A 144,179-nucleotide genomic window follows, 5' to 3' on the forward strand; every position below is an offset into this window, starting at 1 on the left:
GGCTGAAAGCATTGCTCATAGTATTTTCTTTATTTTTATTTTATAGCACTGTTAATCACCAGAGGGGATATTCCTTCCCGAATGGCCCATTGGCAGCAGCCACACAGCGCAGCATCTATCTCTCTATCTATCTATCTATCTATCTATCTATCTATCTATCTATCTATCCATCCATCCATCCATCCATCCATCCATCCATCCATCCATCCATCCATCCATCCATCCATCCATCCATCCACCCACCCAGAAAGGCCCCGGGCATATTTGAACCCATGCTGTGGGTTCAAATATCTAAACCCGCTGTGAGGCGAAAGTGCTAATGAATGGATGGATGGATGGATGGATGGATGGATGCTTGGATGGATGGAGTCTGGTGCATGTTTCAGATTTCCAGGTTAGTTTCAGGTGTGACATCATATTTGTGAAGACAACCCATCAGTGTCGCTTCCTGTTCCCATTAGGAAGACAGTCACATTGCAGTTCTGGGATTTAATCTTCCCAGCAGGAATAGTAACAAGGTCATATCACCAGACAGTGAAAACAACCGTGAGGGTGCAAAGAAAAACAGTTGGAGGTCCTTTCGTGAATTAAGATGAAACTGAATAACTTGCTATTGATGACTATGGTGCATTTGAGTTTTCAGTAATAGCACTGAGTCTTCTGCAGCTGCTATTCAAATCCTGAATCCTATTTTCCTCTGACATCTTATACTAGCCCCAAGACAGCAAGAAGGAGCTTCACAAGTATTAACTCTGACTTCAATGTTTCTGAGTAAACTGATCGAAGCTGCACCAACTAACAGTATGAGTAACAAATTACCTAAACTGAAATTCAATTTTATTTTATTTCAACAGCTCCAAATACAACAGGTACTTTCCAGAAGTAATTTCCAAGTACTTTTACAGAGAAAAATCAACAATTCCACATGAGCAAGTAGAGGAGATGGAGGAAAGAAATACTCCCTTTTAACTTACAGACCCAGATGAGGAGGAGGAGGAGACTTTCTGCTGTTTCAGTTCAATAGGGGATAGAAGGTGACCAAAGGAGAGGAGAGAGAGAGAGAGAGAGAGAGAGAGAGAGAGAGAGAGAGAGAGAGAGAGAGAGAGAGAGAGAGAGAGAGAGAGAGAGAGAGAGAGAGAGAGAGAGAGAGAGACAGACAGACAGACAGACAGACAGACAGACAGACAGACAGACAGACAGACAGACAGACAGACAGACAGACAGACAGAGAGTGAGAGCAACAAGCAAACAGCCATTTTGTAATTCATATAAATGTGACCTGGTGATATTAAAGCACAAGACCCAGAATAACCCGGAACCAGAGACTGCTGTAAAGAAATAATACATTTATTAAAAAAACTGAATATACCGCTTGCCTCTTATTCAAGCCGACTGCAACAAAGAGTTAACATGTCAGATAAAACAGGTATCTGGCAAGGAGTGCAATTAATCAGTTAACTGAAACATGAAAGAAAAATTACAGGGCTGAAGTAAGCTCAGACTGCTCTATCAGGGAGTACGGAGTGTACAGTTAAAGGTAAATTCCTCACAAAATATATAAGCCAGGGGTACTCAACTCTGGGTCCAAGAGTTGAGTACCTGCAGTCCTGTAAGTCTCTCGCAGTTGCAACAGACTTGAATGCACTAAGGGGCTTGTTATTGGAATTTTTTTAAAAGGTTGATGATGACATCATCATTAGACTGAGGTGTGCTGAAGCTGGGAGCTAAAAGGCCACATTTACATTTGAAATGGATGTTTCCCCTTCTACGTTTACAGAAGAATCTTCATTGACACAGATGTGCAGATACACCTGGTTCAGAGCTACTACCCTTCTTTTAGATGCAAGTGGAGACAGTTTTTGCGGAATCTCCACGTTTATGTGTAAATGCAAGGCCCAAACGCAGAGAAATATCGCAGCTTTTTTAAAACCCAGGTACGTGTAAATGTGGCCTCAGTGCAGGAAGAAAGGGTCAGGTGAGCTTCCCATCCATTTTCATAGACGCTGCCCGTTTTCCTGCAGACTTCCTGTTTACCACCTTTTCACATTAAATTGCACATGACCGACTAGAGAAGCACTTTTTTAAAGGACGAGTATGAGTGCTAACCTTCAGCTACTGATACCGATATGAGTAGTTATTAAATGCCATGAAGTCTAATTAATACTCAAACGATATGAGAAGGCTGTGAACCACCTGCACACAGTTTCTGTGTCGATCCACTGAGCAGTTAAACGACTGAGCGACGTTTTTCTAACTCTGCTGGTCCAAATGTCTCTGGTGAGGAAGTTGCTGGTGATGAAGTTGCACCTACTGTCTTTCTCCTCCTCTTGATATTTTGTCACAATGTTGTTCACAGTCTGTCTCGCTATTTTTACTTTCATTGACATTAAAGAATCTCCAAACGGCGGACAATGCGCCTCCTCTCTATTCTACCTGCTGCTGATGTTGCTGAGGGATGATGTCACGTAACGCTTACCTCTTTGTTTTGGGTGATTTCAAAAGTGCGGGCGGCTCCTGCAGGATCAGGCCTGACACCCTATACTGGTATCTGTATCAATGCATCCCTATAACCAACATAAGATGCCTACACTTACTCAAACATTAAAAATCTTTTGAAGTATCACGATGATGAGTTGAAACGTGCAGTTTGCTTGTACCTGTTGGAGTTTATTGTTTTCTGATCAACAAAAGAGAGATTCAGTAGAAGTGTACAGTTTTCAGAAGAAGGTTGTACTAACACACCCACTCCAAATAATCAAAACATTTATAAACATCAACGCTTTCCACAAGTACAACTGCCTATTTAAATCAGAAATCATCAAGTAGAGATTCAGACAGTTTACTTTGTAAGATGAACTTCAAGGTAACCAGAACCGGCAAAGCAGGGAAGATTCAAAAGTTCACAGATGAGCAGTCAGTCAAAAGGAAGCAGGCAAACTGGGAAAAACAAAGGTGAAGGATGCAAGCCAAAGCCAAAATATATCACTAAAATGAACGGAGGACGGCAGCAATCACACAAAAGAAAATCCAAAGACAGTTTGGATGAGGCTTTGAGGAAAACAGGCTCTATTCTACCAGGACCTAATTAGTAAATGTCAGACAGAACGAAGAAGAAACATTTCATTGAATTAATCAGAATGTTGTCGCATCTGATGTGTTGTGATTTAATTACCATTAGAAGTGGTTTGGCAGAAGACGAGGACAGGGAGCTCCCCCACTGAGTGCATTCCTTTTGGATTTAAACTAACCAACTTTTATCACTCCCCTATATTTCTCCACCTTTACGTTTCCTACTGCTGGGATGCATGTGAGCAGCCACATTCAGGCGCTCCGGTGAGCTGACGGGGTTCAACCGGCTCCAGGTCTCAAGTCCACTTCTCTAACTGCCACCCCTGCCCCGGCCGCCACATGTAAGACACTATCCCTCCATTGAGTGCACTTTGAGGTGCAGTGTCTTGCTCAAAGGACGATTTGACATGTGGACAGGGGGAGATGGGGAATGGAACCTGAAACCTGATTGAAAGATGACCGCTCCACCAGCTGAGCCACAGCCGCCCCAACATGGCCCAAAATGAATATTCTGTGATGGGTGTTTTGTTTTGTGGCCAGTTTTAGAAGAGACGAAAGAGAAGATTCTCACACTGGATGTGAGAAGCAACAGACCGGTCTGGGATGAAACCACTCAGACAGAAGGTAAGGAGGACCAGAAGAGGGAGGTGCTTCAGCAGTGGAGCAGAGTCTGGATATGGAGTGACGGCCTTGGTTCTTGTATATAAAGAGGTTGGAGAGAGGAACAAGACTGTGTGTGAATAAGGGGGTTTAATACAAGCTGCACCACTTCTAATGGTGATGAGAGCGCATCAGCCTTCATTTCAGCACAATGAGGAGAGTTCCAGGACCGTGACAGGTAGCAGCGAGGCTGGAGAGGCGAGTTACCCTCCAGGATAAAGGAGGCTCCGAAGAGGAAGTGGGGCAGTTTACACGACAATGGTGCTTGGAGCCACTGCAAACACAACTTTTTGAAAATGGCCCCAAAGGCGGAAGCTCTCTAGAAAACCCACACTCTGTCTCCATGGAAACAAGGAAAAACTAAACTTCTCTTTAGTGCTCCCAGTCCCAGTCTCCGTAATAACAATCCAACTTGGCCGTCTGTCAACTAGAATGTCTCTGTTCTCCCATTGTCCATGTTTAGAGCAGATTGCTCTCTGCTGCATGTGTGTGACAGCGCCAACTCGTGGCCTGGCATGCTAACTACAGTGTTTTCAGCATTTCTGCCATCTCCATGCATCTTATGAGTCATTTTAATAATGTTGTCATGTAAGCGCTAAACTTTTCTGAAACAAAAATAAGGCATTTTCTGTGGACAAAGGTTGTTGTGTAAACACAGCCTGAGATACAGTACAACTCTCCTTTTGTAGTTATTTAGTGGAAAGGTCACTGAGCTGTTATGAGTCCCATCACCCTCACCACCTGCTGCAGGTCATTACTGCAGCAGTAGTCAAAAGTCACATTATCCAATATAAAATCATGTTCATGAAAAACAAACAAGAGGAAATACCATTAAAGAGGTGTAATATTTAACTGCTTTAAGAGTCAACATAAACAATCCAAGAGCCTATTGGCGTCAGATTTCCCCTGAATAGTAACCTGTCAGGATAGAACTTGGTACAAAAAACACAATCGGCAGCATGTGTCTCCACCTGTGATGAGCAGCGGCGCTCGCAGTCCCAGCAGCTGTTGTAATTCACGTTCTTCCTGTCGATCACTCAACTGTGATGGTGAGGAGGATTCACACATGCATGAGAGACAGTCACACTGTCACTTTACATTTATACCCACCGCACACAGTTTTCCCATCTCATGCCAATATCTGTTGTGCTGAAAGTTCACAAGGTCGATAAATACGATTTTTTTTAATCTGGTGATCTGGCTACAGGTCCTCCCTTCTTCACTCCGAATGCTGCTGCTTCCTCCTTCGGCCTCATTTCAACACGTCCATACATTTCCTCTTTCCTCCTCCTTCCTCCGAAGTGACAACACTGTTTATTTCTCATTCCAACATTGATGCCACCACAAATCTAAGCGCGGGGAGCTTGTGGAGCTTCTCATCTGATTTATGAAACCTTTATGAAACCTAACTGTTGATATAAAATGCAGACTCCGGTGTGAAGGCAGCTGAGTGAGTTTTGCAGTGTGAATGTGCTTCACCAGCCGTCTCTGCTGTTTGTGAGCCTCGTCTTTGAAATAATTCTGCTTAATTTACCAAACGCTCCTCTCCCTCAGAGCGACTGTGTGCTGTGGCAGGAGCGTTCTCTCTGAATACAAATCTGTGAAGCTTTCTGGGCTTAAAGAGGCACAACTGCAGCTCTTCAGCTGGTATCTTGCTTGATGTTGACCATTCACACTCGGTCTGAGGTGGATGCAAACAGAAAGTATTTTTTTTACTGACGCCTCCCCCTCGCACTGCCTTTAAAGAGATGAAATGTAAAAATAACATAAGGAGATGCGTACCCACTTCCTTGCTGAGTGTTCAGCTATCACGACTAATTCCAGAGTATTTCAGCCACTTCAGCCCGCCGCTGCTCCCAAACTACAAGTGGCTCTTCTGGGGCTTTTTCATGGAGATTCAAGGAGGGTTTCTGGGTTTTCAGTGTCACACAGGTGCAGAGACAAAGAGCAATTATTTCAACTTTTTGGCGAAAAAAAACAAAACAAAAAAACAGTCTTGAATGGTGGGTTGTGGACATTTTCTGCCATCAAACATAAAGAATACATATGAAAGTGTCTTATTTCCAGATAAAATGCGCTTGACTGTTCATTTGTGGCAGTATATTTAAAGGCTCGTGTCCTTTTTTTTTTCTTCTTTAGATTCTTCAGAACATTCCAGGGTGAAAAATAAACAAAAGGTCCCACAGAAACATCGCCATCAAGAACATATTGCCTTTCATTGCAAAGCAGTGATGCTTCATTGGTGAGTTTACGACCCAAAGGTCAGGCGCAGACCACTTTTCAGTTGGTTGCAGGCCTTTAATGTCAAATGTTAGGATACAAATCAATGTAGCGTCGCCTGGTCACACTGCCACTTACTATCCAGCACAGGAGCTGGATACTAAGTGGAGTGAGAAAGTTTGATCACGTATTCTAAATAGGGACCATTTACAAAACAATATGTCAGGATGAAAACACAGTTTTTTGCCTTTTTGTTTCATAAAACACGGTTGCGTTTAGACAGTAAAGTTTTGAAAACATTGTCTGTGTACATGGAAATGGCAGAAACACTGACAATTATGTAGTTTTCATGCCGGGCCACTAGTTGGTGCTGTTGTTTGATTTTTAATGAAATCACACTCACATGCAGCAGAGAACAATCTGCTCTAAACATAAACAACGGGAGGACTTGGACATTCTAGTGGACAGACAACCAAGTTGGATTGTTATTACAGTGACTGCCAAAATAAAACTACCAAGTCTCAGGAGAATCTGGACTGGGAGTCATGACACTCTGGAGGAAACATTGTTCTGATTGTCTCTACTGAGCATGTGCAGAACTACTAGTTACTAGAGACATGGTGACCAGGACCAGGAGCAGAGTGTCCTTCATCTAATAGGAGACAGAGCCCAAGTGTTTTCAAAAAGTTGCATTTTCTCCATTTCTATAGAGACTGAGCTGGAACGTTTTTGAAAAGTTGCATTTTCAGTGGCTCCAACCACAGTTGTGTAAACGTACCCTCAAATTGCAACAAGAGTTTTCAGTTTTTTCTTGAAAACGTGTCGACGGGGCCTTGGTCAGGTGTCTCATTCCACGTCTCCGTAAAGAGTTTACCCCCCCCCCCCCCAAGCCCAGAAAGTGTTCTGCCTGCCTGTTCCTCAATGAAGTCTGTGAACTTGAATATCAAATGTGGTTTTTGGTTTTTGGTTCACTCTAACTGGTGACAGTCAGGTATGACACTGTACGTGTTTTGTGCAGTGAGGTGTTTGCAGGTGAAAGGGTAAAATAAAAACTGCAGTTGTGTCTGAAAACACAGATGAACCTGTTAAATAAGGATGTTTATTTCTCTTTCTTTGACCCCATTAGCTGGTGCGACTTTTACACTTATCAAGATTCAGTTTGATGGTAACCGGTTCGCATTTCACCCCATTTCAAACTGAAGAATTTGAAAAGGTGAATATTTTTCTTGAGTTCCGTCAGAGCATGTCGTTTGTGTCTGAAAACAAGACTGTTCAAGAAACATTGACTCAATGTGACTAATTAAGATTTTTATTTAGATTGTGGGAAGAAAATGGGAAAACCCAGGCAGGCACAGGAAGAACATGCAAATGCTACAGGTAATGAATTAGACTATTAGTGATTACAACAACACCACCATGATAAAAGGGAAGTCAAATATTCATTAATTAACCATCATAAATGTATGGTATCAAACAGTGAAAACAGTGTGGACTCCAGCTGAAGATAATCAAACTTAAAGATGGAAAAGTCACCCAACTTTGCTCAAGTTTTATAAAAACAGGAAAAAAAATAAATAAAAAATTATAAAATAAGGAAAAACAATCCTCAAAACAAAAACTTTCCATTCACAGCTGCGTCGTTACAATAAAGAGAGATTCTTCTCTCCCTGGACTTGTTTCAGGCAGCAGGATAACGGAGTGAGAGAAATGACAATGACGCTCACAGCCCTGCACCATTGTATCAGCTGAATAACTAATCTGCATCTGCCTGCTGATTTCTACAGAGCTGCATTTCATATTTCATACACCCCCGAATGGAGCTGGAGCCGGAGCGGGCTGTGGGGGGGCGGGGGTCTCGCTTTGCAATCAGTCCCCAGCAGCATGCGGAGAGCTGCTGTAATTAAGGAGCGGCGTCCCCCATGAATCCGGCTCGTGAAGCAGGACTTTAATTCCCTGCTAATTGAGGCCAACGTGGGGAAGCCGGGGTGGGGGGGTGGTGGTGGTGGGGGGGGTCCAGGCCTCCAGCCGGACCGACCAACCACTGAGAGAGATGATTAGCCGAGGTGTAGCGAAGGTAACGAGGAAATCGAACCTTGCCGGCACAGCCAGACACACTGGCCCACCTCCACCCACCTCCCCCGCTCCGCCCAGGAAACCCCACACCCGGGACTCAAACTAACTTTTTAACAGAGCAGTTTCCTCTGCGGGTGGGGGAACAGGAGCGGGCTGATTTGCTTCATTTGAGTTTGATTCTATTGCTGATAAGATTGCAGCCGACTGAGTTTCAGAGGAAACACAGAAAAGGTGGAGGGAGACGTTCAGCGCTACATCCCATAAAGAGAATCATTTGTAAAATCTGAGTTATCTATTGTGGACGTTTGTTTGAGAGCTTTCCACTACTTTACAGCTGTCATATTCTCAGCATTTACGTTGACTGTAAACAAAGTACTGAGGGCAAGCGGAGGTAAACCGTCAGACGCGGCTTCAGGTGACAGTTGTTTTGTATCTGTAATGGCGCCGTTCGTCGTTTCGGCTGCATGCGACGCCTCCCTGCCTTTCATGTGTGTACTTCACCAGAGGCGCTGGGTAAAAAAGCACTGAGGAAGTGGCTGTGAGGCACATTGTCACAGGAATCTGTCAGACTCCTCGCTCTCACTCCATCTCTGTCTGTCTGGGTTTGTATAAAAATCTTCCCATTTCGCAGCGGCTGGTGACAGCCGCCGCCGCCGCCACCACCGCCGCTTCAGCTGAGATCTGTTCGCTATTGTCACTATTGTCTCAGAGAAAGTTAGGATTTATTCCTCTGCAACTTTCCAGTGTGCACACTTGAAATCACACATGCCCGCACAACCTCGTGCACTCACGCACGCACGCACGCACACACACACACACACACACACACACACACACACACACACACACAGTGTTAACGATGCATTGAAAATGTCCACAAACAGCCCAATCAGGTCTGTTCTTCCTGATTTAGGCCACTTCCACACGAGACAAAACAATCTTTTTTCTCCCCGGAGTTCTCAAACTATGAACACTGCTCAACACGAGGCTTCAGGGCATGTAATACATATACTGTGACCCACCAAACACACCAAAAACACAGAAGAAGACACGAAGCACATAAAAATTTTGAAGTAGACTCCTGCTTATAAACTAATATAACTCTGAGTTCTATAGGTCTATGGCCCTGTTCCTCCTGCTGCTAGCGTCAGTATCCCACTGCAGCTCGACTGGAGCTTGTAGTCTGTGATTGTTGTGGTTATTTGATGACCTTGCGGACCGCAGTGGGGGGGAGAGGGGGGCGATTACATCATCTTTTTTCTGCGGATGACGTCTTGGGGTTTTATAATTTCCCCACTCTGGAACCTGTGTTCAAAAAACCCCCCTAAAACACCTACTGTGGATGATAGGCCAAAAACAGCTTGTTTACATGAACCAGCGTCCTCGTGTGGACGTTCCCCTTGAAATCGAAGCCTGGACTGTCCACAACACCACTCACTCTCTTCTCTTTGTAACATCTTTATAGGAAAGACGAGGGAGAACCCACAGAAGCCGCTGCCGAGTGTTTACTGTTCTTTTTGTCCCGCTACTGAGCATGTTCAGAACTACTAGTTATTGTGGCAGTGGTGACCGGGACCAGGAGCAGCGTCCCGAAAAGTTGTTGGTTTTCACCCGTTTCCATGTAAACTGGAAAAGGAAGATTTTCAAAAAGTTGTGTTTTGAGTGGCTCTGAGCAATGTTACAGCAGTGGCGGGCCGTGCATTTCAGACTGAGGCCTTCACTTGTGCTGGTCTGAGTCAATCCACCCCTCAATAACTTTTTTATGGCTACACAAACCATGTTATCAGGCAGAAATGCAGTATGAAGAGCCATTGAATCACAGATAGATACTAGCGTAGCCAGAATAAACCCCTTTACTGATGAAAAAACAAATCGAGAGTTCACAACTCTCCTTCTGCTGCAGCTGCATAAAACAGCAGCTGCTATTACTGAAGCTTCTGGGGGTCGAGGAGGGAGACGAACGTCAGCTTTTCGTGGTCATGAAAATAATGTAATGGTAAGTAACATAATCATGAATCCTGCCAAGGAAGTTGTAGTGAGCGCAAGTAAATTGAACCAGACCTCCGTGCATTTGGAGTGCTGCGGTGCGTTCAAAGACCTCTTGGAAAAGTCCCTCTTGAAAATGGTTATGACAATAAATCTGTAACTAAATCTCTTTATCTTCTCCTTTAGCCATTGTAGGTTGACAAAACCACTAAGAAAGGAGGCACACATCAGGGACAACATCTCACATTGGGTGTGGCAGAGGATTCAATATATTGCAAATTACAGAAGTAATTCACTAACGATGTCAGGTTCCCTTCTATGCCTGTTTCCCTTCCTGTTTTATTTTGGTACTCACCTGTCTCATTTCCATCATTGTACACTTGTCCTTCATGTCTGCACGTCTGGTTATTTTAAAACATCTCACCGGTGTCCGTCCCCTTCCCTGTGTATTTAAATATTCAACCCTATTCCCTCATGTGTCTGTGCCAGCTCATCATTGTACCTTTGTGTCTTGACATCCTGCGTTTCTCCTAGTTTCCTGTGTGCTTCTCAGAGTCCCTTGAGTTTATAGACTTTGCTTGTGTATGGATGTTTTCTTTAAGATTGTCCCTGTAGACACCTCAGCTTTCGGTCTTCTGAATGAAATCTGGAAACTGACTTCTGGTGTTGAGTCTGCTTTTGGGTTCAGCTTCTGTATTGCAACAAACAGCATCTGACACCGATGCTTCGCTCGAACAACAATAAGCCACCTATTCACCGGTAGACGTACCAGGAGAGAAACCTGGTGAAAGCAGTAAACCCTGGGAAGGCAGCAGGATGAGATGGGTCCCAGGTAAGGTCCCGATCCACTATCAGGAGTCTGAACTGGGATCTACAACCGGTCGTTGACTCTTTGATTCACACCAGTTTGTCTACAGGTTGAACCGATCAACAGAGCAGGAACCAGGAACCTGTGGAACCCCCCCCCCTTGTGGCCCGGCATACTATCTACATCGTTGTCATTGTGACCGCTGCTGCAGTGTAAATGCAACACTTTTTTTTTAAACAGATTAGGCGCTGTTGTGTAAATGAGGCCTTAGTCACTGCTGTGTGTGTTTGAGTGTGTTAGTGCCACAGCTCATCACAATGTGTGTGTGTGATGTGTTGATCAGTGATACCGGCTGTTTGCAACCCTCATACACACCATCCATCCGTCTTCTTCACGGTTCACTTGAGGTTTTCGTGGACACAAGGAGAGAAAAGAGATCCAGTTATCGCTGTCCCCTGAGCCGTTCCCATGGCAACCGACAGATATAATCTCTGGAGCCGGCCAGTGTCCGACCCCGGGCCGAACCAGGGGCGATCCGCTTGGCCTCAAGTGGCATGCTGTCAGTCGAATCACATGTCTGAGCACCGACCTGCAATAGAATATGAGTTGTAAAGAAATAAATCTATTGTTAAGACAGATTTAGAGTTTGATGAAGCATTCGTTAATGTTTTTAATCTTTTGCTTTAATGAGTTTTATCTTTTAGGATGATGTGTTTTAACATTGCTACAGAGTGGCAATAAATTACAAATCTATTCTATTCTATTCTATTCTATTCTATTCTATTCTATTCTATTCTATTCTATTCTATTCTATTCTATTCTATATGTATAGAGTGGTTTAATGTTTTCCATTAAGAGGCAGAGTGGCACTCATTAGGAAATTGCCAAACCTTGAAAAAAAGCTTCTCGCTGTTGTTTTTATACGACTTTGCTGTAGATTCATCGATCTAAGCTGATCTTAAACACACAGAAAAGTTCCACCTTGGGAGCCGGTTTTGTTGTCGTGTAAACAGGGTTTTAGACCGATGAATCTACAGCACACAACCTGGTTTAAAACATGTTTTTCAGATGTAAATCACCTCAGCCGTTAGCCAGCTCTGTGCAGGTCGCAGTGGATCAGGTCCACGAGCTGAAGTTTTTTTGTTATGGGACACGACTTCCACAACAATGCTGTGTTCTCTGTTTTGACCCAAATTATTTTTACCAGCTAAGAACTCACCGACAGCTTCTAAAATATATAGATAATATATAAAGAAGTGAAAAGAAATCTGTGTGTTCAACACACTTATTATGACAAACTGCCAGGAGACATTCAGTGTTTGTTCTACTTACGACTCGTTGGTTCACACATTTACACTGCCATCAGGCGTTCATCAACGTACATTCGCAAGAGTACCGAGATGCTCTTTTCTCTGTCCACGTGGGTTTTTTGGGATTAAATGGAGTACCAACAAAGTAAACCCACCAGGATTCATGTAACTAGACCAGCATGATTCTATGTGCTGCATTTATCTGATATGCATTTGTGTATGCACCGCACAGACCAGCTGAGTCGGTGAAGCATGTTCACATCAAGGAAAACCTCCGACCACAGCTCAATTTAAAATGTTAGTAACCTGAAGAAAGAGTCTCTTCTCTCCACTAAACACAATAGAAATCTGATTCTATGTCTGGTTTGTACAGTATGTGTAAATATGAAAAGTTGATGTTTCTACCTACAGTCTGGAAACATGCATCTTAAAAGTTGCTGATTATCCCGTCTGAAAATTGTCTTTTTTTTTTTTTTCAACACTCGGATCCGGCACTTAATGTGAAAAGATGTGTTTGTGATGTAAATATTACAAACTACATGACAGCATGACCAGCACGGTTTTGATCTACACTGACTACTGAAACTACCTGACACTGACTGCGGTAGCAGAAATCATTAGACCGAATTTACACAATTGTTTCTACTGAAAACGAATCGTTTGTGCTTTTTCGTTTCAGAAAAGTTCATTTATGCAGCAGCATTTTGAAAATGATGTCTGTTTACACAGAAATAGATAAAAACCTAAAAATGATGTTTTCATCTTGGATCACTAGTAGAAACTTTGTTCTTACTGTCCCTACTGAGCATGTGCAGAACTACTAGTTACTACGGCCGTGGTGACCAGGACCAGGAGCAGAATTTCAGAAAAGCTGCATTTTCCCAGAGCGTTTTGAAAAATTTGCATTTTTCCCGATTGCATGGAGGAGTTAAACATTATCATAAACTTCCACTTTGGGAGCTGTTTTCAAAAAGTTGCATTTTCGGTGTCTCCAATCACAGCTATCGTGGAGACAGACACCGAAAACTTTATGAAAACTTGAAAACGTTGTCATGTTGACCGGGGCCCTATTGAAGTAATTTAACCGGGATTGTTTCAGCAGACAAGACGATGAATAAAAGAGAAGTCAAATCAGATATTGCATATTTTCAGCTGAAGGTACATAAAAGACAAGAGACATATGGGGTGAGGTGTTCACTGATTTCACTTTTCACTGACGTTCTATGGACTGAAGAAGGAAGATTATGTGTGAAAATGTAAACCCATGTGAAGGTTTCAGCTCTTATGCAGCAGAGAAAGATGACTCTTCCTCTGAATGAGACGTTTTGTACAGCGAGAAAATGACCTGCTGTCGACGAGATGAAAGTCTCTCCCCTTCATCTGCCATGTCAGCCACTCAACACGAAGAGAGGTCAAGTCATGACGGCGGTGCGGCGTGCCGTCATTATGTATGACAATGTCAAAAACTAAAATGAATCTAATGTATCGGCTGTGGAACGACCACCGCTGTGTCCTTGTTTGAAGCACTCGCTCGCCGTTGATTTATTGAGGTTTGTAACCTTGGCCAATTACCTACAAACACACTCCCAAGCTATTTTTCCACTATGAAGGAGAATGCCCCCTCCCACCCTCCCCCCACCCCCCACCCCCCACCCTTCTTTTACACTTTTTGTTGCTTGGTTTGCACAAAACAAGTAATGGTTAATTGCTTATAATTCTGACCTTGTTTCCGTTTTTTCCGTGTGATGACGTTTTCCCCCTGATTATTTGTAATTCAGCTTTGCCCTCGCCCTGCCGGAGAAGTACTTCTTTTACTTTGGGAAATCACCGGTGGTCTAAAAAATCAAGCCTGGCTTGTTTTCGCCTATTCATCTTTTTATCGGCAAGGGGCCGAAATGAAGGATGGCCTCAGAGATTCTGCTGGCAGACCGGACCAAAAGGGCTGAAAAATTGATAGGTTTGGAATTTACATATCGGTGGTGCAATTGTGTTCCCATCGGCCCAGCTGGAGCACACACACCTCATCAATAAAATATCACTGTCTGAGCAACAAATGTTGGAAATGACGCCTGTCCAAACCAAGCTGGAGGATGAGCGTGGAGCAGAGGTGTGTTTCTACTTGGCGACGGAGGTCGGAGGAGTCGACGCTTCCCTTTAGGGAATCAAAGAGACGTCAGTGTGCACAGATCCAACATTTAGCTGTGAGAGAGTGTGATTAATTCTGCTGTTGGTCTTCTTTGTTTACATTGTTGTGTGCGATTTGCATTTGAAACATGTAGGTAGAGGAGGACAAAGTAAAAGTAGGTAGTATTATTGAGCAGGCACTGCCCTCCGGTGGCCGGAGGATGAACTGAGCGATGTTAAGACTCAGCAGCTGCTTTGAAACGCAGCAGAACAACGATTCAATGGCAGCTTGAGCTCATAATGTGTTTCTACTGGAGAGTCTGTGCATCTGTGTGTGTAATCTGATGACATGAAAAGCAATGCACCTCCAGGTAGGAGGAGGAGGAGGAGGAGGAAGAGCACAATGAGGAGGAAGTGGAGGAGGAAGAGGAAGAGGAGGGAGAAGAAGAGGAAGAGCAGGAGGAGGGAGAGGAGGAAGAGGAGGAGGTGGAAGAGAGAGGGCAGGAGGAGGAGGAGGGAGAAGAGGAAGAAGAGCAAGAGGAGGAGGTGGAAGGGGGAGAGGGAGAGGAGGAGGAGGAAGGAAATGAGGAGGAAGAGGAGGAGGAAGGGGAGGAGGAGGAGGAGGAGGAGGAGAGAGAGGAGGAGGAGGGAGAAGAGGAGGAAGAGCAGGAGGTGGGGGAAAATGAGGAGTTAGAGGAGGAGGAAGAGGAAGGAGAGGAGGAAGAGGAAGAGGAGAGAGAGGAGGAGGAGGTGGAGGGAAACAAGGGGGAAGAGGAGGAGGAGAATAAGGAGGAGCAGGAGGCAGAAGAGGATTAGGAGGAGGGCGATGAGGCTGAAGAGGAGGAGGTGGAGGGAAAGGAGGAGAAAGGGCGGGAGGAAGAGGAGGAGGAAGGAGAAGAGGAGGACGAGGTGGAGGGAAATGAGGAGGAAGAGGAGGAGGAAGAAGAAGGGGACAAGGGACAAGTGTCACCTCCTCGGAGCTGAGAGAAGAATGGTTGAGCTCCATGTTGATTAATGTAAATGCAGAGACTAAGACAGGAAGTCGGTCTGCGGCGGCTCGGCGACGTTTCCTCAAGGTCGGCGGGTCAACAGGCATCTGGGCGCCGCTGCAGCTGGTGCTACGGGCCTCGGAGGACTCTAATCAATTCTTACATTTCAGGGGAAAATGATGAGAAACCGGGCGCTCAAAGGAAGATAGATGAGAGAGAGTTGCGGCAAACACACGGATCAATAATATTCATAGCTTCAAGGAGAAAATACGTTAAGTAAAAGCTTTTTACTGAATGGATCTGAGCGGGGATGTTGAGAAAAGCACCTCTCTGCTCCACAGGGAGAACCACAGAAGGAACGAGCTCGGATTGGCAAAGAAAAAAGAAAAACATTCAGTCTCAAGGTTCTTTCGACTGACAGAGGACGAGACACACCAACTAATTCTCTTTACTGCTTCATACATTCAGATAGACAAGAAGAAAAAAAACAGCGCTCTGCACCAATCAGCTGCTGGACGTCTACAACGACACCTGACCTGGAGTCAGAAATCAACCCAGTCAGATGCATCATTTCCATTTCAGAAAATATTCACATTTACATAATGTTCAAAAAATTATAATCCATTTACATGGAAACACTGAAAAATATGTAGTGACCATGTTGAGCCACTAGTGGGTGCTGCTGTCTGTTTTTGTAATGAAACCACACAAACATGCAGCAGCTATAAAAGCTCTAAACATGAACACAGACATTCCAGTAGACAGACGACCAAGTTGAACTGTTGTTCAACCCCAGAAAGCCGCTTCATGTTTCAACAGAGAGGATATGAGCACATGAGTCTTTGTTCTTTGGGAACAAAAAGATCAGGAAAAAAAAAAATCCCCAACTTGACATGACCGATGAAAGGCTGCGTCCCTCATGTGACCAATCCAAACATTTCCTACCTGGATGTAAAAACCCACGTCAGACACATGCTTGTGCCACCCAGTGGTCGAAGACCGACCGCACCTCCCAGCGACACGACAAATCTGTGACGTCACAGAAAAACGTAAAAACCCTGGTGCACGGGATGTCGTCTCTGGTCTCTGATGTGATGCCGACCTGCACGGATCTCCACTCCAAAAGTGCAAAAATCACAACAAGGAGAAGCAAAACAAGACGCTTTAAAAAGGCTAGGTCGCAGTTTGAAGCGTGCTGGACGAGTGAAAAACTGTTCACAAGTTTCTTGTGGAAAACTCTTTGGAATCCGCCGAGGAAGCAGGGAAGCCGGGAACGGTGAACTGGACTCTTCACGGGGCGCCAGGCATCTGGATCTAGGAAGTGAACCGTCGCCACGGCAGCAGACGCCACCCTCCACGCCATCGACAGTAAGAGACCTATTCTGGGCAGAGAAGGTAGTTAGCTGAAAACTGAAAGGATGTGCTGGCTCGGGAAATAAGAATCTATGAATCCATATATTTTGTTGATAAACAACTGTTAGCAAAATTTAACGATTCCTGGTGATTATTGTGTATTTATTGAGACATCTGCTGGGCTGTAATAGTCTGCACTCGAATTTCACACCTTTTTTATTTAGCTTTTCTTATATTTTGTAAAGAAATATTAACTAACTTAAGTAAATCCTTTCAACTGAGCCTGACAGTTTTAATTAGTATAATTCGGAATTCTTGGTGGTGCCCCGCAATTATTATTTTAATTAGTAATTCCAATTAATACATGTGTTAACTTCAGGTAATTAATCAATCACTTCCAGTAATCATTAATGAATAAATTATTTTCCAAATGATGAGCCCAGCTCTTCATAAGTCACTTCCAATACAGTCATTTACTGCCAATAAACAAACATAAATCCAAAAACTGTCAATAAAACTACCAGGTTCCAGGACATAAAACTAGTTGAAGTGTGTAGACGTCGTCAAAGCAGAGACGGACGAGCGAGTTGAGTCTATTAACACACATGCAGACTGACAGCTGTCATCTCAAACATTTCACCCGATGGGCTCCCACTTCCCTCTATTTCACCCCCTATGTCAGTGCACACACTCCCCCTACGTCACAAAGCCCCGCCCCCTTACAATGTGAGACCGACAATGTGAGATAGTGCACCACAAGTCACTGTATTAAGAACAAAATTGTAAAGCAGACACCCAATGCAAAGAATAATTTCATTATTTAATATATTATTTAAAATTATATTTGTAAATAATACAATATTGTGTATAAGGATTTATGATTAATTTATGGGAAATCTTATCTGGCATTTTATCAAGTAGGAAGTTATGAAATAGGTGTAATTTCATCCAGTTTGAAATATTCAACTGGTTTTGTAATATTTAAGAGCGTTCTCATGGAACACATTAAAGAATCTGCGAGCTGTGTCGGGACAACATTGCAGTATGAGCGCGGTTGCCAGATCTGACTGAAAATTTCCAGCTTGAACACTTTGACTTTTCTTTACATATTTGGGGGTTTAAGACGTTTCAAGTGAAAACATATTGTTGTTTTTTTGTTTGTTGTTACAGAAACTTTTGTTTGCATGAAAACAAAATCAATTTAGACGGCAACAACGTTTTTTCGCTCTACGCGCTCGCTAAAGATCTATAATCATATGTGCTGAACACTACATACGTGCCACAAAACCAGCCAATCACAGACTTGCACTGGCTCGCTCTGATTGGCCTATTCTATCCAATCAGGTTATTTCGGCTGTTGAGAGCGATACCGAATTCACCAGGAGTTTTTGTGGTTTATGCTGGATTATGACATATTTGTTGAGCATTTTTATTGTTGAATTGTATCAAATAAAGTATTATTTTGTTTAGTGCATCAAACTGTTTTGGCAGAAAGTCAGTCCTGCTTCCACAAGAAGAAAGCAAAGGATTTTTGATTTACCAGATGAACAACATGATAGATCCAAATAATGACAACCCAAATACTGTCTTCAGATTATTTTGGGTTCAATGTTTTCACTCCCTCTGCTATTAAGCTCCTGAACAGACCACACCCATTTTAAATGACTTCTGAAGTGACTTCGAAATGAATTTAGTTAGATGACATGTTTTATATATTGTCCTTTTTTTAATTACTGTTCCTTTACTGTTTTTATACTGCCTTGTTTTGTTCTGTTTAGTTTTTTTTTTATCTCATGTGCTTTATCTTTCATCATATCAGGTTTTCTCTTGCTGTTCTGACATCTCCCAATGCGAAATTATTTTCTTTACAGATTTATGATTCAATTATTGACTATTCAATTATTGACTATTCATTTATTGCGTGCATGAATATCAATGTGCATTGGAAGCTACAGATGTAAAGCCCCTGGTGGAACAAATGAAGTTGAATTGAACTGAACTGATTTTTATTTTCTGCACACTAAACAAAATAGTCCTTTATTTCATGAAATTCAATAATAGAAAATATTGAGAGATTTTGACAGATTTTGAGTGCAGGACCCATTTCTGCTGTCTGAATAAGTTTTTCTTCTGTACTCAAACTTTCACACAGAAATTGGGGATTGTGACACAGGATTGTGGCACAAATATGATTCTATATGATTCTTCATCAAGCAAAGTCAAACCTGCTGTTGACGCCAGGAAACTCACAGCAGCAGCTTTACGCGGTGACTTCAGTGTATCCAAATCCAAACACAAGTTTTCGGAGTTTACAAAAGAAGTAAAGTGAAGGTAATGAGATGAAAGGAGATGGAGGAGGTGCGTGAGAGTGATCTACCAAGAGAGTGTCGAGATGTAAGAGGAGAAGATGAGACAGAGTGTAGCAGGTTAATGAGGGCCGTGGACGGAGACGAGGGGTGGAGGGGCTTTAGTTTGACGCCAGTGAAACACCCCGGCGTCTTTATCCAAACCTTGAATCATCCCGGCGTGACACAGACACAAAGGCTCGGCTTTTGACGCAGAGCTGCCGATCGTCTTCTGAGCTCTTGATCAGGGAGCAGCGAGGCGCTGACTTATCATCGCTGGAGGAGACGCCTGGCAGCGAGAACGCCGAGCCCACACCGACACTCCCACGCCGGCGACGCCTTGAAACCCCGCCAGAGCCCACATCCACCTGCTAGCGCCCCGCGGCTAATACCAGGCGCACATACTGCTCTATGTGCGTGCGTGCGTGCGTGTGTGTGTGTGGGCGGGGTGAGGCACAGGGCTGAGTGTGTGTCTGCTGTCTCTTTGTGTGTGTGGCCGCGCTCGGTGAACTCCGAGGTGCTGATGGGAGAGGTGGCGTTGAAATATGACACAGCTCTCACTTGTTGGGAAGCTGCCCTCGGAGTAAGCCCTGAAAGAAATAGAGAGATCACTCTCACTTTACACACACACACGCACACGCACGCACACGCACACACACACACACACACACACACACACACACACACACACACACACACACACACACACACACACACACACACACACACACACACACACACACACACACACACACACACACACACACACACACACACACGGAGATGGAGCTCTGTTAAGATGTGATTAGGCTGACTGTCGGTTGCGAGGGTCCTATCAAGGTTCGCTGCACGCCGGCAGCACACAAACGAGCGTCTGAGCCTGACAGTGGAGGAATGTGGAAGCTGGAAATAACAGCCGGCCCTGACTTACTGCCACATCCAGACAAAAAACCAAAACCCTGGACCTGAGGTGCGTGTTGAAAAGAGGAAAGAAATACCTGCATCGATCAGCCCGGGCAGGGGGGGCATTAGGAGAGACAGGCCTATTTTGGAGTTGACAGACCAGGGCATCAGTGTGCTCATTGTGTACCAGCTCTCCACAGAGGGTGAAATGGTGCCGTTACTTTGCTTTACACAAGCTTTCTCAGCTTGTTTCAGCAGGCATGAGAACAGATGTGAGTTTTAAACGAGGCTGCAGCCGTGCAGCTCTGAGCAGACCCGCTAAGGACCTGCAGTCGTCTCCGATACCTGGAGGGAAGTGGACGATTACCACACCACATCCTCAAAATGAACAGAGTCATGCATCACAGTTGAGCTAACCCTGAGAAAAATAAATGCATTTTGGAAGATGACTGCTTATAATCATGTGGCTCAGTTGAGTGGTCGTCTTTCAATCAGAAGGTTGCAGCTTCGATTCCCCATCTCCCCCAGCCTCACGTGTCCCTGAGCAAGACACTGGGCTCTGCTCCTAGTGGATGAATTGAGCACCTTGCATGTTAACTATGTCATCCATTGGTTGAACAAATTTCTTTCTGGGATTTATAAAGTGTATTTATTCTATTCTAAAGTCAAAGCTTTTTAAAAAAAAAAAAAAGGAGAAACAGGAGATCAAGACTCCATTTACATGACAAGCAAAAGTTTTTGCTTCAGACAGGTTTTGCCTTTACATGGCAACATTTTGAAAACAATGTAGTTTTCATGTTGGGGCACTAGTTGGTGCTGTAGTTTAGTTTTGTAATGAAACCACATACACATGCAGCAGAGAACAATCAGCTCAAAACATCTACAATAGGAGAACACGCACATTCTAGTGTACAGACGATCAAGTTGGATCATTATGATCCAAAATAAAACTACCAAGTCCCAGGAGAATATGTGGGATATGGAGATGGAGCCTAAAAATTTTCAAAAAGTATTTTGGAATAATTTGGAAAAAGCATTTCCCAAAAGTCCCACCATGGAAGCTGTTTTTAAAAGTTGTGTTTTCAGTGGCTCTGAGCACTATGGTTGTGTAAACCGAGACACAAAACACAACAACAGTTTTGCATTTTCACTTGGAAACATTATCATGTAAACGAGGCCCGAGAAAAGACTTCAGAATAATAAAGTCCTTGGGAGCTGAGAAAACGTCTCTCAGCACAACAACAGCAGGCTGAGCGGATTCACTCACTCAATCACAAAAATCAGAAATTGAGTTTGACAAGTTACATTGTGGTGGACGGCAACACAGTGTTTTTATCTCGTCTATAAAACTACCATTAAACATGACAAACAACGTTGCTACCAGGATATTAAAGTGGAAAGATGAAAACTGAGCTGGGATGATCGGACGAGGCATGTTGCCTCATCGTTCCTCCATTTTGACCTGAGAGGACAACATGAGAAAGTGGACTCTGGTAACTTCCGATGACAGTTTTGTCTTGACATTAGTGGCTCAAGGAGTAAGTGAGGTGTACCTGTATCTACAAAGAGGAACTTTAAGAGTACTGAGGTGTACCAGTATCTACATAGTAGAAAGGTGGGCAAATTCACCCTTTGAAGGCGGATGCCAGTCCCAGCCGGTCAGCTAGCGCTAGCCACCATGCTAACCACTCGGAGTGGGTGAAGCAGAGCAACCAGCTGCAGCTTCAATATTGTGGAAGGTTCAAATCTCATTATAGGAAATAAACCAAGATGTAATCATTTCAAACGTGTTATTCTTTATTACAACTATGAGCTTTACACAGTGAGACATGTGGACAGATCTGCAACACACCTTAGTAACAACTCTGCACGGACTCATCTTCTACATCAGAGATTATGTTGCTTTAAAAGTTACACACTGCTGCACAAATCCTCAGGTTGTATGCTGCTCCACAACATCCTGCTGCCCCACGACAGTCCTGTCTCTCCTCATGTTTAGAACGTTGTTGTTTCACCTGCCTTTACCTCATAATCCAGTTGTTACGACAGCTCCGCACAGAGCAACTCATGCTACACACAGCTAGCCGTGGCCAGCCGTGGAGCACCGGAGCAGCGACACACAACTAGCGGCGGTTAGCCACAGAACACAGACAGACAAAGTTAGCCACGGCTAGCGGTTAGACACGGTGCATCGATCCACCTGAGCGATGTTTAAAGCTCTTAATGCAGAGGTCGATTGTCAACCCCGTTCACCGTACAGAGCGAGCCGCTACAACGAGCAACGACACAACAACCGGACGTTGTCAGACAAAATGATGCAATATGGCGGCGCCCTAGTTTTGGTGCCAAATAAGGTCAATAGTGACCTGAAGCTGGAGAGTTACTACAGTGAAGGATTTTGAAGTTCTTAGTCCGATCTCTTTCAATCGCTTTTTTTTTTTTGCAGACAAAAAGTTGTGCACACCAAGGCAGTTTTTAAAACTTTTCCATTGAGCCATCTCTGATTGGACAGTTTTTATTTTTTAATCTACTTTTGACATAGTAATTAAGAGTAAAAAGAAAGAAAAAAAAAAAAGACTTGTAGTGCTCAGAGACCAACCATGGTATTGACATTTCCTTATAGAGCTGTGAGGATTATGAAGATTTTGGTAAAAGTTGCTTTTCTCTAGTCTCCTATTCAGGTGAACCTCAATGAATAAGAAAATCATTGACAGGTTGTATTTCAATGATTCATATCAACAAGATAACGTCATACATAAACTAGCTTCATTCCTGACAGTTCTGTACATTCAGCATGTTTTCCATTCTAAACTCAGGACACACTTTCTAAAGTCTTCAAATGGTCTCAGTCATGGAGAAGACTGGCAGCTGATGGAAAGTTGATTGAAATGAAACAGTGCGGTCAGAGAAAAGTGCTTTCAAAAATTTAGGAGAATCATGAGGACTGGACTACAGAGTCAGCATCAGAAATCTGTTACCTGGTCTCAGGAGAGAAAGGACTGGAACGGGAGTCACTGCTGCAGGAGCCAGCACACTGACAGATCCAGGACATGGATCCAGGACCAGAGTCCACCTGGGCTGGTGCTCAGTGCTCCAAAGTCTTCTTCTTACATGAGAGTAGATTGATCATTGCATTTGTAAATCCGGGTCCCAGAGTGAAGAGACCCAAAATCCAAGCTGCTGCTTTTTTATCTGCTGAGTCCAAAGTCATTGCAACCATCTACCAGAACATCTTAGTCCTTCATGCTTCCCTCTGCTGATGAGCTTCATGAAGAGCCTCATTTCAGTTTCCAGCAGCTGCCCACAATGCTAAAACCACCAGGAGCTGCTTCAGTGACCATGGTACCAGCAGCAAGGTCACCTGAAGCCCACAGAGGACCTTTGATTGCAGAGAAGAAGGAGATGAGAGACACCAGAGGAAGTACCCAAGAACCCAACAGGCTGGTTCCCCCAACAGGCTGGTTCCCCCGACAGAAAGCAGCATCAATCCCACCTCAGGACCACAGACAAGATCTCTCCACTCGGCTTCAGTAACTCCTCAGCAGGTCCTCAGCAGGGCCACAGGCTGGACCGCCATGCATCGAGTGTATACTGTGTACTGTACATGGGCATAGCGCTCGAGAAAAAAATACCTGAAATACATCACCCTGTGTGGAATTCAGCTGTATGAAATATAAGTTTACCTTTCTGAAATAAATCACTGATATCCATTGAGTGGGACCTTTCCATGTGTGATCCTGCTCATTTTATTGAACATTGCTTTATCCATAGGTCACAAGAAACTTGACTCCCTGAAGTTTCTTTGGACTCACTGTATGAGTAATGAGTAAGATTTGAAGTTACCAGTTCTCAGGCGATAACAAAGAAAAACAAAGTTGTGTTTCACTGCACATTCAGATCCAGCTGAGGAGACCAAATAAAGATGGCATTCTGCTGGTGTGTCTTTATTCATCTCCTGGTGTTTTATTTCTCAGCTGCAGTAATACTGAGGCTTGATGTGTCCCCCTGTGCTCGGATAATGAAAATATGTTATTATGAAGCGGTGTGGACGAGGGAAATCCGGTCTCATCTGGAACTGAGAGCAGGACAGTGAGAGAAACTCTCACATCGGCTCAGCAGTAAAACAGCAGCCCACTGTGAGGAAGACATCACAAGCTGAGTCGTAGAGACTCATATATGTTTCGTACAAACAATCCTGTGAAAATACTGGCACACATTTGGAAATGCATGAATTCAAGCAGCCGGTAAAAGCCTCTGAAATGTGCATGCTCTCCTAAATTGCTCTCCCCCACACACCCTGACGGTTAGCGCGATGCTCACTGAACACGCTATGTTTGTGTACGTTCGCTGTCATGTTTGCGAGCACGCGCCCGGGTCGCAGCTTGTGGTGTCTGGCTCTCAGCACGGCAGTAAACAGCGTGCAGCCGAGACGATTGGAGGACTCCAGGCTCCGTGATTCATGCAGACGGTTTGATTAAAGAGCAATCGCAGCCCCCGCAGTGTGAGAAAGGGTGGCATAATCACCGCAAGAAAATACACATAAATCTCAGCAAGCTTCTTCTTATGAAAGTTTCGAGGGGCAAAAAGTTATCAGATGTCTGAAGTTGCGGAGGGGCCAGTGATAGAGCAGGCAGGTTCCCACAGAGCGGCCAGACGAGTCACGTACACGGAGCGTCTAATTGGAGACGATAATCAGCGGCCTCACGGCGAGGGCCGAACAGTTTAACATCCAAGAAAACAGCAGAGAACCAGAGAGGCTACTACCAAACTACAAACGTCAATTGAATTAACATATTTAGTGGGAAACGCCCCGGTTTGTGATAACGCCACAGATTTATCAGCAAACTTTGAGCAGAATCTTAACATCTTAACACTCTTTTTGTTTCTACAGCCTGAAGCTGCCGTTTGTTCTCGATATCAGTAGCGTTTCTAAATGTGTATTACCCCTCAATATTGGACTGCGTAAGTACAGGGCAGTGTGTAGTGTACACAGTCCCTTCACCAGGGAAGGTGTGAGGCGTTCACCGTGGTTGGAAACACATGAAACTTGTTGGTTATATTTGTTTCCTGGCCATAATGAACCGTTTGGCTAAATGATTAACGGCGACGCTGTGAATTTTTAGCTTCAGTGAAAGTTAGCAGAGTGTCGCGGCGCGCTACAAGTTAGCTTCCTGCACGGTGTCGTCAGAATCTCAGAGGTTCAGTGATGTGGACGGAACCAAAACCAGAATTGTTCTGCATTTCCTCTGGGCTGTGTGAAGTTTTGAACTACAATTTTTTTGAGTAACTATTAACACAAATTCAACAAATCACTGTGATTCTAATGCAGCCCGCAACTTTAACCAATCCCCACAACTTTCATCATCACGAGACTGTGACCATGACGCGGGAAAAGTTTTTCTATTTCCATATCTACATTGGCAAGTCGTCACATTTACCAACCAAGATTACAGCTAAATACAGACAAAATCAGCTTTTAAATGTTTTGCGCAAGAGTGGGAGAAACTGTATAAATTGATAATTTTCCAAAACAATATCGAATTATTGTTAAAAAGAGAGGGAACTCGCAACTATTGATCAAAACGTTCACTTGTTCTCACAATTTCACCCCAACAAACACCTAAAAAACACTGCAACTTAAATTGCAGTTTTTCTGGAAAAGCTCCAGGAAATCTAGGAATTTGGCCCAAAACAGACCCTTTTGCCCCTCCCCTGGGCGGTGTGAAGTTTTTGCTTAGCCCCTGGCAGTGTGCGCTGTTCACTTTTGAATTTGACAGCAGTCGTGTTGTGTGGTTACGTATAGCACTAGCAGCTCAGCATTTAGCTTTAGTGGTGTGTAGCAGTGACATGCTGTGAGCACCAGGGTAGGCAGTGCGGTGCAGAGAATTCACAAACTGGAAACAGCCTTTCCCTTGATTCCAACTACAATCAGCAGAAGATTTTACTTTTACACATCACACAAGAAGACCATGGCAGGATAAGATGACACACAAAACCCTCTTCACTCCTGGTCGCCACCAATATTAAACTAAACTAAACTGGATCAGCTACCTAACTACACGAACTAAGCAACAAAAACACAACACAACACAATCATTACCAACACTCAAGGGCGTAGGAATGAGTTTAACATTGGGGGGGGGGGCACACATTGGAAACCTGACAGATCCGTAAATAGTTTAGAGCTTCCTCAGTCTCTCCACCTGCTTCACTGCTCTGAGTTCTATCATTCTCCTGATGAGACATTTTACACATAATATCCAATATAAAGTCATACATGTTGATAAATGTTGGAGTGATTAAGTGTTCTCCTTGTGTAGTGTAACTTCATTCACAATATTGCTCTTAAAAAAGAAACAAGACTAGCTGCAGTTTCAGTCTTTTCTTCAGTGACATTCTGCTAAAATAAGATGACAAACTATTTAGTCCAGTGTTGATGATACTCAGGAACACTGACAAAATTACTAGTTAAATAAAGGACCAATGACCTTTCCAGGATTAGGACAACTTCATTCAACAGATTTTGTTCCTAAATATGAATGTAAAATGAAGAACATGATGTCATAAATGAGCCATATTGGTGGCAGCGTTCCCTACAGACTATTTTACTTCGTTCAAAAGAAATCCTGCAATTGAAAAACCCCGCTGTCCACTGCCGCTGTCTCCCCCGAAACACTCGTCCACCTGTCAGCTCAGCTCGTACATCCACGCGACCCATCCGCCCCAAACCTTCACAATAAAGCAGGCAGGCATGACACGGTGCAGCAGTGGTCAGTGCTCGCTCCTCACAGTCAGCCTCCATGGCATAGACATGTAGAAACTCTAGACCACATGCGGCTGTTTGAAGCGGTCAATGAGCTCTGACTTCTGGTAGTGGCAAAACCACATTAGGCCCTGCGGACCATGACAAGAGAGTGAGGTTGGCTGAACACGTCTCTTTTCAAAGGTTCGTCCGTCACATTTCCTGTGTGAGTGCATGAAAAATAATCAGCAAAACTTTCCTGTATGTACCCATTATAACATTTGTTTATTTTAGGGTTTTATATTGAAGCACATTGAAGCTATTTTCATATCGTTGGCAATATAAATAAACAGGCTTTTCCATAAATTCTTTATTTCAGTTTTCTTTATGTGTTTCTTTATATAAAGCGTCTTTGAGTGCCCAAAAAAGCACAACACTAGTTTGATCAGTGTTGCCACAGTTACCTTGAAAAGGTAATACGGGTACTGATTACTATTAGTTACTACTAGTCACTCCTGAAAAAGTAACTTAAGCCGTGTTTCCACCGCACAAAAAGTGCAGGAATGGAACGGTATGGTTCGGTACGGTTTGGGTATCCACCGCAAGAATTGCAGATTTTACGGAAATCACTCTAAAGGTGTACGCTTTTTCTGCCACCCTTCCATTGGGGTACTCAGGACAACTGAACGGGTCTGATTTTGAGGAGCCGTTTGCTGATTGGTCAGTGTTTTACTACACGCCCTCAATATTTTATTATGTCGGCTGTATGAATTCCTCTGTTGTTAACATATTCAGCTTTGCACTGGTTGTTTTTTTTAGTTGTTGCTTCTTTTTCTTTGCTGCGCAACTTTCATGTTGGTCCCGAAAGAGCAGACGTGAGGCAGGGACGGAGACCGGGACAGAGACCGGGACTCCGGAGCAGATGCTACGGCCATAACCGATGCACTACCGAGTCCGCTCGTTGCGTCATGCAACGTGACGATCGGACTCGGACCGCGTCCACACACGATGCGCCGGGACACCGGAGCTGCTCCGAGCCCCGAGCCCCAGTGTCTGTACTCACATCATATCTGCGATCTCTGCCCCAATGCCAACATCTGCAGAGCTCACAAACCCCACCTACATTTTAACCTACTCACTGTGGAGGAAACGCGCACTCGATTTGGCTCTGGTTACGCTTTGCCATACCGTTCCATACCGCTCCGTTCCATCCCTGCACTTTTTGTGCAGTAGAAACGGGGCTTGAGTTACTTTACTGATTACTTGTACTTAAATGTAACTAAGTTAGATTACAAGCTACGTTTTAGTTACTTTCAGCAGCTGCCCCCATGGTCTCAACATAAAAATGACAACGAGTTTTACCGAAAAACTCTGCTAATCACTCTCTGGCCTCCTGCGCCCTGTTGATACATATTTTAATCTTTGAACTACAATCGTTGTTGTATTTATATCTGACTCACCGTTTTATTATCACATGGTATTCATTTACCAGGTGATGTAGTTGTAGTCTGTTGTTGCACTATTTATCTATTCATTTATTTGCACTACCTACTCTATAAAACCTTTGAATTGCTCCCCGAGGACAAATAAAGCATTTGGTAGACAGATAGATAGATAGATAGATAGATAGATAGATAGATAGATAGATAGATAGATAGATAGATAGATAGATAGATAGATAGATAGATAGATAGATAGATAGATAGATAGATAGATAGATAGATAGATAGATAGATAGATAGATAGATAGATAGATAGATAGATAGATTTCACGCATTACCAGCATCACTGAGTTTGATGTATTATTATTAAAATGAATACTAATTACTGATAATAATTATCTACTTTGATGAGCATGCACATGTTTTGTAATTAGACCCGGGTGGGATATGCAGAGGGCAGAGGTGACAGGAAGAAGGATAAACAAGTGGTGGGGGAGCACACTGTGAGTTCTCACCAGACCAGGAACAGACTGACCAGCAAACAAACCAACAAACCAGGACAAGAGGGACTGGAAATTCAGTTTTTGGGTCTGTGTCGGTTTACTCCACTTCCACCTGTGTAGCAATGGTAATACTATTTAGATTTAATTCTTTTTAAGCAGTACAGCACAAAAAATATGTATATTTTAGTCATATATTCTCACAGCATCTTTTTGGTGATATTTATGGATAATTTATTTGTACATTTATGTGCAGTATAGAGTTCTTACATTTCATTAATAGAGGTTGATGCTTCATATCTGTCCTGGATTAGTGTGTTTGCTGTACTGTTTTGTCATGTTGATAAAAATTAAAAGAGAAAAATAATGCAAATATTTATATAGCTGGGGGCGGAATTATCGCTACCTACAAGGCAGAAGAGATGCTGAACGGACTTTCTGAAATCTACAGATTTGCGGCTGCGTTGTGCTCTGCTAAGCCCCATTATTATCTTCTACCCACAAAGCTTCCTAATGATGAAGCCAAACTTGGTTCATCAGCAACTACAAAACAAACTACATACTACTGCAAATGAAAGCTTGGATTTATTTTTCATAAAATGGGCCTTTAAATAGCGCTTCATGTGAAAGAGAACTTTAATCAGCGTGTATTGAACAGTAACTCCACATCTCCGCCCTGGTGGACAACAAACAAAACATTTTTCAGTGCAATCTTTAGGCTTTTTTGACATGCGATGTGAATGTGGACTGAACAGTATTGGGTTGATGAAAGGACATGTGAGCATCTTGCCTTCACTAATATACCGTACTAATATGTTTGTTCCGATGCAATAGAAGATCCCTGATATCCACATACCTTGCGCCGTATAAGTCAACATGACATGTTCGCCCGCACTCACCAGTTTAGTCTAATTCATGTTCATAGTGATGTGAAATGTGAAACTTAAATGCTGAAAACTTAGAATAAACTCAAGTGCATGCAGGAAAACAACACTTGAATGATGCATTAGACAAACTATGAGTTTGCGTGTTCTTGGATCATGCAAACGCATTCTTCCATGTTTTTGCACATACTGAATGTTGCAAATTACCATTTCTACACTTTGATTTACCTGCATTTACAAGAAATGATTTCAGTTGTTCAACAACGCTCTCTCACAGGATACTGAAATTATTCAACAAAATAAAGGCAAACACTAAAGGCAACTTAACTGCACATTTAAATCAACTTATTCCAGCAACTTGCTCAGACAGCCATTTTCTTTCTTCCCAAAGTGGAGAGGAAAGCCACATGACACCCTCAAACCTTTTTTAAACTTCAGACAGCCCCAATACAAATGGTCACATGCACCCAAGTATAATCTAAGGGAGGTTTGGTAACGATGAAGCCTCATGTCTTAGATTAGTATTTGACTCAATCGAAAAAGAGAGCTAACTGCATCTTGTTGGATTGGGTTGCTTAGAAATGTATTTCCCTGGCTATGAGAACTAAATAAAGTGCCTCAGTGCTTGTATCATTGTTTCTAAGAAAAAATAACCAAAGTTGTGTTTATTCTGCAGCCATAGCAGACGATGCTACGAGCTAACATTAGCATTCGGTCTCCAGTCTCAACTCACGGCGAACACAAAAAACTGTAACTTAAAAAAAATTGGTTGGGTGAACCACCTGAGCAGGATGGATGAAGGTGAGCGGTGTGTGTAGTCAATGTGCTGCTCTTCATTGCTGGCAGGTCAGAGCTGGGCAGAAAATCTTCATCCTCTCTTCTTCCTCTTCTTCTAGTTCATCTATCAATGATGAATAAAACTGCATAATATTTTACACCTATTTCTTTGTTGCTTTGTTTTGATTCTGTGCTAAACCAGGTGACGTGTCGGGATTTTGCCCAGACCAGTGACGGTCAGACTGTCAGCTGAAACCAGAGAAATACTGTAATCTACTGTAAGATAGTACAGTAGCTTGCTGTAATTATTTTTTCTTGAAAACCATACAAATTTACAGCATAAAACTATTTACATAGAAAGGTAATTTACTGTACACGAAATGACGTATTTTTACAGCAATTTGTTAGAGTGTGCTCAGGTAAGAATCAGATATTTGATGTGGTGATTCCCGACACTCACAAAAAACCGTTCAGATGTTTGCCTATCACCTTTAAACTAGTCGCCAGACAGCAATGCCCCAATCTCAACCTGGTTGAAATGACGTCATCTCTCCGCACCAACGTACTCCTCCACTTCTTACGTTTCACTGAAGGTTGCACAGAATAAGAATGACGACCTTTCTGCTCCTGGTCCCACTCCTGTTGCCACATTGTCTAGAGATTATCTTTGCAGATGCTAATCCATTCCCCTTTACCCATTTGTACATTTAGTTCAATTGTTTCTTTAGTCAGGGATTCTTTAGCTAATCTATCAGCTGTTTCATTTCCCTCAATTCCCAAGTGACCTGGCACCCACATAAAACAAACATGACAACCGGACCTTTCAGTTCTTGCAGGATGTCCATTATTAGATCAGGTCGAGCTCTAGAAGCTCCTTCAGGTAATGCCACCACAGCAGCAGCAGAATCCCAGCATATGACGCTGTTCTTTGGTTTATTATGCTCCACCCAGTCTAAAGCTATTTGAACTGCCAAAAGTTCAGCAGAAAAAATTTATATATTATCTGATGTGCATATGCTGGTTAGCAGATTGTCCTCATCAACAAAAAATCCAATCCCTGTTTTCCCCGAAGCTGAATCCTTTGAACCCATGAAACTGATTCAGGAGCATCTTCACATTCGTGCTGAGGCTATTTCTCCCATCTTCAAGGAGAGACGGCTGAACAACAGGTTAAGGAAGAAACCAAGGTGGAACCGACGACCAACCAGACACTTCTCCACACTCCAACCCAAAATCCTCCGCCAACTGCTTTATTTGGTGTAAAAAATTGGACTTCTTTCTGTTACCAGAAAATTCCCAGGAAGCATCTAAAAGGCACTTTGAAACCAAACTGGTCCTTGCGCCACATAGCTGGGCCCAATAATGAAGCCCCAATTCTTTCCTCCTGATTTTTAGTGGCATTTCCCCCATTTCAAAGAGTAAGGCAGGGATAGGAGTTGTTTTAAAGGAGCCACTACAAATTCTCAAGGCCTTAGCCTGCACCCGGTCTAGTTTACTGAGAACAGATCAGGAAGCTGAACCAAAAATCACACAACCATAATCTAAGATGGAGCTAATCATTGCACGATAAATCATAGCCAGAGTGTCTCTTTCAGCACCCCAGTCGCTTCCAGCCAAACTACAGAGAATATTTATGACTTTCTCACACTTTCCAACAACTCTTATTATATGCCCTTTCCATGTGAGTCTTTCATCCATCCAAAGGCCAAGAAAACTCAATGTTTTCACTCTTTAAACTGAGCAACCATACAAGGAAATATCTACTGCAGGAATCGTCCTCGTATACCCAAAGATCATGTACTTGCTTTTGGAAGATGAAATTCTAAATCCTTAGTCGTGTGCCCACTGAACTACCTGATCCAGAGCTTTTTGCATCGGACAGAAAAGCACAGGCATATTTCTAGCCCTCTTCCAGATCTCTCCATCATCTGCAAACAGAGACTTCCCAAAGAAATTAGGTACGTTCAAAAATATATCATCAATCATAATGTTAAAGAGGACTGCCCCTTGAGGAGTTCCCTTAATGATGTCAGCAGTTTCTGAGAGCTCACCCCCAACTTGAATGGATCTATTATTAAGGAAATCCTTAATCCAGTAGAACATCCTACCCTTAACACCTGCATCATGAAGTTTGATGAATAATCCCTCCTTCCACATTGAATCGTCTGCCTTTTCAATATGCAAAAACACTGCAATCACGCCTTCTTCATTAATGATAGCTTTTTTGACATCTTGATCAAGTACTGCAATGGAGTCCCAAGTACTCCTACCAACTCTGAACCCATTCATTGCAGCGATCAGCTCCGCGACGTCACAATATATTTCAGCTGGCAAGTGTTACTCTAACAAAGTCAAGGTGGTAAAACACCATTGAAGAAACGTAAACAATGATTCAATAGCAGTCTCCAGACTCTCCCAACAAGCTGTATCTCATGACATGGCAGCGCATCCATTGTTTATGTTGGAAACACAGAAACATGGAGAAAATGAAAACAGCTTTGACGGCAGAGCGTCTGCGGTGCTGAAACCACTTTTGTGGCGCAAATTGACCAACAATTTTCTGACCTTTTCTTTGCTGAAGGTCTGTAGCTCAGGTGTTGGTATCAGGTATCAGGTATCAGGTATCCCCCATCTTTTAATAGCTGCTGTTTTTCCTCCAAAGAAAGTTGTGAAAACGTCTTTATCGTCTCCAGCACTATCATCCTGCCTGTTAACCCGCCAACTAGCTAGAGAGCGTAGCAGCGCTGCATCAATTCACAAATGCTCTGTGAACGTACGTATAGCTTTTAGCATAGCATGGTTACGTCCAAAGGCAGCGTAGCAATCTGCCTTTTTACGTAAATGTTTTTCACATTCATATACACTGACTGGCAAAGACAGAGCAGCAGTGGACCTTCAGGAGGGGGTGTGACCTCCAGCAGAGGGTGTGACCTTCAGGAGAGGGTGTGGCTTCCAGCAGAGGGTGTTGGCCTTCAGGAGGGGGTGTGACCTCCAGCAGAGGGTGTGACCTCCAGGAGAGGGTGTGGCTTCCAGCAGAGGGTGTTGGTCTTCAGGAGGGGGTGTGACCTCCAGGGGAGGGTGTGGCCTTCAGGAGAGGGTGTGACCTCCAGGAGAGGGTGTGGCCTTTAAGAGAGGGCGTGACCTCCAGCAGAGGGTGTGGCCTTCACAATAAGACAGTGCAGGAGTGTTGGGGTCAGCGTGTGATCAGAATATGCAAATTACCCTAGTGGTAGGCTACCGGAAGGTTCTACCCTGTCAGAGGTAATTTACATATAAACGAATCGCCAAACAGAAGTAAATTGTTATTTACGGGTTGACAATTACTGATCACTAGCGGTAGGCCACCAAAGTAATGGATTACTGGAGTAATAGATTACTAAGGTAATGTACCAAGTGTAAGTTATGCAAAGCTATAAAGGTTGATTGGAGTAAATAGTCAGTTATCGGCCAACAGCTTTGAGCTAAAAAGGGTCGCCTGACGGGAGGAACCTCCACGGGGTCCAATCGCGAAGGCGGTCCACCAGTGGCACGACCGGTCAACAGGCGTGACGGGTCACTCCTTTGTTGACAACTGCGGGTCAGTGGCGTGACCTACCGAAGCGCCTGTGGACCCACAGGAGGCGACTCGCTGGAGTAACCGGGGAAAAGCTCAAGCTGCGAAGGCGTCACAAATGGCTATTGACCTATCAATGAACAACGGTACTTGATTACGAGTGATGATTAAATTACGGAGAGCAACCTATGATTCAAGTTATCAATGAAACAAACCTGCGATTTGTAAGTCAATAACTGAGGGGAGGCTGAATTACTTCGGTGGAGTGGACCACCGAAGGTGATCTGCAAGTAATTTAGAATGGATTGTTAATCAAACAAGTTTGGTTATTTATCTAATAACAATCGGGAGTAATCAAGGAGGAGTTGGAATTAATTAAGTAAAGTCGGGGTTTACTAATTAAATACAATGAGTTATTTGAATGAGCTAAACCATTGAAATTGAATTAAATGCAGTTAGGATTATTAATTGGATAAACTTGCGCTTTATGAATTAATAATACTGGATAATTGGATGCTGAGATGCACGAAAACCACTTAAAAATGATTAAAAGCACTCTTGAGTATTAATTGAATAAATTGACTAATTTATTAATTAATAAAGCATACAAATTATCTATCTGCAACAAAAATAAATGAACAATAGCTTAGAGACAATTCAAGTTGTGATTAGGTTAACTGGGTAACAGATCAATCAATAATAGTGCGGGTAATTAACCACAGAAAATGCGATGAAACACTTAAAATTATTTAAAAGCAATGCGGGTTATTCCCGTGGAAAACCTGCATTCATTCGCCAACGCCTCCTAGGTGTGTTAAATTACCCAAAGCGTTAAAATCATTGAAATTGATTTAAACCATTCAAACTATTAATCAATTGAATATTACCGTTACTTAATCAAAGTCGGGGCACCAGCTGAAGTTAGGGTCTTAAACGAAACATCAGTCTTAAAAAAGAAAGTTCAATTAAAATGTTTAAATTATTATTTCTGATTGAAATGATAATCGCAATTTAACTGAAGCAGGAAAGGAAGGCTGTAAATCCGAGCACTGACTGTTACAACCAGCAGTTGTCGCTGAAAAGCACACAAAAACCACCAAGAATCGTTCAATTCAACTATTAAGTGTTTATTAACAAACGTCTATTCCTAAATCATCAATCTATGAATCACATCTAATCAATAAACATCAAGCAAGATCTCATAAAACAACACAATACAAAACAAAGCCAGCTAATAAAGTGTGTGTGTGTGTGTGTGAGTGTGTGTGTGTGTGTGTGTGTGTGTTCGAGTGTGGGGGAGCGATGTGTGTGAGTGGGTGTGTGTGTGTTCGAGTGTGGGGAGCGATGTGTGTGTGTGTGTGTGCGGGTTTGTGGAGCGAAAGGGGCGTGACTTGGTGAGAGGGTAATGACCACGAACGTCCACCAGAGGGAGGTAGACGTCGGCGGTCCGGTGTAATCACCCGATCTGGCCACTAGGTGCGCGTCGGCGCGCGGGGCAGTTGTGATGACTTAATGCAACCACCAGATGGCGGTACGAGCGGTTGCAATTACCCACGCGACTACCAGAGGGCGCCAAACGGCTCGGCGACCCGGCGAGGAAATCGATGTGATTACCCACCCGGTCACCAGAGGCGCTCGGCGTGCTCTGCCTGGGATAGCGTGACGTCACTGAGCTCCGCACGGGCCGTAGCCGTCGGGAGCGCGCCGGATTCCTTGTGGCCGAGAAATCCGAGCCGCAGTGAACTACACACGGTCCCAGGGACGCACTGAAAGGAGGCGCTTGGAGGCAGCGGCGGCCGTACCGTGCGCTGGTTAGTGAACAGGGAAACAGAGGAGAAGAGGAGAGAGAGAGAGGAGAGAGGAGGGGGTGTCTGACTGTGTACACTGACGCGACCGCCTCAGCTTACACGTACAGAGTCCAAAAACGGCTGTTCAGGCAGATATGGACTCTGGGAGCAGAAGCGTGAGCTGAGGATGAGGAGGCTCGCGCGTGCGTGCGATGATTCGCGTGGATGGCCGTCCACGCGTAGACACAAAAGTACTCAGAAACAGGGATCGGCGTCCCAAAGTTACAAGTACCAACAATAAACACACAGCAATAATAATATCACGTTATTCTAATTCCTGCCCAGACTCTAAGCCTTACTTGGTTGGACGAGGGGGAAACGTGCTTCCGTGGCCAGGTGAAATCCGTCGATTTGTGGCCGCGGGCGGTTCTCTGGCGTCCCAGAAAATAGAGACCTGACGTGGACTACGGAGGGGAAACCCGTAGTGTGATCCGAGGGGCGATCAGCAGCTTCTTGCGATGAGGGGGGGAGTGAAGAAGCGATGCTCAGGTCGGTCTGCAGACGAGCGTGCGGTTGCAGCGCGCGCTCGGGGTCCGGATGATGCAAACAAAAAAGGAAGAAAAAAAAGAAGGGGAAACCAAAAATAAAGGGAATTCCCGCTTTTCTTGAGCTCGTCCAGCGAGGTGAAGAAAATTCAGGCCCGGTCCAGGTGCGTTAACACGAGGCGCTTTGTCTCCTTACGAAAAGGTGCGTCTGGGTTGACGCGATTTCGTTTTGGAAGAGGCTGGATCTCTTCCCGGGCCTGAATTTATACCGTTATGATGTCTTCCGGGCTCCCCGCGGCGTTGGCCGTGGTTCAGCCAATCCACGCGGGGTTGGCTTGCGCGTCACCGGGCCGGTGACCCGGTGATGACGGGATTTTGGGTCCCCCTGCCGTCGAGCTGCAGTGCCGCAGCTAGAGGAGGGGGGACCCGGGGGCCCCCCAGGGGGGGGTCATGTGATCAATGGCGAATTTTCCAGGGTTGAGCACATGGTTTCTTTGTTCTCAAAGAAACGTGGCTCACCCCCCTCCTCGCCCCCCCCCCCTTCCTCATGAGGGTGAGTGAACAAAGGATTTTGGCTCCAACAGGAGTGAGTGACTTGTGCAGCCTCTCTGCCATACCAGGGAATGGCGGTGTCGAGTCATTTGGGCTATGAAAAGCACAAAATGCTGACACTTCCAAACGTATAGGTACTGTAAGCTACCAGAGATCTTATAATTATATTATAATTAAATCATATAATCAAAATGAATCTTTCATTCATTTCAATCAGCCTTTTGTAGGCACTGCCTACTCTGCCTCCCCTGACTGCACATCACTGGTTAGTAGCGCTAGTAGCACAGCATTTAGCGTTAGTAGTAGTTGATCTGGTTAAACATATAAATACATAGTAAAGCTGGCAGCTGGCTGGCGGCTGGCTTGCAGTTAGCAGTAGTAACAAACAGATTGATGATTGATGACTTGGAGCTACCTAGCAGTCTATAACTCATCACCGTGGCTGTTGGTTGAATGTTGACGCTGATAGCCAGCTAGTAAAGCTAGAAACCAGTTTTTGCATTGAGTTTAGGGGCAACAACTAACTAGGTCATACTCAGGGTCTTTTTCTGCAAATAATGAAATATGTAGTAATGCAGTGGTAATAAAGAGAATAAAGCTAATAACTTGCTGGAATTCAGCAAAATCATTTAAATTATTTTTACGCAGAAATATGTGATTTTTTTTTGTCACTTTTTGATTTTAACACATATTATCATGTTTATACATGTTGGTAGAGCAGGTCATCTGGTCGCCCCACCATTGGAAGGGAGAAGGTTCGATTCCCATCTGTTCACAAGTGTCCTTGTGCAAGACACTGAACCCTGGCAAAAGCAAGAAAAGGCTGCATCGAAGCCTTGAAAGTTTTTCTTTTCTGGTCTTGAGATTAATCTCAACTACTAAACTAGCTCTGTCTGCAGCCTGCGCAAACTGCTCACAATGAATGGACTGAGCACCTTGCATGGCAGCCGCCTCCGTTGGTGTGTGAATGTGAGTGTGAATGGGTAAATGTGATTAACAGTGTGAAGTCATTTCAGACGGCCGATGCAGTGGAAATTATGTAAGTGAAATCCATATGTTTATTTAAATTACAAAATGAACATAAACCAATTTAAACCTCCTCACCTCTCCCTCCTCGCCCTCCTCCTACCTGCAGACAGCAGGCTTCATTATTCCCGACACTGTGGCTGTAATGGATAGTGAGAATGTGTCGAGGAATCTACTAGAACCACACAGGAGAGACAAGAACAAGAACTCACAACGCCGCTGAATGAAACGTCTTTACATACACAGAGTGACAAGTTTCCATGGTGTTGACAGTCATGACAGTGACTGAGCAGAAATAAACAGGACGAGCGGATAACGGGAAGGAGCAGAGCAGAGAAGTCACGTACGCCTCACACTAACACCTCTCGATGAAACTGGAACAAAGGGGTGGAACATCCAAACACACACACAACATGTCACAGATCCACTGTACACCTGAACACATGTAAAGTCATACATCACCTCTCATAATAACTTAAATAAAGACGTGCAGAACAAGACGCCTTTAAATATACAACATGCCAGCTAGAAACACTACAGTCCTGTGCTGTTCTCCTGATGGCTTCCAAAGGAAAATACTCACACAACAACGACATATACATTATATATTTATATATTTATGTTACAGTAAGGAGTCTTTCCAGTTCCAACGTGATGAGGGACAACACTTTGGCAGAAGAGCACCAGCAGCCAGAGAGTCTGTTTCTCCTCTTGTTTTCTTCTGTACAGATAGTTTGAGTCAAGTACGTCCAGGAAGAGAACGCTTCCTGCACCGCGCCGCTCTACGGCCTCTTGCTGGAGCACGACCGGCAGCACTGCTCTCCGTAGAACTTGTGGTTGCAGACGCCGTGTTGAGGAACCAGGTGACACCAGCTGAAGTGATCCACACAGAGGACACCTGCAGAGGAACCAGGAGGGACGGATCAGAACACCTGCCTCCCATCAGGACCTTCCCAGAGGACCAGGGTCATACTGCCCCCCCACCCCCACCCCACGGTCTAAGGATGTTACCTTTGAGGGTGGGGGCAGCGGCTGGCATCCGGCTGCTGGGCCGCTGTGGGGGGGCCAGGGGGGCGGCGGGGCAGAAGTGTGTGTTGCAGGCTCTGGAAGTGACGGGCCTCTGGTGGGGCAGGCAGCCGGCGGCGGGCCGACCGTGCCGGAGACACTGGATGGTTCGAGTCTGGACCCCCCCGCCACAGGACACGGTGCACTGAGGACAAATGGAAGAACAGAGATGTAAACAGCTGAAAGTTTAAAGATTGGAGTGGGAGCAGTCTTCATAAAGGAAGCCGGGGAGGGAAGGGGAAGGATGGAGGAAGAATCTGTGCAGAGACAAAGAACAGATGAAGAAAACAAACATCCCAACCAGCGTGTACTCGCCCTGCAGCGAGCTGTCAGGAGAGATCCTCTCTGGTGGATACATGCAGCGATCACAAGCTCCACATCAAGCAGAATAAGACACGGTGCCCTCAGAGGTTGCCCTTAGGACCTTTTGCATAATAGATGATGTAACACGTAGCCTACACAGCCTTCCCCCGATAGGCTCTCAGAGTGGAGCTTTCACATTTCATCTGAGGCCCATTGCACACATTGCAGAGCCGCTGCTGCACTGCCGGATGAGAACTGAGCTGCATCTGTGGGCTCACACCACCTACACTCTGCAGGCTGAGACAGAGACGATGGAACAGCGAGCAGCTCACAGGCTCATGTCTCGTACTGATCAGATGCAACGCTGCCACAGCCCGGTAAGCTGGAATCAATGCAGTGAGAGACGGAGAGGTTAAAAATAAGCTACAGTTCCTCTACTTCTTCTTCATACTGCTTTCACACAGCAGGGGAACACGATGCGAGGCGTGTTGGTTGTAACAGGAAGGAGTTTCAAAAGGAGATGTGGGAATGTTGCTGCTCTGGGTAGACAAGCTTCTCTAGATCCTTTATGTCTCATTGGAGATGTTCCTACCTCCCTGATACAATGTGAAGAAGTTGTACAATCACTTTTAATGTTGGTAAGAAAGGCCGTCAGGGCGCGGTGGGTTGGAGATGACCCCCCCCCCCCCCCCCCCCCTCACCTTGACTTGATATGTCTTCTATGCACCGAGAGACTGTTTTGATTTGTTTGATTCAGTTGTTGTGCACCAGGGTTCGGGTCAACCGACCAACAATGTCACCCCCAACCGAAACCAGGGTTTGAATCCCTCCCAATTAAAATGTCTCTCTTCTCCTTTTCTCTCCCTCTATCGCCCAACCTTGACTGGAACAGTGCAAAGTCTCCTCCTCTGAGTCCTGCAGGTTTCTTCCTGTTAAAGGGGAGTTTCTCTTTCCACTGTCTTCTATACATGCTCATTCCAAATTGGTTTTTTTCTCTGTAAAGGTGTCTTGATATAACTGGGTTGTATCTGGAGCGAAAGAAATAAAATTGACAACTCATGATAAGGTTAAATCCCTCTGACGGTTACAATCATAGATGTCACATCATATCACCTAAATGCATTTTGCTCCCTGTGGTTTTTCTACCAGCATATCAAGAGGAAAAGCTGTGAACTCCGCCGTTCTAGCTTGGTTTGGCGTTAACCCATCATCTCCATGTCTAACCCTCACAGGTGGAACTCTCATGTAGCCCTTCCTACACTTCCTCACAGGATTTAGGATGTCAGACGGCTTCACCAGGAGATAATGACGCCTCGGAAGTGTCTGTCCAATCACATCACAGCAGTGTGGACTCAGCTTGACAGCCAATCAGACGGCTGAATAGAAACCTGCACCAAGGAGCATGGCCAGAAGAGAATTGACCCTGATACCAGTTTAAACCCTTTTAATTGTGAGTTTGTCCACAGACTCTTAGTGGGACCACTTTCTTTTTTTTTACGTCTGACTCCCTGGCCCGGCTTCAAACACAGTGTCAGAAATGCCTCTTCTGGCAGAGTGGATGCTTCACTTTTGTAATCGCGGGTTTTCACATGTGGGGGAGAAGTTCCAAACTGGAGGGGAGTCAACTGGAACGCTGACGCGGCGCTAACAGCCCATCACACTGACAGCTCTGGATGAAAGCGGCGCCGCGTACCTGCTGCCAGGGCGAGGAGTACCAGCCCAACACCACGGCGCTGGACGTGGCCCTGCCAGGGACCGCCCGGGGGGGCTCCGGACACGCGCCGCGGTTACACCCCTGCTGAAGATCCACCAGAGGTTTGGCCATATTCCTGCACCTGCGGAGCGGGAACTCCACGTACCTGCGGGAGAGGCCAGAGTGACTTCCTGGTTCGAAAACAGTGACGACGCAGTGAGCAGATCCATCACAGGACCAGGGTGTGTGTGTGTGTGTGTGTGTGTGCAGGCTCCTACCCTCCCTGGGAGTCTCTCTCCCCACAGTGCAGCTCTCTCTTCTGGAAGCCGGAGCCGCAGGAGCGCGAGCACTGAAACAGAGAGCAGCAGGAGGAACAATTTCACAAAATGAAGGCAGCGAGTGTCGCCGGTGTGGAGCAGCAAACAGCCCAGCTCTCTGATAGCTGCAGTAACAGAGAGGTGTGGAGCAGCAAACAGCCCAGCTCTCTGATAGCTGCAGTAACAGAGCCAAAACACCACGTCATCCACAGAGTCTTTCTCGCGTCACACCTCTTCTGCGCCATACATTCACTAACCTCCATCATGTAGCTCTATTAAACTGCTGGAATAAAGGAAACCACTTCTTTATTTGTTATGATACACTCTTAAAATAATCTTTTTTTTATATACATTCATGAAACATTTAGGATTACTTTCCATGTTCTAACATGCATGAGCTAAATCTCTACACCAAATTTCACATATCTGGGGGAGTGTACCTAGAGGTATTTTGCAGGGGGATGGATGGACAAAGCTGTCGAGTTTACTTATCCCTCCATCTGTTGTCAAACTGTTTTTTTGGAATAAAGTTTATCTTCACTTCACCATTAAAACAAAATGAATAATAAAAATGTAATAATGAGCATTAAACCGCATTTCCTGATGGGTGACAGTGAGGGTGTTTATCCAACCTGCAGCTGCTGCAGCAGAAACACTTATCAAGCTTTTCAACTTCATTACAGTTCAATTAAACCTTTTTGTAATATTTAGTAATATTTTCATTTCAATCACATAAAAGCATAAAGACTGCAGTGGCACCGTGAAGACAACATATGTAAAGTATCATTTTGTTGAAAGTAGATTTTCTGAAGCAATGATGTGAAAATCGCTGAAAAATCCAAACAAGCAAATCAAAGTCAGGTTGAAGCGTTTCCACACTTTGTGAACTATAAAAAGATTTCTACATATACAGAAGTGCTGTGCATTGACAGCTGCTGAGAGACTGTAGTGAGCAATTAATTCTATTTCTGGGTTTGTTTTTGCTAATTAATCAATAAAAAAGGGCTGATTATTATGGCGGCATAAAGCTGAAAGATAATGACACTTAATTGGCAGCTAATTATTGAGACTGAAAAGAGGGAAAGAAAAGAGTTTTAGTTTCAATCAGGGATTGTTTCAGCACTTTTTTTCATGTGACACCACACACACGCACACACACACACACACACACACACACACACACACACACACACACACACACACACACACACACACACACACACCTCTCCCCAGGGCGTGGCGATCCACTGCAGCCTGTCGTTGCGGGGGCAGCGCCGCAGCACGCAGGCCTCCTGGGCTTTGGGTCGGTGATGCTGCCTGCACATGCTGTCCGGTACCACCACGGCTCTGGCTCCCGGGTCGGTGCTGCGGCAGAACACGCTGCGCTTCCTCATCCCGCGGCCGCACGTCTTGGAGCACTGGGAGCCGGAGAGGTCACAGCGGAGCAAGAGTCAGAGATTAGGATGATTAGTGGCTCAGTTAGCGGGGCTTTAATGAGCGTTTGCAGATTAAATCACAACGTCCACTAATGCAGGCTGTAACTTATAGCCTCCTGTGATTGTTTTAACCTTCAGCTTTCATCACGGTCCAGCATTAGGCCAAATTAAGAGAGGTGCAATCTTTGGCACGAGCTGTGGAAATGCATTTGTGATTCACCACATGGTGGACAAGCAAACAGAAGGTCGGCGCTCTGATGGCAGCACATTACGGCCTATCATTAAACACTCTAATCCAATATCTCTGAGATCAATGTGACCCCCAACCTATCAAAGAGTCCACCAACAGCACGCCAGGCCAATATAAACTCCCAGTGAACTGCAGAGATGGAGAGCGGCCGTCAGGACAGTTTATCCCACAGCCTCCATTCATCTCACACACACACACACACACACACACACACACACACACACACACACACACACACACACACACACACACACACACACATCCTGTCACTGATGGACCCTGTCAGGACGAGGACGCCTCGTCTGCGGCTGACCGACGTCTGAACCCGGCCCGCCGCTGGAGGAGCGTGACTGAGAGCGAGAGCCCGCCGACTCCCGTAACTCGACCGCAGCCGATCAGTGACGCGACTCACTGCTGGAGCTGACTGGGGCCACCTTTACAACATTTCAAGTGAAAACACATTGTTTTTGTGTTTTCGATTCAGAACACTTTCACACAGTGACAATCTGAAAACAATGTTCATTTCCCCGGGAACAGCAGGAACACTGAAACATATATCGTTAGCTGTTGTCTGTATTTGTAATAAACCACACACACACATGCAGCAGAGAACAATCGGCTCTAAACATTAACAACGGGAGAACACGGACAAGCTGGATTGTTATTACAGTGACTGTCAAAATAAAACTACCAAGTCTCAGGAGAATCTGGACTGGGAGTCATGACATGATGGAGGAAACTGATTGTTCTGATTGTCTCTACTGAGCATGTGCAAAACTACTAGTTACTACAGCCGTGGTGACCAGGACCAGGAGCAGTGTTTCCAGAAGGTGTTTTTTTGGCCCATTTACACAATGACAGTCAGAGCAATTTCAAAAAGTTCCACCTTGAGCCACTGTGTAAACAGATTCCCAAAACACAAAAAAAGTTCCCCGTTTTCACTGTAAACGTGCTGTAATATTCATGAATTAGAAAATCAATTAAATCAATTAAAATTTGAATCAATCATCAATTTAAAAAATCAATCAAGAAACCTTAATGTCATTTAATGAAAAAAAACCCCAGAGCAAATCCTTCAACTGTTGAATATTTCCATTGAGATATTCAGTAAAATTAATTAGTTCATCTTGCCAACCAAACTGCACTGAAATGCAGGTAGAGATAAAATCCTTGGTTTATTTCAATGACCTGCAGTTCAACATGCAGATTTAAATATTAGATACAAATACCAGGAAGTTAAAGAAACAATTAATAATCCTTTCAGTCAGTCAAATAATTTGTTTGGTCAAATAAAATAAAGGTTAAAATACCTCAGGACATACTAACACTTTTAATGCACTTTGATAGAAAAAAAAAACACCTGTTTTTGTAAAACATGAGCACCATGTGAGTCGGATGAGACGTCAGTATTGTAAAAGATTCTTGAAGATTTCAAGAGAGAAATTTCCTGACATTTTTATTTTTGAAGACGTTAATCAGGGTGTCATTTTGGTCAGTGTGGCACTTTGAACAGATTTTAATTACATTTGAATGGCCTTTACATTTTTCAAGACTATATAAACTAATTTAAGCTTTATAGAATATACAGTGGAAGAAACAAAATGACTTGATTACAATTTGTCAGTTAATTTATGTTAATATCCTTATCCCCTATATACACACACACACACACACACACACACACACATATATATATATATATATTTTGTACAATACAAAATAAATACTAAAGCTGAATAATTGAAACAACTTTTTTAAAAACTTTTGTTTCCACAAAAAGGCCAACAGAGGGCAGTAGAGCATCACTTTTACACGTAGTGGCCCTGTGTGTGTGTGTGTGTGTGTGTGTGTGTGTGTGTGTGTGTGTGTGTGTGTGTGTGTGTGTGTGTGTGTGTGTGTGTGTGTGTGTGTGTGTGTGTGTGTGTGTGTGTGTGTGTGTGTGTGTGTGTGTGTGTGTGTGTGAAGGGAGAGTTAGTGGTAGTTCGTAGATAAACTGCAGGAGATGAATGAAAGTCATCTAAAACAGGTCAGTGTTGATCACAGTCGAACTTCTGATCCAACAAGGAGCTGAAACAACATGAGTCGGATGTTAATGATGTCACTGAAGCTGGTTTTGCTTGTAAAATGTCTTTTGGTCACATGGAAACCAACAAAAAATACAATGACATTAATAATTGCTTTAATAATTGTTTCAGGAGCCTGGTTAAAAAACCCGTCAGAATGAAGCGTTTTCATTGAAATGTCGCGTCAGCAGTGCCTCATACGTGGAGCCTGATTAATGGTCCAGATTCCTCACGGATCCATTTAGTAGTTAAAATGTTTGACTTGAACCCACAGATGTCAGCCTCATTGAGTCATAAAAATAAAGTCACAGGGTCACGAGAGTCATTCAGCCTTCACCTCCAGGGATCATAAAACAAATGTCATGGTGATCCACCTCAGCCTGGAGCCGTGAAGCCCCCCCCCCCCCCCCCCCCCCGCCTCAGACTCACCTGAGACCAGGAGCCGGTGCTCCACTCGGGCGGGCAGGCCTGGGTGTGGCAGGGCTGGATCTGAGCCGGGGAGATGACGGGGCACAGCGAGTGAGCCACCACCTCCTCCCTCTGGTAGGTCACCTTCCTCAGGCAGCGCAGGCTCCGGGTCTGCTGGCCTCCTCCACACGAGCGGCTGCACGGACCCCAGTCTCCCGTCGCCCAGCTGAGCACCACACAGGAACAAAACATTAGTGTGAGAGGAGGGAAGTCCACTCAGGACGATCAGGATCAGGGCACAAGCCGGACGGGCTTTTCTCAGACATAAACACACAACTGAGCTCAAGAAATGGGAGTTTTGGTGGCCAACAAGGTCACATGCAGCCCAAACTGGTCTCCAGAGGAAAGCCGAAATAAGTCCATTACTTTCCAAAGAGCACGTGAAATAAACCCCCAAAAAACCATTTGATTCAAAAAGCTTTGAACAAAACTCAAACGTACAATCTTTTAACTAAAAGAAATGCAATTTTAAAATATTGCTGCTATTAAAGATCTCAGGTTGTCACTCTGATATAACTTTCAAAAGGTCGTAACCTTGAAATGTGTGGGCTGGGGTCTCAAGGGACATTATACGTCCACTTCATGGGCTAAAACAATGAAAGTATATAAATCATGCTGTGGCCTGGAGAGGGTTCTCCAGCAGTCTGCTGGTGGCCCCGGCCCACATGTTTCACACCCTCAATGGCCACTTGTTAGAAAACACTGCATTCAAGACATCCATCCATCCATCCATCCATCCATCCATCCATCCATCCATCCATCCATCCATCCATCCATACATTTATTATTTACTTGTGACAAGGGGTGAGAGTAAATAAGTTTTTACTTCTTCTCACTCCTTTTTGAATACTCATCTGACGATGTTTTCCTTGATTTATTTTATATTATTATTACTGTTATTCATTTATTTATTTATTTGAGAGGAAAACTTGTTGTTAATTTTCTTTTCTTTTTTTCTTATTTGTTTTCGTACCTTATTCGAAATAAACACTTCAATCAATCAATCAATCAATACATATATACATACATACATACATACATACATACATACATACATACATACATACATACATACATACATACATACATCTTCTATGCCACTGTTCAGGGTCGACAGACACTGGAGTGAATCCCGGCTGACTGGCTGAGGACTGCTACACCTGGACAGGTCTCGGTCCATCACAGGACAAACACACAGAAACAACCACGCTGTTTTAAGGTCACCAATTAACCTCACATGCAAGCGTGCATCCACCAACCAAATATTCCACAACTGCTTCTGTGGATGCTTTTTTTTTTATTTTTTATTTTTTAAAGTTGTATTAAAACTCCAAACACCCTAACGTGTGTCTTTAGTGTGGTCCTCGTCCATTGCCGAGTGAAATGTGAAAAATGTGTCGAAACGGTCATTCGAAAAAACATCAACTTTGGTAAGAATAAAGCCGTTTTTGGAATCAGTCCAGTGACATTGAGGAAATCACAAAGAACCCTGACCACTGGAGGATGAACGGATCCTGACCACTGGACAAACCAGCTCTCCAGAGGAGAACCAGAAAAGCCTGGACACATGTTCATATGCCTCCTTTGTTCCATGATTCTCTATCGGCACTGCTCGGAAACATCAAAACTCTATATACGACTTCCATTACAGCGTTTCTAATTCCCCGTAGCCAACTACAATATACAGCAGAGCTAAAGACAGATCTACCCTCCTCTTCCTCACGTTGACGATCTGCTCCCACATGCTGACTATTTTTACTCCTCGTCTCACCTCCACTCGTTTCAATTATAATCTATTTGGTTTTGGAGGTTGTTGTTTTTTTTTTCTACATTATCTTTAAATTCTGGGTTTACCGCTGATGAAAAGCCAACTGCTGCTTCTAAAATAGCTTCTGTCTGAGATTTCCGAAAATGAGTGGTCTGACAACCACAGGCTCAGAGGAGGGAGATGGAGAGATGGGCAGATGACTCGGTCCGGTTCTGAGACCAAACGCCACCACAGAGACCGCCGACCTGCTTCAGGGGAAGGAAAATGCTTTCATTCCCTTTCTGATACCACAGGAGGACTGAGCTGCAATTTGAAAGCAGAGAGATGTGAGCCATCGCTTTGAGATGTTTTGGTCTGGGGACTGTTTTTCCTGGCTTATAAATAACAATATATCATTGGGTAGAAGTGGCTGAAGTGCCAATCTGCTCCGCTGCAAACCGCCACTGCCCCGACTGTAATTTGTATCTCCAGCAGGTTTCAATACGTATTCTGAGGAGGGACGGGGGCCGGCAGCAGGGAGGTTCTGAGGGGCTCGGCAGGCGACGGCTGCACTCCAGTGGCCACCAGTCAACATTTATCCTGACTATAATATCATGGCCAGCGGTCTGCTGAAGCCCGTTTGCATTAATACACATGTTGAGGATCATCTGTGCAGGACAGGTTGCTCTAATACAACCAACTGCAAACTATTACTTTTAACTGTTTTCCTTTGAGGAAACTATACTTTCACATTTCAAATGTTCTGGTGCTAATTATTTTGCATTCAGTGTGTGTGTGTGTGTGTGTGTGTGTGTGTGTGTGTGTGTGTGTGTGTGTGTGTGTGTGTGTGTGTGTGTGTGTGCGTGTGTGTGTGTGTGTGTGTGTGTTCTCTGACCAATCCACCTCTTGTGCCCCGCCTCCACCAGCATCACATGATGACACACCAGGCTCTGACAGTCAATCCACCATGGACTCTGATCACATCATCATTTCATGGGTTTTTCAAAGTAAAAATGGCATACTGTCGAAAAAAACATTTTCAGATTTGTTGAAAATGCACAAAATAAAGAAGACCACGCTACATTTCCAATCTTTCAGCGCTGTTCTGTACTACTTTAGTCATGAGCAGGGCTCAATGGTCTGTCTCAGTGCTGTAGGTTAATGTTTGTTTCAGGCCCTGGACAGTTTCATATAACCACATCGTCTTTGCCCGATCATTCACACCACGCGGCGTTTTAGGAGCCTGAAAATTTTGTTTTGAAAACAGCTTCCATGGTGGGGAAATTCGGAAACACCGCCTCAACTTCGACACGTGGATGTGATGAGCTGAAAAGGATGATGTCATCGCGCCACCTCTCGACACGATGACCCCGCGACCCTCTCCACAAAAAACAATGGCGGACTACCTGCTCCAGGTCGAGCTGGAGATGCTGCTAATGCTATTTGAGTTCCAGCGCCCCCTGTTGGCCTGGCATATTCTTATATCCATCTGTCCACATGTCGAAGTTTCCCTGAGCAGGATATTGAACCCCAAACTGCTGCTTGGGGATGAACAGCGCCTCGCATGGCAACAGCCTCCATTGGTGTGTGAATGTGAATGGGTGAATGTGACTAAGCACATTGGGTCTGCACTTGAAAAGCTCTATATAAGTGAAATACAGTTTCTCATCTGGCACATGTACAACATCGTTTTGAGTCATTTTTATGGTGAAAAATAAAAGAACGACATGGAGCAAAAAGATGGTTTTGGCCGGTGTGAAACTTGATGTTCAGAGTCTGTTCAGGAAGACAACCCATCCCATGAAGACCCATCCTATTAATACCTGTCCCATGATGTCCTGTCCCATGATGTCCCGTCCCATGATGTCCCATCCTATTAAGACCCGTCCCATGATGTCCCGTCCTATTAAGACCTGTCCCATGATGTCCCGTCCTATTAATATTAAGACCCGTCCCATAATGTCCCGTCCTATTAAGACCCGTCCCATGATGTCCCGTCCTATTAAGACCTGTCCCATAATGTCCCATCCTATTAAGACCCATCCCATAATGTCCCGTCCTATTAAGACCTGTCCCATGATGTCCTGCCCGATGATGTCCCATCCCATAATGTCCCGTTCTATTAAGACCTGTCCCATGATGTCCTGCCCGATGATGTCCCATCCCATAATGTCCCGTTCTATTAAGACCTGTCCCATGATTGATGAGTTCAGGGGTCTTTCAGAGTGTTTTCGCTGTTGATGGACATTAAACACAGCTTGTTCTGGCTCTTATCTCACAATGGAAGGATTTAAGGATCTCAGCTCATTTAAAAATATTACATTTTGTTTGAAAGAATGTGGACATAAAGTTCAAAACCTTGTTCTTGAACAGCCTTGTGAGACGGGTTTTCTGACATGATCGACTGGACGCTTGATGTTATTCACCCTGAAAATTTGTATTTTTTTCATTTGCAACCTTTTCTGCAGCAATTTCTACAATGATATACCCTTTATAGCAGGGGTGTCAAACATAAGGTCCATGGGCCGAAAGTGTTCCACAAGAGTCTCCAAGCCACCAAGCAAATTGTAAACATTTCAAAGAAAACACCCAGAATGCAACAGCTAGAGAAGTTTTCTGGACATTTCTCTGTATTTTTGCACCAGAAGGTTTCATTAAAATTGGCTTTATGTTGAGATTGGAGTCATTTTCTGAAGTAATTGTTTGATTTTGTGAAAATATGGACACGTTCATCACGTATACTCTGCGCCACACCAAAGTAAAACTTCAAAGTTTGAATTAAAGGTTATTAAGGCACAATATTTCACAGCCCTCTCAAGATGAAGTTGAGCTGTACGTGGCCTCTGAACTACAAGGAGTTTGACGCCGTGGCTTTATCAGTAAATAGATCAACAAGTTCACCAGCATCACAAAGCAAGAGATTCAACATTTTGTATTTATGTCTCCGACTTCACTAAACTTCCTCATGATTCATCACATGATAATGACACGTTCTTAAAATGTTCTCTTTCATTTTCCTTGTAAGCAGGAGGAAGTCTGTTGATAAATGTGTCTAATCCTCTACTCTTCAGATTAATGCTGACTTACATCAGCCTTCAGAGATGTATAATTCTTACGAAAACGAAGGCTGGATAAAGGCGCAGGTCAGTATCTTTGTCTTGCTGAGTGTTATTCTCTGGCACAGATACAACATGGCTGGCTTTGATTTGTCTACTTATGCTGCTACATCTTCTTAATATGAGATAAATGACTCTCCAGATGCTCTGTGCCAAGAGAAAGAGCAACATCACTTTAAGCAGCGAAGAGGAGGTGGGATGAGGACTGGACCGGAGCCCACTTTTAAGAAAATATCAGTCTGCTAAATGTGAACTGAGCCAGATGATTGAAGTGACTCCTTTAAATTCTCGGAGCGTTCCTGCTTCATGTACGAAAGAACACAAACACGCCTTCAGCAGAGGGTTTAAAGCAGATCTAAAAGCAAACGGGGGGGGGGGGGTTTAAATGGGCGAGAGTGTGTGTGTGTGTGTGTGTGGTGGAGGAGGGTGGTGGAGGGGCTCTGTATGGCGAGATTGGCCGGGCCTCGTGGGAATCTCAAGGTTTCTGCACAATAAAGCATGATCGGCCTGTCAGCACCCGAGATACACACGGCAAGATAAACAGCCACTTTCTGTCAGGTCCACACACACACACACGCACGCACACACACACACACACACACACACACACACACACACACACACACACACACACACACACACACACACACACACACACACACACACACACACACACACACACACACACACACACACACACACAGACATGCTCCCCACCTCATTGTCATCTCTTCTCTCCTGTGCTGTTGAATGCGTGGCCATACATCCTGCAGGTCTTAATGCAGTCATTAGAGCTTTCATGCTGCTCGCTCAGCTCCGCTCCGCTCAGCGCCGCTCGCCGTGCAGCGCCCGTAAATCTGCCTGAGACGTGCTTGTCAGCTACTGTATACAAGTAGATCCACGCCTGTCAAAGTGCTTTTATTTCCCAGGGTGGAAAACAACACTTGATATTATTTACCCAGCATATAACCGCCGAGGGTCGGGAGAACGCACGACCAGGCTGCTTAATACCTCTGACTGCGATAAGACAAATGGTATTCTGACATTAGGGCAGGGAACGTCCTCTCGGACGGTGGGAAACTTAGCGAGAAACAGAGGCCGTATGTTGGAGGAGTAACCGATAGGTGTCTGGCTCATCGGGCCCCGGACGGAGGAGAAAGTTCATATGGGAGACGTGTTGCAGCGTGGCTCATGGTAAACTGAACGATTATTAATGTCACAAACAGCTTCGATTCCCATTTTTTACCTCAGTGCTCACACACAAATGCTTTGTGCATAAGGAAACGCTTGTGTGTGTGTGCGTGTGTGTGTGCGCGCACTCTCTCTGAACCCGAGCCTGGGTTCTCTGTAAACCAAGCCTAGCTGCAGCCCCGCCAGCCGAGGGGCTGAACGCAGCCGGGGAGAAGCTGCTTCATCTTGTTACTCCATGACACTTTGGCCTGGTTTCCTCCTCTGCTGCGCTGCTCCCTCAATGCGCCCTCTCCTTTAACAAATGCATGCCATTGAGCACAGCGTCTAGACGACAAGAGATAAAACATGGGGCACGACGTGGCTGCAGAGAAACTCAGGAAGCTTTTGGGTGGAGGATATACGAGAGCGGCGATGCTCTGGGCTGCTTTTCATGTCTTCTTCCTGCTGTTCAGCCTCGTCCTTCTTTGTTTCTCTCTCTTTTCTCTTATTCTCAAGTGTTCACTAAAGTACATGATCCATTCCAGACTTGGATATGTCATTCGTCATCCACGTTATGGGTGAGCCACCATGTGTCTGAAGATGCAGGCGATAACTGTTGTCTAAGGCCACGTTTAAACAACATGTTTAAGTGAAAATGCAAAAGTTTTGTTGTGTTTTGGGCTCCCGGGGTGGAACTGCTCTAAAACGTTCTGACTCCATCTCTGTGGAAACTGGGGAAAATGCTACTTTTCCCGTTGTTAATGTCTGTAGTGTTTTGTTCTCTTCAGGCAGGCGTGTGGGGTTTCATTCCAAAAACAGTCATCAGCGTCAACTAGTGGCCCTAAAGGAAAACGATACTGTTCCAGCGTTTCTGCCGTTTCTGTGGAAACAGACGTGGTTTTCCTGACAGTGCTGTGCGATCACGAAACACTTTCGGAAAAGAAACTATGTGTTTTCACTTAAATCGTCGTGTAAAAGGGGCCCAATACACAAATAAGATTACAGTAAGTCCTGATCTCCAAAACTGAAGAGAACAAAAGATGGAATCTTTAGTCTCCAGCTGTTTGGTAAGAAAAGACTGAATTTTTGTTTAATGGCAAAAACCAATATTTTGTTTCATCACTGAGACTGCTTTCAATAAATTTCAACTATGAGACGTCTTTGAGTAACCTTTCAGCATCTCAAAACGGCCAAGTGTGTCCCTTAATGAAAATTACACGTTACACGTAATTACAGAACAAATGCTCCACTTTGGTTTATTTATTCAGCCACGTGTCCGAAATACGACTGAGGACATGAACTCCGTTACCTCGACAGCAGCTACACACTTGTTTTTCTGACCGCAGCTCAAACCAACATGAAGTGTGGCTAAAAGAAGACATTTTTTGAAACGAGCGAGATTTAAAAATAATGGAGTGCATATTCTGAATAGTTTGGGCTTGGTTGGTTGAGACTGAGCAGGCCACCAAAACTCACCACTTGACACTGAGCTGCAGTAAACACTTCAGTCTGGAAACACTGATTCAAAAAGCTTTCAAAAGAAGCAGAGAGGAGGAGAGGTCTGAGGAGGCCACATATCACACACACACACACACACACACACACACACACACACACACACACACACACACACACACACACACACACACACACACACACACACACACACACACACACACACACACACACACATACACACACACACTCAACACGGACTCACTAGGCGGGGCAGGGCTGCGTGTTGCACAGATGGGAGCCCAGCGTGGGTTTGGTTTGTGGGTTGCACATGCTGGAGTTGACCTGAGTCTTCTGCTCCTGCAGGCAGATGGCCTTCGTCGAGATGCGGCCTGAGGAAAGAGACAGCCAATCACTGAGGATCTTAAAATCCTGCAACATATCCTTGAAATCTCTGAGATTTAAAAGCACAGCATGAGATGAACGTGCATCATGCGATGATGTTCAGTACTGAGTTGAGTACGGAGGCACCGATACCGATAGCAGTATCAGGAACTGGATCAGTAGTGCGCAGTAATGAAGAGCCCAGTGTTTATAGATTTCACTATATAACTTCTCCTAAAACATCTCCACTCTTCATCAATACCTATTCAGGGTAAGCATGTCAAGAAGACAGCTTGAAATCGCTCTGAGATTTGAGTTAGCTCTTGGTGGCTACCATTTCCCATAGACTTTAATTCATCATGCTAAGCTAACGGGTAAGAAGTATCTTAGCTAGCCGGAAAAAGTCATTAACCCTTTAAATTACACATATCTGTGTAAGCTTCTGTTGGTGTGGTGAGATTACTGCCATAGGTTATAATATCAGATGATGTGACTGAGGAAATGTATTCAAGTAGTGTAGAAACAACTGAAACTGAGTAGTTAGAGTAGTTCCTCTTTAACAAAAGAAATAGCAAAGAATAATCGAGAACAAAGTTGATTCGGTTTTAATGGAAAAACAAGAGATATTTCAACACCACAATGTCAGTGACTGTGGCGAGTCACTCTCTGTACCCAGAGGCTGAGTGGAGGCAGATCTCACCTCCAGCGCAGGGAGCAGAGCAGTCGGAGCGCACCACGCCCCAGCTGTAGTCCGGTTTCCTCTCGCTGCGAGGAAGAGTGTACTCCCACACCACGCCCGGGTTCTTCCCCTGCAGCAGGATCTGTCCGGCAGAACGCAAACACTCAGTCAGAAACATGGTGGCTCATCTTCTGACCTTCATTCATCCAGAGAGAACACGCTGAGGTTCCCATCAGGTTGCCATGTTTTACCTTCCTGCTCCGACACACAAGCTCAACCGAGAAAACGTCTTCACTGTGAGAGCTGAGGATCAGCACAGTTGTTGACATTATTGACGTTTTAACTTATTTTTATTTCATTAACTGAATTAATCTCCCATGGGGGAATTGGTTTCTTCGTTCTTAAGATCTGGCCAGAAGATCATCATTACATTCAGGTTTGTTGAAGCAGGAGGGCATCTGAGGCCTGTTTACACCACAACCTTTTCAAGTGAAAACAGAAAACTTTTGAAATAACAGCACATACTTGTGGCCCAAAAGGAAAATTCAATCGTTTTCAGGGTTTCTGCCAATTCCCTGTGAAAAGACATCCCTTTCAAAATGATGCTTTGCAAACTCCAAACTTTTCTGAATACCAATGAGGGAAAGGCTTAAAGTAAAGTTGATGTTTTCCGAATCTCTTTAACTCACCTTTGGAAAAGTGACTGAGTTGAAAATTGCTCCTTGAAATTAATAGCAGATCAATTTTTAGAGTGATGCAGTGATATGCTTCTTCCGCTCATGTAGAAATTCATTATTTCGCGTAAGAGCGAGTCCGTTGTTTGCAAAGATAACCGAAACAGCGTGGCGTGTCTGGTTCTCTGATGAGGGGAGGGAATATTTCAAGGTGATTTAAGACGCCAAATACCAAAAGGACAAAAAGGTCAACCCAATGGAAAGAAAGAGTGTGTGTGAGAGAGGTTTTCCAGTAATTCATTCTCCTAATCACTTGAGATTACAATTCATAATTTCTTGTTTTAATATGTTCTTTTTATTTCTTTGTAAACCACTCTGAATGGCCCTGTATCTGGATGGCGCTCTAAGTAAATTTGCCTTGAAACTAAAATGCAAAAAAGATGCGTTTGCAGTTGAAACGTTGTGTAAACAGGACCTAAAGCATGCAGAACAGGGTTTTCAGAGGATTTTTATCCCTTCTAATTTTTGCGATATATCATGTACACAAATGAAACACAAATGAGGGAAGTTTGTGACGATGAGGTTAGAAATGCAAAGTGGTGTGTGGAAGTTTTCAAGTTCAAATCTCTGCTGACGGGTTGCCAGGTCCTAGTCTGGTGACAGTGAAGAAGATGAGTTGAATACGTCGACATGGGGGATCAATAGAGTAACTCTGTTTATCACACCACGTCCATCTTACTTGACCATCAAAAATACACAAGGAGAATTATGAATCACACAAACACTGAAATCCACCATATTCACGTTCAATCGTCAATAACTTCACCCATCATGGACGCCACAGCATGAGAGTAAAAGTGAAACTCGCGATGATGTGGCGTCTGTTTTTCTTTTGAGTTGCTGGATGAAACAGTTCTTTATTCATCTCTTCTTTAAACTGGATGACCACACTGTAACAAGGTCTTTTTTTTAAAGCCTGCACGTGAGAGACAGTTTCCACTTAGTGGTTTTTTTTTTGTAACCACATCCTTTTCACTGGCCAGTGAGTCTGCGTTACCTTTTTCTGTCCAGCAGATTTATTTGGACACTGAAGTGGAGCGGAGACTGACGGATGAATGAGAGCAGACATGGCCATTACAAGAGAAGATCCAGGCTGTCATTAAAACGAGCTGCCAGCAGCAAGAGGTTTGTCTCAGGCACATTTACATGGTCAGCACTTAGCGTGTCATTTGTAAACCAGCTTCAGTGGAGCTTTAACTCTTCTGTGGTCCAGCTCATGTGAGGTGAGTAATAATATGATCCAACAGCCTGAACACAGTCCAAATGCCAACACTGACACACACATCAGTCCAGGAGCGTTTCACCAAGAATAACTTCTCTAGTGGAAACCCAGGAGAGCAATGATTGGTGAATGAAACTTAGTTAGGCCATGTTTACATAAAGTTTAGTTTTTGCGATTTCATGACAGAACAGTTTCACATTTATGTCGCAACGTTTTGAAAACTATGTCTCTCTCATATGTTGGTATTCAGAAAGGTTTTGTGTTTACACGGCATCGTTTTGAAAAACGATGTCCGTTTACACAGGAAACAGCAGAAACGTTGAAAACCCCAGGCCACGAGTTGTTGGTGTTTGTTTTTGTGATGAAAGCACACACACATGCAGCAGAGAACAATCCGCTATCAACAGTCACAATGGGAGAACACGGACACTCGTATGAACGTGACACTGTGGAGGAAACATTGTACTGGACCCCCTCGGTGTGTCGACGGGATGTGTGAATGGGTGAATGTGACTGAAGCAGTGAACATGTGCGACATGACTGAAGTCTATTAACTTCAACCCCCACACTTCCTTTGTTGTTGCTAACAGCTCGACCAACCCAATCCCGCTGCTGGGACCACTAACCACACTGGGACTGGATGTTTATCCAAGCAAACCAAGACTCACCAACTTTCATGCTCCTCCACCAAAAAACCAGCAGCGATGTGATTCAGTAGCTATAAAAACACTGGGTGGAGGTTTTATCATCCCACCAACAGAGCAGCACATGTCCTGAAAGCCCTGACGCTTTCTAAATAAATTCACTTTCTTTCTTGCTGTCTGCAATCCTCAATACACCCAACCAACCAACCGGCCGACCAACCGACCAAACAATCAACCCAATAACCCACCCACCTACCAACCAACCAAACAACAAACCAACCAGCCAATCAACCAAACAACCCACCCACCTACCTACCAACCAACCAACCAACCATCCAACCAACTAATCAACCAACTAAGCAACCAACCAAGCAACCAGACAACCCACCCACTAACCAACCAACCAACTAATCAACCGACCAACCATCGAACCAAGAAACTGACCAACCATCCAACCAACTAAGCAACCAACCAGACGACCCACCCACTAACCAACCAACGAACCAACCAGCCAACGGCCCAAACAACCAACCAAACAACTAATCAACGAACCAAACCATCCACACACTCAGCCACCTACTGACCGGCTCCCATGGTGAAACTTTGACTCTGTCATGGTAAATAGTTCTTCTGCTCATGTGCGTGTAACAAACATGGGTTAGTGGCTTGACTCGCAGTCCGCATTCTAGTTTTAAAGTCTATACTGGTAATATTGTAGTTGAGATTCACCTCTAATAGGATCCATTTTATCATCTGTCCATTCGGAGTTGGGTCGTCTCCATTGTGTTAACGTTTGTAGCGTATTGTTCTCTACACACATGTATGTGTGGATTCATAAAAACACTGCGCCCACTTGTGGCCCGGCATACTAACTACATTGTTGTCAGTGTGTCTGTTGGTGTAACACCTTTCTTTAAGGGATGACACGTTGTCACTTGGAACATCGTCATGTAAACAAGGCTTTCTCACAAATGGTCATGTCAGATATATCCTCGAAGGTTCTTCAGTGTGAGACAATCGCAGCCAAAGCTCATGACTGAATAGTGAGGCAGCAGGAACAAAGGAAAACGTGATATCTTACCACACTGACCCAAAGATCACAACCAATCAGTCCCAATAGCAACAATGACTTCACGCTGGTCTCATGAACTCAATTCCAGTCAAAGCAATCCAACATTGGCAGCAAAATACTTCCTCCATTCTGTCACAGGACTTCCAAATCTACCCAGGCGCTGCAGCCAGGAAGTAGCTGACGACACAAATCAATAAGTGGGACTAAACAGTGTTTCAGAACTGTCGACAACAACAAAAAAAGTTTCACAAATGACGAGTGGGACTGACAGTGGAGACGTACAAGTTGAACAATCAGTGGACTCACTGATTGTTCAACTCTCTATTCACATAGTTAGATTGATCAGTCATAACATTGTGACCATCTGTCAATTTCATTGCAGGACCTCCTTTTGCAGCTGAATCAGACCTGTTGAAACTGTCCACTTTACATCCTGGAGCCTCCATGAGACACTTGTCTCAACAAGCCAGTTAATCTGTTGGCGGACCAGTCTTTATAGAAACTGATTCCAGCAGGTTGAGAGTGCCTCACTAGAGCCACGTCAACGTCACTGAAATCCTTCAGATAATTTTTCTCCTTCCAACACACCGGTTTTAAAGGGAAACGTTTTAGTTGCTGAATAACATAGTCCTAGTTTTACATGTGTCTGTCTTGTGACACTTCACTGAGTCTGAAGTATGACGTCCAGTTAAAACATCACGGTTCCAAACTGAGAATGAATTCGAACAGGAACCATTTTCACTCCTTTACAAGTTTTTTACCGCTTCATTTGCCGTAGGGACATTCATACCTTTCCTGATTGTAATGGTCCTCGTGTTTAAAGACAGCCATTGCCATCAAATAAGTACAAGTGCTCCAACTTTGAGTAAAACATCATCCAGGAGAAAAAAGAAGGCTTTCACTTTATCGAGCAGTTGTACTTGAAAAGCTCCTCTGGCTTTCTAATCTCATCGAGTGCACATTAAAAAGACATCAGCGTTGGCGAGGCGGCGCGATGAAACCTACATTTCTCAGCATTTCCCCAGAAGCTGTTAAATTAAATCACTTCTCCGCTCGGTTTCATCTTGTTGCGACACTCAAGTATCTGAGCTGCTGCAAATATAAAGTTTGACACTCAAATGTTGTTTCTGTTGATCTGATGAATCTGTAGTTTGATGTTCAGTGATAATCAAGTGTCGCCGAGGAGCAACTTCAGGACACATTTGTAAAAAACATCGTGCACAACAGTCGCACACAATGATGAGGCCATTTTTCATAAACCTGATCACAGTGATTCCCAGAGAAACAAAGACCAGTCCACACACACACACACACACACACACACACACACACACACACACACACACACACACACACACACACACACACGCACACACACACACTCAGCTGGGTGAGGGGCTGAGGTTGTAACAGTCTAAAGGTCTAGGGGTCTGGTGGTCTGTGGGTCTGGTGATCTGTGGGTCTGGTGGTCTAGTGATCTGGGGGTCTGGGGGTCTGGTGGTCTGTGGGTCTGGTGATTTGGGGGTCTGGTGGTCTGGGGATCTCAGTGGTCTGGTGGTCTGGGGTCTGGCGGTTTGGGGGTTGGTTGGTGTGGTGGTCTGGTGGTCTCAGTTGTCTGGTGGACTGGGGGTCTGCTGGTTTGGGGGTCTGCTGGTCTCAGTTGTCTGAGGGTCTGGTGGTCTGGGGGTCTCAGTGGTCTGGGGGTCTAGGGGTCTAGGGGTCTGTGGGTCTGCTGGTTTGGGGGTCTGCTGGTCTCAGTTGTCTGGTGGTCCGGGGGTCTCAGTGGTCTGGGGATCAAGGGGTCTCGGTGGTCTGGGGGTCTGGTGGCGTGGTGGTCTGGTGGTTTGGGGTTCTGGTGGTCTGGGGGTCTGGTGGTCTCAGTTGTCTGGGGGTCTGATGGTCTGGTGGTCCGGGAGGTCTGATGGTCTGGTGGTCTGGGGATCTGGTGGACTCAGTTGTCTGGGGGTCTGGTGGTGTGGGTGTCTGATAGTCTGGTGGTCTGGAGTTCTGGGGGTCTCTTCTCTGTGACCTCTCAGGACTTTTGTGGAACAGCAGGACCAAAGTGTGAACCAGATGAAGATTCTGATTTGCAGCTCAAGTCTTGACCTTAACTTCTCACATCCAAAGAGTTCAACTGCAGAATTGTTAATCTTTTAATCCCACTCTGCTCCTCTCCCTCTCTGACTGATTACAGGACATACTGATGGAGATTATGGCCGCGTCGTCTGCAGATCAGCTGGATGCTGCTGCTGCACAGATGTAAGGCTGAGACTCAGTCTGCTTCGCACTGTCCTTATTTAAAGGACCAGGTTACCAGAGGGTTCATCACAGAAGTTGTTATTCCCCCAAAAAGGAAATCTATAGACCGTCCGTGCCCGGCGGAACGGGATGCGCAGAGTTTCTGTTGATTAGTGTCACAATGTTCCAGCAGCCATTAAATCCTTGATGTACAAACGATGAACCATTAGGAGCTTAACTCTTTTTAAATTGACAGTGAAATTACACCATGAAATCTGAGGCAGACCTGGTTGTTTCACATCCACACCTGGAATCAGATTTCTATACACTGTGGAAAAATGTGGAAACAGGCCCAAACATGTGTTTGTGACTGTAGAGTCACTTCACACTGATGGGATCTTTTTTTTCACTCAGCAATTTTATTTGTGGATCTTCAAAGATTATGAAGATGGTTATTGCTGCATTTCTGTGTTTGACCAATCACACTGGAATTTGTGTCATCACAGTTTCCCTTTGTTAGAAAATTCTATTCAACTTAATTCTATTTCTACAGCTCCAAATACAACACAGTCATTTCAAGACACTTTTACAGAGAAAAACCAAAAATTCACCATGAGCAAGTAGAAGACACGGTGGGACGAGGAAGAAACCTGCAGAACCAGAGGAGGAGGAGGAGGCTTCCTGATGTTCCACTTAAGGAAGTTCCAGCTCTGGTTTCTCAGGCAAAGGCCTGACCAGCTGAAGTTCGCCTGTACTAAACCTGCACAAACTTTATTTCCATTAAAGATCCATTAATAAGACGCATTGAAAACCGAGTCAAGAGAGACTCAGAAAAAAACTGAATCCATGTTGCACATTTGTCTTCACTAGTAGAGAATATGGAGTGTGTACCCCGGGTCGTGTAAAACAGTGTTTGTGTGTATTTTTTAACCTGTTTGTACCGGAGGTGTAAATCAGATCGGCTTCAGCAAAAATGCTTCTGTTATCGAAAGAAATTTTCTTCCTTCGCTCCCCTCAACGTTTATTTTAAGACTTTATTGTTAAGATATTTTCTGTGTTCCTCTTTGTAGTTCTTGCAAAGGATTTTGAATTTTCTCACAGCTTGGACTTTGTGACAGGCCATGAATTTAGATCGGTTTTTATATCAGGTCAGTGTCACAATTGTGGTGATTTGAATCATTCATATACAAATCAAAGAAATAAACTCTCATCTTACAGTAGTCTACTCTGGAAGTAATAAATGAATTGATTCCGTTTTCAGCCTCATCTGAACATCAGCTCACCCACAGTGGAGGGAAAAACCACAACTCGTCACCTTGTTTCCACGTCTGGTTTCACAGCTGCAGGTCGGAGGTCAACAGACAATAAATGCTTTCGCTGACAAAGTTATGTGAGAAGAACATCCCAAACTTTCCACTGCCACTCCCGTAAACCTCTCGATGACTCGGCCAGTCGGTGAGGACTCGTGCTGGCGGGAAGCTCGGATTTCTAACACACCAGCAGCTACCAACAGGAGGCAACAGAAGAGAGACATCAGCTCCTAAATCATCCGCTTTACTGCGCACAACATCTCACTCCAACAACCATCTGATTTCCAGCTCTTCATCAGTTGACTTAAGGATTTCACTCGCTCTATTAGCCTCGGATCACATGTCCGCAACGAAGCACTTTTAAGGTCACGTCCACGAAGTGTGTGTACGCAATGGTGAACACGTGACTGTGTGTATGAAGACTGGAGCTGGAAGAACCAGCAAGTCTCCCAACGAGGCACGAGCCTTTGTGACGGGAGACACACGATTTATTGGACGGAGCTGAAAAGACAAGTTTGATCAAAAATCTTTTCTCCACACCAATGAAAGAGCGGCAGCATGTTAAGCAGCTAAAAAGTGCAACAACCCTCCTCTTTTATTGTTTTGGTTTCTGATGACTTGCCAGAATCTTAGAAACAGTCTTAACCTTCTGAACTCATCATAGGAAGCACTCAAAATGTTTTCTTTTTCTCTCGTAAGGTGGAGGAGGACAAGTCAGTACTAGATAATGCTAAATCCCCGGTTTTGTCCAGAGGAATATTCTGCTGTGAAAGCGCTTTTGAAAAAGTTGTAGTGTAAACGCAAAACTTTTCTGAAACAGAAATGCTAAATGATCCATTTTCACTGAAAGCGTTTAAAGGGATCTATGCACAAACTGCTTTATTTCCTGCCCACGTGTTGCACTAACAAACATTAAGTATATTTATTCATTCAACCTATTCTGACTGATATCAGAGCCTCTACACCGGGTCAAAGGTCGGGCAAGCAGCTCCAAGCTCTCCACATGACTTCACAGCCAGCATCAAACTGTTTTTACACAACCTCTTCTGAACTCTGCTATCAGCGCAAACACACACCATCACCAAGCACAGCGGGTGTAAAGATAAGAGGAGAGAGACGAGTCAAGGCAAAAAAAACCAGACAAGTCCCAATAAAACTCGGATTACATAAAGATTATGTGTTGTGAGCAGTTCTACTCTTACACGTCCTGTCGGTCAGCAGAGCAGAGCAGGACATTTTCCTTCATATTTCATTTTTTCGTTCTTTCACTTTCGAGTTGTGTCGAACAAGTCCTGAAAAGTCCAAGAATCTAGCATCAGCCGATCGAAAGCAATGACTTAATGATTAAATTGTGATTCCTTTCAAATCTGAGTATGTATGAAACTGACACACAGACACAGTTTGTTGCTACACGAGAAGCTTGTTTCCCCGTACAGCACTCAGACAACCCCCCCCCCCCCCCCCCCCCCCCCACACACACCCTCCCTGACGTCACCAAGCAAACAAAACCATCACAGGCAGCTTCAGCAGGCCTTCTTGTCCCATCCACCCTGGCTTAGCTTTTTTTCCTCTCATCTAAGCCTCGTCATGTCCAGGGATTAAAAAACTAAAAGAGACCAGCAGCTCTGCTTGGGACCCTGTCACTAGCAATTGCCCCGAACGGATGTCACCCGGCAGCGGCGGCGGCTTACTTCAAACACCAGCGTCTCATTAGTCGGTCCGGCGGCATACAGGCTCTCCGGCTTGTTGAAAGAGCGCTGGTAGTCAAACACGGCCCCAGCGAAGTGGAACTTCCCAGGCCAGTCCACGGTCCAGTCACCGGTCAGGTAGTACCTTCTCTTCAGGGAGCGCACGGCCAGGTAGCTGGTGGACACTTCCATTTCCTGGACGTGAACGCTCCGAGCTCCGGCTGGGACCGTCACCATGGAGTAATACTCTGAATAAAGTCAAGGAGGAATCGGGATTACATGTGTGTCAAGTGTGATGATACTGCCAGCTCCATCAGGGGGGTCAAACATGAGGCCCGTGGGCCAAAACCAAGCAAGAGGCTCCAATCAGGCCAAACCACAAAGAACATTTTAAACATGCCATTTCTTAAGTAGCGACACAAACCTGAGACCTGAGATATCGGTGACACTGTCATGAAAGCGAGCTACATGGTTGCTATCAAGCTCACAGCCAAGATGACAGGGGGAGTTTGTAAAAACACCCAGAATGCAACAGTAGGAGAAATTCTTTGGACATTTCACTGTATTTTTCACCAGCAGTTTATTTGAAAACTGGCTTTTCGTAGTGTTTTTTTTTTTGTGTGAAAATATATAGATTTTCACCACGTATACTCTGCACTATAACAAATAAATACATTAAAGTTTAAATTTAAAGGTTATAATGGCAATATTTTACTGTTCCATGACTAAAGATGAATTTGGGCTGCATGTGACCTCTGAACTGAAATGAGTTTGACACCCCTGATTTAAGTGGTCTGTTGAGTCACTTCATTTCGTGTTGTGTTTGACTGTGTCTGTCCACAGTCTCTGCTTAAAGCCTTTATCTGGTAAATACTGAACACAACATGTGCAGACGAAGAGGATCTTACCGTTGGCCCGGTGCTGAAGGGTGTACTGGCCCTTGAAGAACTTGCAAGTGGAGTTGTCCCCCTTACAGACCCCACAGGCATCCAGAGAGGCCCTGGAGCCAAGGACCTGGTCACAACCCACCGCCTGGACACACAGCACAACACCGTTACACATACCACAACACGTCACACAACACGTCACACACCACAACACCACAACACCGTCACACACCACAAAACTGTCACACACACCACAACACTGTCTCAAACCACAACACTGTCACAAACCACAACATCATCACACACCATAACACGGTCACACACACCACAACACCATCACACACCACAACACTATCACAAACCACAACACTGTCACAAACCACAACACGGTCACACACACCACAACACGGTCACACACCACAACACCGTCACAAACCACAACACCGTCACAAACCACAACACCGTCACAAACCACAAGACTGTCACAAACCACAACACTGTCACACACACCAGAACACCATCATACACACCGGAAAACCGTCACACACACCAGAACACTGTCTCAGTGTGCAGTGTTGTCATAAAAACAATATGTATTCTTGGATTTGACTGTCAACTGTCACAATTAAGAAATCTGAAGCAACTTTTGCTTTACACACATCAAAACCTCTTTAGCAACTCTCCTGATTTGATTTAAATTTGAACATCACAGTGTAAATACCCAAACTCAATACATTTGTGTGATAGATCACCAACAATGTTATGATTCTTTTCAACATGCCCCCAATTGTATAAAAACAAACAAACAAAACAAAACAAACAATGGAAGCTTTTTGGTCTTTTTCTGACATAAACAAAACGTTAACAAGGCCTGTGTGAATTCAAAGAAAGCTGCTACTAAACCGCAAATGATTTTACTAAGATGATGATTATATGCTGATGATACCCAAACGTCTTCATGATGGGGAACTCTATTTATATCCTTCTAGACTTCAAGGAAAACTTAAGCATGATGGCAAGATGCAACATTACCTTTAAGATCTGATGTAACATATGTGTGCAATAAAACAGAAGCAACTGGACAAGACTGAGAAAAGAGATTTTCCAGATGTGAATGGATCTAAAATGTCTGGAGTCTGTCATATTCCACATGGAAGTAAAATGAGCACAGCAGGTCAAAGAATTAGTTTCAAAAGATCTTGTAAATATCTTCACTTTGACCAGTTAAAGTGCCACTTGATTTTTCACTGATTTACTGATTTGCGAATTCTGTGACAGTCAAGCAAAAACCAGGCAGCCGATGTACCTCACACACTCCTTCAATGCAGACGTCTCCTCTGTGGTCAGAGCAAGAGGTGCCATCTTTGACCTTGCTGGACATGGCGAAGAAGAAGTCAAAGTCTTCTGCGATGCAATACAGCTTACAGATATCTTCATCTGTGAAGGCATGGAGATTAATCACAGCACAGCTGGTGTCAGGAGGACATGCAGAAGCTGAACAAAGTGCTGAGTTCTTGTGTGATTTTTAAGTTACACAGTCTGTTGAACATCCAGTGTGTACAGTTGCTGGTGAGACCGAATGGAAACAGACAGGCTGTGAAAGCACCCAGGGGGTGTAATGTGGTGCTACAGGTTCATTTTCTACTTCAGATCAGTTATCACAGGCAAGTCTCCACAGCCGCCTTTGATTAGAATAGAAGACGGCGAGGGTGACTTGGCCCAAGGTCCCAGAAGGCAGTTCAGAGTCTGTTCCTCTCCACATCGCCCCCCATTCATCAACAGTTTGAACAGGCCTGGGACGCCAGCCAATGCTGCCGCTCTCCTCCGCTGCACTCCCTCAGCTGTCTGTAACAAAGCCGGCCTGCAGGCTTCCTCTTTTAATCCATCCCACTGTGTCAGAGGTGCAGGTGGCTACATGTCTCCATGCACATTACAGACAGTGAGAGTTTCCTCCAGCTCTTTGACCTTAATCATCTCTGCAGTAAACACAGGCTGGCAGTAAAGAAACATTTTATAAAAGAGGCTTGAACCTGCAGAGTACGGTGGGGCACAGAATATAAAAGAGCTGCAGAATTAAGACAAGAGAAAGCTTGCCCAGAGCAATTTGCAATTATTTGTGTACACAGCAGCTTTGTGTTTGGTGAACAATGAGCATTATGCGCCAAGGATACAGTAAATCACTTGATGTCTTCATAATCCTCCACAAGTACTTTCTATTTTAAAGACTTGCTGACAAAAACTTGAGAAGTCGTGCGTGAATGAACTGACCACCTCACCATCCACTTTGGTGTAGGGCTTCCACTTGTAGTACCAGCCCCTGAAGGGTTTACTGTTGTACTCTGCACACTGCTGGGCGCGGAAGTCCACAGTGTTGAGAGCGCACGGCCGAGTGTTGCACAGCTGGTTGAGACGGCTGGAGCCGGAGCAGAATTTACCATTGTTCTGTGGTCTGCATGAAAAACAACATAAGACGAGAACTTTGAGGTGGAACAAGGGAGGGAGGATTTGTATTTTTACCCGAGTACCATTAGTAATGTTTCCATAACATCGTCTCATTTTACGGCATTAAATCAAGTTATTAAGCCACAGAAAAGACATTTAATCTCTGGTTAAGACCGTGTTACGTAATAATGGTGCAATATGTAATAAAATGTCAACTCATTATGTAATTACCCCTCATTTTGTAATAATCTTCTGCATTTTGTAATAAAATTCTTTAACGCGATTTCTAATAAACTTTGCTGCATTTTTGTAAGAATCTGTTACACATTGCAATACTTTTTACAAGATGAGGGTAAATTGATTAAATGCACTCAATGGCACTGACAATCTGGTTGTATTTCTGCAAGAAAAAAGAAATGGCAGGTGGAAATACTGATATTGATATGATGATATGAATTAACTTTCAAAATCTACCAGCCACAATGGCAGGTGATCTAAAAAGTTACACCCGATTTAGAGCCCTGCATTCTACCATTGCTATGTTGGCAGGACAGGAGAAAAAGCAAAGACTGACATATAATTCTAGTCCAACTGAATCTTGTTTTTTTTTTCTCATTATTAAACATAGATCCATGTATACAGAAAAAAGGCTAAATTACAAAATGCACCAAATGTTCACACATTATCCTTAGTAAAAGAGTGGATCACCCACACTTTGTAATAACTGCAATGTGTAACAAGTTATTACAAAACGGCAAAGTGCATTTAAGAATGCATTCAAGAGGTTTTTTTTACAAAATGCAGCAGACTATTACAAAATGCTGCGTTGTTACATAATGAGTTGAATATTTATTATATTATTACATTTTGAACGATTATTACATTATGCAGCGCGACAGACCCACCCAAGACTGTTAGTATGTTATTTCTAATACCTATGTGAACACTGCAAAGAAATACGTCTGATTCCCTCAACAACGCTGGTTATACAGTAGGTCTGAAATATATAAATGAAATGGTGAATGTCGTCATACCACCAGCCTCAACTGACCCCAAAAAATCCAGTATTTGTCACCGTCATTGACAAACATGATAAATACTGAGTGACAGCAGTCTCAAGTGGCCCGTTGACGAGCTGTTGTCTGGGCAGATATGAGAGATGGAGCAAAAACAAGTGGATCCGGGGGGTCAAACTCAGTTTAGTTCAGCGGCCACATTCAGCCCAATGTCACCTTTAAGTTTTAAAGACTTTCTTTCTTGTGGTGCAGAGTATATGTGATGAAAATGTCTTTATTTATACAAAACCAAACAATTACAACAGAAAATGATTCCAATCTCAATATAATTTCAATGAAACCTTCTGGTACAAATTACAGTGAAATGTCCAGAAAACGTGTCCTGCAGCTGTTACATTCTGGGTGTTTTTACAAACTCCCCCAGACAGCCTGGATTTGAGGCTGTTTGATAGCAACCAGGCAGATAGTGTTCATGTCAGCATCACCGATATCTCAGCTCAGGTCTCAGTGTTGTGTTGTGTCCCTACCCATGAGAAACGTGTTTAAAAAAAATCGATGTTTTCTCGGACAGTTTTGCCATTTGTTTGGTGGTTCGGCTGGATTGCAGCCTCGTGAGGGACAATTTTGACCGACAGGCCTGATGTTTGACTGGACACCCTTCAGTAGAGTCTGGTCCATAGAGGTCCACATCCTGATCAAGTTATCCTCTTCAAAGTCTTTTTTGCCACGGGGCATTAGGATGCAAAGTTATGGGTAAATGAAGTAACCTTTGACATTCTTTCATCCATCTTGAGATGGCGCTGATCCAGCTGGCTATCGGTGAAGACAGGGTACGTCCTGAACAGTCTCCCGTGATTCAAATTTACCAATCAATCTCAAACACAGGAGGAAAAGCAACAAGTGCAGAGGGAGGAGAAGTTTGTGTTTTGTTCATTAAACACGATGTTATATTTTCTCTAGTGGTTGAATGTCTCATATTTCACAGTGTGCCACTGCTTTATATGCAGTTTGAAAATCCTCACGAAGATATTGTTTGTTCCGACTAAACCAATATTTACATAGATGCAATAATCTGTAAAGCTTTGGTGTGTTTACATCTCATTGATACCCGTGACAGTTTTTCTGATTGACCTGAGAAACTCCCGCCGGACCGTGGAAAGCAGTGTGCTCGCCAACTGAGCCAGGTGGACTAACGAGAGCGCCAACACGGAACACAGCAACCTCAACATCGGGCTGTTTAACGTCCGCTCTCTGGCAACAGACTACTCCTCCAAGACCTCTGCCTTAACTGGAAGTTTGATTTTCTGGCAACTTCCCGGTGAATTTTCCCAGCTGAATGATTCACCCCCACCCCCCACTCCTTCCCCTCCCACCGCCACCACCACATGGGTTTTTTAACACCTTTAACATTTTGGCCTTGTTCCATAATCCAACACACCTAGGAACATTCTATCTCCTTCAAAAATGAACCTTGACAAGCAAGTTGCTATGCTATGCAAGTTGACAAATGACACTGATATATCGATTTATAAATACAGGTTTCCTCCTGATGGAAACGTAAAGAACTTGCACCATAAAAAAGCTTTTGTTTCGAGATGCAAAAGGTAAATTCATAAAAGTGGAGCCACCCATTGTGTTTGACTGCGACATCAGGGTTTTAATCAAACTTCTGTAGCGACAGGTTTCAAACATCCAGCACAGGAGTCACAGAGGGGAAACCAACCACAAGTTCCACCACGAGAATAACTGCTGGTTAGGAACATAAACAAATGATGGCGCTTTAATAAGCCGACAAAATGAATATAATCACTGCTTGTTTGCAAAAGACAAGCACAGTCTTGACGTGCAGTGATACCATGTCAGACTTTTTTTACTTTATAAACTCGTGTCACACAAAGAAACACACCTCGTCCTAAGTTTAGCTATAAAAGCACATCTTCACACACACACACACACACACACACACACACACACACACACACACACACACACACACACACACACACACACACACACACACACACACAACACACACACACACACACACACACACACACACACAGATCAAGCGTGTAAACAAGCACATTGAGTTTGAATGAACTGCAGCAGAACTGAACACGTCTGAGAGACGGAGGAGACGTCAGCGAAACAAAAAACACGACAGCATGTTTCTCCAACTCCAGATGCTCAATCCCCGTGTGTGTGTGTGTGTGTGTGTGTGTGTGTGTGTGTGTGTGTGTGTGTGTGTGTGTGTGTGTGTGTGTGTGTGAGAGCCCACATGTTAATGTGCTCAGGCCGGCCGGGGGGGGGCGGAGCTGTGTTCTCCCATCAGCCAAGGCCTCCCGATCAGGGCAGCCCAGACGATGAGACACTTCACTTCACTCTTCGATGGACGACCCGGCCTTGAGCTTCACAGACCTTATTTCTCTTTCTCTTCACAATCATTCTTCTTCTGCTCTGGACGTCCACTGTCTGATGGTGAATGTTCTTCCAGTGATCAGAGTCACCACATATGACAAGGTTTTAATGTATAGCTCCATCTTTCTTTTTCTGTCTTAATGCTCATATCTTAGGCCCAGTTTTTAAGTGAAAATACAAAACTTTTGCAACATTTTGGGTGTCAGTTTACACGACGACGGTGCTCGGGGCCACTGAAAACACAACTTTTTGAAAAAACTGCTACTGGTCACCACGGCCAAAGTAACTAGCAGTTGGGCACATGCTCAGTAGAGACAGTCAGAAAAATGTTTCCTCCAGAGTGTCATGACTCCCAGTCCATATTCTACTGGACTTGGTAGTTCTATTTTGACAGTCTCCGTAAAAACAATCCAACTTGGTCGTCCGTCCACGAGAATGTTCGTGTTCTCCCATTGTTGATGTTTAGAGCGGATTGTTCTCTGCTGTATGTGTGTGGTTTCATTACAGAAATAAACAACAGCACCAACAAATTTCCTGACATAACGGCATCATTTTCAGCACTTCTGCCACTTCCATGGAAATAGACGTTTTCAAAACTCTAAATTTTTCTGAAAAGAAAATGCAAATGTATACATTGTCATTTGAAACGATGTCATGTAAACGGGGCCTTGAATCCAGATCTTTTGTGCCGACAGGTAAATCTGCCTGGCAACAGAAGCTCTAACCCTGCAGGTCAGAGGTCACACAGTTTTGTTCCGGAGTCTCTCCTGGCTCCTCTCAGGAGTCCCACTCTGCAAACAGATCGACATTCTGCTGCTGTACTACAGGTCAGATTGTTGTTAAAACACCTTCACAAGTCCACCAGGGAAAGATTCATTCTCCATCTTGAAAGCTTTAATAGGTTGAGCCCAATAGAAGTATTTTACAAGACTAAGCAAGAAATACACGCTGGCCTCGTAAAGCAGATGAGTATGTGCAGAATCAAAAGATTTTCAACACCGGAGGACAGAGGGAATGAATAGAATAGAATAGAACAGGGTGCTCAGTCCCTCCACTGGGAGCAGTTTAGGGTTCAGAGTCTTCCTCAACAACACTTCGGTGGACAGGGAATCAAACCTGCAACCTTCCTATTGAAAGACGACCACTCTACACCTGAGCCACAGCAGCTCTGCTTGTTAGCAGTTAGCATGAGCGCTTTGCTAGCCGGTAGCGGCCCCCCGCAGACCTCACCAGTCCGGTCCTGCTGGGGCTCCTGCTGACATTTAGAGGGTGGAGCTGATGGAGGGCGTGATGGAGTTGATGGAGGAGGTGGTGGAGCTTATGGAGGAGGTGGTGGAGCTGATGGAGGAGGTATCGGGGCTAATGGAGGTGGTGGAGCTGATGGAGGAGGTGGTGGGGCTGATAGAGGTGGTGGGGGGGCTGATGGAGGAGGTGGGGGGGGCAAAGGTGGTGGGGCTGATAGAGGAGGTGGGGGGGCTGATGGAGGAGGTGGGGGGGCTAAGGTGGTGGGGCTGATAGAGGAGGTGGGGGGGCTGATGGAGGAGGTGGGGGGGCTAAGGTGGTGGGGCTGATAGAGGAGGTGGGGGGCTGATGGAGGAGGTGGGGGGGCTGGTGGAGGAGGTGGTGAAGCTGATGGAGGAGGTGGGGGGGCTGACGCAGGAGGTGGTGAAGCTGATAGAGGAGGTAGCGGGGCTGATAGAGGAGGTGGTGGGGCTGATGGAGGAGGTGGCAGGGCTAATGGAGCTGATGGAGGAGGTGGTGGAGCTGATGGAAGAGGTAGCGGGGCTGATAGAGGAGGTGGTGGGGCTGATGGAGGAGGTGGCAGGGCTGATGGAGCTGATGGAGGAGGTGGTGGAGCTGATGGAAGAGGTAGCGGGGCTGATAGAGGAGGTGGTGGGGCTGATGGAGGAGGTGGCAGGGCTGATGGAGCTGATGGAGGAGGTGGTGGAGCTGATGGAAGAGGTAGCGGGGCTGATAGAGGAGGTGGTGGGGCTGATGGAGGAGGTGGCAGGGCTGATGGAGCTGATGGAGGAGGTGAAGGAGCTGATGGAAGAGGTGGCGGATCATGACGAGTCATTACCAACATTGTTCTGCGGTGTTGCGCACTAATATGCACAGATGTGCACTGCTCTGTGTGCCATTGCACATCGCCACATTCTCTCACCAATCTGTCAGGAATGTGGCGAATCAGGAGATTTTTGTATATACTGTGGTGGATTTTGCTATGAGCAATGTGGGCAGCCGCCCAGGGCTCAATCTGTGAAGGAGGGCCACCGCATGAGAAGAAAAGAGAATCACTCCATCTCAGATGCATCTCTTGGAGGTGCCAGTGTTCGCCCAGGGAAATACCAGAGTTGCCCAGAGAGGGGGATGCTGCAGTGGAGCGAATGCTGCCATGCTGTATAATGCGTCACCACGCATCACAAATAATCGACAAGCGCGGATGCGAACTTCACCTATCAAGTCTTGTTATTCTTGGAAGATTTTCTGGCAGCCAAAAACATGTTCCACAAGCATCAGGAATGTCACGCACCAATACGCCAGTTTGAGAACCTCATTCAGATGCATTACGTCACATAAAGAATGTCAGGAATGTGGCAGGAATGGTGGGAAAATGATATTCGTAACTCGTCCAGCCTATGTGTGAACGCACCTTAAACCATGATCAATTCCAAGAGATTCATGATGGCAACAGAGCTGAATAATAGTGAGTTGAAAAAGGTTTATCAAAGTTTTTAATGGGATGAATTGATTCTTCATCCCATTAAAAAAAAAAAAGAGAACTGATTCTGTCCCCCGGCTAGCTCAGTTGGTAGAGCATGAGACTCACAAGTCGGTAGTTGGTTCGTGTCCCACACCGGGCGCCACCTTCCCGTGGGCTCACCACCTGCAGGAAGGTTCTTAAATGCTGCGATGTGATCTGGGTGACGGTGCTCAGACTGTCACCCCCGCGACCCGGAAACGGATAAGCGGAAGAGAATGAATGAATGAATTGATTCTTAATCAGAAATCAGTGAAAAAGAAAAGTTAACATGGCCTCCTAAATATATAAAACCACAGAAATACTTCAGTTCTCTGAACTTCTCCAACTTTTGACACAGAATAATTGTAAGGAACTGACTCTTTAAATTACAGATTGATTGCAGGCTCATATTTGTTTATGATAATACACAGAAAGTAATTTTTTGTAAATGTTTGCTATTTTGGCAATTTTTTTCCTTTTGTCGTTTCCTGTTCATAAGCATAATATTCTTCTCCCCCATTTGAACATGAGCGTTTTTCAGATTATTAGTGAAGGGCACCCCGGAACATCCTGAGCCTTCAGTTTGGGGGTGACTTTGTAGACCAGCAGTCATATTCAGGCTAATCCTCCTTGTTGTGCTCAGATTAAGAGCAGGAGCGCCTGGACCAAAAGATAATCAGAGAGATTAGCGGGGACACATGGTCTGGATGAGTCAGGGGCTGAAACGTGACTCAGGGGTACACTGACCTGCTTCGCTGGAGGAGACAGACATTTATCTTCATCAGAAGGACTACTGACAACTACCTTATCTCCTGATTACGCTGTCATGGCTGTAATATTCAGAGCTCAGCATCTTCTGGTCTACTTCCTGTCCCACCCGACCCCAGAACTCTGTTTCAGCAGAAACCCTCGTCAGAGCCACAGGATGATGAATGAACCTGACATATAACAGCTTTAGAATCAGAATCAGAATCAGAAGTACTTTATTAATCCCTGGCGGATAATTCTTTAAAAGACTCTGTGGTCAGTCACGGATCCTAATGTGGATCATATGAGGGTCAGTCCGGCTCTGGAACCGGCCTTGATCCTCTGAGGGATTATCAAACGACTCAGCTGTGACGGGAAGAAGAGCCACTTCAGTTCGAGGGTGGAGGCCTGAGGAGGTCTGTAGGACTACCTGGAGGTGAATGGAGGTCTGACTTGAGGTCTGAAGGACTACCTGGAGGTCTGAGCGGAGGTCTGAAGGACTACCTATAGGTCTGACTGGAGGTCTGACTGGAGGTCTGAAGGACTACCTGGAGGTCTGACTGACAGTCCTCAATATGGTCCATAAAATAAAACAGGACACTAAGGGCTCAAATGTCTTGGAGGACGTTTGACCTCTTAAAATCTTCTGTTCTGTTCTCTTGACTCGGCTGAACGGTGGAGTTCCAGTAATTTGGCTCTCACAACGTCTCCACAACTTAATAATCTCAACCTTTAATTTTGAAGGGCCACTGTGCCCAGTGTGTGGCCTGAAAGGGAAACTGACAACGACAACATTTCGCATGACAACACCAAATCTGTTAAAATAAAGTGGTGCGTTTACACTGCAGCAACGGACATACTGACAACAATGTAGTTAGTATGCCGGGCCATGAGAGGGTGCTGTCGCTTGTTTTTGTAATGAAATAAGCAATATGGATGATAAAACTGTTTTCCTTAAAATGCACGACATGCATTTACACCACAAGTGTTCACCAGATCAGTACAGTTCCATTGAGAACCTGTAATACTTAACTTTTACATGAATTTGTTTATTAGCATGTATCTGAGGACTCTAATACCACAGTCCCACATTTTGAACCCACCTATACAGATTTTCTTTAAGGCATCTTTATTGCATTTTTTTTTCTGAAAAGTTTCATGTTTACGTGGCAATGTTTTGAAAATGCTGTCTATTTCCATGGAAACAGTATAAATGCTGAAATCGCAAAAATTTTCATGGAGGGCCAATAGTGTTGCTGTTTGTTGAATATTGGTATGAGAGGCTCTTCTGCCAGTGGCTTACTGACGAGTGTGATTGTTGTTACATGACTAGAAAGTCATGATGGTTCGAAGTCACGCATGAGCAAAGATCCACCATCTGTTACGACAGAGAAAGCTTCACCTGGGCTCTGTATTCAGGGAATTCAACATGACAACGGCTGTGTGATCCACTGCTCCGTTTCTTGACGCATGGCAGCCACTAACAGTCCAAACCAATCCGATGAGCTGTGCGACCCGTCCACCCATCAACATGATGCAGTGGATGGACGTTAGCCATCAGCTGTGATCGCGCTGGAAACTTCCTGCAGGACGATGAGCCTGTGCCATGTTTGGGGTTGTGCGCTCATGCACATCTCCTACAAATCAGGACTGTTTCCTTCGATCGTCGCTAGAGTCACTTTTTCCTTTTTCTCTCGTTCACTCTTTGAAACATTTAAAATTCAATTGACAGAAACAGCAAACCAAACACGACAAACGTCACTGTAAAAACACATGAGGCGCTGTCAGTGTTTCCACCAGGAACAATTTAAAACACTCCTGAACGCTTCACCCATCCAGGGAGCAACGCATACTGGGAGCACTTTTATTATAATCTAAAGCAGCAAAATGGCAGTTTTGACAGTATAAGGGAACCACAGTAGCCAGGAAATCAGTTTAGAAGCAGGGTTGATTTTTATGATGACGCGTGATCCAATGTAATAATAACTAAAATATCATAAACTTCAGGAAAACCAAAGATCTTAAGTGTGAGTGGGTGGGGACGTCAATCATAAGAATTGGCCTGCAGGAGGCTCCAATCCGGCCAAATCACCCAGCAAATGGCAAAAGAAATGTTTTAAACTCATTTCTTTAGAGCAGCGACTCAACATAACAGAGACTCGAGCTGAGAGATCAGTGATGCTGTAATGAAAACCAGTTCCTGGTTGCTATCAAACTCGTCTCATAGCCAAGCTGTCAGGTGGAGTTTATAAAAACACCCATAATGCAACAGCGAGAGGATATGTTTTCTGGACATTTTACTGTATCTTTAACCAAAAGGTTTCCTTTAAATTGACTTTATGTTGAAATTGCAGTCAATTATGGTCGTGATTCTTTGGTTTTGTGAAGCCATCTTCACTTAATAAAAATACAAATTTCCCCCAAAATACATACAGGCCAACTTAAAAATGATAAATTGCAAATTTATCATCGTTGTGATATCACCGTTTGGTTCTGTGCAACGAGATTGTGACATTGTGATTACTGATATTTAACTCATATGTCCTTTCAGTTTGTTTCCTCTATCCCCTAACACCAACTGGATCAGCAGAAAGTCTCCACCTCTGAGTCTGGTTCTGCAGGTTTCTTCCTGATAAAGTGAGTTATTCCTTTCCACTGTCTCCTCTTCTTGTTCATGTGCAATTGTTGTTTTCTCTGTAAAAGTGTCTTGAAATGACTGTTTAATTTGTTGCTATGTGGATAAAATTGAATTGAGTTGAATATTACCATTTCCATTAAAAGATATATTGAAATATGTTGTTCACATTCTTAAAGATCAAAATTAACTCTAAAATAATCTTCTTAAAAATGTATATGTGTTTTTAGACTGTTTGATGGCTTCATGTGTGTGTGAGTGGGACTGAAATTGAGGATGAGATGATTGAAAGGAAGGGGAAAGTCATCACATCTCTGGATATCAGGCTCTGTAATCAATCTAAAGGAGCAGAGATCGAGTTATCACTCGATTCCGCCTCAGTGACAGAACAATAAATCCATTCCGTGAAGTATATAAGTCGACTAAAAGTCTAAAAGCACCAGGGAGCAACACGACACAGGGACTGTTACTGAACCGACCCTAACAGTGGTGAACCCCCACGTGCCTGTGCCGACATCCTAACAAAGAGACGTGCACTGTGGGATGTGGGTCTGCAGGGTTAGATAGAATTAGACTTGTGTGAGCGAGCAGCAATACGGGACGTTTCGGCAGCGTCTTGGCAGCATTCAGAGAAAAGAGCATGCCATTAGGAGGTTTTTCTCGTCTGGAGCATGGGGAGAGATAGTCTGTCTGTCTGGACTGTCAGGCTGACTGATGAGAGTGGTTATCAGCATGTGTGTGTGTGTGTGTGTGTGTGTGTGTGTGTGTGTGTGTGTGTGTGTGTGTGTGTGTGTGTGTGTGTGTGGTGTGTGTGTGTGTGTGCAGAGTGTGTGTGTGCAGAGTGCGTGTGTGCAGAGTGTGTGTAGACATCTTCACTGACAGCTCGTTGGCAGACTGAGGGTTCAGGTGTGCAGAAGGAAAGTTTTTTGGGACGCTGAGCTCTTCAAGAATGACTTTCTGGTCCAAACTGCTGCTCAGAATCTGACTGGGGGAGCAGCTACGTGACAACACGAATCATTTCGTCCTCCGATCGGCTCCTTAATCACATCTGACAAACCCAAATGGAAGGTGATCGTTTAGGCCCCGTTTACACCGTAACACTTCTGAAACGAAAACGCATCATTTTTGCCTTTTCGTTTCAGAAATGTTTCACATTTACAAAGCAACATTCTGAAAACGATGTCAGTTTACTGAAAACAATGTAGTTTGCATGTTGGGCCACTAGTTGGTGCTGTAGTTTGTTTTTGTAATGAAACCACACACAGCAGAGAACAATCTGCTATAAACATAAGAGAACACAGACATTCTAGTGGACAGACGACCAAGTTGGATTGTTATTATGGTGACTGTCAAAATAAAACTACCAAGTCCCAGGAGAATCTGGACTGGGAGTCATGACACTCTGGAGGAAACGTTGTCATTGCGACTGAGCATGTGCACAACTTCTAGTTACTACAGCCGTGGTGACCAGGACCAGGAGCAGTGATTTCATCGTCTACAAGGACACGGAGGCCGAGTGTTTCCAGAAGGTCTTGTTTTCCTCCGTTTCCCTGCCGACAGAATTCCACCTTGGGATCTGTTTTCATGAAGTTGCGTTTTCCGTGGCTTGGAGCACCATTGTCATGTAAGCGGTGACCCAAAATACAACGAAAGTTTGGCGTTTTGACGTGAAATCATTGTCGTGTAAACACACATGAGATCAGGAGAAGGTATGATGTACAGAGTGTGGGGGTACCTGGGGCTGGTGCAGGAGCGCTCCCTGTACATGACCCCTCCTCCACAGGACCTGGAGCACTCGGACCACGGGGACCAGGTGGACCACTGGCCATGGACCGCCCTGGGGCCGTGCTCCCCGTATTTAACACACTGACCTCTCCGACACCACTGCAGAGGGAGAGGAGAAAAAAAAATGAAAGCGGAGAAGACGACAAGAACCTTATCGGTACGTGAAGGTTGGCCCGAGTTTCCTGGATTGGAAAAACGCCTGACAACACACCTGACATGCAGGCCGCAGCCAACATACACACACACACACACACACACACACACACACACACACACACACACACACACACACACACACACACACACACACACAAACACATACCCACTGTGAGTGAAGCCAGACTGCACTCACACACATCATCACCTTCCTCTTTGGAAATACGATCGTTCTGTATGTGAAACGAGGGCGTCGTCCAACTGGGACAGCCAACAGTCACCAGAACGGTTCTGCAGGTGTATGAGCACGTGTGAGCAGACACTCTCACCCAGTCTTTATTGATTTTAGCGAGTCTCTTTTAATCAGGCTAGAATCCAAATGAAATAATCCCTCTAACCAGTTTTACAGAGGAATCACTCTTTATGGTGAGACCACTGAAGTTTAGCTGGTCTTGTACATGAGACAGGTCATGTGATCCACATACTGTTTCCTCTGAGTTTTGTTAGTTTGATCTTCATCAGGACTGTTGAAGAATGTCTTAAAAGTTGAGTTAATAATCCCGCTAAACCCACATACCCAGTGAACCGGTTAGATTTTTAGTAGAAAAACGACACATTAAAGCAGATTTTCGGGGCATGTGTTGTTACTAGCAACACATGCTGAAATAAGGTCAGTGTTTGTGCTTTGTTTCCTAAACTTTGATGGATGGTTTGAGAGAGGATGTGCTAATGAGCCATCCAGCTGGAACTGATCTGGACTGTCAAGCTACTAAACTCTGAGTGAAGGCACATGTCGTGTGTTCTCTGGTCGGAAAACACTGGAGCACGTCAAGATGAAGCACCTGTACGGCGAGTACAACCGTCAGCAGGAACATTAAGGGTCTGGCCCGTTAACATTCAGTCAGTAGGAATGTTGCTTGTTCCGTATCACTTCAGTCCCGATCACTTCTTATTACTTAAACTGTCTAAAGTAGGAGGAAATCTCAGGAGATTTTAGTTAAAGTCGTGGCTGAAAACACTCATGTCACCACCTGGTGGTATAAAGTGGCCTTGCACTACAGAGCTCGTGAGCTCCAATATTTTTATTTGTGGAATTTATGACATGATCTTTTTTAGTGCGCCTTTGAGAAAGATCATATGTTGATGGTCTCATTCTTCTTTGTTTCCTCCATAATCAGATTTATTTTCTGTAATGCTTCCATTATGCTCGATAACTTCCTCCACCTTCACATTTTCTGAGCGAACCATCCAGTTGCTTCAAGGTGAATGCAAAGAAATGTGCATGGAAGCGATTCAGTTTTTCGGCAGATTGTTGTTACGGCCTAATTCAAACAAAACCTTAATTTAAAGACTAATGTTTGCATGTAATTTTATACGTGCTGTTATTCTCAGTAAATCACCTGCAAAACACAAGTAAAAACTGAAGGAACAATCTGTTTATTGCATGACCGGGGCACTTCAGCAGTCTTTATAATGGGCGCCGGTGTCAAACATAAGACCGGCCAGCAAGAGGCTATAATCCGGCCAAACCACCAAGCAAATTACATATTTCTTATCAAATATAACAAATTCCTTCCAAGTGGCGACACAACACTGAGACCCAAGCTGAGATATTGGTGACGCTCGCTCCCTTGTTACTATCAAACTCGCCTCAAAGTCATGCTGTCAGGGGGGATTTGTAAAAACACCCAGAATGCAACAGCTAGAGGAGAAGTTTTCTGGACATTTAATGTTGAGACTGGAGTCATTTTTTATTGCAATTGTTTGTTTTTGTGAAGATCTCGACATTTTCATCACATATACTCTGTACTACAACAGAGAAAAACGTTAAAGTGTAAATTGAAAGGTTATTATACCATCTGAACTACAATGAGTTTGGCACCCCTGATACAGTATATGATCTTAATCAATCAGGCCCAGTGTATTTGAGATTGTGTTGAGACCATTTTTCCTTCCATAACATTGAAAGTATAACGTTACTCTACGTTTGTCGTCAGTATTTAAAGTAATTCACCTGTAAATGTTGTTGTTTCTCTCAAATAAAGGCATCCATGGTGTTTAATTAGCGCGTCAGTCATCTCAATGAGATCGAATGATACTCATTTTTCTCAGGAAGACGTTTCCTCACCATGTCCGGACCACAGCTGGTTCCTTCGGCAGCAGGCATGAACTTGGTCTCACAGCGGTGTCCAGTGCGGTGACACCACAGCGACTTGCAGATGTCCTGCCAAACAAAACACAAAGTATCATGCTAGCATCACATCAGGCAGCTTTTAGCATCACATTTACCCTCCGCTTCCTCTCTCCTGACCCGACAGCACCTGCTTCTCCTGCCAAGACCACCATGGTGATGGTCGACAGGCTCCCACTGCCTCCAGACAGGCTTCCCCACAAAACCTCCGCGTCAAACCCAATCACTGCACCGCTTTAATGAAACGGGACGTAATTGTATGTGTCATCTGACCCAACAATACAGAGACAGAGCGAGCCAGTGAGCACAGAGGGAGAGCTGGGGTCGAGAGACAGGCGGCAGGGTCTGGCAACCAGCCCAACTGCAACTGGCAACGAGAGAGAGAGAGCGAGAGAGGGAGAGCAGAGCGAAGGGAGGGTACGAGGCAGAGAGGGAGGACGGCGGCTCCTGGCTGGTTTAAGCTTTTGTCTTCATGCAGCTCTAACTCCTTTGACATGGAGCAGGTGGGTGACAGCCATGCTGATATGCTGACAGTCCGTGTACACGAGCCCCTCGGGGGCAGAAAGGGTGATGAAGTGAATGTGAAAGGCATCCCCCAAATCCACTGTTAATCAGGCTGGAGGTTAATTTACCACCCAGCAGCTACGACACAGGTCAAAGAGGTGCAGATGCAGTATTTGATCTTCTGTTAGGGAACCATAGGAGGGATCTGGGGAACCGTCAATAGCCAAGGCGGTCATGTAAACTAATCTGGGAGAGATACGATTTGGCAAAGTCAATTTCCCAGCAGCCCTGCGAGAGGAAAGCCTGAAGTATTTCAAACAGCATTTACATATGAATCAACATCAATGAATACACGAAGCATAAAGGGGTATATAGCAGGACCACAGCCAGCCGAGCGGTGCTGGGCTCCCATTCAAACCATGGACCCAAGTTTAATGGAGGGTCAAAAGATGGAACTGGGTTCAGATTCCTCTGCAAAGATCATGCAAATGAATAAACAGCCAATTTAGAAGTACATGATTAGTGGTGGAAGGAACACAGTTTCAGAGACTATATGATTGGGGGTGGGGTGGGGGGGCGGGGTGAAGTCTCATTACTGCAGGATCCTCTTGTCCCAGTGGAGGCAAGGAAAGCAATGAATAGTAAATGATTAGAGATTGTTGGTCCATGAAGAAGCATGACTACACATCCTATATTCCCCAGAGATCAAGCTTTTATCTACAATCTCTTTCTTTCTCTTGTTTACGCGGAAGTAATGACCATCGCTGAACGTATGAGAGTAATTGGACTGGTTAATAAAGAGCTCTGCTTTAGGACTTTCCAGCCCGGGGAAAAGATACTTCCCAAGATACTTAAACTGCTGTAGTTTCTTCTCTGCGTAATGGTGGGCACATGCTGTCCATTTCCCTCAGACAAATGTTCATTTACACAACGCTGCAAAATATTAAATTCCATGCTGAAGAATTTATGCAACAGTGCCCTAAAAACAATATAAGATTATGCAGTGTCCATCTTCAAAAAGTATGCTGCCAATATTTATTAGGCTTCATTTTGTTTTTCACACACCTGGCTCCATTTGTGCTCCAACATCGAAAGGCCACAGTTGGTACTTAGTTACTCCACATTCCTGATGCACCAAACACATTCCCAAGTCTTGTTGTTAATAACTCTGATAATTGACCTGAAATAAAGATCTCCTTAATGACGCATGTATCACCAAAACTGTGATATGGAAGTCTGGCGAAGGAGCGTCTTTGGCAGACTCTCGTGGCCAAAGACACAAAACGGTGATAGAACGAATGATGACATCTTGTTTTCTGATTTAAAACTTTAAATGTAACAAAAAAGAAAATACTCTGAGTAGTAGATGTTGAATTTTTTTTTACTCTGGACCAAACCAAGGGGATCATCTTCCAAATACCATGTGAAAGTTATTCTGTTATCTCGTTATTCCAAGATCTTTTCTTAATGTTTGTAATAATAACATGGATTCAATAACAAACAAATTAACAAAAGGTTTAAGGAAACATCTGGTTGAAAACAGTGAGTATAATGCATAAGAGCAGCTCGATGAGTGAGAGTGTCTTAATTAATTGAAGGTGAAGATACATACAGTTAGGCTCCTACCTTTACAAAGTCCAGGCTGCAGAGTTTGGCTTTGGATCCAAACTGCCACTTGCACTGTGTGTCTGCGTCGTACAGCTGCCCCGGCAGCTGTTCGGGGTATTTGTACTGACCGATCTGCCGCGGTTCGTCCACCAGACAGGACGCCTGTGCTGTTCTGGTTTAGTGAACACGGCGGCCATGTCAGTCATCAAGAAGACACAACAAGCCGTCGGGGAAACGGCAGCAGAAGGTGTGTTAGGCCTACCCGAGGAAACGGCTGAGGTACTGCCGACTGCAGGTGGACCAGGAGAACACTCCGTTGTTACCGGCCAGGGTGGGGGACATGATGTTTCCTTCAGTTTTATGACAGGGGTTTCCCTCCCCGTCATGGATCATTCCGAAACTGGAGAATAATCGAGATAATCAGAGGTTTTCAAAGACAATGTCCATAACATCATTTTGTCCATTGTGTAGATGTTTTCTACTTCTTCAGTATTTTCATCTGGAAAGAAGCTGCACTTCTTTTTCTCAGTTATATTAAATACTGTAATTGTCAAACCAGCATTTTCTCTGATTTATTGTTTCAGAAAAACTATGTAAAATTAAACTGACTTAAAACCAGCTTCTAACCTCAAGTAACAAATGTAATTTATGTATAATGAAAACATAAAACTTTTCTATCGTTTTGGGAATCCATTTACACGGCACTGAAAATGCAGCTTCTTGAAAATGACTCACAAGGTGGATCTTTTTGTTCCAACTCCGTCTCCATTGAAACGCAACTTTTCTGAAACGCTGCTACTGTGCATTCCCATCTCAGCCGTAGTAACTTGTAGTTGTGCACATGCTCAGTAGAGACAATCAGAACAAAGTTTCCTCCAGAGTGTCATGACTCCCAGTCCAGATTCTCCTGGACTTGGTAGTTTTATTTTGACAGTCACCGTAATAACAATCCAACTTGGTCGTCTGTCCACTAGAATGTCCGTGTTCTCCTGTTGTTAATGTTTAGAGCAGATTGTTCTCTGCTGCATGTGTGTGTGGTTTCATTACAAAAACAAACAACAGCACCACCATCATTTTCATTTTCAATGTAAACAGACATTTTTTTCAAAACGTTGTAGTGTAAATGCAAAACTTTTCTGAAAAGAACAATGTGTTTTCACTTAAAACGGCGTCACAAAGCGGCACATTGGTTGCTCTGCAAGTATGTTCTCACCACCTTAATGCAGAGGCTTTTGTTGTGCTTTTTATCTTGGCAACACTTTTTTCTTCACTTTATTTTCAGTTTGGTTTATTTGTAATCAGTTTTGTCTGCAGTTTGACTTAATGTTGGACAACTCATACCTCCATTTATTCAGTACTTCTCTAACGAGAACACGTTTGTGGGTGGCTGTTGAAGAATCAGTCAGATTGGAGCCGTATTGTTGTAATGTGACGGGTTCCTCACAGGATGCGGCGTCTTAACTGAGCTGCAGCTGTTTTCTCTCTCTGGAGCAATGACAATGACTTTAACGTTCCAGTTGTATTCTATTTTCTGAAATTCATGGGTGTAATAGTTTTCACTTTGTTTCTAGAACATGTCAGGCAGATGTTAAATCCTTCTGCAACATCAGATCTGAAAATACATCGGAATAAAAAAGCTGTTAGTTCCAGTGGACACAGATCCAAACTGAGCTGTGGAGCCTCAGGCGGTTTCCTTTATTCTCTCGGCGTCACGGAGCGAATGAAGTGGTGCTCTAACAGAGGTGTAATGACTGTATTTACTTCACATCCGACTGAGTTTAGAGAGTTTAAGACAGGCGAGCCACAACGATTCAAATCACTGAAGCTAATTTGTGTGCGCAGTGAAAGGACTGAAAGTTTGCTTGTTAAATCAGGTTCGAACATCTTCGCAGTGAAACGTTTTGTAGTGAAACCTACTTGTGTCCGGACTCGTGGGCGATGGTGAAGGCCAAGCCGAGTCCCGTGTCCTCGTTGATGGTGCAGCTCCTGTACTTGCTGCACATGCCGCTGATGGGTGCAAAGCCTGCGGAGGTGCAGAAGGTAAGGTGTCGGGATCAGGAGAAAGATGAAAAGCCAGAAGTTGAGTCATTGATCGTCTCTTGTGTCTTTTTCTGTGTTACACTCAAGCGTATTTCTTTGCCAGAAATACTTCACACACGCCTCACAAGCTTCGGCCAATTTACTGTGAATCTGCTCTTTGACTGTGACGGACGGCCGCGTGAGAGGACGGTGTTGATGGTGGACCTGGCAGCGCAAGAAAAACATCAGTGATCCTTGAAGTGGGATATACTGTAGCTGACAAGCTGCTGACAATCTTCAGTAGTGGTCCCTGTGTTTTCCTTCACATTCTCTGGCAGCAGCTCCTCTCAGTGGACTCAGGAATATAAAAATGTACAGTAGAAACTTCAATATGTGCTTGATGAATGTGGCTCATGAGCCAGATGTCAAACTTTAACAGCACTAGCTCCGTCCCCTGATATCTTGGTTTCAGTTGAAGCTCTATCGAGTGGGAACTGGTATTTTCCACAAAGGTTGAGGTTTTCTCTTCAAAAATTTGTCAGCGAGCAGTGATGGGATACTTCTCTAATGAGCTCAATTCTTCCAAAGTGACAGCTAATCAAGAAAAAGTCTGTATTTCAGTCCAGGGACTTCATTGAATGTGTGTCTTCATGTCTTTCTTGTCTAAACAGACATTGCTGTGATCCTAAATTTGCTCTGTATGGTCCTTTGAAAGCTCCAATATAATGTAAAGTTGGTCACAGTGACAGTCAGTCTGCACTTGTAGCTGTCGGGAATTGTTCGCTCCTTGTTAAAATATCAACACCCACACAATCGCCTCGACACCCGAAATGACCACATGCATATAATGAGAGGGTTTGTACGTCGTCACTACTGGGTAGAGTGTTTCACGCCATGGTGTTTCTTTGCTTTGCTGGGGACGAGCTGATCGCTGTCTTACCCAGAGTGTCACAGGGCTCGTTCTTCCAGGAGCAGATGTCCAACCCGGTGAGGAGGACAGCGTGGTCATGCCGTTTGCCACCTTTCCCCACCAGACCTGACTGCCACTGACAGAAACTGTTCAGGGACTGGTCAGCGTGGTGGTTAATGGTCAGACCCAGCTGGAAGAGAAGAGAACGACTGACCAAAAGCTTGTCCACACACAAGGAACGATCATTGATGTGTGTTCTGTACGGTCTGCTAGTCGTCCCTACATTCACAACCAACCTCAACAGAAAATCACAGCCTGCGTAGACAACAGCAAAAACACTATGAGGACTGAAAGGTGAAGACAACAATATGGATCATTAAGTGGGGTATGCTTGGCGGGAGGAAAACGTATGACTCAACGTTGATGTTTAGAAGCAGAAAATGTGTTTGAGGGGTTGGAATTTAACAAAGACCACATTGCGATGGCTGCATGTCTGAGGCAGACTCTCTCTAGGACTGAAGCTCTGACGGGGGAGTTCCCATCTGAACTTGTTAGAATTAATAAGAAAGTGGTCCAATGAAGGAAAAGCAATGATCCAATGACAGAATCATAGGACTTCATGTCACCGAAAGGATCTACTAGAGATCTAATGCTGAGATCTTGGGGGCAGATCCCACAGCACACTATTATGTCGGTTTTCTGCGCTCCCTGAATCAGTGGCTCATGGCTATTATAGGAGGTGGTCACAATCTTTTGGCTGATGGGTTGTTGATTGTCGTTCAGAGTAACCCGAACCTTCCCATTCGTAAAAACACAAAAACAACAACAGCTTACCGGGTCCTGTTCCAGTAACAACAAGCTCACCACCACAATGTTGATGTCAGTCCCAATGGTGCCATCTTTAAACAGGCTGGACACCTGAAAGAAGAGGTGAAAACTGTGTTTACTGACAAATGATTTCCACCTCTCACATGTCCTCTGCATTAACAAACCACAAACCTAGTCTCTCAAAATGGACATAAACTCAAACAAAGAGCTATGGCGTCCATCTATTGACATCTCTTCCTGTAACCCCGCCCAGGCCTTCCCCACCCTCACCATATTCATGACAGTGAGGACGTAGGTGGTGACGTTATCCCTGCCGTGTTTCTCCAGCATCTTCCTGTCCGCCACCACCAGGGTCTCCACGTTCAGACTCCCCACCCTGTTGGAGTTGATGGGTGATCGTTTGGTCCTCCCGGGCTCGTCCGCCTCCGGGTCGGCAAACTCATCGGGCATGATGAAGCGGTCGTCTGACGGAGGCCTGGGAGCATCTAGGAGGGAGGAGGAAGTGGGGAGCGGTGCTTACAGGTGGTCAAGACCTGAACAGACACGACAATCGCTGCTTCGGTTCACATCAGGATCGGATATCACTATCAAGTGTTTGAAGGATGAAGCTTCAGGTCAGAGTCACACTGCTTCCGTGCAGCAAAAGATGCTCAAATGAATCTATAATACAGCTGCGGATTTATGTCTGCTTGCTTGTCGCTCTCTGCCACTCTCCTCTCCTCTATCCCCTAACCCTAACCGCAACAGCAGAAAGCCTCTTCCTCTGAGTCTGGTTCTGCAAAAGGTCTTTCAAACGTGATTGATGCAAAATGCTCTTTTTAATATGCACATACAAACCCATAATAACTGCTGTTATGTGTGTGTGTGCGCACGCTGCAGTAACCACAGTTATTACAATACCTATAGTTACTGAAACTGTGTCTGCCAGAGTGGACACAGCAAGGTGATAATCAGGATCAACATAAATCATAATCCAACTTGTAGCATAATTTTAAGTTAAAAACCAAATGACTTTTTTCAAACAAGAACAAAAATACCAAAGTAAATTGTCGAACTTCATATTTGGGACATTTAAACATTAATCCATCATTGATGTGATTTGATAATTTGATCAAATTTGTTAAGAACGTGTATAAATCTAGTCAAGAAAAATTAAAAGTTGACAGAAAATTACTCAAAGCCACCTCAAATACAATAACAAAGTACAAATACTTTAATACGTGCCACCTCTGATCAAATTAGCATCAGTTCTCCCAACAAACTGAATCTATTTCTACATGTCCACACATTAAACTGAGAAAAACAACGAGCAGTGAGTCTGATTATTAACTCGGTCACATCTTTTCTAATTCACCATTTGAAAGAAGAAATTTGGCTGAAAAGTTTCAGGTCAGGCTCAACTTTCTCTATAATAACTAGTTTTAAATGCGTACAAACAGAAATGTGTTAAAAATGTTTGGAAATGTGTACAAGTTTATTGCTGGTTTGTGAATGTTTAGATGTGCTCATATTCATTAATGACTTAAAATCTAAGAGCCTAAAAAAGCACACAGTTTATTTTGCAAGTCTTTTTTTGAAGCCCAATTCTAAAATGCTTTGAAAGATTAGTTTTAGTTTTCACTAAACTCAGACGAACTGTCATTTCAAGCAAACCAGCCCCAAAACACCGTCATTTTCTAAAAAGGAACTCATGAAGCGTCTGCTTGTATTTGTTTCCAAGTATTAACAAAAGTGTCATTTTAAACGGTGCTCTCTGTTCACTATCTGTTAAAAAATACTATCATTTCTATCACTGAGGGCCTCTCTCAATCCAAAAAGGTAAGATTGTTGTATTGTGCTTTATAGACCCACTGTATTTAAATGAAGTTGACACTGGCTGAAACTGAAGAATAATGAAAACCTTTACCTGAGAAATGTACTACCAGCTCATACTGCTCATCAATATTAAAGAATCTCCAAACCGCTGACATCACTTATCCTGTCTGGTCTATCTGCTGACGTTGCTGACGGATTGACATTGCGCAAGTACCCAGTACAGTACCCGATACTGGTATTAGTGCCTCCAAACAGCTGAGGCCGACATTAAACTCATGACAGACAGGAGATTCATTGATAGTGTTCCCTACTACACTTCATACAAGCCAACATAGACTGTAGAACGAGTGGCAGGGAGCTCAACCAGACTCAGGAGGAGAAAGCATCTTTGACATCATTTAGGGAGGAATATGGATTCTAATGGAAAGTAATCACTACTAAGTTTCAGTTCAGTCACCATTAACATCTGCTCTCGAGCTTCATAGATTTCAGAAGCTTGTTATTCCCCGAGGGAGACTCCATGTTCTCTCCGTGCCACCCTGCAACGCTCCAGCTGCTCATCACTTCAGAACCGTTTGACTCGCTCCGTCTTTCAGGGAAAACATAAACGCTCACTACGGATGAAGACAGGTCATTCTGAAGAGAACGGCAGTACACTGAGCTCCTCGTTGTTTCTACTTTTCAGATATTGGCTCATTTTCCTGCTTTACTAGGAATCCTCTGCACCGAACCAGAAATCTGAAGGTGAGAAATGTTTCTGAAGGATGTTGAAGAAAAGCTTGATATGCCCCCTCAGAGGTCATTCAATCTTTTCTGAATCTCTGCTGTCGCTCTTCTTTGTCCCACAGCTTCCACTTAACACACCATCGCTCATATTTCTCTTTCTTCAGATTTATAAATTTGCTTCATCCACAGTAATACTGCCATATTTTTTACTTTTCATCCAACCATTTAATAAACAGTAATACGTGACGGCACTCACTGTCCTTTTTCTTAATAACTCACAGAACAAGCACAAACTGAAAGCCCAATCTATTTTCATGTCATTTGGTTTTAGATAGGATTTTGGTCCCACTGTATATCTCATTAAAAACTGTCCAGCATGCCGTCTGAGCATGTATTTGGGTCCAATGCTGAAAATGCTCGAGTGAACCGAAGTGAACCAGTCCTGCCTTTTTTTTTCTTCATCTCACATCAGTTTGATCCGGACCAGACCATGAATGATATGATGAAAACACTTTTAGACCAGGTTTGGATTTGCATAAAAGGAATGTGAATGTTCCCTTACATACATTGCTTGCGGCGTCCGCAGAAGTGATGCCTCTGCAGCTTCCCGTGCTGGACAAGCTGCTGCTGCTGCTGCTGCTGCTGCTGCTGCTGCTGCTGGAGGTACGGCTTCCTGTCAGTGGAGGAGCTGCCGGACCTTCCCTGGACCAAGTCTTCTGCTGAGCGTTTGTAGACGACATGTGGGTGGTGACCACTGGGGGCGCTGTAGTTGTGACGTTGGGCCAGATGTTGGGGCAGTGGTGCGATCAGATACTCCTCTTGTGACACACGGATCAAACCTGACTGGAAGACACAACAACAAACAATCAGTCGCAGGTTTCCTGCTAAATTTCAAGTTTACATTTTAACATGTGATTATAATGCAACGCAAAGTACATTTGTTATGGTCCAGACGTTTCGTCCTTACTTTACTTTATTGGTCACAGACACACTGATTTGATCTCACTTGGGCCAGCAAGTAAAACGACTCCGTGATAATTAAAAATATATGGAAATACCAAAGGCTCTCTGTAGTTCTTAATGCAACAAAGAGTATATCTTCAATATGTTCAGTTTTGATGTGTCTTGGCAAATTTTTAAATCATAATCTGAACTCGTTTTACGTTGTGAAATACGACCTGCCACAGTTTTTCTTTCGGGACTGATGTGGAGCAAAACCTGTTGGTTTTTTGCAGCCTTAAGTGTGCATGTTCTCATAACCGCAGTGTGCAGTGTGAAAGTTTATCAGCGAGCAATAAGGGAGCTGGTATTGCTCCCGTCGACACATCAGTTCTGAACATCAGTGTTGCTTCTCACAGAATTAGTACGACTCCCATTGGACGAATAAGGAACAAAAATAAATAATAAATCCGGTTGATAAATAAATCCTGATAATAAATCCAGGTTTGATTCCGTCAGAATTATTTCAAGGTCCAACATTACAACTTCATATTTGGTAATGATGCCGTGGTTTTGAATTTCTATTGCAGATTTTGTCAAAGCGTACATACACGGGCAAATATGCATTTGAAATAAACACCCATCAGTGCATCATCACATCACACGGAGAGTGAGAAGAATCGTAAATGAAAAGTTGTGATCTTTTTCACCACATGAGAGCTACAAATCAGCATGAACATGGATCAATGTGAACCACAAAGCTGCACAGCGCTAAAACGTTCCTTCTTTTCCTAATTTTCAGCAATACTGAACTGAAGCGTCAACAATGTACGACACTTCTGAATGCTCAAAACAAACAGCTTGAACAATTCAAAACTTGTCCTAATAACATCTTCTTAGTTTTTAAGACTTTTTTTTAAATTCCTTCCATTTCTAAACATAAAGAATATATCAACTCCAAATTTTATATACAGGTTTTTGTGTACAGCAGCATCATTTACACAACATAGAAAACACATACAGTGTAATCCAGCAATCTTCTTGAAAAATCTGCTGATTTGACATAAATTTGACACTGCACGTGCTACAAGACAGACGCACACAAACACTCATGTGGAATTAAGACATTTGTGGACTGTGAGTCGAAACAGAACCTGGTAAAAAGCAGCTGCAGCCAGAAATCTTCCTGTTTTACCTCCGGACCCCCCCAGACCCCCCCCAGACCCCCCCAGATCAGCCCCGCCTGAACTCCATCCTCACATCACAGCTACTGATTTTATTCAGCTGAACAACTGAAAAGTTGGCAATTATTTCCCTAAAATCTCAAATACAGTTATCTCGCTCCGGTGTACTCTGCTTTTGTCTTGTCAGGCAAGTTTTTAAACATACCTGTGGCAAAGATTAAGTTATACAACAACACCGGATGACAAGACTAATGAAGATGGGAGTGTGTGACCTCGAACGGTGTCAAAGGTTTGTTTAAAAACAAAAACCCAACCCAGATCAGCCCCCCCCCCCATTTTAGTGGTAAAATGATCACCTGAAATGTGAAGTTCTGGGTTTGATTCCTGGTCAAGGCAAAGGTTTTATAAAGAATTAATTCATATGTTTTAAATATAACATTTCTGTCGATTCCTATGATCACCATTATCTTCATAAATCTACCATCACAACATCTCCTCTCAGAGATACTGAGTGTTCATGACACTTTCACATTCTGTGTGTTCTTAGTCTCTGATGTGAACGATGCCGCCACCTCAAGGCAAGGAAACACGAAGTAAAGAATGTTGGGAGGCTTTAATCTCACATACCTAACAAATAGGCTGAAATCAGATCATTCGGATTTATCTGGGTGCTTCTAACAATTTACCGAGGTGTAATGAACTCAGATAAGGTTTATTGCTGCTTTAATCAAACTTTCTTCAAGTGCTGTTTTATCTAATGTCACTTTACCGAGAAGACTCACTTTAGAAGTTGTAATAATATGTATTGTAAACTCAACTTGTGCAATAAAAGAACTCTCAGATAGTTTAAAGAGGTGATGGCCTCTGTCTTGTTCTGTCTTGAGCCAGGCCCTGAACCACCTCACGCCAGCAGGCCATGTCTGTGTTTGGGTGGAGTGGCCTGAGCTGCCCTCGGAGCTGAGCCACTGAACCTCAAACATTCCGTCTGACCACAGACTTCTACCTAATTTACTCATCTAAAGTACACAAAATAGCTGTGCAATCAATCAGACGCACTCACTGGATTCTCAAATACACACACACCCACTGACCCACTGACCTCTGACCTTGCAGTGTGTGTGTGTGTGTGTGTGTGTGTGTGTGTGTGTGTGTGTGTGTGTGTGTGTGTGTGTGTGTGTGTGTGTGTGTGTGTGTGTGTGTGTGTGTGAGAGAGAGACCCCGTTCCCCTCAGACTAGCAGGTGGCAAAATAAACAGAGTGAAGACAAAAGCAAAGCCACGGTGAAGCTTCTGTTGTGAAAACACTGCTGGGATATATGGCAGACTGCCACCACTTCATCCATCATCCATCCATCCATCCATCCATCCATCCATCCATCCATCCATCCATCCATAATCCACCGATCATCCATAATCCACCGATCATCCATCCATCCATCCATCCATCCATCATCTATCATCCATCATCCATCATCCATCCATCATCCATCATCCATCATCCATCATCCATCATCCATCATCCATCATCCATCCATCCTCCATCATCCATCATACATACATCCATCCATCCATCCATCCATCGTCCATCATCCATCCAGCCTCCATCATCCATCCATCATCCATCCAGCATCCACCCATCATCCATCCATCCATCCATCCATCCATCCATCATCCATCCAGCCTCCACCATCCATCCATCCATCCATTCATCCATCCATCATCCATTCTAACCCCCCAGCTTTATCTCCTCCCTCCATCAGTCTTACTCGGCTCACTGTGAAGTTTTCCAGGACAGTAACTGTCTGACTTCGTTATCGTCACTGCATAAAAGGTCCAGCAGTGAAGAGTGAGTGTCTATGTTTCAAATCCCTGCACATCAATACCTGCCAGAAGAAAAAGAAAAACCCTTCTCTTCACAGCGAGCAGCATCTCAATGAAAGCACATTGTGGAAAGACTGGGCCATGAATAAAATATATTAACTCAAAGATCTGAATGAAGACGGAGACTGAAACGCTCTCGGCTAATAACAAAAAGCAGCTTCTGAAAATAGATTGGAATTCAAAACCGAGCCCGGTGGAGGTCAGAGGAGGTGTCTCCCGTCAGCTCACAACCGCTGTCGCTTCCCGTTTACCCGTCGTTTCATCTGTCTGCTGGCCACCAGACGTGACCCGTAAAAACATACACCTATTCAGAAGGTCCTGCTTTAAGGACGAGACCCTTCATTGCTGTCAGCTCTACCTGTCAAACAAAGACTGAAATCACCCTGCAACAATGGCAGAAACCTTCTTCCCTTCAACAGTGCTTGTTATTAAGAGACAACATGAAGTGGGTTCATATAGACAGAACTAGTTTAGAATTAGTAGGAATCGAGACTGTATATAGGTTTAGGATCCAGGTAGGGGGTTTTTCAGTAAAGCACAAATAAAACCATCTTGGTTGTTTCTCTTCTTTCTCATAAATAAAGTGAAGGAGCCAACAACAACTGTGCAAAACTTTGGTCTTTTTTTCAGTGAGAAAAAAAAAACATTTTAATAATTCTGAGGAGTGCAGAACAATCATTCCTACCATTTACCACCAACAGTTCACAAGTGTTTACAGACCTCTTGAGCGTCTGTTTCATAACATTTATTAAAGCCACAGTAGCATAGAAACTAGACTGCCACCAGCTCATCCATCCATCCATCCATCTATCCATCTGTAGAGAAGTACCCACCCATAAAATCTCTATATTATCGATCTAAACAATGGATTCCTAGGATTTTACACTCTGGTTGCAAAGTCAAATTAAAATGAATAATTGCAATTATGAAGGTACTCTATGAATCTGCACGTCTGTCTACAAATGTTATGGAATAATCAGTATGTCCATTGTACTTTCAGTCACATTTCATACACAGTTCCCAACATAGACAGATTACAGTCGGTTATCAGTGTCTTAACGTCCAGCCTGACTGACGATGTCTCCTGAAAACTAAAAGTCCAAAAAGAAGCTGGACTGTGCGTAATGACTTTGTTCACTCTCCTCGCTCTATTCTGCTGTATCGCCACATCTGCCTGCTCGTTACCAAAGGACAGTGATGCTAATGATGAGTAATTATTCTCATCCTCGGTGCGCGTGTGTGTTACACAGTGTCAGCTGTGAGTACTTAATGAGACGTTAAGGGTGTCAACAGAAAAGGTAAAAGACAAACATCTAGTGTTTCTACCCTGAGGCAAAGTACTTCACCATCATCATCTGCACATATTCCAAGCTCACCTTCTCCAACTCCACCTGCTGACAGTCCAAGTTTCTCTTCTGAAGTTGACTAATATTAATTTAGACAAAAGTGTTTTGATTAAATTAGCGTTGGTTGGCCTGTTAAGGTCACTCTTCTATCTCATAAATCAAATCTTGAATCAGTGTTTGTGTCCGTGTGAACAGTTGTTCCACGATGAAGTCAGTTTGCACAAGACTTTTACCGAGCTGCCGGTTTTGATGCCAAACAGTGATGAAGAACTTACAGTTTGTAAGTTATTGGCTCAGTGGTCGGCATTCTCACCTCACAGTGACAAGAGCGCCGGGGGATTCTTCTTGTGGATGTGTGGCTTTTCTTCCTTTACTTCAAAAGCTGGGCTGTTGGGTGAATTGGAGTTTCTAGAATTGTTTCTATGTTGGCACTTTTCCACAACACAGTTCTATCACTACTCGGCTTGACTCAACTTGCCTCCACTCGGTTTCAGTGCTTTTCCATGACGACGTAGTGCCGCCTCAGCACGGGAGTCATCAGAGCAAGGTGTTAGACCCACTCCGGCCGTTGTGGTCTTTTACTGTCCGGTCGTCACTCTTAAGTTCCTGCAGTTTTTCTACAGGTTGCTCCGTCTATCGCCCATCCTCTCGTCGCCCATTAGATAAACAAATGTCTGCACCTCGTTGTTGCTGCAGCCAGTTTTGATTTCTGTGCCTCCGCCTGTTTGTGAACATTCTTCTTCTTGTTGTTGTTGGGTTTTAAAAATCACGTTTTCGGCTGAACTCAGCTCACTTGGAACCTCGGTCAAGTAGGTACTAGAAAGGTACCTGGTAACAGGTACTAACACGTAATGGAAAAGCCTAAAAAAGTGGAGTGGAGCTGAGTTGCTGCTCACGGCAGCTCTGTGGCAAAACCTGTTCAGGATGTACTGAAACCAGGAATGAGCTCCAGCAGCCCGAGCCTGAGGAGGTGAAGCACGGCTGCTGTAAACCATAGTCAGATATTAGCTGGTTTGAATGCTACCACAATATTCCAACCAGCATTATGGTACATTTACCCAACAACCATGACAGTTGTGGAAACGTTCTTATAAAATGTGATCAACATCGTCCATCCCGTTGGTTCACTGTTGTCAGTGTTAATGCCAAGCAAACAAAAAACTGTAGTGTAAATCTTTATGTTCTTTCAACTTTGTTCTGGACCAGGGAACTGGGAAGAGTTAACGACGTCTTGAACCAGGAAGCGAGGGCACAGCTTCAGCTATAAACCCACGACTGGTATCAAGCGTTCAGATCAGAGGAAACATTTGTTTCACAATTTACCCAAACATCTCCTACAGATCATGATGCAGCAACGTCATGCAGATAGAAGAGTAACAACAGTATGAAAACAGAACATCTTTTCTTGAGTGTTGCTGGATGCTTTAGCTCCTTGTCCTGCTCAGCAGCTTCACCTTACAAACAATGTCACATTATTGAGAAAAACAACCATCATTGCCAAAAACTAATACTCATTCTGTGTCATGGTCAGGTATTTGCATGTATTTAGTGTCAATGATTTAACCTCGCCTCCACCGTATTGGACTGTGGGATGAAGCTGGAGTCCTTGCTAAGGATGAACATGCAAACTCCACACATGACCTGAACCCACAGCAGCCTCATGTTGAATCAAGAGTGCTGACCACTGAGCACCATGCAGGATGGGTCATATGGAGAAAAGACCCTGAAGCCAGATCATCCACTGGAGTGGTATTTTACTTTAGTCTTTCATTCCATTGTAGTAGAATTACGACTATCAATCGAATGTGAATGCTATCCTTCCATAATCACGGTTACACTTTATTATATAGTATATATTATATACCATTAGATATTTAAAGATATATAGTTTTTATATATGCAATCTGATCATTTTGTTCTGCTGTTACTTATTCGGTGAAATATCTTGATTGATGTGAATTGTTGATTTTTATATTTGATTTTGAGGGTGTTAGAAATATAAAATTTTTTATTAAATTAAATTAAATTAGATGTCCGTATTGAATACTAATAAAATAGGTCAAAGGCCACGATTGGCCTGCAGTTCGTGTCTACGTGTTCAATACCTTTCAACAGGCACTTTGTGGCGTCATCCATTCATGTAATGGATGTAATTTTTTTGTTTCGTAACTTGATATTCGAAATAAACATTTCACTTCAAAATGATCGTACAATGAGGATAATTTGGGGAATTATTGTCAAAAAGACTCAAATCATTACACAAATACTATCATTACTAGATTCCTTCCAATGCTGCCTCTGAACCAGTTTTCTGATATTGCAGAACACATTTGTTTGGATTATTTTTGATACTTTCAATACTCTCAGTGCCAAAAAACGACAGAGCAGCCCCACAGCATGATGGTACCTCCACCGTGTTTTACAGTAGGTCGGCTGTTCTCTCTGGGTTTGTTTCTAGAGAACATTTTCCCAGACAGTAGAACGTCTCTGACACTTGCTGGACTTCTGTATTGCTCTTTCAATAACGGCGTTGTCCTTGAGTTGGCTCGTAGAGTCCTGCTCACACATTGTTCAAGCTCAGTCTGAAACTCTTTCCGTGTCCTGTGTGCTGATTTTAACCTTCACCCACTTCTCCTGTTGAGTTTCTTCTTAACTCAGAGTCCTGATGACTGTGAAAATTGTTGAGAATGTGATAACTATGCAGATTATCTTTCAGCCTTTGCAGATGGAGAAAACAGCAACTCCTCTTCAGTAATGAAAACACTGAAGTGCACAAGCAGCTCATTCAGGCCCCGTTTACATGAAGTATACATCCTTTTCAAGTGAAAATAGACAACTTTCTTAGTGTTCTGTATGTCGGTTTACACGACAACGGTGCGCAGAACCACCGAGACACAACTTTCTTTTAAATGCTCCAACTCCGTGACCACGGCGGGAAGACTTCTACTGGTCCTGGTCACCATAGTAACCAGTAGTTGTGCACATGCTCACTAGATGAACAATAAGAAGAATGTTTCCTCCAGAGTGCCATGACTCCTAGTCCATGGGACTTGGTAGTTTTATTTTGACAGTCACCATAAAAACAATCCAACTTGGTCGTTTGTCCTCTAGAATGTCTGTGATCTCCCGTTGTTCATGTTTAGAGCAAATTTTTCTCTGCTGGATGTTTGTGTGGTTTCATTACAAAAACAAACCACAGCAAATAGTGGCCCAACATGCTAACTGCATTATTCTTCAGTGTTTTTGCCATTTCCGTGAAAACATACATTGTTTTCAAAACATTGCTGTGTAAATATTATTGCTGTGAATCGATTGAAAACATTGCGATTCGTCGCATTGTTTGTCTACTGAAGACTGAAGCTTGTAATGGATATTTATTCAGGGAAAACCAAAGACTCAACACACAGAGACTATATTTAAATTCAAAAACCATTTTTATAACGTCCTTTTAGCTTTTGGTGAAACTGTTTCTCTCCAAGATTAGCTAAATAATAAAAACATAACTTAATTAATTAATAAAGATCTAACAAAAGTCTGGGTAGGAGTGCAGGTCCACCACTTTGAGAATTTGAGTATTTCTAGAAACAATGTTGTAAACTTATTATATGAACAAAATGGCATTAATATACTGTAATATACACCCCCCCACACACACACACACAGACACACACACACACACACACACACACACACACACACACTCACACACACACACACATAGGAGGGACAGAGAGAAAAAGTAACACTTAGAGAGTGAGAGAGAGAAAGAGAAAGAGAGACTGCACACACACACACACACACACACACACACACGCACACACACACACAGTACACAGGAGAGCCAGGAAAAGAGAGAAAGAGGAGAAATTTATATTTTACCAGTATTTCCTCCAGCTTTAGCAGTTTGGTGGCTCCTGGTCAGCCAACATGGCAACCTGCTGTTCTGCTGCAGAATTGTGCCTGTGGTCGTTAAATTTGGTATTACAAAATAAAGCTAATGACTTTCACTTTCTCAATCTGCCGTCAGGGAAGTTTTTAAAGTAAAAATTGTGGTCTTAATATTCCACTTGGTACTATAGTGGCTCTGTAGTCATGGTGCTGCGCAGAGACGCTGCACATGGGGCTGCTGTGGTAAGGGAGTATTAAAAAATTAATTAAAAATGATAACATATATATACAGTATATAATAAAAACATAATGTATTCAGATTCATTTGCCTTATTTTTAAAGATATTGTAATAGTGTTGCTAAAATTTATTGTTTGTAGTAATTGTGCCCTTCAAAAAGGCCAACGACTCAACTTCTGTGTCTGATTGTTTGAACCTGTGTTTTATGTGTTTTATGGGGAAACCACAGGAGTCATGCGCTGGTCCTTCTATCTGACAATGAAACGTTGAGCTGCCTTTGGTTCGACGAGGCTTTGCAGGCGCCCTCCTGTGAGACAGCTGTGAAGTTGATCGAGCAGACCTCTAGTTATCTCTCCACATTGACACTTGGCCAGATTAAAGGGATGAACGCTGTCTGCTAAACACCTCTTTACTTTCTTCCCATGTTTCCCTGCACACTCGCAGGTTTCTGTGACTCACGACCTCACAATCAGATGACAGGATGTAGCGGATCTCTTCTGATCAGCTGGGCGAGGGTTTCATGCGGCTGAGAGAAAACTTGGATCGGAACGAGACTTTTCCATTTGCCTGGGATAGAATGAGTGAAAGCCACCAACACAGCTGTGTCTTTGGCGACATGATCGCTTTATATGAGGGGAGATGGCATCTCGAGCTTGTCTCTGTATAAACTCCAGCCTCTTTTAAGGTTTCCTACCATGGTATTATAAGGCAAATGAGTAAGTGCTTACATGCTGTTAAAGACTAGGGCTGAGCAGTGAGAAGCCCCAAGCTGGTGATTACCGAGCTTTAAAGCACATCTGCACTCGCTGGATAATCACGTGGGCACAGTGTGTGGTGAGAAGCAGCAGAGGGGGGGGCGGAGGGATCATACAACAGCAAAAGGAAAAGCCCTCAAGCATCGACCGTATCCAGCAAAATCACCATTTGAGTAATTACAGTTTGCTCATATAAATTATGTGTGTAAAATAGGGTAAGAAATGGGTAAAGAGGAGATGTTAATTTTGGATCAGAGGAAGACAAAAGCCAAGCAGCAATGACAGGGCACAAACTGAGCGGAATCTCTCCCTCTTTAACTTCAGAGGCCTTCAGAGAAGAGTCAGAGCGCCGGTCCACTGCAGCCACACAGCTCAGCCCTGCTCATTGGATCACTGTGTCGACAGCCTCAGGCCACGCTGCCTGTCAGGCCTCACCGATTGTCTTTAGACAACCTTTTGTGACTGTCTGAACATGTCAAGGGAAAGACACTCAACCAGAGCAACCTGACGGTGCTGGAGGAGTCTTTTGTCAGTCAGGAGCCCTCGGGCAGGGCTCGTCTCGCTCGTTATCCCGTGAACACACAGCAGGGAGCCAGAGGACGACTCCCACACCAGCTCACACATGGAAACGTCTACTTCACACCAATGCTAATTGGAGTCTCAGGATCCGATCGACTGAATGTTTGCCTGTATCTAACTGGGAGTAAACCGCCCCGTTTACACAACAACGCCCCGTTTACACAGAAACGCTTCAGGTGAAAATGTAAAAGTTTCATAGTGTTTTGTGGGTGAAAGGACAACTCGTCCGCAAAACTGCAACCAAGGACAACTCGTCCATGACTATTTTTTTCCGCATTATTGATTTGAAGGATTGGATTTAAAGTATATTTGACACATTTGTAAGGATTATTAAGTGTATTTGACTCAAAAAGATAAGATATTAAGTGTATTTGACATAACACGTAAACATTGGCAGCTGCCCAGAGAGCATACTCAACAGGGGCGCACCGTGCACCGGCTGAGATGCGGTTTTCAGAAATGTATTTCTGAAAACTAATAGGCTGTGCAATTGAGAAGTTAAAACGCCGCTTTGTAGCTGACTGCTTTGACTGATGCGTTCAGGTGCATCACGTAAGTCCACCGTCCAACAAGGTAACAAGCTGCGGGGCTCCTTCAGTGGCGACATTACATGATAAACATGATTAAAATATGACTGATAGTCCTTAGCAAGCTGGAACATGCATGCGCAGCACACGGCAGGGCCAAAGTTTTGTGTGTGTGTGTGTGTGTGTGTGTGTGTGTGTGTGTGTGTGTGTGTGTGTGTGTGTGTGTGTGTGTGTGTGTGTGTGTGTGTGTGTGTGTGTGTGTGTGTGTGTGTGTGTGTGTGTGTGTGTGTGCACGTGTGCGCGTTGTCCTACATGTAGTTTTGGGCGTCTGATTACACAACGATGATGGCCACTGAAAACAACTCCCAACACGGCGATGTTTTGAAATCGATGTCCGTTTCGATGGAAACAGCAGAGAAGCTGGAAACAAATTCAGTTAGCATGCCAGAACATGAGGTGGAGCTGTTTGTTTTTGTAATGAAACCACAAACACATCCCGCGGAGAACAAATACGCTATAAACATTAACAATGGGCAAACATTCCAGTGGACAGAAGACCAAGTTGGATTGTTATTAGGGTGACTGTCAAAATAAAACTACCAAGTCCCAGGAGAATCTGGACTCAAATAGACGCTTCCCATATATATATATATATATATATATATATATATATTTATTTATTTATTTATTTTTTCCGCCTGTGATTTCTCCGATTTCCATTTCCCTCTGAAGGAATACAGCCTATTATTAATTCTATTGAGTAGTGTGCAATCAGGTGCTGGACAGTATCTAGAAATTCACCGGAGTGTTTGTTTTTACCTACAGAGACATTTACCAATGTTGAGCCACTTTTTCAAATGAATTATGTGTCTTTATGTGTAAAAATACATTACACTGAAATGTTACAAATAATTGATCTATTATAATAAGGCGTCTAAGTGGGAAGGTCTGTCTGGGATGACACTGTTCAGTGGCTCTAAGCACCATTGTCATGTAAACAGACACTCATAACGCTACAAAAGTTTTGCATTTCACTTGAAAATGCTGTTACGTATGCAGGCCTTACAGTTGTCCATCGCAGGCCTTCAAACAGGAGAGCAACGTCACTAAGCCTTCTCCACTATGCAGATTATTTTACTTATGGAGACTCCATGGTGCCTTTCATGCAGTTCAGACAATCAACTTCCCAAACAAGATAAGCATGGCCACCTCACATAAAGGCTGACAGACCTCTATGTGATTATCTTAAATTACAGCTATCAGCCTTTATGTGCTCAGTAAAGCTCCACTAAATCTCAGGTAAGCCAGTTGACTGCAGGCCAGGACCTTTTTACAGCAACACCATTCAGTGTTGTGACAGCAGTAGGTCAGGTTTGATGTATGGGCTCTGTTTGTTGAAGTTTCAGCATCCACTTGAGCACTTCAGCACCAGCCATTAGTCTTGTGTGAGAAAGACCTTGCACAGACTGGAAAGGACAGACTTTGTTTTTTCTCCTTCTTTCACACAGTCCATCCCTCACTTACTGCTGAGAGTCTGACCCCCGCTTCCTGCTGGCATCTAACGGTGGGCACTACATCACTGTCAGGCACGCCGACCACCAGGGAAAAGCTCCGGGCCACTCTCCTCCCGCAGCACCGGTGCTCAGCGCTCCTCTGACAGAGAAACATATTGTTGCATGGAAACGTTCCAGTTTGTCATCCTGTATGGAAAATGGACATTTACAAATTGTCCGGGAGCCAGCTGGAAATCTGTGATGCCAGCCCTAACCCTAACTCTGTCGAGGCTTCAGGAAAACACACACACACACACACACACACACACACACACACACAAACACACACACACACACACACACATCATACTGCATGTTCCCAGCCCGATGGGTGAGTAATCAGGTCAACAAGTGTAATCACATTACAACATCTACAAATGTTAAATATTTCAGCGCAGCCAGCCAGAGAGGAACTGTTTTATGTTCCAGTAGCAGTTACTATTTGCTTTTTACAATGTTTTAAAACTTGAAGCTTCAGCTATAAGGTGGAACTGAATTTTATTCCTCAAAATGACATTAGAATGAGAAAACCATCCAGAGAGCGTCAGATGATCTGATGCCAAAAACTTTCTGAGACGACTTCCTGTTAACGAGCAGTAATCAGCATCCAGACAGATTTACAAATGTGGCTGGCCGGGAAAGAGGTCCACAGAGAGGGAGGTCAAAGGTCAGGCTGCGCTCTCACAACAGTCACCAGGAGGTGCCGGAACAAGCGGCACCGTGTCAACGACGCCATCAGACGAGCAGTTTGATCTGAGGATGAAAGGGAGCGGAGAGGGCGACACTTTCTCCCGTGTGGTTTTCCTCTCACACATTTAAGCTGTAAACTGTGGTATCGGGGGGGGGGGGGGTACAAACGGACATCAAGGAGCCTCTTCTGAAGCCCAACCATGATAAAAAGCAAACCACACAGATCTGTCTGCTTCATCGTGTTTACTGAGTATCCGTGTTATTGGCAGCTTGAAAACATCCCAGCAGAGCAGCGGAGGACTCTCTGACCCAGAGCAGGACGAACCGGGAGGCTTGCTGAAAGGTTTAAGACTCAATCAGTATCTAGGGTCCCAAAAACATGGACAGGGATCATCTAATGAATTAAACTGAATCAGTTATTCTCAAGAGGGGGACACAATTTGGGTTTTGTTTTAAAATGCTGGATTGTATGGGGTTTTTTTCCAGCCAGAGCTAAAGTCAGCTGACTAAACTTGAAAAATAATAGAGGAAATGTTGGTGTGATCAGTCATCGAGTTAAACCCTAAGGCCAAATGTTTCAGCTTTTTTCCTCACCTCCTTTTGATTCACAGTTAATCTACGACATCATCAGATCCCTACAATAGACTCAAAGACAATCAACCACCGGACAGACTTACCCGGTTGTGTTTTAGCCATTGTGAATGTTTACCTTCTTACAGCTTTATCATTTAATAACAAACATTAATGAAAAAAATAGAGAACAATAGATAACAACAAAAATATTAGTGAAATGATTTCATTATAGTGTAAACGACAACGTTTCAAGTGAAAATACATTGTTTTTGTGTGTTTGTTTCAGAAAAGTTTTGTGTTTATACGGCAACATTTTGAAAACAATTCCTGTTTACACGGAAACGGCAGAAACACTGAAAACCTTGGAGTTTTCATGTTGAGCCAGTCGTTGGTGACGTTTGCTTTTGTAATGAAACCACACCCATGCAGCAGAGGACAATACTTTGTTCTTATTGTCCAACTCCTAAATAGTTAGTCAAATAGTTACATTTCCAGAGCACCATTGTCGTGCAAAGGGACGCACAAAATGCAACCTTTTTTAAGATTTACATTTTTTATTATTAAAAGTTGCTTTGCCTAGTTCCATGTATGAATCAGCAGAAATATGAAATATGAAAAGTGCATTTCAACAGTGTTACTTCCCCTGCGTGTATTAAAATGACTCTGTGGTTTTCTAGCCAAGACGAGGAAGACTGATCTCTGCGTTAGCTCGCCGCTCACTCTGAACCTCTGTGCTCGGTTTCCAGAGGGTCAGAGCAGCCTGTGACCTCTGACCTCTGGGAGAGGTCACAGCGAAGCTTCACTCTGCCACCATATGACGAGGTCACATCTTTCAGGGATAAAGGTGAACAGCCGGGTCCTGAGCGATGGAGCAGCAGTACCAGTCATCACGTACAAACGTTCCTAGAGCACCTTGCAGTGAAAATGACAGTATAACGTGACACTATATTGGGCTCAGACAAGAATCCAATTAATGAAGTAATTCTGAGCTGTTAACGCTTTCTAGGATTGTTGAAAAAATGGTTGTAACACTGGTTGTAAAAGCTTGAGACGGACAACAAAAACATCGTGATCCTCCGTTCGGCTGCCAGATGCACACAGATGTGACCAGGTGTAAGGTTTGGGACCATGCAGGAACATTTAGAGAATCATGGGTATCCTCTCTGATGGCCAATACTACAACGATGACCATCACTGATCCTTTGAACTTCTGTGACCCTGAACTCTCAAAACACCGTTTAGCTAAACTACGGACCTGATTTCATAAGATTTTATATAAAACGTGCTATATTGCATGCTCACACAATGAAATTATGCTTTGAGTTAATGAAACAACTAATAAAAAACCCCATCAGGGACTTCCACACAAACAAGACTGTTTTTTTTGCATCGTTGTTTGAACTGTCCGGAGTCTCGACAAGGACGAAATGAAAAGTGATACAATGAAGGTGAATCTGTCAGTGGATGAAGTTATCAAACATATCAGAGCATTAAAACCAAGAGCAATAAAAGAGATTCAGAACAATATATGACTTAAGAAGATATAGAATATCTCGTAAAAATGTCTGAAAACAAAAGTCAGCAGGAGAATAAATCCACCCCACCACAATAACAACGTTCTCCTCCTTTTCATACTTGATATAACACACAATAATAAACAAGCTTTGCTCTTTCGTTGGCAGCAAATCAGCATAAACCCCTCAAAGTATTATGCAAAGCACACTCGATGACAAATGCCCAAAACGAATCGTGTGTTATTTTGAGTGTGTGTGTCAGATGACATAATATAATCTAATGGTCTTGTTTTCTTTGTAATTAGCTGACTGACTCGAGAAGACAAAAAGTCCCTTTGAGATCTGACAAGCACAGAGATTGATAGTGATAATTACTATATTTCTCTTTGTGCTGCATGTCAATCACACCTTTACAAGCTGCGATAGAAACTGAAGTGTCTCATTTTTGATGAAACGCAAAAGCCGATCCAGGTAATCTCACGCCGTACCGTGTGTTTGACTACGACACCTATTACACGGTGATAGACTCTACAAAATACACTTACATTGCTTTTATGTGGGACTATTTTTCAGGTAAAGCTGTGCTCAGTTTGTGAATCACACCGCGCTGCGTTGAGGGATTATAGTTTGGACCACCACTACGAGAGTAAATATGAAGACAAATTAAAACCTGAATGAATTTGGCACCCTGGCAGTTGAAGAAATACAACGTGAGTATTTCTTCTTCCCCCATTCTGAGAGTACAACACCCGTCCCGCCCTCATCACCCCAGACAGAAGGAATCCTGGGAAGAGACAGAGGAGACCCGTAAATCACTTCAGCACTCTGCATTCACACAAGTGGCCAGCAGCTCTGAACTTGCACTCCACACTTTCAAAAAATGTAGAGTGTAGGTTGACACGCCCCGCCCAGCGGCCCTCCCCCATAACGCCCAGGCAGAGGGGATTGGGGTCAACCAGCCCGGCGACCTCAGACGAGAAACCGTCAGGCGAAGAAAGGGAGAAGAGGCCGCCTGACCCCGCGGCTCATCCACTCCTCTCACCAATCACACAACGTTACATCTCAACTCACGACCTCCGCCGCAACACATGAGCGTGACGCTTTCGCGGGACGAGAGAGAGTAATTACAACCCGGCAAATGTTCAACTAATGAGGATTTACAGTCATAAATCCCACTTTTACAGTCATCAATCCATCTTAATACCGCCGCGGCCTGGTGCTGAATCCCACTTCCATCTGTTGAAGAGAAGCCCTGTGTTTCCTCCCGGCTGCCGCTGGCACCACTGTCTTCATCCACATGCAGGGTCAGGTCCCTCAAATGTCAGATTCACACACTTTTCCCTTTCAGCAGACAGTCGGTCTGTTGAAAAGACACAATGGCTCCCAGAAGCAGGAAGCTTTATTCTTCCTATCTCCTCCTCTCTTCTTTTCAGCCCATTTCTTCCCCAAAGCCCTTTCACATAAACAGAGTCCATCTCTGCGGCTCTCTATAAAGAGCGTCCAGCCTGTCTGGGAGTTCCAGCCCCGGACAATAAATTCACATTACTCCTGTACAGCGCCGTGCTGCTGTGCTCCCGGCCCGGCACAGATCACTTCCCATTCAGGACTTCAACCTCTTTGCTCTTTTCTTCCTTGCCTCCTTCCCTTCTCCATGACTTCTTCCTCCCTAGACCCGTCTTTAATCCCACCTTAATCTCTCACTCCATCCCGCCATCCAACAGACTCCAACGCCTCGTCGTCTTTGTACTTAATCCAAATATTCTGGGGCATCCACTAAATGAAAAGCAGGGTTAAATGTATTCATTGTCCAATAAGCCTGCAGCAGTTAACATAGAGAGAGAGCGAGAGAGAGAGAGAGAGAGAGAGAGAGAGAGAGAGAGAGAGAGAGAGAGAGAGAGAGAGAGAGAGAGAGAGAGAGAGAGAGAGAAAGTGGACAGAAAGACCCAAAGTGTCCTCTCAATGCACTTTTTCACTTTATGCATTCTCAGTTCAGTTTTGTAGAAAGTATTGCTTGAAAAACGTCCAAGTGAGCAGATCAAACCACCGATGGCCCTGGAGAGGCAATTGGCGGACGAAAAAACTCAAGAGGAGCAAAAAATAGATCAAAGCCTTCGGAGCGAGCCCATTCAGATGCAGTCACGACCCGATCACATTGTGTCCTCGCAGCGCTTTTAAGAGAACGGGTCAGTGGTGTTTTATTGTGAGCGGGAGCTCGCCTAATGAAAGGGACAATGCGAAGATTAGCAGTGCCAGCCAGGCGGCTCAAACTTCACCCTGGCTTTAATTGCTGTGAACAAGAGGAGATGTAGAGGCAGGGCAAACAGAGGACAAAAGAGCAGGGCCGGCGCAGGAGGAGGAGGAGGAGGAGGAAGGAGGAGGTATGGAGGCTGCTTGATAAATGGAGGTGTAGCTTTATGGAGGTGTAATGTGTCTGTCTGGACAAGGCTGGGTGTGGGATCTGTCAAGACCTGTGGAGACACCTCAGACACCTCACACTCCATGAATGAACCTGGGGGATAATATACTGGTATGACATGTATTTGAGGCCGTCTGTGTCATTAATATGAACAGTCGGTGCACATCAGCCAAAGTCTGGAGTAAAGTCCTTTATGAGCACGTCAGCAGCAGCTTGGTGTTGGAGGTGTTGGAGGTACATGAAGCAGACTGTCAGAGGGACCAGGTTTAAAACGTAGGCCCTCTTCACACAGCAACCTTTTCAGGTAAAAACACAAAACTTTGGCTGCGTTGTGGGAGTCAGCTTACGCGACAACTGTGCTCAGAGCCACTGAAAACACAAGTTTACCAAAAAGGCTTCAGAGGTGGAACTTTTCAAAAAATGCTTCAAAACTGTCTCCGTGAAGACAGAGGAAAATGAAACTTTTAGAGTTATGGAACGCGGAAGTGTAGTATAGGAACAATCGTGTGTGCACCCGCATTTGCTGTACAGTCTCCATCCGGAGAGTATGGAGGGGTGTTAAAGCTGCGGGCGCCTGCCGCTTAAGCCCAGTCTGGACCTGCGCCTGGGCCCGGGTACGAGCTGTGCTCGTGGGCCGCCCACACCAGGTCGGGGGTGCGATCCCCGCGCCAACTTTAACAGCGGATCGATTAACGTGGCTAAGCTAGCGGCTGACTGATGCCGAGGCAGGCGGCCCTGCTAACGGCTTCTTACCCGATCGTCTCGGTGGAAAAAAGACTAAAGCGCTGTGCGTTGCTCGCCCTCATACCGGCTGTGTCATACACACGATATATTTTGATATATAAGTCGCACCTGCCTAAAAGTCGCAGGACCAGTCAAACTATGGAAACACTTGAAAATATGGTACATTGATTTTAGTGTGTCATTTCTGAGGTAATGGACTGTGTTTTCAAAACGTTGTTGTGTAAACACGAAACCTTCTGAAACAAAAATGCAAAACTGATGCGTTTTCACTTGAAACGTTGTCGTGTCAACACGGCTTTGGTGTTGCTTTGCACCACTAGGGGCAGCTGTTTTCCAATTTAATGGTATGACATGATCTGTCACATTCATCCTCTCACTCACCAGCAGTGGCAGCTGCTATGCAAGGTGCTCGTACACCACTGGGAGGACAATGGGGTTCAGTGCCTCGCTCAAGGACACTTTGGTAATTAATCAGATTAAAATGAGGGATCAAACCTTGTGGGCTAAATGCTCTGTATGGAAGCACGCAAATGTTTAGAAGCATCAGCTATAACGGGACTTTAAGGTACCGTGTACTTTCAGCCAATAGTATAAACATTGCTCTTTGTTCGAGAGCTGCAATACATGCAAATGTAAACATCAAAAACTCTGGATGTTTAAAAGAACCTACATGTAAACTTAACCAAACAGATCACAGGACCGTCTCACCTCGAGCTAAAAGAGCTACAGCGAGGCTCACGGTTTCTGTACTAAACACAGAGATATGAGGTGGACTTTAATGCCTTCGTCTTGCTTTCTGCTGAGAACAGGCGGTCAACCTATTTTTCCAAAACGCGGAGTGGGTGTGATGGACGAGAAGCGTCCCCCTCCTCTTCACACAGTGATGTAAATCAAGGCAGTGACATGAAAGACTTTCTTCATGTACAGTCAACTCAGCAGTGTGAGAGCTCTCTCCTCTCCTCCTCTCATCCTTCCTTCCTCTAGTTTCCACTCCTCCCACTGTTCAAAGACGTGTCTCCCTCCAGGGTCATGGTACTCCATGGTCGTCCATCACGTTACCAACCGCTGGATGATGCATCAGTAAACAGCTGAGTCACTGGGCGCTTTCAGACGTGGAGACACGAGGACAGACTTCTGTGGAAGGTTTACGTGACGTTTCAGCATTTAATGTTTCAGTGCTACAATGTTCTGAGGTCGAAGCTGGTGCCCAAGTGCTTCTTCTCCCTGATTGGTGGTCGATGGACACGATGAGCAAGAGGATGTTTTCACTCTGTCATCACTTCTGATGAAACACTAAAGTAGTGAACTGAGTTTACACAACAAAGTGAAAACGCATCTTTATACGTTTTCGTCTCATAAAAGTTTCTTTTTTACACGGCAGCATTTTGAAACGACGTCCGTTTACATGCAAACAGCAGAAAGGCTGAATGTAGTTTTCATGTTGGGCCACATGTTGGTGCTGTTGTTTGTTTTTGTAATGAAACCACACACACACATCCAGCAGAGAACAATCTGCTCTAAACATTAGCAAGGGGAGAACACGGACATTCTAGTGGACAGACGACTGTCAAGTAAAAGTACCCCGTAGACTATGGACTGGGACTCTGGAGGAAACGTTGTTCTGATTGTCTCTACTGAGCACTACTGAGTTACTATGGTGGTGGTGACCACGACCTGGAGCAGCATTTCCTCCATCTGAAAGGAGACGGGCGCCGAGCAATTTAAAATATTTCCACCCTTGGAACAGTTTTCAAAAAGGGATGTTTTCAGTGGCTCTGAGCACCGTTGCAGTGTAAACAGACACAACAAACACAACAACAGTTTTGTGTTTTCACGTCGTCATGTCCTCTACGATCAGTTCCAATAAAACACAGCAGTCGTGAACTGAGGGAGACTCACCAGCCCAGAACACGTGGATATCGCCGCCGAGGACGCCGACTGGTTGCGGATAAATCCTTGATATAGACAGTTGTGAAAGCCGGCGTCGCCCGCCGTCACAGTGGAAAAGCCCTCGGCTCCGACGGTCTGCACGGTGAAGCCCGGCCCCACCACCGGGGACGGGTGCAGGTCCAGGTGCAGGTCCTGCCCGAAGGCGGACAGGCGGTAGTGCAGCGAGGCCGACAGCGACCTCCTGCTGCGCTGGCTCCTCCGGGTCACGTCGTGGGTCAGGAAGGCTCCGTCCGAGTCCACCTCCACCGGGGTCACCAACACGTAGTCTGAGGAGAGGACGGATGGAGGGTGACGCAGCGGGATCGACTCTGGCCTGCCCCAGACGCTTCACCCCCTTTTGCTTCTCAAAGGCATTTCAATGTTATGCAGGAGCAACATTTGCATGCAGCTCGAAGGAAAACAGGCTTCCATTGTCTCACGTGTATCCGTCATTCGTTAATTCGAAGGCGTCTGACTTTCTGTAAGTTCGTCTAACTCTTTTCAGCAGCGATGCTCCCACCTCCCGTTTTCCCTCAGTAAATCTCGGTATGTAAATCACCTTCAGCAGGACAAAGCAGCCAGGAGGGAATCCCTGAATGAGCAGCGCTGGCTGCTCCTGCTTTCATCACAACTACAACAGTGACAGCACATGGCAAACGTCCCAAACTTTTTGTGAGCATGCAAACAATAAACACACCACTCTGTGTGACATTAACTGCATGTGGCATTTGGGATCTTCTCTCTGGCAACCGGCGACTGAACCCACCGCAACTCATTTTATTCCCATTTTCTCCATAAACATGGAACGCAGCCAGCTGGAACTCACATCCATAGATGTCAGAAGACAAGCACTCACCGTGATTTAATCCGGTGTGGGAGGCTTGCGAGCAGTAAATGTGCAGAGTCTGCAACATACAAAGACAAAAACTCAGAAATAAACAGGGAGCAACAGGTTGAAAACGGAGTGACAAGGTGAGCTGCAGATTAATTTAGCATCACTTTTTTTTTTTTTTTTTTTTCAGGTTTCGAGTTAAAAAGAGACAAAAAGCATCACAGTGAGTGCAACATGCCTTGATGATGTTCCAGGACAGGAAGGTGGAGAGCAGCTGGACTGAGGTGCATCCTGCCAGCGGGATGGCTAAAGTCCACATGAGAAGGAAAAGACAATCCATAGTGATGGCATGAAGCTGTCACCTCCTCTCACCTCCTGGAAAGTAGTGACAAGCTGCCGCAGCGCACAGCGCGATGGCCACGCATCTTTTTCTTTTAATATTGTTATTGTTATTGTTGTTGTTAGTATAGGAGATGAAGTGATTCCCAAGCTGGTCCAGGTGAGCCGTGCTGCCGTGCGGGCTGTGCGGGCTGCAGCAGGAGCAGTGCACCGCACCGGGATCACCGGGAGCAGCGGACTCACTGAGCAGCCCGGCGGAGCGGGATGGAGCGAGGCAGCGGCCCGGGAGCCAATCAGCGCGCGGCATCATTCAGCACGCGCACATGAAAGAGATTCTCCTCCTGGAAGCGGCGCGCCGCTGCTGCGTTCAAAGACCGCTCGGAAATCTCTGCTGCAAAACTTTATTCTAAAGGTGGAAAAACGCAGCAGGAAAAGGACCTGGAAATCTACTGGAAGGATTTTCTGGCCGACTGGACTCGTTTTTATTCACTCATCATCTTCTGACAGAATTTTTATCGAATTGAAATAAATTAATCATCTTTCTTGGTTGCGAGGCATCATACAGCCGGATTTCACTGCTGTGTTTGTTCTCTCTTGACAACAGGCCAGACAAAGATATCAGATAATGAAATACTTTCTGATCAAGATACTTTTTATAAAAGTAATCCTGGTTTTTCATGCTGGCCTCTTGGAAAACTATTTTCCGTAGAGTAGAACAGTGATCAATTGATAATCAGCAAAAGTGCATCAAGTGTTTGTCTCTTTGAGAAATAAAACATTCTTCTTTGGCGAACTCAAGCACAGATCAGTGTGCAAACTGGAACATATACATTGTGCCAATTTCAAGCTCTTCTTTGCAAATATTTGAAATTGCACCTTACTCCACGTTACTTGTTCAATATTCTGAAAACATCTACATTCATGTAAATATCTCTCAAAACCTCGACAAGATGAAATTATTTCAGCTGTTTTTCTCTTTTTTTCCAGTGAATAAAATGATGTCTTACATTTCCAGCTCTTGTTTAATCTTTAATTTTTTCTTCTGGACTTCAGACAATCTGATCTGGTTTCCCATGTGGTTAATATTGCTTTTAGGCTAATGTTACTTCATTAAAACTAAGGTGACTTTTTATAACAACAGCATCACTGATGTCTGAGCTCCACTCTCTCTAACACTCTGCAATCAATTGTGAATGAATTAGAAGCAACACTTCCTCTTATTGTATAAATTAAACAAAGTGTTTTCTTTACTATTGTCCCACAGGGGAATGTGGACCCTGTGATGAGCCAACGTGAGCCCATGAATCTAAAATATAACACACCTTCAAAGGTCCACCTAACTTAAACCTAAAACAGCAAGAGGACACGCTTGTTAGGAGGTTAAGTGCTTCCATTTAACTATGTGCTAAAGATTTGTAAGCTTTCATTAACAAGACTAGAGAAGGATATTTTCAGAAACTTTTGTCGCCTCAGACTATTTCCTCTGCACACAAAGAAAGATATGAAGAAGCAACATAACAAACTGCTTTCTTAAACTTTCTCATTTTGATTGATTGGTTCATTTATCTAAGGTAAGTAAATGACAGCTAAAACATTTTTTTTTTAGTCTGAATGACAATAATCAAGTAAATGTTGAATTGAAACGGGTCCAAAATCTTTTCTGACCTGACTTCATTTCGCATTGTTTCCTCTACGTTTCTTAGTCTTGTCACTCACACTCCGTTCAGGGACAATGTTCAGTGTTTGTGGTCAAATCATGTCAAATTATCATTTCTATTTGGCTTCAAGTCCCTTGTACATGGAAAAGTTTCAAATGAAAACGCATCATCTGTGCATTTTGGTTTCAGAAAAGTCTCACGTTTCCACAGAAACATTTCAAAAACTGTGTCTGTTTCCACAGAAACACTGAAAATGATGTCGTTAGCATGTTGGGCTACGAGTTGGCGATGATGTTTTCTACCTCTGCCAAGGAGGTTATAAAATCATCCGCGTTTATTTGTGTATTTTGTCTGTTTGTTAACAAGATATCTCAAAAACTAATGAGCAGATCTTTATAGAAACTGGTCCTCAGGAGCATTTTGATCAAATTTTGTTGGTGATTCAGATCAAAATAATTGTTACAAAAAAAAGATTTTCATTTTGCAAAATATTGTCTTATGTTGTGTTCCTTCAAATTATGAAATAAAATCAGGTGATCATCAAACTAACTAAAAGAATTAAGGCAGTTGATCTGGATGTGGAATATATGTCATTTTCCTGTGTCCATGTCGACCCTTGGTGGAGCTCATAAATCTCTGAGTGCTCTTGTTTTTGTAATGAAACCACACACATGCACGTTGTCATGGAAACCCAATATGCTATGGGAGCTTTTGTTTTTTAACTTGAAAACATCGCTGTGTAAAGCAGGTCTCAGTCCGGCTGCGAAGAACTTTGATGCTCAGTGGGATTTCAGTTTGTCCCAGAATGAAGCACATTCCAGTAACAGCAATGAGGAAGGTGTCAAATTACAATGCAGCATGTCAACACAAGGTGCACGATATTTAAAAAAGACTATCTAGAAGAGAAGGAGACAAAACAATTTCAAACAGGATGAGCAGAGAGAGTAAGAAGGATACCTTCATGCCCGACAGAGGTTTATTGATTCAAGATGTTTATTATCAATTGTTTAAAGCAACTGGACTTCAACAAAAAAGCATCATAATGACAAACACATATCGGATACAAAAGCTGAGGGGACAGAAAAAAAAACAGTTACCTGCAGTAAACTGTACCAAGAGAAAATTCAGGATCCGTTCTGGGTCAAAGTCTATGAGGAGCAAAACAGAACTGAACCATCAGGATCAGAAATAACCACGATCATCTTCACTGGTGTGTCTGAGATTTTCTGAATAAAGTTCAAGTTTTCAGAATTCATCTCTGACATGATGATAACCGATTTACTGAAGGACGTCAGGACGCATTAGGCCTCCAAATTGTGAAACTGTCAGCAAATCTTTCACAGACTTGCAAATAACATTATGCTTTCATCACAGAGTGTAAAAAAAAAACCAATACGGCCGTGCGATGCCAGAACGAGGACAAGAGAAAGAAATCCAGAGCTTTTCTCAAGAGAAAAACAGGCCTCACACATTTTTATAAATGCTTTGTTCTAAATGTGAGTTTTCTAAAAGTTGCCTATTGGAAAGGGTTCTGTCAAAAGGACTAAAACGAACAAATGCGTGGAGTTTCTGACAGCATTTAAAGGCAACACGCTGCCAGCCAAAGATTCTGCATTTACAAGCAGGATAATTACCAGGGACGTGTAAAAGCAACAGGTTGCATTGTTAAAATGTGTGTGTGTGTGTGTGTGTGTGTGTGTGTGTGTGTGTGTGTGTGTGTGTGTGTGTGTGTGTGTGTGTGTGTGTGTGTGTGTGTGTGTGTGTGTGTGTGTGTGTGTGAACAGATGGTCGTTTGGCTGAAAACACCTGGGCAGGTTGCAGGAATGAGGAGCTCAGCACCTCCACACAGATATTCCGTCTCCTCGGAGCTCAGTAACGTAATAACGCGTGTCACTTCCCCTGCCAGCTCCTCTGACAGCGCACGGCGTGTGAGCCAAAGAAAGCATCACCTTCATCAGTCCAGAACAATCCCCAGGGCAGAAGGATACCTGCTTCAGTCACTTCAGTCCTCAGACTGCGCTCACCGTGTCGGATGAACTGAGCCCTTGTAATCAGAAAATCTATGATATTTATTTCATAGCGATCATTTCATCTCCTTTACAGTGAAATCCCGTTGTATTTATTGATGCTCGTGGAGTTCATTAATCAGACATAAGATGATCTGCCAATATGGATTATCTCAGTTTCTCAGTTTCAGAAGAGTTTCATGTTTTCATGGCAACGTTTTGAACAATGTCCGTTTACACAGCAACAGCAGAAACACCGAAAATGATGTAGTTAGCATGCGAGGCCATGAGCTGGCACTGTTTTTGTAATGAAACCACACACACACACATGCAGCGGAGAACAATCTGCTCTAAACATTAACAATGAGAGAACACAGACATTCTAGTGGACAGATGACCACATTGGACTGTTATTACAGTGACTGTCAAAATAAAACTACCAAGTCCAGGAGAATATGGACTGAGAGTCATGAGACTCTGGGGGAAACTTTGTTCTTATTCTTGATCTACTGGGCATGTGCAAAACTACTAGTTACTATGGCCGTGGTGACCAGGAGCAGGAGCGGCCATTCAGAAAAGTAGCATTTCCCCCCCCGTTTCCATGGAGATGGACTTAGCATTCTCAAATAGCTCCACCTTGGGAGCAATTTGAAAAAAGTTGCGATTTCAGTGGCTCAGATGACTGTTGTTGTGTAAACAAACCCCCAAAAGGCAACAGACGTTTTGCGTTTTCACTTGAACATCTTGTCTACATGTGATTTTAAACTCGTCCATCCAAGGAGGCCCAATCTTACCACTTCCAAAACGTGAAGGATTCTTAGGTAACATCTCAAAGGCCTGTACTACGACACTGGATTTTCCCTTGTTGAGATAACTTCAAGGATTAATCCTGGCTTTTCTGTACAATGACACCCGTTCACTTCTTACTGGGATAAATCACCGTGGTAACTTACTCTGAATGTCTAACCTGCTCCGGAGCAGGTTATGTTCTGGATTAGATCACGGTGAGTTTAAAGCTCCGCCTCCCGACCAATCAGATCTCTTGGAAAATGACCTGCCGATTCTTGAATGATAGTGATTGGATTTATGGAGTGCAGATCATGCCGACTAATGCCGTCAGAGTGATGAATTAATATTGAAACACAAAACACACTCACACAGAGGAAACTCAGCCTCAAAACAACTAAATGGAAAATATAAACTAAAAGAAGAGCGGTGAGGAAGTTCAGCCCAACACGTTTCTGCTGTAATAAAGCGAAATGTTTATATTGTATAATGAATTAATATCATATAATCTCACCAAGTCACATGTTAACAAGTCAGGAATGTTCTGGCTTTGGACCCATCAACAGTGTTGCTTTTAGTCTGGTGGATGTGTTCTAATTCTTCATATTCTGAGAGAATAATTGATCCTTCAGTAATCTGTAAACTGCTCTGAGGGGTTTCTCCATGTGTGTGATTGGTCAGATGCTGCAAACTCCGCCCCTTTCATGTGAACGCACACTGATCTTTAATGCTGATCAGGATCGCCTATGTCTGGATGACTCAACCCAGGAAACAGAGATATCCTGGATCTGCTTATCACGGGTCGTAGTACAGGCCCCGGCAGAGGTCTTGGTGGAGTCCCTGCCTCAGTGGGTCAGTGGTCATATTGTAATGGTCGATGGCCTGCGGGAGCTGAGTCCCCAGTCCATGCCTATGAGGAGGAATTACATTTGAATCAGTCACTCAAAGTGTTGATGATTTCCAGTGAAAAGTGTTGGGCTGCTGTGCACTCTGAATCATGTTGGTAAGAGACTCAGCGACCATGTTTCTGATCGTCACAAATACCACAATACTCTTTGTTTCCATGCAGGTCCATGACAGATTGATGCGTTTGAGGCTTTTCCCATGGAGCCGGTGTAGTTCTTTCCCTCTGTTGGATGGAAGTGCAGCGCAGGACGCTCCCAATCCTGCTTCTCTTCCACCGTTAATCTGTTTCTCTCAGCACGGACGCCTCGTTTCCTCCCCCAGTGGAAATACAGTTTGTAGTGTTCTTGGTGGTTACACATGTTTTTTCATCAAATCTGAATGGCGTGACACCTCAGCACACCACAGCTCGTGGCAACACGTTGACGGACGATGTGCTTTATTTACAGCACGTTAAACCAACTGTCCAGAGCCCTCAGCAGCCTCTTGGTTTCTCAGAGCGTCTCTGCCCCGGGACTGTAGAGCGCCTCGGCCTGTCAGCCCTGCCTGGTGTTTCCAAAAGCTATCCAACATATCTTGTTGCAGCTGGAAATATAAGCAGTTTGGGTTTCTGGCCATGGATAGAAGTGCAGTGCAGGATTAGGAGACCACACTGGGACGAGAACGAGGCCCGGACCTTCTGTCCTGGGAACGAGACGTGAGAAGAACCAGAGTTTAGAAACACGTTGACAAGTTGATGCTATCTCACAATTAGCAGACTGCACAAATGTACCCACACAGGATAACACAACACGACAAAGCACTCATTCTCAAGAAGGCTTTCAGAACTCTTTAGCATGATTTTGTCCATGGCGGGATCTGCATGACCCGCACGTTACTGTAAACAACATTTCTGTGTTTGGTATTATGTCGGATTCATTGTGTGCACGTGAAGAACTGTTAAATGTGGTGTTCAGACAATGATTCAACTCTTTGTCCTTTTGTCTGAAACATTTATATTGTCCTCGTGTGGAAAATGGCCAAATGAGTTCATTGTGAAGCGTGTCAGTGTGCAGGTACACTGCACACATTGTCCCCACGTCCTCTCAGGCTCAGCCAGCGAGGATCTGGTTATTCCAGTCGAGATCATAAACCAATGTCCAGCTCAATGTCAGACAACAAAACTCGAGCCACAAATAAATCAATTCATCAAAATAATTCAATGATGTTTTCCTATTAACCAATCCTTGTTATTAATCCAACCTTTAGGGTCGCACGGTGGAGCAGTTCCGGTTATCGCTTTCGCCTCACGGCAAGGCGTGTGTGAGTGTGTGTGTGTGTGTGTGTGTGTGTGTGTGTGTGTGTGTGTGTGTGTGTGTGTGTGTGTGTGTGTGTGTTTCCTCCGGGGACTCTGGTTTCCCCCACAGTCCAAAAACCATGCACCGAAGCGAGACCCTCAGCTCCCCCCCCCGAGCGCTGTGCAATGTGGCGGCCTACCAATGGGTCTATATATATATATATATATATATATATATATATATATATATATATATATATATATATGTATATATATATAGCAGCCCCCCACCCCGACAGTATATTCTCAGAAACATGAGGAAAAACTTGTTGCTTGAATGATCTTTTTGAATGAGGAATTATTAAAACAAAACAAAAAAAACGGACAGTAGTCCTTAAGGTGCAAAGGAAAATATACGGGGCAGGTTCTACAAACAAATTCTAACTTAAATTAAAGCTGCAAGCCCCCTGACGTTTCTTCCGTTACTTCCGGAAATGGACACCCACGAGGGTCAAATCCTCCACGACGTGCTCCAGATTTTGAATGTAAGTTGTTGTTAAATACATTTTATAATCCATAAGTATTTCCAGTAGAACCATGTCATTTTGTATTTCAAATATTTTTATTGAATTTTCAGTTTTATGGATTGTGACGTTCAAGCATCACAAATGCAAACTTTACATTACATGTACAACCACACACACGCAAAGACAATAAGCAACCCCAAAACACAACAAAAAACTAAAACAAACAGAAAAAAAAAAACAATCAGAAAAAAACTAAAACATATTACTAATAGAATGGGATGGGAGTGTGTGTGTGTGTGTGTGTGTGGGGGGGGGGGGGGGGGGGGGGGGGGTTGTGCAGGCAGGGAGGGTTCCTTGAGCAGCGCTGGGGCCTAAGATACAAGAAGCCAGAGCTGAAGGACGGAGGGCTTACTACAGAGGCGGTGATGGATACAGTGACGGAAAACGTATTTCCTAAACATCTGAGGTTTGAGGTTCAGCTGTTAACGAAAACTTAACTCATTAAAGATTTACTTCGTTGTGACAGTTCTAAAGTTGTAGATGGTTCATCGTTACAGAATTTAACGGGATGTTACATTTTACCGTGAAAATCGTTTACTCCATAGGTTCCATATTCTTTCTCTTTTCTAGTTGTAGTCATCTTGTTGTTTTCTGATGAATGTTCCTTTTTGTTGTATGTCACTCAATATCAGGGGCTTCAGAGACCGTGTTCAAAGAAAAGCAACCTTTCTTTTTTGTAAGGGGAAAAAAGCTGATTCTATTTTTTTTTTTACAAGAAACTCACTCAATAGCAGACGAGAAATTTTGGAAAAACCAAGAGGGCGACAAAATCATTTTCGACTGTGGCTCTAACAAATCTGCTGGCTTAGCAACTCTGTTTTGTAATTCTCCTGGAAAACAAATAACCTCAAACTTTAGGAACACTGGACATTGGCTTGTTACTGTGGTTAATGTTGATGATCTCCATTACTTCCTGGTTAATGTCTGTGGCTTTAATAACTTACTCTAAAATAAACAATTAATTGGAGATCTCTCCCGAGCTATTGAGGATCTCAAAATTTAATTTCTATCAGCAAATATAATTATTGGTGGAGATTATAATATGGTTGGTAACGAATGCCTTGATAGATTTCCCTCAAAAGGTCATCAAAAAAACTCTTCTAATCCTGTTATTGCGAATTTATGTAGCCATTTCAATTTAATAGATCTCTGGCGCTTCAACTTTCCAGAAACCAAACAGTTTACTTGGCATAAACCCAACAGTTCTATTCAGTCAAGAACAGATTTCTGGTTAATTTCTTGCTCTTTGTTATCTTGTGTGTCTGAGTGCAGCATCTCAGCAGCTCCTCTCACTGACCATGGTGAAATTAAACTGACACTCAAACCTCCAAACTTCAATCCCAGAAACAGGGGCTATAGGAAATTCAATGCAAATGTATTGAATTATGAGACTTTTTGTGAGAGGATTAGAACTTTAACATCTGAAAATATGAAAGATGATTCAATTGAAACTTACATTTGGGAATTGTTGAAGTTCAAAATGAGGGAATTTTGTATTAATTTGGGGAAAATTGCAAACCGTCTAAATAAAACAATTGAAGTCAACTTAATCAAGTCAAGTCAAGTCAGCTTTATTTATACAGCACTTTAAAACAGTTGTGGCTGAGGCCAAAGTGCTTTCCAATAAAAGACTAAATAAAAAAGTACAGTAAAGAGTAAAGAGTAAAAACAGTGAAATACAATGAACAAACAATAGATTGGCAACAATAAATCCAGGGACAGAGTCTCAAACATGGTTAAAAGCCAAGGAATAAAAGTGGGATTTAAGATTAGTTTTAAATGTGGACAGTGGACAATCAAACAAATTGGGGCCCCCTTTTAAATCTGTACTCTACTTTACCATTGATTTTTTAACTTTCAAAGCCCCTATGTATGTATGTATGTATGTATGTATGTATGTATGTATGTATGTATGTATGTATGTATGTATTACTCATTTTATTTTATATTTTTCCTTTTTTGTGTGTTGTTGCTTTTGTGTCCCTTTTGTTGTTCTGTATAAGGATTGAACTTGTGGTTTTGACTTAAATATGGTTATATTGTTCATTGCATATGAGATTCAAGTGCTTTGTTATATGTATATATTCTGCACTTTTGTTCAATTAAAAAAAAAAAAAAAAGCTTCGCATTTTGATGACGCATGCGGTGGTGCGACTCTGTGTTGGCTGCTGTTGTCAGATTGGCTGTTTTCCCCCTACATGATAAGGCCGCTTCCCGTGGGCTCACCACCTGCAGGAAAGGTTCTTAATCGGTGCAAGGTGATCTGGGTGACGGTGCTCAGACTGCCACCCCCACGACCTGGAAACGGATAAGAGGGAGAAAATGGATGGATGGATGGATGGATGGATGGATGGATGGATGGATGGATGGATGGATGATAAGGCCCGTTTACGGTGAGCTTTAGCCGGGTTACCGACTGGAAGGCTCGAAAATCTGGCACCCTCTTAAACAACATTGAACTGCGAGAGCGCCGTTCACAAATGCCAGAATGAGCGCCGCTCACGGTAACGCTCATCAGGCAGAAATACAGAACGTTCAGTTCACGTTCGCCTAAAATATGAACGAGTTCATAAACGAGTGTTCATTCAGGCACAACACTGTATATATAAATTATTTAAAATCTGACTTACATATTTTAAAAACATAAAAAAAATGTTATACCCTTTTAGATCAAAAGGGCTTCGTGCTGCCAAACTAAAACAAATAATCTGTTAAATTCCACAAGCGTGAATTTTTAAATCAGTCTCCAATTTGATTTAGACTAGTTTTATTTATTACATCAAACAAAACCCTCCCAAATTTTTTTTAAATATTATCAATAAAAGATAAGCTAAAATATGCTGAATGTGAAATAATCCATGAATGAAGAGGTTGTTGAATCACCATCACAAAGTCTGACCTAGTTTGATGCAACAGAACCTGGACGAGCTTCAGTCATCGTTTGTCTAAAGAAGGGATAGATGACATATACCGGTAGACTGCCGCCCTGCAGAAGAGACCTTCAGGGTGGAAAGCATTTCATATCAGTACCTTCTGTCCGGGTGTCATGTTTGTCTGGTATGGCATTTCTTTTTCTTTTGATTTTCCTCCTTCGTAGCTCAGTTTACACTCGTCTTACATTCCGTTCAGAGGAAACGTTTCTTCCGTTTCAGTCAGTGAAACATCCAACTGGACTTTTCCAACCACACGAGGAACAATATGAGATTAGAGTTTCATCAACGAGGACACTTGAATGGATACTTGAAATTCACTGAAGGATCACATCTCCTCTGTTTGGATAGAAACTTACTCAACATGCTTCATCGTGTCTAAAATAGCTTCTCCTCCACAGTCATCCAGGCCCCGTTCGCAAGGCGTTTCAGGTGAAAACACGTATTTTTTGCATTTTCGTTTCGGAAAAGTTTCCACGACGTAGTTTTCAGCTCCTGGAGAGGTAAGATATTTCCTACGGTTGTGGACACACTGGAGCTCCTCGGTGTGACGTCAGTCAGGGCTGCAGCAAGGAAGCTGCTGTTAGCCGCCTGCTAGCACACTGCTAAATCTGCTCTGGAGATGGCAGTGACTATCTCAGTTTAACAAGTATCCAGAAGCACTGGTGTGAGCGCATTGACTCGCTTAGTGGTTTATCTGTGTGCCCCAGCTCAGTGTTTCACACATGCCGATGCTATTAGTGATGTTTGCATTGATATGAGCTAACATGCTAGCGATGGTATGCACTCTACCGAGTGCAGTGCTAGTTTGTTTTTGTAATGAAACCACACGCATGTGCAGCAGAGAACAATAAGCAATCAACATGAAAGGGGTCATATTATGCAAAATTCGAATGTACAGTGTCACTGTTTCCACGGAGACAGAGTTGGAGCTTTTTCATAATGTTACATTTTCCGTGACTCTGAGCACCGTTGTCGTGAAAATGAACCCCAGAATCTTACGACGGATTTCAGTTTTTGCTCAAAACATTTGTTGTGTAAGTGAGGCCTCAGTTGGTTGAGCATCGACTTCCTATCCAGCGTTGGCAGTTCGATTCCTCATCTCGTCCTCTCCATACGTCAGAGTTTCTTTGGTCAGTACACTGTACTCCAGGTTGCTCCCATTGGTGTGTGAACACTGTTTGAATGGGTGAATGTGACACTTTGAGGCTGCTCAAGTTGTGAGATGTTCCAGATAAGGAAAGTTCCTTTAAAAAGATGAAAAGGTTCCCACGAATCACAAATTAACCCAGAATATCCTTAAACTCCAGAACAATCCAGCAGACAGACAGAAAGAGAAAATATTTCACATAAAACTTTGGAATATAAGGAAACATTGTTCTTATTGTCCATCTACTGAGCATATGCACAACTACTAGTGACTATGGCAGTGGTGCGCAGTAGTACTGTTTTGAAAATGTTGTATTTTCCCTCATTTCTATGGAGGCGGAGTTGGAACATTTTCAAAAAGTTGCATTTTCAGTGGCTCCAAGGCAAGGAACATGTATTTTTAGTGTGCCATTCAAACACTATGAAACTCTGAGTGCTTTTCAAAGAAATAAAAGGAATACCTTCATTAAATGTGTCATTAATTCATTAAACCCTCAGGAAACAAAATACACAGGGATCAGCACGAGAGCAATTGAAAAGACTAAGAGAATACATTAGCACCAGAGAAAAATTAAGAAATAAAGGTCACACAGTACTCATTCACATTTGTGTTACACAACACTGGTTATTTTTAATTATCATTCTTGTCTAAACAAACATACAAAACACAACGTAAGTTTTCTTTTTGCATTAGTTGTCGTGTAATTGGAGCCAAAGAGAAAACATTTTCATACTTGGATTCAAACCAATGGCCGTCTCGCGGTGTGGTGACAGTGCTAACCTCTACACCAGTGTGCCGCCTCCACGTTTGAGACCGAAATAAATGACCTTTCAGTCAAGTTATTATTGGAAAATTGTTGTTTCTGTTGGAAAATATAAACCCGACCAGAAGAAATGACTCCAATTTTATCTTGAAACATTCTATCTTTAGACATTCTGTAAATGGGGCTGACTTGATGGGGAAGGTTTCCTACACAATAGGAAATCCTTCTGTTCTAAAAAAAAATGATGTGTTCTTTACAATGATTGAACCTCAGCAGATGCAGAAATGACCAAATATGGTGACATATCAGATTTAACGGACCCTTTCTGCTGCAGATCACAGTAAGACGCTCGTGTTGAAGGTCCGCGGCCGAGGCTTCGATATGTTGGGCACTGACATCACTCATCACCACTAGACCCTTTTTAGTCCCATCTGACTGTGGCAGCTGATAATGGAGGCGGGCTCAGCGAGCGGGCGGGACAGCGGTTGCATTCTGTTTCTAATCAGACGTGGGGCCTATTTACTCAAACGTCAAACACTTGCATGAAGCCCGAGACGCTCAAGCTGTAACCTCGGCAATATGCTAGCGTTCGTGCTGCTTTCTCCTCGTCTCACTGCTTCAGTTTCTTTGTTTACTCGCCTGTCATGTGGCACAGCTTTTTCCACCGAGGCCTCCAGAAGGTTTGGCTCGGATGCCGCTCCTCTCCAGTATCTGCTCCTCATCTCCGACCTTGTAATTTCCTCCCTGCGTGTATCTGTGGGACGTTTTGGGGAGAATTCTGACGTGTTTGTCCTTCCAGGACTATTTTTAGCTGTGGTCGTGGTCGCCACAGTGGCAGGCATCTGTTTGCATGTCACTCACGTCTCGTCCTCTGCAGCCTGTGTGATCTTTGCTTCCATGTGGGCAGAAACAGACTTCAGTGGAGGCCAGCGGCATGCAGCACGAACCGCTCTGCAGCCATGCACAAACATTTCAATCATGGACTCAACGTTTAGCTGATAGAGACGCTTGTGGATGATGAGTGCTTTAAAGATGCAGTGTATAAGGTATTATGTGTTGTTTCCACTGTTCCATTGAGCAGTTCTGACAGACTAGAGTGACTTCACACCGCCACAGGCATGCTTGTGACTGAGTCATCGTAATGCTCTTTATAACGGCATCAATGAATGGAATATATGACAAGTTCAACTGATGGAGAATGGTTTGGACCAGAAGTTTTCAAAGTGTGTGTGGGGGTGGGGGTGGGGGTGGGGTGGGGGGGGAATCTGGACAGGATGCTTTGTCACAATTTCTTTTTCTTTTACTTTCTGTGGAAAATGGGTGTCAGTATCAATTATCTTCATTAAAGTTCTGTTATAGAACATAGTAAGTGACCACTTCTGAGTCTGGTTCTGCAGGTGTCTTCTTCTTTCATTGCCACCGACTCCTCTACTACCTCATGTGGAATTGTTGGTGTTTATCTGTAAAAGTGTCTTAAATTGACTGTGTTGTATTTGGAGCCACAGAAATAAAATGTAACTGAAATAAAAATGAAGCACAAAAGATGACGGAACTTAGGCAGTTTCAACTTCACTGCTGCTCAACTGTTTGTCTAGGACGTTCATGCAGGCAAAGACTGTTTCCTTCTTTCTGTCTGCTGAAACTCACTTTAATTACATCTCCTTTACTGGCTGGTTCATTTCATTGTTATGTGAAACTCTTTTAGGTTATCGGTGTTACTTCACATTCTGTCGATACTTTTAGATTTTTTGAATCATACAAACATGTACATATTGTCATTTAGAAAGAAGCAGAGCTGTCAGTAAGCTTTCAGGTTCCTCTGTATTTTGTGTAAAGCTCAGATTATACAGAGATCCCAGCAGAGCTTAAAAGACGATGCCCCTCTGTGTCAGCTTTGGTTAGATACTAAACTACGGCAGGCCGGTGTGATGCAGACAGAAACCTTGTGATTTTGAAACAATGCAAAAGTGACAAAGTGAACACTATAAATACCCCTCGATACTTTAATCCTACATTCATCACTGTCTTTTTAGCTGATGTGAAAAACATTGACAGCTGCATATGGCTTAAAGTTAAGCAACTAATTTGCTTGTTTAGGCTAAAAAAACCAAAGTGTTGAATGGAAACTTGATTCAAGACCGTTTCAACAATCCAGTTGCACCCTGGGATTTAACCATTGTGTTTGGCTTCACTTCTGGAGGCAGAGAGAGGGTTAGTACATTTCTCTGAGTCTCTTAAAGTTTGGGAACCGTTGTCCTAGACGGAGACAGTCTGTCCATGCAAGCTCTACTGTTTTTGTCCCTTCAGGCATTTTTATGCAGGAGATCTCAAATATCAATCGACTCTACAATTCTGTTGGTTTGAGAAATATACCTACTGTGTGGAAGTAACAGATGATTAAAAAACACATTATATAATATAATTGTTCTTGTTAAAACAAATGGAATTATAATTCCAGTTATATTTGAGTATTTTAAGTCTGGTTTAGCAGAAGGTCTCCTCCTCTGAGTCTGGGTCTGCAGGTTTCTCTCTGTTTAAGGTAGTTTTTCATTCCCACCGTCTCCTCTACTTGCTCATATGGACTTGTTGGATTTTCTCTGTAAAAGTGTCTGGAAATAATAATGGCTTGGATTTATATAGCGCTTTTTTCAAGCTGACTCGAAGTGCATACAGGGACCATTATTCAGGTGCTAAGCTACATTGTAGTCACAGCTGCCCTGGAGCATGCTGACCGAGGCGTGGCTGCCATTTTGTGCCAACGACCCCTCCGACTATGAGGCAATGTGGGTAAAGTGCACAACGGTAAAGGACAAAACGACTATGACGGAGTGGGATTTGAACCACCAACAACCAGAGGGTTGGACGGCCGAATCTAGCGCAGAGCCACGACCATCCTGACAACCAAGTTCGACTTAGAACTATAGAATTCAAATTGAGTTGCACTACTTTTCATCTTTATATTGACTTTGTGATTCATGGGGATTAAATGATTTTTGGCTTGTTTTCAGTTTCCTTCATGGGCGTGGTCGACACAGTTGCTGAGTGGTCACTGTGAATACCTGTGCAAGTAAAGTGCCAGCAAAGCAGTGACATCCCCCACACTGAGACTACCTTCTAAACACAGCAGTGAGGCTGGATATGAGTGAATATGGTGAAACAGAAGACACTGGCCTGAATTTCCCCTCTGCAGTCCAGCCTTCTGGCATCACTCTGTGTCCCTCATCAGCATCAAAGATGTGCAATACTATAGTTTAGCTCGCAGATGGTCCAGCTACAGTTCTGACAAAGCATCTGGGATATCAGTCAACGAGAGGAGAACAGTGCGTCTTAGGTTATGCAGCTCTACGCTGACCTCAGATTACATGCTTACAAAAAAGATCCACCACTTGTTTGTCTCCTGTCAAAAGAAAGACGACAAAGTGCCTTCAAAACCTTGTACGTGTAAACTGTGAATCATTACAAGTGAGCCTTCCTGAATCGCTCTGTTAAACAGATTTTCCATTCAGAGCCTTGCAGCTGTACGTAGGTGCGGCAGCGCTGTCAGGTATCGGGCCTCTGCGTGTCTGTGGATGAAGAGTTTTAAAGTCTCTTCTAGAACTCTTATAAACATAAGACTGAAAATGTAAGTCATTGATATCTATGTGTTTCTATCTGTGGAAATGCCAGTAGTTTGTAGGAATAGAAGCATAAATTAGGTGAAGAATTTTCTCTTTCTGTCTGTCTGCCGGATTGTTCTGGAGTTCAAGGATACTCTGAGTTAATTTGTGTTTCGTGGGAACCTTTTCATCTTTCAAAAGGAACTTTCCTCATCTGGAGCATTTCCCAGCTTTAGCAGCCTCAAAGTGTCACACTCACCCATTCAAACAGTGTTCACACACCAATCGGAGCAACCCGGAGTATAGTGTATTGCCCAGAGAAAGTCTGACGTATGGATGGGACGAGGTGAGGAATCGAACTGCCAACCCTGGACAGGAATTCAATGCTCAACTGAGGCCTCATTTACACAACAAATGTTTTAAGCAAAAACTGAAATCCGTCGTAGCATTTTGGGGTTCATTCTCACGACAGTGGCGCTCAGAGTCACTGAAAATGTAACATTATGAAAAAGCTCCAACTACATCGGCGTGGAAACGCTGACACTGCACATTCGCTCCACATAGCTGGACAATAAGAACAATGTTTCCTCCAGAGTGTCATGACTCCCAGTCCATATTCTCCTGGGAGTTGGTAGTTTTATTTTGACAGTCACCATAATAACGATCCAACTGTCCACTAGAATGTCCGTGTTCTCCCAGTGTTAATGTTCAGAGCAGATTGTTCTCTGGTGCATGTGTGTGTGGTTTCACTATATAACCAAACAACAGCACCAACTAGTGGCCCAACATGATAACTACATCATTTTTAGTGTCTCTGCCATCTTCACGGAAAGACACATTTTCTGTCATAACGCTGTCGTGTAAATGTGAAATGTGAAACCCTAACCCTCAACTGGATAACCCCCCCCCGACACGCTTCACCATGTCATTTAAAAGCCACATTGGTGGACTACCTGCTCCAGGTCGAGCTACAGAAGCTGCTGATGATATTTAGTTTAATAATGCAAGATGTCAGATTTGACGGTTTCTATGTTTTTAGCATTACAGCACCACCTATAGGCCCGGCATATGTACTACATTGTTTTGAGTCGTTTGTAGTTTTCATGGTGTCGTGTGGACGCAGATGTTTGCAGATGTTTTGTGGACGGGAAACTTTTTGAGAACGATGGGGAGAAAAGGTATCTTTTTGGTTCATGTGGAGAGGGCTGAAATGTAGGGGCCAGATTCTTATCGTAGTTCTGCTTTCGAGTATCAGTCAAGAAGTTAGTCAGATGTTCACTGCAGGCTTTTACTTCCAGTTTCATTTGAAAACAAATTTTAACACTGATTTGTGTGAAGAAGCAGACCTTTTTGAGGGACTATTATTGTGCTAAGTTAATTGACAGTGTTTTGTGATTCTCGCCACCGAACGCATAGATCAAGGCTGTTGGAGGTGCAGGTAGTATCTACGTAGAGTCTGTGTGCAGGTGGTTAACAGCGATGCATTGCCTTTGTGTATCGATTGCACATGGAGTATAAATTAGGCTTTACAGCATTTAATAAGTACTTGAATTTGTACTCGATATCTGCAAGTAGCTGAAAGTGCTCGTACTTGTACTTGTCCTTTGAAAAAGTGATATCGGTGCATCACTACTGTAAACGCTGCCTAAAACAAGCATGCAGGACAGGGACCCTCCCGGAGCAGGTGGGTCACCACTGTTCTAGGTTGAACTGAAGATGAATTACATGCTGACTTACATGAAGTACATGAAATACACGAGCTGAGTGCTTTACTAGCTCGTGCTAAAACACAACAAGGGTCAGAGGTTGTGAGAGATTTCCTTGTTACCGTGATTAAAATACTGAAACTGGTGTGAAAATAACTAGCAGATGTTACGTTCTGGGTTTTATAGATCCATAAATGTCCATCCACGTATTTATTGGTGTGATAAAGAAGCTCCTGTTTAACTTTATTGTTTTGATTGAATGTAACTCTGAGACTGTGAAACCTTTTTTTTGCTTTCTGCTCTGCTGGTTTCAGACCAATCCTCTCCTTTATCCACGCAGGCTGGCTTGTTTTCAGGTTTCTCAGGTTTCAGCTAATGTGTCCATAATGACACAAAACACGCCTTTCTTGAAAATCCCTTTATTTCTGTTTAACTTCTAAAGATTATTTAGGATAAAAAAAAAAAGGGAGGAAATGACAGCTATGATCATCTTGCAACTTGCCTCTGGGAAAAGAACTTAATAAAAGCATGAGTGTGGATGTGGAACGGGATTCCCCAACTTTCACTTTGAAGTCAAATGGATGATTACATGAAAGCTGAGATGTCATCAGCTGTCAGCCAGCTGCCAGGAGGCGGGGCAGAGCCAGAGAATCCATTTCCTGTTCCGTCAGCACCTGGGAGTTCTGCCTTTCATGATGTCATATAGGCTGGTGCCCACACGCGGGTTGCTGACCTCACATGTTTGTTTGTATGTATGTTTGGACTCTGGCCGGTATTTGAACCCACTACCTACCACTGCACCACCGTGTGGCTCCATGTGGCTTCAAACAGATTAGAATGTTAGAACTATAAGTACACTTATGGATTAAGTGTTAGTCGTAAAACCCCAAACTCTTGTACAAAACCAGATGACTCAGGATCATTTGCAAAAGATATTGTGAGAAACAAGACAATAAAACTGAAAATCAAGTAGATGAAGGGAACAAACAAAAACAGCTCAATGTGTTTATCTTGTTCATGTAAAAGCCAAGACGAAGACGCATTGAACCCTTTGCTTGGACGTTTCAGAGATATGTTTAAAAGTGGTGAATGGATTTCACTTATATAGTGTTTTTCTATGACGTGAGCTGTCCCAAATGCACTTTACATCATTAATCACAGTCAAAGGAGGCAGCTGCCGCGCAGGATGCTCAGTCCACCCACTGGAAGCAGTGTCTTGCTCAGGGACACTGCATCTGAACAGAGGCAGATGTGCAATCAAACTTGCAACCTTCCAATCGAGAGACTACCATTGTACCAGCCGAGCCACAGCCGCCGCACCAAAGAGTCTTACAATACAATTTGAATAATGATGATTTCTTTAAATTTCTACAGGCTCATCATTATATTGAGCAAATTAAAAAGAAAGTCACACAACACCAATGGGACAATATTTTATTAAAAGTGTTTATAGAGGCTTATGCTTCAGGCCCAAACCAAAAAAAAAACATCTCAAAACTTTATCGGGGCCTTCAACAAAAGAAATGCAGCTCATTGAATGTTAAACCGAAATGGGAATGGGAAGGGAACTTGGTGCTGACTGCAGAAGATTGGGAACAGTTGTGTAGAATACAATGGAAAACGTCAAATTCAAGACAATGGGGAGAGTTTTGCTGGAAAAGCCTCATTAGATTTTTAAATACACCAGAGCAAAAAAACATTACACCAACTCATCTCCATGTTGGAGACGATGCGGATGCCAAGAGGCAAATCGTTTCCACATATTCTGGTCCTGTACAGTATTGTTGCCTGTTTGGCAGGAGGTTTATAAAGTTATTCAGAGCATATTTTTGACAGACATTCCATTTGCGTTTGCTTCTCTGTGTCTCGGGGCTCTGCCACCTGATAACGTCTCCTCTAAGGATCAATATCTATTTCAGATACTTAATGCTGCCAGCAGGAAGGCCATTACAAGAAAGTGGATGAAAGTAGGAAAACCAACAGTGGATGAGTGGATTGATATCATATATGATATTTTTAAGACGGAAAGAATTACATTACACATTACAACAAAATGTTTTCTTGAAAAGATGAGAAAGATGGATCAGGTTTGTTAAACCAGTGAGGCCATCGTTTGTGAAATGTTAAAGAGTATGGTTCTTTTTTCATGTCCTTGCCAGGTTCACTTCATAATCAAAGATTTTCCCTTTTTTTTTTTTTTTTTTTTTTTTTTTAATAACACCAAGGTGCACTCATGTTTTCCTGTTCTCAGGACAGTAGTTATTTAGTGGTAAGATTTTAGTTAGAGTGTGTATTATAGTATGGTGGAAGGACCAATCATTCATCTCTGTACTATTTATATGGGTTTGGATGTTTTGTGGAGACTGAACTGTAATGTAAAGACAAAATGTTATGTGGAGAATGTTGTGAACCCTGAAGATACCAAGAAAAAAAGAATTGAAAAGAAAAAAAAATCTGACTTGCTGACAGAATCACAGTTATTCTGGTCTGTGTGGAGGTTTTCTGCACAGAAATGATCAACAAGATCAACAAGAACATCAAACCATTTTCTGCTCCCACATTACTAATCGAGGCAGTTTTCTATTCCCCGGGTGATGAGCAGCATAAATGAAGCACATATTTCCCCTGGTCTTTCTGGCTCAGTCCATTTATTGCCTCATAAAACCATGCGTAAGAGTGTTTCGACAAGTGCTCTATAACGAAAGTTAATATAACAAAGATATGGAGACTAAATCAATGACAAGGTATTTGGTGTGTAAACTTGCAATCGAGTGTTAACTGAGCCCAGAGTCGCAGATGTCTGTTATCATCGTGCTGACAGGCTGAGCGTCTGCACTGAATACGGGAAAGTCGATGAGAAACGGCCACCGCTTGTGCTTTGTCTCTGAAGGGAACAAATGCATCCACTTCAGGCTCTCATGAAATGTTTCAAGCTGTTCCACATAACGAGTGTGTCAGAGGAAAATATGAAATGTAGGAGCAGCTGCTCCGAGACCAAAACCGGCAGAGAAGTTTTCCTCTCATCCAGCCTCTGCAGCTTCCCTGCTGCGGTTCATTCTCACAGATCACCTGGATGCTCGCCTTAGCACCCAGAGCTCTGAACGTCCCCGGTCATCTCATGAAGATGTCTGCTCGGAGTTCTCCTCAGAATTCAGCTACAGACAGAATCGTGCTTGTGAGGCTCGAAAGGAGTTCTGCTACAAGAAGATGACAAACTTCCTGAGCTGCAGTTTCACCTGAAGACCTGCTACTTCAAGTTGTAGTTTAGAAGCTGGTGTCTCCACTGTTTGCATGAGATGTTGTTCTCCTGACTCTGGATCATGCAGGCCTCCAGTTGTCACTGGAACAGATCATCACGTAATTTACCAATAAGTGTACACCTGGATGTTTCTGACCACAAGTCTCTTCTGAACGGCCACTTTTACCCACATCACCAGAGGAAAAGTCAGATCTCACTCAGGATCATGACAAACTTCAATCCCATAATCATGCTGAACAGTTGTTCTCGAATGGAACATTTCTGCAATTCCCTCAACAGCCAGTGAGTCAGTGGACCTCTCCACTAAAACTCTGGACCTCCGTGGCCTGGTCAGAACCAGACCAGTAGGTTTTCCCACTCTGCCTTCTGGTACAAGAGTGACCTGCAGAAGCTGAAAGCAGCAGGACCTACACTCCACACTTGAGTGGAAATCTCACTGTGCAGAAGCAAGCCTCCCGTGACCACCAAAGGGCATTCTCCCAAATCTGAAAGATGCACGCACTCCATGCTTCTCCAAAACCGTTCAAAGGTCAAGGTTCCTCCGAGCAGTTCTTCTACACAGTTCTCAGGAGTTCATCTCCTCGGACTGCACACTTCTTCAACAGAACATCAATGCAAATATTTTTGAAGAAAATCCACCTCACCTGACTGCTACGCCACAGTCTGAGATCTCCCAGCTTCTCTGCTCCTTCCTTCTTCCCAGCAGGAAGTTACAGTATACATATATCTGCCTTTATCTCCTCCAGGTTTCACTGCTGCTAATCACTTCTTTTGGGCATTTCAAGGATCGCCCACCAGATAAGATGGGCGCGTGGAAACGCTCCTCCATGCTCCCATCTTATCTCCACATCTCCAACACCTAATCAGCCTCATGAGAGACCAGGTCTTCTGTCCACTGGCCCCCATTTGTAGAATTCACGTCCAGACCACCTGAGACCACCAGCGTCCCTGAAAAAGGATTCAAAATATTTCTGGTTTGTAGCTCTTATTGTGGTGATTGAGTTCTTTGCTTTATTGTTGTTGTTTCATTATTGACGCACTGCAGCAGTGGGCTGCCTTGGGGAGATTCTCCGGGGGCAGTTGGGGGACTTCAGAGGCAAAGGAACACAAAGGTCTTGATGTTATAGATTAATCAAATGTTAAAAGACAATAATGGACGTCAATACGACTCACTATTTCCTGCCACCGTCTTTAAAGCTTTTTTTATTTAAATTTTTTAGCAAAACTACAAGTTTTCTCCATCTTCAGCTGGGACATACTACTTGAGGTTGTATAGCAGCCAAATGTAGGAAGTTTCCAACTGCTGTGACGGAGCAGGGCCGAGGGACGACTGGGCCATGTTTTAATACGCTGGTTAATTCTCATTAGACACGGTCTGGTGATGGCCTGGGGTTTCAGTATATGTGGCAGCCTTCCCACACACACACACACACACACACACACACACACACACACACACACACGCTGACTTCACACTATCTGTTGCCTCCTTTGGTGTTTTGGGGAAAAATTGAAAACTGGACTATTTTGATGTGAATCAGCCTTGACAATTTTATTTAATTGATTTTTTTAAGAATCGAATCTCTTTACAATGATGTGTGACATGACATCAGTTAGGAAACGCCATAGGGATAGGTGTATTATAAGAAAACACACGACATAATGTTGTGGAAAATGACCACATGAGATGTTCAGCGATCTTTAAAATATTCAGTACATGTATGGAATCAGCGTCTTGCTCAAGGACACATCAGCATAGACACTGATATATTTAGAGAACAAGGTGGAACAGTCAATGTGGGAAGACGACCCTCCGAAGTGAGCAACAGTTGGCCGCAGAGTGAAGGACATGCTCCCAATATCGGAGGTTATCATCTGATAATATTTCATCGTTGAAGAACTCATTCAGTTCTTGACACATTTATAGCCTCACTGGCTTCCTCCACATCAGCTCACTCAGCTGGACTCTCAGATCTGCCTCCTCTCTCAGCTGCCCGGGCCTTCCGGCCCACATGGCCACCATAAAAGTCTTCAGCCACTTTGCTCCACGCTCCAAAACATTCCATCGCTGGACCTTGACACCTCTTTTCTATCTGGAAAAGCTTTCTTATGGCATTCAAGTAAAGATATTTTTCAGTTCATTAAATTGCTGTTCCGTATTTGTAGTTCATGGGGATGGTCATTAAGTATTTGTTTGGAAGTGAGGTTTTTCACCATTTTTGAGATATTTCTTAGCTCGAGTCTCATATGGCTGTCAGGCTTTATTTCTTGGCCTAGTAATCAAGGCTCAAGGATGTATTAGAAAGGGAGTGTGGCACATCATGGATCTTTACCAACAAAGCCATACAAAAGCATTTTTAGTCAGCAACAGCTACAAATTTGATACAAGCAGTTACATAACAGTGAAACAGCGATGACGCAGGAGCAAAACAGTGAGAAAAATCAGCAAAAAAGCAACAAAGAGATAAACCTCAAGCAACTAAATTTCAAGAAAGGAAGACTAAAATGGCAAAAAGTAGTAAAAAATGGTCTCTATGCTTCTTAAATGTAGTTCTTGGATTTCATAAATGCAACATAAACCACAGCTTTGGTAAATATAGCAAAACTCTATACAAATACAGTCTATATAAGCTTATTTTATAAATTCAACAAGTTCAGATGAGTTGGAAAGTTGAACATTTTGTTCATAAAAAGTAGCAGACCACAAAGACACAGGGTGAATTTCAGAAAGATCATTGTGTAAGAAGCCATACGTTTACTGAGCCATCAGACATTATTTTATTTAACATGAATAAAGGCCTGAACAGCATAACCTCAGTAGAGAAAACTGCCTCAGTAACAGTGATGTCATTCCAGTCACAGTTTCTTTTCAAACTGCACCTTTGAAAGGCAGCTTGAGTTTTCCTGCTGAACACTTCCTGGTCCATCCAAGCAGGATTCAGACAATCTGTTTGTGTGTTATAGTAACTTCATCTTAGATATTTAAAATTGATTCACTTTACCTACCCAGCACTCTTTTCACTGATATTTTTGGAAGTGGTGAGGGAATAAAACACTTCCGATCTGTACATTGCATCCCCTCTGACGTGTTGCAATAAATCCAGGCAATGCATCTCAGATAGCAACTGGTGTTTACTGGAGCTTCCGCTGGATCACACATAGACACACACAAACACAGATCATGGAAGACACACAGGAATTCGGCAGGGTGGAAACTGCCTCGTATTTTCCTCCAAAATATTGTGCGAGTGAGAAGCACGACGGTGAGGCTGACAGGTAAGAGCGATGCCAAGCGGCTGTCATCGTCTCCCCTCATCGGCTCTCCGATGGAGAGAGAAAGCCCTTGATAAACCCTCGCTGGAGCAAAATATTTACAAAGCTGACTATGAGAGTAATCTTTTGATAAGTTAATGCTGCTGAGGCAGAGGACGTGCCTGAGCTGGGGATAAGAGGAGGAAAGATTTGTAGGAAGAAAAAGCCGCAGTGAAGTTTCTGTCAGAGGCTGTGACGGGCCGAGGGACTCTGTTTATCCATCAGACGGTGAAGACTGGTGATGGTATCTCACAGGTGTACGTATTGTGTAAGCGGAGCAAGCATTACCTCATCGGATTTCCCTGGGGAACCGCAGGTAAAGAAAACAGAGGGGCGTTTGTTTTGTGTCACAGTGTGCCCCGGAGCCTCCACAAACGCCTCGCACACACAAAGAGCTGAAGCGTCGGGTGACAGGTGATAAAAAGAAGTTAATGTGTGGCAGAACCGCCCAGTCAGCACTTCTCCTTTCACGTGTAAGTCTTTTCAGGAACTGAGGAGCAGACTGTCGTCCTTCTCATCATCTGTCAGGAGGCAAGGTGCCTGAGACCTCTGGGAGCGTTCCACTGAGAGGTGAACACCGAGCCCGCTCGAGCATTAATTCATAAAACCCAACTAGTGAGGAGTGAATATTGAGAGGAGAGAAACAGAAACAGACATTTAAAAACCCTCCTGCCTTGAGTAAGAAAAAATCTCTTAATCCACTCCAACATGTTCATTATTCATACTGCTGAGGTGGAGGTTTTTAAAGCTGCTGTTTTCTCTTACAACTCAGCAGGGAGGTGGATTTCAGCGTGCTGCGGGAGACATTGTGCAGAACTCAAGCTCCCTGCAGCTTCTGTCCACAAAGCAAGAAACTGTCACTGTGTTCTAGAATAAAGACAATGATGACTAACGATACCCCAGAGGCACAGAGCCACGGGCAAACAACCTTTGAATGCAGATTACAAGTCCTAGGCATGTGCACATATTCATATATCCGCATATCTATCTATTTCCTGTACTGTGTTTGAGGACTGCAGGGAGCTGGAGCTTATCCTAGCAAACATTAGATGAACTCAATCCAGCCCATCGGAGGACCAACCAAAGGAAGATTGGCACCAATTAATCCAACCTACAGTTCTATGAATGTTCCAAATTACACAGAGGAACACTGAGGAAAACATGTAAACTCCAAAAATAAAGATCCTGTGGGTTGGAACTTCCTGACAATATGAATATTCAAATCTTTCAAAGAAGATGTTTCTTTTTGGGACCGGATTAAAATTTAAAGAGAAACCGGTTGATCGTAGCTGAAGATGAGATTATTACATGTTGCCAAATACGGTCAAACACTTCTCTCATCCATCCATCCATCCATCCATCCATCCATCGATAAACCTAAAAGCACGTTTTGAGAGAGAAAGCACCAACAACAAAAATAAAGGAAAGATAACTTCAATCTAAAAAGATAAACTTTAATTCAAATATGAATTTCATTGTATGTTTCTATTTTAAGCTTTGTACATTTGCGATGAAGATAGATATATAAAACAATGTATATATATATTTTCCAAATTGGCTTCACTTTCTCACAGTTACCACTAGAAGGAGCTCACTCACCAGCTGTGGTACATGTACCACACTTTCAGACTTAATGCTTTATGACAGGGGTCGTCATATCCGGGCTTCCAGAGCCAGTTTTAGGTCTCCCACAGGTGCAACACACCTGAATATAAAAAGGGGCTCGTTATTGTTTTTTTTAACAAGCTTGATTATCGCCTAAACATCAGATTGAGGTGTTGTGAAGCTGGGAGAGCTAAAACGTGCAGGACACCTGCTCTAGCGGCCCAGATTTGAAGACCCCTGCTCAATGAGATTGAGATCAACGTACTTAGGACATTTTGACAAACCTGGAGTCTGTAGTTCTTCTGAACAATGATGACAGAGTCCTGCCAGCAGTTCACCAGGTTTTTCTCATTGATACGCTATCTCTAATATTCACAGCATGGTCCTTATCAACGTCGGAGAGATCCTTTAGATGGATAATCGGTGATCAATGGTTTAATGTGGAAGCTGATTAGGTTCAATAGCAACTCTTAAGTGTGACTTACCAGTTTTTCAGTGCTAAAAACAGACATCATACAGACATCATATCAGAGAGATTAGAAAGAGGGAATATTTGCAGTTTGTCTTTTGACTGCAAATTGAATGTGTTGAGTCACCTTCATGCCAAGTCTGCTGAAATACAGCTGAAATCTTCTCACTTTTAATTTTTAAACTGACTCATTGAGAAAAGGTATCAGCTTTGAATCCTTTCTCATGTTGTTGAGTATCAACTTTACCCCTGAACTCATGTCCCACACAGGCGGGTCAATTTCACACTAATGAAGGGTTTCAGATGAGAAGTATTTATCATATTGATCCTCATAGATGAATGAATGGGTCCTAATGATTGAAGTTTTATCCACCTTGTTTGGTCAGAACGAGCATTTCCTTCTCCAGGTGCTAAAGGCCCTGTTTACACGACAACGTTTCACGTGACAACACCTAATCCGCTAAAAGAAAGGAGTGTGTTTACACTGCAGCAGCGGACACAGAGACAATGATGTAGTTAGTATGCCGGGCCACTGGAGGGCGCTGTTGCTTGATTTTGTCATGAAACTAGACAGACGTGTGTGCAGAGAAAAAAACACTATAAACATGAAGAAAATGGAGAGAACCCAACATCCGCATGGACTGATGACACATCGGATGCTAACAGGGGTGAGTCAACTATTAAACTACTGATCTCAACGATAAAACTAGAATATGGACCGCGGGTCGTACCACTACACGGCCACCATGTTTGTTTACAACTGGATGAGCAGGAGAGAGGGGGAGAGATGTACATGCGCAGTAACAGGCTCTGTTGCCTCCATCAGTCTCTGCAGGAGGGATTTGCGCCATGAAAGAATCTTTCCACCTTGGGAGCCGGATTAAAAACTTTGCGGCTACAGTGCATCTGCAAACTGGTGTCGTGTAAACGGACCCCCCAAAAGTGAAGAAAGTTTTGCGGATACACTCAAATTCGTTGTCGTGTAAACGGGGCCCAAGAGTCAGGAACAGGAAGTTTCCTCTTTGTTGAAGCTCCAGTCTGTAAGATGGAACGACGCAGGCTGGTCCTCACTGCTCCTGTGACGGCCGCTACAGAAAACGATGAGTCACTTCAGAGCTGATGGGATAATGAGGTCCGGACAAGAGCAACAGACTTGCGGTTGTGCGTTTTCTAATGTGCTGCAAACACAACGCGATGACAAGCAGCCCCCCCGTCCCTCCGTCCCACCGCCCCGCCCCACCACACAGCCCAACGTCCATTGGCACAGCATTGTCAGAGGAGCTCTGGCTCGGCCCTGCATGCTGGCATTTCTCTTGTCAGCCCTGGTGTCTCCCTCGTCCTCTTCCCCCTCACTCTCCTTCTGCAAGCCAAAGCGGCCCCCTCAGTTCCTGGGGGGACGTGACAGAGCGCAGGTCCATAGCTGTGCTATCATGGCACAGTAAAACAGGCTAATTGCTTGATTGATATGATTGCCGCGGAGGTCTTGGCTCAGAGAGCCCCGAGTTGAACTGTGGGATTTGATCGGCTTTGATGAAATGTTTCATGCCCCACTAAATCAGGGGACTACACAGCTGAACACCAGCTACTTGCACACAGTGTTTGAGTCCGATGTTTTCATTTGGATCAACAAAGGCAACATGTGTCATTTGTTTCCTGCACAGAACATTTGGAAGTCGGTTTTTGTGAATCTGCACTGTAATCTGTTGCAGAGTCGCCCGTCAACAGCAAACAGTGTTCAATATTAAAATCCTGTGAAGTTGTACATGACACTGTTTCTAATTATTGGAAATACTGAATGTGTTTGAACAGATGGGACGGAGCTGGAACAGCCATGGGAAGATACAAAAAAGAGTCTACACAGAAGGGCCTCGAACAATAGATCAATATGCTATTTGTTGAGATGAATTTGGATGTGTACATGTTCTAGTTTTACATATTCTGTGTTTTGTCCTTTTCACAGTTTCTTTCAACTAAACGGATTAAAACCCTTAAATTCTTCATAATGTTGTATATTTTCTTGAAAAGACATTTCTCCTTTAAACACTGAACACTTCCTGTTAGACAAGATGAATCCGTCTACTTCTCAGCGAGACCTAGAACACGAGTCATCAAATGACTTGCTTGACCTTCAGACATCAAATAAATAGATAGAGAGAGAAAAAAACTGAAATACTAACAGCTGTGTGTCTCGTAATTACTTTAAGAAGTGAGCATAAAGAACTTTGAAACTTTGTGGAAGTGCAGCCACAAAAGCCGTCAAACACTGTGATAAAACTGGTACTTCTGAGAAAAGCCAGAGGAAAGAAAGACTGAGTTCCCTCTGCAACAAAGGAGAGGTTCATTTCGAGGTACTCGCCTCAGTCGGCAGCACCTTTGAGGCCACATCAATGCTTCAAGCAGCTCTCAACATCAACTGATGAAGGAGAACAAGTGAATCACATGTCCAGAGAAACTTCCAGTAAAAGAGAACTAGAGCAAGACAAGAACAGGTTAGCAACTAGTGAACCCTGAAATATTCACATGTTCTAAGCAGGTTCTTTCGTTTTGTTTTCTGAGACCAAAAAGAAACTCTCGTTAAGGCGTTGGACAAGTATCAAAATCCAAATGGAGAATTTCTATTCCAGAGAGTGATTAAAGGATATATTTCAAGATTTTCTGTCTTTATAACGTCACGATCTGCCCTTGAGAGTCAAATCATCGTTTTAGAACTGAATTCATCCCTGAAAGTTCTTCTAAAACCAAACAATTAAAAAAACAACATATATTGTGAAATAAAGGAATCGAATCCTGAGCCTCTGTGATGGACTGGAGAGCAGTCCAGGTGTACCTGCCCCCACCTGTCCTCTACTGCCCCCACCTGTCCAGGTGTACCTGAACCCACCTGTCCTCTACTGCCCCCACCTGTCCTCCCCTGCCTCCACCTGTCCTCTCCTGCCCCGCCTGATCTCTTCTGCCCGCACCTGTCCTCTCCTGCCCCCACCTGATCTCTCTTGCCCCCACCTGTCCTCTCCTACCCCCACCGGATCTCTCCTGCCCCCACCTGTCCGCTCCTGCCCCCATCTGTCCTCTCTTGCCCCCACCTGTCCTCTCCTGCCTCCACCTGTCCTCTCCTGCCTCCACCTGTCCTCTCTTGCCCCCACCTGATCTCTCCTGAGTGCAGATGCAATGGAATTGACACTACAACAAACCGACTGATAATGATAACAAGGACAAAATGATTTAATCTGAGAACGTGATTGGAATATTTTTCATTGTAACCTGAGCTGAGGTGGATTAAAGGAGATAGAATGGATTTTGTTGGAAAGGGCAGACTTCTGTTTTAATCACAATTTATGAATGTCATGCATTTACTATTATCAACTTGGAGTCTAATTCATCGAATCTAATTCTCCAAAACAGAGTGGTTTGAGTATTTTAATCGTCTCTCCATGGAGGAGGTCCTTCCACCCTGTGGCCATCGAACTCTAGAATTATATTTTTCAAATCGTCTGTTTATTGTCAAAAGCCTCAACATGCATATTCTGTATATATTGATTTGTTATTTATTCTGTAGATTATAAAGTAAAGAACTCCCCCCTCTATTCTACCACCTGATGGAAATCCAGCTGGGACAGCTTGACAAACTGAAGGTAAAACAACCAACATGTGAAAGGCATCTGTGGGAAACCGTCCAAACTTGGAGAACATTTATTATGACGACTTCTTGAAACTGGTTGTAACAATACCAACTGTGAGGCGACTTTGAACTGTCTGAAATTCAAAACATATCTTTGTTGTGTTCACAGGAAAAAAGCCCCCTTTGTTGAGGCATGTGTCCACAGTTTAACACAGTGAGGCGCAATATATGAAGTAACTTTCATTAAAAGAGCAAAACATTTTATGAAAGTAATTGGAAAACTGTGTTTTCAGCCTTTCCTCTCATGTGGAACCAGTGGGGGAAGCTGACACGTTCCTTACTTTGAAAGTTAAGACTCTTCTTTTTGATAAAGGCTACAGTTAGAGCGCCTTCAGGACACCCTGGACAATTTTCTAGTCAAGCTGCTGTAGGTTGAGGCCCCGTTCACACGAGACAAACGTTTCCCCTTCACAACAAAACTACTCAAAATGATGTAGTACCTACATCAGACCTACAGGTGGCACTGTAAAACAGAAATACACCAAAATAGAGAAGAAGACATAGCGTATACAAAAACTGAGGAATTGACAAAGCTAACATCTGGCCTCATTAAACCGATTAGCATCAGTAGCTTCTGCAGCTCGACCTGGAGAATGTAATCCGCCGTTGTTGTTAAGTGACGTCGCAGAGAAGGGAGCGCTCAGCTCAGGTGCGTCTTGCCCGTCCACACGTCAAAGCCGAGGCAGCGTCTTCCTTCTGGATCCAATTTTTTATTTTTTTTAATTAAACTTTTCAGGCTCCTGAAACGCTGCACCATGAAACAGCGTTGCCGTGTGGACGGGGCCTGAAACAGCTGGCGGACTCACACTCTTTCTCACTCTCTCTCTCTCTCTCTCTCTCTCTCTCTCGCTCTCTCTCTCTCGCTCTCTCTCTCTCTTGCTCTCTCTTGCTCTCTTGCTCTCTCGCTCTCTCTCTCTCGCTCTCTCTCTCTTGCTCTCTCTCTCTTGCTCTCTCTCTCTCTTGTTCTCTCTCGCTCTCTCGCTCTCTCTCTCTCTCGCTCTCTCTCTCGCTCTCTCTCTCTTGCTCTCTCGCTCTCTCTCTCTCTCGCTCTCTCTCTCGTTCTCTCTCTCTCTCTCGCTCTCTCTTGCTCTCGCTCTCTCTTGTTCTCTCTCTCTATCTCGCTCTCTCTCTCGCTCTCTCTTGCTCTCTTGCTCTCTCGCTCTCTCGCTCTCTCTCTCTCTCTCGCTCTCTCTTGCTCTCTCGCTCTCTCTGTCTCTCTCTCTCTATCGCTCTCTCTCTCGCTCTCTCTTGCTCTCTCTCTCATTGAATTGAATAGTTGAATGTATATTGCAGGACTGTAAAACTTCAACTTTGCATCCTTTATAGTGTAACTTTAAATGAAGCATTAATGATTCTTCTAATCAGGTCAGCCGTGTCTCAGCAGTGTCTCAGCAGTGTCTCCGCAGTGTCTCCGCAGTGTGAGTGGTCCGGCCTCGGTCGGAGCTGGTGGTCAGCAGCCACAGCCCTCCCTCCTCCCCGGAGAGCAGCAGACAGACACAGAGACAGATGGACGACCCAAAATTACAGCTCAGCCAGCGTTTTGAGGATAAACATCTCTTGTAAAAATATACCAGCAGGTTCAGCCTGCTGTATTTAGAAGCTGTGTCTCTACAGAAACTCTCGTCCCCCTGACTTCTCCACATGGATCACAATTTGTGGCTTTTCTGAAAAACCAAGAGTGGAAGAACCATCTTTTGAAGTATTTATATTTCTTGTTTGTAAGATGTGCCGCAGAGCAGAAGGGGAGCATGGAGCGTAACGCTTTGAACCAGAGGGAGGTGATTTGTTTCATGGTAAATGGTGTCTAAGTGGCAAGAAAATCACAGTGTCAGAGAGACTTGATGGTATGAAACCAACACGACTGTCAGGATTTAATACTTTGGTTCCTTCAACTCTCACTTCGCTTTGCTGGTAAACGAGCTGCGTTTTGGGAGAACAGTGAGTTGAAGTGGAAGTGGCAGAACTGAAACGACCCCTCTGACCCTCCTATCTGAACCCCGGCCCTTGTTGTGCTTTGTCAGCCCTAACCCCCCCCCCTCTCTAAGGGCCCCATCGTCTGGTAGCAGGAGCTGGAAGCCCCCCCCCCTGCTTTAGGCCTCTGCCACTGGACAATGGGCAAAGACAAACCCGATCGCCCCAAACGGCCCGTCCTCCAAGAGGACGGCACTGTTGACTTTTCTATCTCCTCTCCTCTCTCTGGACTATGTGTGTGTTTATGGGGCTGCTAAGCCAATTAGCTTTCTCAGTCAAAAGAAAAACACAGAAGGAAACACAGCGAGGGGAGGACAAAAGACGGAGGGCTTCAGTGATGAAGTGACCTGAAGAGATCATTTCAAAAGGGGATTACTCCCCCGGCCTTTCTGCACGAGGTCTCAAGCCTGCTGAGTGAGCAAAGACAAGTTCAGTGATGAAGCAAAGCTGGTCGTCAGAGGGTTTCCTCTAATGACCTGGAGGTAAATGCAATGAAATACTGCAGTGCAGCCATCTTTCTTCATCATCTGCTGCTTCTAGTCCAGAGGAAGGTGAGGGGATTCGAACCTTTCTCTCTACGGTCCAGAGGAACATGAGGTGAATCCAGGTGGACGTGAAAACAGACTCAGACAACAAGTGGTCCTCCTTTCCACCTCTTACCTTTCTCCTCCTCACCTCCATCTTAACTCCTCCCCACCACCTCCTCCATACCTCTTCACCTCCTCACTTCCTCCACACCTCCTTCTCTTCACCTCCTCACCACCTCCTCACCTCATCCACACCTCCTCCCATCTTCCTCCGCACCTCCTCCTCACCTCCTCATTTCATCCACACCTCCTCCCATCCTCCTCCTCCTCACCTCCTCCTCTTTACATGCACTTCACCTTTTTGCATCCTCCTCCGCTTTAACTGCTCTCCACCTCCTCCTATCCTCCTCCTCACCTCCTCCTCATTACCTGCTCTCCACCTCCTCCCATCCTCCTCCACCATGGCAGCACAGGACCTGGGTGGTGTCAGCATTGGTGGACGCAGTCATGCTTGAAGCTTCCATGTGAGGCACGAATGCTGATCAAGCTCGTTGGCGATAGTGAGAAAGACTTCAAAACGTGCGGCTCCATCGATGGACAAGGCTCAAATGACCAACCTGAATTGAAGGCTTGTGCGGTAAGAAAACAAAGCGCCAACTGTTAGCCGACCCATAGCCTCAAGAACAATGAGGACTCCTCTGTGTACCATGTGGCTCTGCGTGGCTGAATCCACATGGAGGGATTATTGCACAAACCTTTTCAGGAGTTCACCTTGAGCTCAGTGTCGGCTGCAGCATCTTACACTCTTCCATGGCTCACCCTCCACAGGCAGCGTTCCCACAGTGTCAGCCATATTCTCAACAAGTCTTTGATCACCAGCTGATAAATTCACCATTCATCGTATTTCCCAGCCTGCTGATCACACTATGCCAGCAGGACCAAGTGGAACGCAGCCAGAGAAAACACCTAGCCAGGCTCGAAAACACTGCGGCGAACTACTGTCAGAAAAAGCCTTTGTCCAAGTGCCAGAGATAAAGTCTGTGTTTGAAATGATGGGATTCAAAAGCATGGCCATGCATTGTGAAGTGGCTTTTATGGGTTATTAACTGTGACAGAATTAGAATGGCTTAAATAAATAGTAGGCCGTGACGGTCAAAGAGAGCCTGGATGAGGAGCCAGTCGAAGCAACTGATTCTCTTTTAATATAAATAAATAAATGCAGAAAAAATGATCCTCAGATTGAACACAAAAAGTAATTTTACATTAAAATCACATTTAAGGACAAGTAGACCTGAAAGTACTGATTCATGATGGCCTTGTTTTTGTACATTAGAGGTGTCAAACATAGTTTAGTTCAAGCAGCAAAGGTTCATCTTGAGTGAACTGGACAACTACAACACTGCCAGAATTACCTTTCATTTTATACTTAATAGGTTCTCTTTGTTGTTGCGCAGAGTATACATATGATGATGACATAGACGATGTCTATAGTTTCAGAAAACCAAATAATTACTACTATTAACAGTTATGACAGCTTGGCTTTGAGTTTGACAGCAACCAGGTAGTTAGCTTTCATGGCAGCATCACGACATCTCAGCTCAGGTCTCAGTGTTGTGTTTTGTTGCTACGCTGAAGAAATTTCTGAAGAAAAATCTGTGTTTTCTTTAAAGTTTTAACTCTTGCTTGGTTGTTTGGCTGGTTTGGAGCCTCTTGTTTTATGTTTGTTAACCCTGAAGTATTGTAGTGATTACCACTTTCACCTTCCAGCGAGTTCAGCCTGAATCTTTCTGTGTGAACTTCTCATGTGCTCCTTGATCATGAGTGTTTTTTTATATAGAACTGCCTCAAAACCAAAAATGTAGAAAGACCGATGATCGCTAGATGTTTATTCATGCACTGCTAAGTCACAGTTTTTACACCACTTTTAACCATAAACATGCT

General features: G+C 43.9%; 1 protein-coding gene across 1 annotated transcript; it reads right to left on the reverse strand.

Annotated features, from left to right (window-relative positions):
* Positions 1–37,653: 37,653 nt before the first annotated feature.
* adamts18 (ADAM metallopeptidase with thrombospondin type 1 motif, 18) lies at positions 37,654–110,365 on the reverse strand (the record flags this gene model as incomplete). Its single annotated transcript, XM_080458088.1, has 25 exons — positions 37,654–38,546; positions 38,660–38,858; positions 40,710–40,875; positions 40,988–41,058; positions 42,250–42,444; positions 45,205–45,409; positions 52,997–53,123; positions 53,816–53,936; positions 62,706–62,950; positions 63,611–63,734; positions 64,896–65,026; positions 65,866–66,038; positions 77,326–77,474; positions 79,660–79,755; positions 81,853–82,006; positions 82,097–82,234; positions 83,752–83,857; positions 84,794–84,953; positions 85,598–85,681; positions 85,862–86,076; positions 88,699–88,975; positions 108,858–109,216; positions 109,744–109,792; positions 109,958–110,010; positions 110,092–110,365. The coding sequence occupies 25 exons, from the start codon at positions 110,363–110,365 to the stop codon at positions 38,431–38,433; spliced, it is 3,987 nt and encodes a 1,328-aa protein (XP_080314214.1). The 3' UTR covers positions 37,654–38,430.
* Between the last annotated feature and the right edge of the window lie 33,814 nt (positions 110,366–144,179).

This window comes from Lipophrys pholis, assembly GCF_963383615.2.
Source record: "Lipophrys pholis genome assembly, chromosome: 2".
Taxonomy (NCBI): domain Eukaryota; kingdom Metazoa; phylum Chordata; class Actinopteri; order Blenniiformes; family Blenniidae; genus Lipophrys; species Lipophrys pholis.